This window comes from Oreochromis aureus, linkage group 6, assembly GCF_013358895.1.
Source record: "Oreochromis aureus strain Israel breed Guangdong linkage group 6, ZZ_aureus, whole genome shotgun sequence".
Lineage (NCBI taxonomy): Eukaryota > Metazoa > Chordata > Actinopteri > Cichliformes > Cichlidae > Oreochromis > Oreochromis aureus.
Window position 1 is genome coordinate 19,562,552 of NC_052947.1, and position 117,591 is coordinate 19,680,142.

General features: G+C 41.1%; 3 protein-coding genes across 6 annotated transcripts; 2 read left to right on the forward strand and 1 right to left on the reverse strand.

Annotated features, from left to right (window-relative positions):
• Positions 1 to 3,361: 3,361 nt before the first annotated feature.
• LOC120440632 (early growth response protein 1-B) lies at positions 3,362 to 5,242 on the forward strand. The gene is made up of 2 exons (XM_039613487.1): positions 3,362 to 3,506; positions 3,775 to 5,242. Exons 1-2 carry the CDS (start codon positions 3,362 to 3,364, stop codon positions 5,103 to 5,105), a joined length of 1,476 nt encoding a protein of 491 aa, XP_039469421.1. The 3' UTR covers positions 5,106 to 5,242.
• Positions 5,243 to 28,753: 23,511 nt separating this feature from the next.
• fbxo41 (F-box protein 41) lies at positions 28,754 to 93,993 on the forward strand. 2 transcript variants are annotated; one of them, XM_031752263.2, is made up of 14 exons: positions 28,754 to 28,826; positions 47,663 to 48,438; positions 49,722 to 49,951; positions 66,921 to 67,128; positions 73,761 to 73,834; positions 81,320 to 81,699; positions 84,799 to 85,037; positions 85,149 to 85,264; positions 86,177 to 86,329; positions 86,486 to 86,581; positions 86,675 to 86,793; positions 87,046 to 87,204; positions 87,369 to 87,484; positions 89,421 to 93,993. In XM_031752263.2, the coding sequence occupies exons 2-14, from the start codon at positions 47,890 to 47,892 to the stop codon at positions 89,481 to 89,483; spliced, it is 2,502 nt and encodes an 833-aa protein (XP_031608123.1). In that variant the 5' UTR covers positions 28,754 to 28,826; positions 47,663 to 47,889; the 3' UTR covers positions 89,484 to 93,993. The 2 variants fall into 2 exon arrangements, with proteins under 2 accessions (XP_031608123.1, XP_039468953.1); XM_039613019.1 differs by lacking the exon at positions 28,754 to 28,826 and adding an exon at positions 29,275 to 29,370.
• A 6,894-nt stretch (positions 93,994 to 100,887) lies between these two features.
• On the reverse strand, positions 100,888 to 116,226 carry smox (spermine oxidase). Of its 3 annotated transcripts, XM_031752190.2 has the most exons (7): positions 116,091 to 116,226; positions 109,905 to 110,139; positions 107,771 to 107,997; positions 105,555 to 105,728; positions 103,671 to 104,391; positions 102,184 to 102,344; positions 100,888 to 101,425 (listed from the first exon to the last, which is right to left on the reverse strand). In XM_031752190.2, exons 2-7 carry the CDS (start codon positions 110,110 to 110,112, stop codon positions 101,273 to 101,275), a joined length of 1,644 nt encoding a protein of 547 aa, XP_031608050.1. In that variant the 5' UTR covers positions 110,113 to 110,139; positions 116,091 to 116,226; the 3' UTR covers positions 100,888 to 101,272. The 3 variants fall into 3 exon arrangements, with proteins under 3 accessions (XP_031608050.1, XP_031608051.1, XP_031608052.1); XM_031752191.2 differs by lacking the exon at positions 100,888 to 101,425 and having other exon boundaries at positions 102,226 to 103,218; XM_031752192.2 differs by lacking the exon at positions 100,888 to 101,425 and having other exon boundaries at positions 102,226 to 103,271.
• Between the last annotated feature and the right edge of the window lie 1,365 nt (positions 116,227 to 117,591).

The window sequence follows — 117,591 nt, forward strand, 5'->3', positions numbered from 1 at the left end:
TTCCACTTGTGCTTTACTGAAACTATCCATTTAGCAGAAGTGCCAAGACATCCTTTCATTAAAGCAATGTTTCATCTTCTTTCCATTGCCAGCACTTTGAACCTCTTTTGAAGTCAATATCTTATTAAAACAGAGAAGTTGGTATTGCTCTACATTCTTTCCCTACCTAGCAAGCCGTTCCCTCAGAAACAGGAGCATTTTGTCTCACAGTGCTCAGATGGAAGGGAATAAAACAAAGGCTTTCATTTAACTTTCACAGGTATGGAGTTACCCCTGCGCTATAATGTCAGTAAGTGCTAACATTACGTAAATCCATTACTTAGTCCCTGTGCTGTGGCATTTTATGGAGGAGAGAGGTTAGCCACACTGCAGTTATCATAACAGCATCCCGTGATCTGAACTCTGTGTGATCAGATTGGTTTTAATAGACTCTGGATTACTTGGAGGCAGTTCCTCAAAGCTAAACATCTCTGGGCCTAGAATTAGAGTGCATAGCTGAGGTGAAAACGATTTGTTCCGGAGAATGTCACCGCTGCAATGAAAGAGCTTATATGCTATTATCATACCCTACCTTAAAAAGATGACAGGGTAGCGACTTAGAGATCCTTTGATACATTTTCCAGTGCTCAGTATTGATGGAGATAACATAAAATTTGAGCTGTCTAGCGTGAGCGGGCTGTTTATTATGCCTAATAGTCCTTTTTGCATTTGTGCTGCAGTAGACACAGTAACTTTTATTCCATATAGTCCACAATCTCTCTTACCTTCGGTTAATCTCACCTGTAACAAAACACACTTAGAGTCAGGTGGAATGGCCTGAGATCTGAGCCCTTGCAGTTGTCTGTAAGGAAGCAGCTTTCTGGTTTTCCTTCCCTTGCCTTGTTAGATTTTTACTCGTGTATAGCCACGTGGACTTGTGACCCCGTGTTGCTGGCTTTACAGCTATTGCAAAAGTCAAATTAAAGAGCGATTCCCCTTTTCTAAGATTGCTTCATTTGAATACGTTTTAGCCCTAAAAATTACACAGTGCGGTAGATAGAAGTTTGAGAAGTCTGCATAATTTTAGGAGGGGTCCCTGTCCTTTCCTCTCTCCCAGGCGTGTTCCCTATTTTGTCCGTCTGCTTTTATAAAAGCTAAAATACCAACAGACACTCAGCGCCCACTTCATTACCTGGTCAGCCTGTGCTGTTTAATGCACTCCAGTACACGGTGTCATTTATGTACATCGCTTTACCATTTAGGGTACACAGCATTTAGTGATTGGACTTTTTAATAAGAGGAGTTTCTGTTATTCTGACCCCTCGTGTACAGAATGTGAATGGGAAGGACAAAATATAAGAAACACTTTTTATTCTAATGTAGCATTATGAATAGCATTTCATGTCTAAAAACACAATCTTCCTCTAACCCCTTAAATACGTTTGATGATTGATTCATGTTCTTTTCAGTATACTAGCATGCAGATTATTTCATGAACTGTTTTTTGCTTTCTATGGAAATTAAATACAATATTAGTGCAGATGTGTGAAGTACTATTATACTTAAGGCTTAATAAGGCATCTTACTTGAAACACTCAAATATTCCCATGAATATTATGGTCGTACAGAGGCTCAGAGTATCACTTATGCGGTTTAATGCTGTACAACTCAGAGCTCTGGGCCTCCTGCTCATGTAAAAGAAATGTTATCTGTAGAGATAAAAGCTCCACGGTGTTAATGGAAATGAATGATTTCGGTGTGAATTCTTCTACGGGCTATAGGATTGATTTTAAGGGAAATAATGCAGTTCACCTAAATAAAGACAGACACGAAGCATTCAGAGCGAAGTTTTTAAAAAAAAAAAGGAAAAAGTAATGACTTTTTGCTGGTTCATGTGTGATTACACGGCCGAACGCTGCACCGTCGCTATCCATGGTCCTGAACCTCCGAGCCGGAGCCAGAGGTCTGCTGCACACTGCAGCGTCCTATGAAAGAGTATCGACTTTTTGTAATAGGAAGTGTGACCACGGAGTGCACCCGGCAACAGATGCGAAAGTGAAAAAAAAAAAATGCTTTGGGGGGGTTGAAATGTCATGTGAACAGTTGGGTTCAACCACTGAACACCTCAGGGGTGTTATCGACTCCCTTCAATGCTTTTAAAGGCCAAGGGTTCGCTCAGACCGGGCTGTGCTGTTATTCGCCTGATAGAGTGAGCGACCACAATTTCCAGCGGCACCTCAAGAGGAAGTGAATTTGTGAAAGTAAATCTAAGCAGTGGACCGTCTGGAAGGAGAGTTCAGTGCACTACTAGAAACATCCAGATCACACAGTCTGCACCAGACACGAGAAAGGATGGTGTCAGCCGAGGAAAAAAAAAGTACCTGAATAGGTGTGCATAGGCTTGTATTTAAAGCGTCTAGTGATATTTGTACCCCGTGTCACAGCACATGAAGCCAGTCTCATTCATTTCAGGTTTTAAATAGACCAAAGTCTCAATAATGTGATTGGTTACACCTTTAATATGTTACATTTGACTTTATAGACACTTTTGTATCCTTGCGTTATGCCTGCTGGGCTACATCTTCATTATTTCCTACTCATCTCGCACATTTACGCGCATTTAAACGTCCTTTATTTTTTACACATCCTTAATTGGTAACTGCGTCCCTCTCGGCTACTAAACAAGAGGAATAATAGTGGTTTGACACGCACAGCCAAAACAAATGGGCGGATGGACTGTGGAGCCCTTTTGACATTGTTTCTTTTCAGTGTGAAATTTTCCGCGGTGGATGAGGATGCAACCAGGGGAAGAGGACTTTATTGGTCAAGATTAGCTTCACTTTTGTGACATTTTAATTAAAAAGACGATTCGTTTATGTGGAAAGAAAAAGGCATCATTATTAAGGAACACTGGCCGCCACTTGTTGCAACGTCAGACTCCCATCTCTCCGGCATGGGAGGAGGGAGGATTTGAGGGGAGGTGGGGACACCGTCACATCCTCTGTCCATATATGGGCATGAAGTTTACACGCAGCGGGGAATCCTCTCACTGGAGCTGATGAATGGGGAGGAGGGCCGAGGGAGCTGCCAAAGTGTATATAAGGAGAGAGAGGGGAAGTCGCTGATGTGAAATCCACAGCAGGCAAATACCTACCGAGGAGCAGAGACGAAAAGGAATACCGTTAATTGCTTTTTTTCCTGTTTTTGACCACAGACCACTTTGGATCATTTGTTGAAAACCATCAAAAAGGAGGGTTGAAAGAAAACAAGCTTCTGTATTATTTGTTTACCCCCTCCCTTTTTTTTTTTTTTTTTTTTTTACCTTTTTTATTTCCTTCATTGGGAGAGACGGACTTTTAAGTGCATCAGTATGTTGAACAATATGGATTTGAATGCGAAAGATTCTTTCTACCCTCAGTTTGAGAATTGCAACAGTTCTTCCTTGGGGATGGAAAACAGCGTGCGGAAAGATAACCAGGAGGTGTATGTCGATGCAGAGCGGGGGGTACCTGCCCAGTTTGGCCACGGTGAGTTCGCATGTTTGCACTGTCGATGAATCTGCATGCATGACCGTTTAAAACGTAGAAGATGAGCATTACCGGAAAGCGATGAGACTTTATTTTCGGGGCAGTCCGGTATGCTCTTTATCGGGGGCAAAATACGCACGGATGTTTATGTAACGCAGATATTTTTTTTTTTCACACACCCCCACCAATCGTTTAAATTCCAGTCATTTTTTAATCCACTTATAAAACACTCGCGGTTACAAAGTTTCCTGTCTTTCTAATTCCACAGAAGGAACCCCTGCAACTCTCAAAACCGAAGCTTCCAACTCAGAATTCGCTTTTAACCCCTGCGAGTGCCCAAAAGACACATACACCCCCTCCTCGCTCGCCTACTCCGGCAGTTTCTATGTGGAGGCATCTCAGGGAGCGCCGTGCAGCACCGAAACACTCCTCAACATGATCACAGAGATCGTGGGCATATCCACGCTGCCGCTTTCAGAAGTGCAACAGAGCGGCAACAGTCGGGGAGCTTATCCGTCGCCTGCGCCGCTGGACAGCAGCAGTGGTAATTTTGGAGACCCTGGCTCCAAGAGGCAGTCCTACACGTGCTCCGGACCCACTCCTCCTGTGTACTCTCCGGATCAGACGTGCTCGAGGTATCCCGACGATCAGGCCGGCGGCCAGGTCCAAGACCCGTCCTCTTCCCAGCTCAACTTCAGCTCGTCCCGAGCTCCAAACCAGAAGAAGGCTGAACCAAAGTCAGAGGCTGCTTCTTTCCCCGTCGTGGTGAAGAATGAGTTTGAGAGCAGCTGCTACGAGTGGGGGACCCTTAATAAGTCTGATTGTTTGGAGACCAGTTTCCAGACTGAAACCTTCCCGATGTCGAGCGATTTCCCCCCTGACCAGCAAATGGATGTAAAGGAACTTTTAGACACGTTCCCCCCAATTTGCCCCAACCCGGAGATGGAGTTTAAAGTGGAGGAGGGCATCAAACAGGAGCCGTGTTTCTCTGACACCTGCTCTCAGAGCTACTCCAGCCCCATGTACAATAATTACCTCCCACCCCCGCCGATGGGCCTCTCCTCTAACCTGAAACCCTTCCCCGAACCTCCACAGCCATCTAATCAGTGCGATTCCTTATACACAACACCAGCTTTACCGAGCACCATAGACTCCATCCTGTACTCTTCCTTGCTGCCAGATTCATTTGCCCAAAGTTACACTACCCGCGCTGCGAAGCCCCCCAGGGCCAGAAAGAGCCCTGCCGCCTCTCATGGCCCCGCCAAAGAGAAGCCCTTCACCTGCCCCATGGAGAGCTGCGACCGGCGCTTCTCTCGCTCTGACGAGCTCAACCGGCACATCCGCATCCACACAGGCCACAAACCTTTCCAGTGCCGCATTTGTTTGCGCAGTTTCAGCCGTAGCGATCACCTCACCACCCACACCAGGACTCACACCGGGGAGAAGCCGTTCTCATGCGACGTGTGCGGCAAACGCTTTGCCCGCAGCGACGAGAGAAAACGGCACGGACGCGTACATCTGAAACAGAAGGAGAAAATGGAAATTAAGCCACAGGTGACCACCGGCGCGTGGCCGTTCACTCTTCCCGAGGGGATCTGAAGACCAGGTCGCGTGTGCACACATAACATGTTAGGATCTTTCCGTCTTGGAAGATAAACCAGCTGACTACAAGTTGATGTCTGAGTTGGTCTGACTGGCGAGCCAATACCTAACGTAAGAGGTTTTTGCGAATATTAAGAGTTTTTGAGGAGCAGAGAAGGGGAAGAGGACTGCTTCGGCCTTATTGCAGGCTGCCGATGCTGCTGACTATTATGCAAAAAAAAACAAAAAAAAAAACAACAACAAAAAAAGTGCATAAGTTGTAAGAGTCGGTAAACAGATCAACAATTAACTTGTTGCTGTTACTGTCAGTAAAGCCAAACCTCTCCGCCCTGAATTGCATGACTGCTGTTCAGCACCTCCGTCACCTGGACAGCTCCAACCTCCATTCGCCTCTCACACTGAATGGATTGCACTTAAAGATTATTAATATCTCCATTTAAGATTCTTATTTTCTGCTTTTAGCATTCTTAGAGCAATTGTTTGGACTATGTTTCTTAAAAATGCATGTTTATGTCAGTGTTTTTTTTTTTTTTTTCTTTTCCTTTGGCTGGACTATCAACCACTGTCAAGGTACTCGTTCACTCCACAGTGAGGGGTTATTGACATGAATGTAGACTAACATATTTATGGTTCTCACCATAAAGCTGCCCATCTTTGATCAGATTTAGTGTTTGTTTATCTTCTTATCATTATGCTGTCAGTGTTTTTTGTCACTGGTCTTTGTGTTGTGTTACAATTGTTTGGATTATTACAGTTGTGAAAGATATATCATAAATGGGAAATAAATATATTTGTATTACTGTACTTTCTTTGTATTTTTATAGCCAACTGTATATTTTACAAGTATATTTGAACGTCCTTTTTAAGGTGAATTGTATTCTAAATCATAACTAATGTCTTGGTTTTTGAGGGCTATTGTTTAGTAATACAATATTTTAAATGTTACAATTTGATATCGGAAACCTTTTCGCACTTCATCCCATTGTTGGTACGATGAGAGTTATTTCATTGAATTGTTGATCTAGATTTTAAAAAAAGGGAATGTACTCTAGTTGTGGTACGGCTTTCCAATTCAAGCCATTTTACAGTATGTACAGAGGTATGTTTATTCGAGCTAGGGAAAAACCTAGCAAATCATATTTAAAAAGAACAAAAAAAACATTGCTTTTAAGTAATCAGGTAGCACACATTGCTGCGAGTTTCTGTAGACTTTACCTTGGCGATGAAAGGGTTTTTGATTCCTCGTATCTTTTGCTGGAGATACTGTATGCTGAAAATGTTCACACTTTAGCAAAAAAACGTAAAAAAAACAAAACAAAACAAAAAAAAATGTTCAGAGTTTGGTGAAACTGTCACCAACAGGGTACTGCAAAAAGTAATTTAACTCGCCTTAAGTTATATTAACTGTTCAAGTAAAGATTTTGTACATACACAGTTTCTACAATACTTTAAATTAATATCGATGTTGTTATTTTTATGAAAAGTTTATGAACAAAAATAAAATTTTCTGGAAGCAGCAAGTTTCTCGTGTGTGTGGTTTGGAATGATCTCACTTTGCTCAATGGTATCGTGCGCCGTCGAGACCCCCCGTCGGAGCATTCAGATGAGTGTGTGTCTTACCCAAAATAAACATTATAACGGGCCCCCCGTGGCACCACACTGTAGCCCTAACATTAGACATCGCAGTTCTGCCCTGTGACTCACGAGGCTCAAACACATTACAGTGAATACCTCACTCTGAATCCCCGTTGACTTCAAAAGATTTTCTCGTGATGTGAACACCACGTGTGCCACGGTAATCTTGTTAAAAAGGACATTTTCTTGCCATGTCAATGAGATGATCTCAAGCCCTGTGTTCATTCATTCCTTTGTTCATTCAATCGCCCCTTTTTCCTCCTTTTTTGGGGCTATAGAAGGATATTAATTTCAACCCAGGCGCTGAACACGGTCATATTCTATTATCGTAATTTTGTTTCTTTTTGAATAACGCTGGAACTTTAGCCTCCTCTTGTCAAAACTTCCCATTGCATTCCTGTAAGTGCAGGTAATAATCTTTGTGCCTTCAGACCTTTCTACAAGAAAAAGGAAAGAGTGACTCAAAGCTGTGGTGAAAGCCGTTCCTTCTTTTTGTAATCTTTAGAGTGTTTTTTTTTAAAGCAGCACTCTGTAAAGAAGAGAGCATTGTACGAGCAATGCTTAAAGTAAAAGCAACTACGACACGGATTTGCTCTACTGTGTACATGCATACGATTTTCAGAGGCATTTTTCAACATGTCAAAATCTCACAATCTGTCACCGCAAACCGTGGAGCCATCCATGTATGAGGGTCTCCGCGGTGGTACACTGCCCGTGACGCAGTTGGCTGGCAGATCACTACTTTGCATGCCCACGGCAGTGCGCAAGTGCCTGCGTTGTCTGTGGCTGACAAACATACTGTAGCAGTGTGGAAATGCAAGCTGCCACACAGAGCACTGTGAATAGTATGTACCCATCCTCTCCTGTCTATCACTCATCCTTGCTTACAATAGCGCGTGGCCCAACCGGCATCGGCACGCACCCGCTTGTCCGTGTTGTTTTAGTGGCAAACATTGTCCAGTGATGGATGGTTGAGGTTTTTGAATTGCGGCGATGTGCAGTCACGGTGACCATTATCCAGACACTTGAAGACTGAAGAGTTATTGAACTGTGGCCAGTGATGGAATTTCTGCAATTGTGCGTTTGTAAGCTCAAATTCACATTTGCATACTGTAAATGGCTGATGTATCTGCAGCATGTGAGCTCGGTCTCAGCAGTGGTGCCTTTATTGAATATGTTTAGTATGTTGTAAGTCTTCCTAACAAAAGACGTAAATCAGTTCTTTTCCTCTGACTGACGAGTGTGTGCGTGCATGTGTGTGTGTGTGTGCTGTTGTTTTTTTTTTAAACTCCTGTAGATATGCATAATTGCTGAAGCCATTAAGTAATTGTGCAGGGAGGGCACATGACCGCCACAGAGTACCATGCTTTCTAAGAACGTGGACCACTGTGAATTGTAGCACATCAAGTCCATTAAATCCTTGCCAGGGCATTACTAATGCAAACATGTTAACAAAAACTGTTGCACTGTGTAGAGGGGGGGGGGGGGTTAGTTTATCCAAGGTAGCGCGTCTGTGTGACTAACATATTCCATATGTGACCAAGGAGAAAACCATGAACTGATGTGATTTTACTCCCTTATTGTCTCATCCAATTAATCGCTTGATGTAGGATTGCTTCTGGATAAGTCAATGGTACTATTTATCTGCTGCACCAAATGAGTACTTTGGCTCAGGATAAAAAAAAAAATCCTAGAAAATGACAGCGAAGGATTAGATAGGCCCAAATTCTGAGGATAAGTGTCACTACAGGATGATTTGTACTTACATGTTCATTACTTGTAATCACCAGCTTTCTCTTTTTTCCCCAATTGGCACACAGCAGTTTGTTTTATGTACATCATTTGTTCTTCATAGTCTTTTTCATCATGCAACAACACACTGACCTCCATTAGTTCTATATGATGACATAGACTAATAAGCATCCCACCACCCTCATGAGTGTGAAGCCCTTCCAAAGCTGTACTGCCATTGAATGTCTGAAGCCTATCTTGAGAGGGATAAGTACAGCTCCAGTTGTCTCTGAAGAGTCCAACATCCCTTTTATCCATGCTTGAACTCCAAACAATTCTGCCTCTACAACAATAATCCAATAATGACTTTCAGAATGTATGAAAAGGAATTTATTTGCGTATATGAAGGTTCAGAAGCAGTTTCATTGGTTCAAGCTTCAGGTATCAGGTCACCTCAAGTACCTATTAATAATCACAGTCCTACTTGAGACGGTCTATATGGCCACACAGTCTCATTCGCTTGTGGATTGATCTATTGTGGGGTAATCACCACATAATTTTATGCGCACCTTTAAAATGTGCACCCGGGCACGTCACGGTCCTTGGGGTGGGCTCGGTAATCAAGGTGCATAATCGCATGGCGGTAATGGCAATCAGGCTTAGCAGATTAATTCCTCGGATCGTACATCAGCCAGTCAGTCCTGTATCTGATCATGAAGAAGGGTGTAGGTGGTCTGGAGAGTGCAGGTGATTAAAAAGAAGAGAACCTTTGCAGTGAGAAGGTGCTTGTTATGCAAACATTTTAAAGTGCCCAATTCTTTTCCCTTGCTCTGGCTCCGAAATTCTTCATTTGTATTACTGATCAGGCGAAGCAGAAAAGTGAGGGGAAGAAAAAAAGAACTTTTCTTTCCTTGCTCCTTCATAACTGGTAAGTCAACTCTGGGTCAAGGAGTTCAGTCTAGCACTTTTATCCAGTGAGCAACATATCTACATCAAAGGCGTTATGCTGCACCTGAGGTGAATGGAAAGCGGTGAAAGCGTCCAGGTTAGATGAATGACTTTATAGTCGTTCAATTACTTGGGAAATTTACAGCTGCCCTTGGAACATTCCAGTTTTAGGCCTTACAATGCTGCTGTGGCACTGCTGCCTGTTTACTGTGACAACCTCGGGGAAATCTGGAAAGTCAGTGTAAATGATATTTTCAGAGCATCAAACATATTCATAACCACATAGCAAAATCTTTTGAACGTTATGGTTTGGATGTGTTTTGTTTCACCTTAGCTGAGTTAGGGAAATATAAATAATGATCCATTAAAAAAAAAGCTTTAATGAGTAACAAATGATACTGTGTCTGTAGTGAGTTTCTCTATAGGTCAGTGGAACATCTTTCAGCTCACTGTTTTGGTTTGTGGCTGCAGCTGTTTTCTATCCGCTATCGCCACACTCGCAGTATTTTTACAGAAGCAACATCCAGCTGTTTTCTGCAATAAACCTATGAAAGCCCACTGTACCTTCCCAGCTTGGCATAAAAAAGCAGACAGCTAAAAAGCAGCTGGCTGATAAGCAGCAGTGGAATATTAAACAGCTAAAGAGAGGCATTTACCTTGAGAACAGGTGGAGACCAAAAGCAGAGCTAAAAGGAGAACGATGGCCAGAGATATGATGTAAATGTTGATGTTTATCTCTGCCTGCGAGTATGTAAAACAGGTGGTGCTATACTTGTTTAAGATGATGTAATCCTGATATATCTAGTATAAGACTTCTTTATATTTTAACTCCAAGCAAACAGTCTTGAGCAGGTTATTGAGGCTTTCTGGAGGGCGTTCAAATCATTTCTTTAGACATTGGCTGCTTTTTCACTCATTTTCAGTCGAGTCCTTGTACCTGACCATTTTCAGAGGAATGCTTTAACACTTACCTGTGACTCATTCAAGAATAAAAAAGGCTCCTAACTCAAGGGATGAACCAGTGTTGTGTTTACACATAACAGTAAACAGCAAAGAACCAATTTTAAATTGTACCTTTAGGCATTTTGTTACTGGCAGCCTGTCACAAAAACGCATTATTTGTTCCCATTTTTTTAGTTGAATCTATGAAAAATGCCAAAGATAACACAATGTGACAGACATAAAATTGTATTTTTCCACCAAGGAGGTGAGTCCCAAAAAGCTGAAACCTGGCAATAAATGGGATTTCTCAGCATAGTGTGCAGTTTGTCCTTAAAACATTTGAGGAAAGTGGACAAGTGGAGGACAAAAGAAGAAGTGTCAGGCCTAAAATCTATCTACAGCAGATGAACAGTATCTGAAAGTCGTGTCCTTAAGAAACAGGAAAACAATCCAGCAAAGACCTGATAAAGGACTTGAGAGATGCATCTGGCCCTTCAGCACATCCATAAGTTTATCAGAAATGGTCTGAGTTTCAGGGTGGCTTAAAGAAGCCATTCTTAGGGAAGGGAAACAGGGAGAAAAGGCTGAGGTATGCTAAATTAAACAAGAATTGGACTGAAATCTGTGATGGAGTGATGAATCCAAATTTGAAACTTTTGGTTCAATTCATCATCAGACTGTAGAGAAGACGTAAGGAGAGGTACAAAAGTGAGTTTCTACAGGCATCTATAAAACACGGTGGAAGCTCTGTCACGGTGTGAAGCTGGAATTCAGTCAGTGGTGTTGGGGACCTTCTTAAAACACAGAAAAGTAAAATCAGGTTTGATCTGCCATACAATACCATCTAGAAATGGCTCCATGTTTGAGTGTGATAATGATCCCAAACACAGTGCCAATGGATTAAATGGATGGAGAAAGATAAACAGTCACTGACAATCTCCCCAGAGCTCCAACATTACTGAAGCAGTGTGGGATCCTCCTGACAGAGGACAGAACAAAAGGCAGCTAACATCCAAATAAGACCTTTTAATGTCCCTCAAAAAGCCTGGAGAACTATTCCTGAAGACTATCTAAACAAATCAGAAGAAAGATTGACTGAAAGAGTTCAGGCTGTGTTGAAGAATAAAGGTGGTCATACCAAATATTGACTTTCAAGCTTGTTACAATTGTACAAACTCTCTTTTTGCCTCATATTGTGTATTTCCATTTATGCTTCTACATCTTTCAGGACTTTTACACAGCACTGTAGTTGGCAGCATCTAATGTAAGCTAAGACCTCATGGTGCAGCAGCAGCGGGTGTGAAAGAAAGAGGAACATTTCTCAAATCGGAAGTTTGAAAACAACTGCTAGGAGCAGACACATTGAGGATGTGATTAACTATCAGTACAGACTACAAGACGTACACAGGCACAGAATTTATGCCCCAAAACACGAAAAAAATCAACTTGTGAGATCATTTATGATGTGACAAGACTAAACTGGAGCTGTTTGAAGTCATGGACCAGTAGTAGAACGTTAAAGCAAGAAGAATGATGCTTTGCTGTTGGAGTAAATTAAAAAAGTTGACCATGTGACTGGCATCTTGGATTTAAAATACCAAGGCCATGCCTCAAAAGGAATGCGATGTCCTCGGTGCATAAACAGAAAACTGGTAATCACTGGACAGCAACCCTGAAGCATCAGCCCAAGCTTGGTTCAGGAAGCATTCCTCAAATGTCCTTGAGTGGTCTGGAATTGAATCCTTAGTGGGATACAAAGAAAGCTGTGGCAGCACGGAAAGCAAAGGAAGCTGGGAACACTAGGACCTGGTTAAATCCTCACAAAGAGAGCTTGTGAGAAACTACTGGAAACATTAATCAGCGGTCATAAAAATGAGAGGATATTGTTATTAAATATTGACTTCGGGTGGTGAGTAATTTGGCTTTTGGGCTTTTTTTTTGGAGAACTGTTCTTTATTTGTAGCAGCATTACTAAGCTTAACACTATGTTCTCCAAAAATCCCTCTAATATGTACTTTGGAGCTTTCTTTGGCTGTTTACCAGATTGAAGTTGATATGCTTTGATTACCTTTTATTCACATCACTAGAATATCTCATCAGTTAAAGGAGGTTCACATTTCTGATTGCAACTGTATAAAGCGATGATTTGCCGATGTCGTGTCAGCAACTTTCAACTCCACTCCCAAAAAGTCCCTAAAAATCAGTTATTTCAGATTAACTGCATGTTTTCCAACATGATTAGCTTTTCCTCCATAATCATTAATCTGATCAGCCGATGGCTGGTCCTTCAGGTGCTCACGCTGAGGCTGGTGAGCACTTGAAGGACATCCCAACAAAAGCTGGGAATATAAAGTACCCAGCACAAATGCTTACTGCGGCTATGTGTGGAGGAAATCAACTTAAGGTGCATATATAAAGTAGCTGAAAGCATCCCTGGATTGGCAGTAATAACTCTGAAGGAAGTTTGTGAGAAAAAAAAAACTCCACCATGCTATTACTTGTTGCAAATAACCAGAAATCTGCTGTCACATTAGCATGAGGGCATGTGGGAAATTACCTCAAACGTAAAAGATCTGTAAAATCTCTGCACCCTCAGCATTTATATATGCAGACACACACACACCGCGCACGCACACAACGGTTAACCCTTCTTCCCTTGAAATAATTTACCGTATGTCCATGTGTCCAGTTGAGCTGCGAGCGATTACTTTTGGTGCTTTGACATTTGCAGCAGCAGTAATGAGGCATGTCTCTGACAGCCGTGTCACTACCAGCAGCCGATGTCTCAGCTGTTCAGTTCAACGCTGGGAAGAAGGCACACTGTGGCCAAACACTGGCACTCTTTCTAGATAATGATGGCTCACCCATAGAGAAGAAGCGGAGGGAACGTGTCGAAGTCTGAGAAAACTGTGCGCATGTGTGGTTCAGTAAGAGAGAAGAAGTGAGTGGGGAAAGGCCGATTGAGTTTGAAGTGTGTGTTTGTGTGTGTGTGTGTGTGTGTATGTATACATGCCTGTCATTGCCAAGATGGAATCAGAGACTGGGAGAGAGAGGAGGCTGGGCTGGGACATGAAGACTAGTAGTGGGGAAAAAAAAATGGAAAAAAAAAATGAGTGGGCTGAACATGCTCACACAGTGCACCCTCCCGTCAAGCAGGGCGACGATTTGCATGTGCACACCAGCCGCAACGCCAACTACACTACGTATTCTGCATCTAAATTAACCAGCGAAATCAAGCGCGGCTCTCAGGAGCTCCATGAAATGTATGCAAAATGTAGCTACTTCAGCATTAGCAGCTTTTGCTTTCTCTGCCACCGCCGCCGCCACCGTTGTTTTAATACCTGCTGAATTCTGACAGTTGTGGATTGGAGCCATTAAGGGAAGAATAACTGAAAACAGAAAGGCACATTACTTCCTGTCAGCCACATAAGTGCCCTAAATCATAAAGAGGTGCTTTTTTTTTTTAACCATGCAGATGAATAGCATGAAATATAGATACATTTATTATGGAACAACTTGATATCAAGGAGACAAGAGATGAGCACATGCTACAGCGAGCACGGTCATCTGGTTTTGAAGTTTATCCGTCCACACGGTTTTCTTTATAGCCTCCCGCCAGTTGAGGGAACTCACTGAGTGTCTGCACTGTCAACAAGCAGCCAGGCTGTCCTTGAGGCCTCTTTGTAGAGGCAAAACAGACAGCAGCAAACAGAAAGGAGGCAGGCTGTCATTCTCCAAAAGACTCCACTCTGCCTGAGCATTGCAGGCCTCCTCAAATTAGTGAGACCTCACCAAATAGAGAGAAGGGAAATTAATAAAACTGTATTTGAAGTCTGAATTGAACATGTTTTGGTCACTATTAGGCCAAAAATCAATCTGTGACAACTCTCGTGCTTATTTTCTTTTAATCCTTAGTTATATAAAAGTTGGCATCCAGTCTCTCGGTGTTTTGCAAAGTCTCGTTATTGATGTATGTAATCTATATATTTAAACATTTATCCAGCTTTCCATCCCCACTGTCTTTTGTCCTGTCTTTCTCCCCTCACCCCCAACCAGTCGTAGCAGGTGGCTGCTCCTCCCTCATCCTGGTTCTGATGGAGGTTTCTTCTTGTTAAGAAGGAGTTTTTTATTCCCACTGTCGCCAAGTGCCTCCTCAAAACTGTGCTGTTTGGTTTTGGGGGTTTTCTCTGTGTTATTGTAGGGTCTTTACCTTATAGTATAAAGTGCCTTGTTGTGACTTGGTGCTGTATAAATAAAACTGAGTTGAACTGAATCAATGTCAGCATTCTTGAGCTGATCTTTCCATGTGCCTCCTTCCTGCTGTCATGCATGAGCCTTGCTGATGTTTTATGTGAAAGCTCACCTTTAGAAGAGGCCTGCCACTCTTTACTCAGTGTTTATACCTGTAGCAGTATGTCTGCAATCATATCATCTAGAATAGTCAAGACGAGCGTATTTCCTTTTTGTTGCACCACCTGCACGTTTCCATAAGTGTCATTTACTCGAGTAAAGATAATGACAGTAAATAAATTCCATACTAAATGAATGAATAGGGTTGAGGCAAACAGAAAGGGCTCTTGCTGCATTTTCAGGCTTTTGGTCTCACTTAAAAAGAAGACGTATTTAAATATGCAAAGGCCCTCCTCAAAAACGTAGGTTGGTATCTTACATTCTGCTGCTATTTAAACTGTAACTCGTAACAGTGTGCTGTCCTCCCGTTAGCCACATAGTAGAGGTGCATGTAACGTCACTTATAGTCCCCTCACCTCCTTATCCCTTTTCCCTGCTTTCTCCCCAGCAGTGCATAATAGCTAGCTCTGCCCCTCTTTCTCCCCCTCTCTGTGCCTTTAAGGTGGTGATTGACTGTCACTTTTACCAGAGGAGAGCGCTCAGAGAGTGACGCCTCTCCTTGTCTGAGTGTGTAGGAGCCATGCCGGGGTCACACAGGGGCGTATGCGATACAGTATGCTTTCCCAGGCATAAAAGAGCCAGCCACATATCAGACAGGAGCTGTCTCTGATCTCAAACCTGTAGGGTGTTGGAAACCTAAAGAGACATGTTTTGTCCCTTTCCTCTGATTCTCGGTGCTTTAAATGGGGGCTTTCATATGTATGAGTCAGATCAGCAGCGCTCATTTAAAAATCAAAACACTTTCTCTCTCTGTAGAATTCACTTGTCGTGTGATTTTTGTAGTTTTTGTAACTGCTTTAGAGCGCTTATGGCTAGGCAAGACTGGAAAATGAGCAGCTTTGGAGGATTTAAATTTACGAAAGGCACAATTTGCTGAATGATCTATGTACATTTCGCCCATTCTCTGACTGAACATCCTTTTGGTCAATAAATTTTCTTTCTTAAAACAGGTTTGCGGCAAAGACTTGATCAAGAAAATGATGCTAATTTATGCTTTGAAGATTGAGCAGCAAAAACGCTAGGTTAGAAAACAGGAGAGGGAAAAAGAAGAAGAAGAAAAAAGAGCGAGTGCTGTTGTTGTTAGTCATCTGTGATCCTGTCACTCAATGCTGTTGCGACATAGGGTCTGCTTCCTGTTAACAAGATATGTTTACAGCATCAGCATTGAGCTCCCACCGTCTGTGTATTTGTGCATTTATACTCCTTGTCACTCCTCAAGATTGATACATCCACATGTCTGTTAACCATTAACTGACGGGGAAGTGCCATCTTCGGTGGAGACAAGAGAGTGACGGGGTCCAAAGCTCTCCGAGGCTGAGGCAGGCCTTCCTTTGTTAGGAAGTGGCAGGATGCTGTATGCTGTCTAACCATTAACTATATTCTTGACAGGAGGTGGGGCGGGCTTACTGCTCAGGTGACAAATCACAATGTCCTGTAGAAGTTCTGAGGACAGGGGGAAATATTAACCCCATCTCAGCTGGAGCTCTTCCTCCAGGTCCTGCAGATAAATGAAGAGCTGCTGATCCCTCCATCACCATCATCTTCTCCTTCCTCCTACTCATCCACTCACTTGTGTTTGCGTCTCTTCTGGGCACTACTGACAGCGGTGTCTAGTAAAGGAGGAAGAGATTGATATGATGAGAGGTAGATGAGCTGCTTCCTGCTTGTTTTAGATGAGAAACGGATAATTTATGGACTCATCACTCTGCGGGTCATTAAAAAACAGGCTTTCAAAAGGAAAAAAAGAAAGAAAGAATAACCCTCAAAGAAATTATCATTGTGAGCGAATCCAGAAGTGTGATTGAAGTTGAACAATCACTTAAACAGTCACAGAGCCGGCACAATCAAGGACTTTCATTTATGTTGCACATTCTCTTCATTTGTGATCTCCTACAGTAGCCGGGCTGCACTCAGTCCTTTTTTTGTTGAATGTGACCGCGTTTCTGTGCGTATGGCCCATTCACCGTGCCCTCAGATGTCGCGGGTCTCCCTGTGTTTAACACCTCTGAAACATTTTCCTACCTCCTTCCGCGAGATGTTAAAAGGGTGACAGATTTGGCTGTTGCCTCGATCATTAAATCCCCCCCTCCCCCCTTAAAGTCAGCAGACCTCCCCGGTTTCTCGGTCCCGCGACCGTAATGGCCGCTCACGGTCCAAATGGACTGAAGAGCTTTCATGTGTCCTGAACAGTCTACTCCTCTCATTACGGCCCATAGTGGCCTCACATCAAACAGCCTCATTATTTTCAACGAGGGAGGAAGCGCAAGTATGCGACGAGCTGGAGCTGCAAAGTGGCTCCCAAGTTCAAATAAAATCTGCACTTTGCGGTTGTTCCGTGTAAGCAGAAACGCTGCAGGGATCAAAGTGCTGCAAGCCCCCAGACTGGCACCGGTTTCACGATTATTTACACAGGGTTTGATGCAAATTGCGCGAAATTAGAAGCTTTTAATGTTTAAACAAGAGAGCCCAGCTTCTTAAGGAACCCAAAACCCCTCCTTGATGCACGCAGCCGTCCTACTCCTGCAGCCAGGATATACCGTGATTGCGCTGAATGGGATTAACGTTCAACCTCTGCGCCTCTGAACACTCTGGATCACAAATGGCTTTTCAGATTCCGATCATTAAAGCGCAGCAAAAAAATGTTTTGATATCACAGAGACCGTCACATTAGCTCTCGGCTGAATTACGCCTATTTATAGTTTTGCAGCATTTTTACATCATTTACATAAAAACCCTCTATTACGAGCCTAATTTAATATTAGCTGACAACAATTTGACAAGGCAAGATCAAAGGTTAAGCTAACACACAATGGCTGTTAACTCTATTAACATGGAAATGAATGCAACAACTCAATAGCCTGTTGTCATACCTACAGTGAACAGCCTAAATAAGTTGCAGTGGGAAAAAAAAAAAAGAAAAAAAAATCACAAGGGCTGTACTTGATAAGACATACTCGTGTTACTATGGCAACATCCATGGCTCAAGCTAAGGATGCAGAGATCTGGATAATCGTTGTCATTGTGATACACAGATTCCCCACCATCACCACCACCCCCCACACCCCGCTTTAAAATCCGTGTATCACTATATGAGGACGTACATGTGTTTGCAGACTTACACTGGTTTCCATTCACAAATCATTTTAACAATGACTGTGCAGGCATATGCTGAGCAGCCCGCAACACGAAAAGCCTCCACCTATCACCGCTATGTATGTACTGCCCTCCTTCAGTGCAGGCATTGAAATGACTGTGCAGTGGCAGTTTGTACACAAGAATATGACTCTTTAGAAAAATCGTTCTGTTGTGCAGATATTTTTTTCATTTTTCCTGACAAAGCACAAGATTTATTGGGGTGCGACGGTGCACAACGGCCCACACTGTAAACCTGACTGTTTCATCAGATCATGCACGGTGCGTCCTGGTTCAGCACGGGCCGCTGGTTGTAGCTGTGCACAGGGGTGAGCATGATCGCTGGGTACTGTAAAAGCAATACTACCCCCCCCCCCCAATAAACAAAAAGAACAAAATCTATTACAAAACAATAATTTTATTACAGTGTGCTAAAGAGGAGGGGATTTTCCTTCTGAGGAGGTGGCTAAAACCTCGCTTTGCTCATGTTTTCGTGTACAGTGCATTCTAATTTGACAAGTGCTGAGCCAAAACAACATCTCTTTCCACTCTTGTTATTTTAGTGAAAACAAAAGATGGCACTGTGTTCTCCACACAGCCCCCCCACCACCGCCACCCTACAATCACTAAATGGCTCTTGATCTAAGTCACACAGCTGACAAAATTCAAAACATATATTTGTATTAGAAGAGAAATGAAACTATAATTCCTCAGTAACTGAGCTGTTATGACATTCCTGAGCTCTCGCTATTTTTTTTTTTTCTGTTGTTTTTGGATGTGAAGTGCTCAGATGTGTTAAGAGCCAGTGCAAGTAATAACAGCAGCGTTTGCCAAAATGAATAATTTGTCTTCGAGTGATTTCCAAATGTTTTTGTATTTGCCTGTTATTTGGCCTCTTGCTCCAGATTGTTCATTGTCGTGGCCGGACTGCTCGACAATAAACTGCACACTTTGCAGTGGAGTTGCATTGTTGCGCGGGGAACGTGATGATGAATTTCAAGCTGCTCGCCTGCAGTTCCATCTCATTTTATCCCTTTAATGAGTATAATTGGCACTCGAGGTGATATATTGATATTGGCCGAGCTCCCACGGGCTCGTGCGTTGCTCCGTTGTGTTACCCTGAGTGTTAACAGACAGCAAAAGACCATTTGACTTACTGATTTAGCAGGAATTTCTCATGCTTCATGAAAGCCAGGCTGGCTGTCATTTTGCACAGCGTGTGGTCGCTGGTCAGTGAGTAAACTGATTTGTAAAAGAAGAAGAAGATTTACAGGGGGATAATATGGCAGCTCTCTCTCTCACACACACACACTTAAGCTTTTATATCATTCTGTATTCCATACTCTTATTATCTGACTAGTTATCTATAAAGATTACGTTGATTTGAATTGCCAGAAAGGGAATAATTAGCATCAAGACACATCAAGACAGTGCGTCTGTAAACAGTTTAAATATTTGGTTTGATCTCATTCTGATGATTAAAAAGTATTTTTCTCTTTCAGTAACACTTCAGTCAATCCAGGCATATTACTGGTGCCCCCTGCTGTTCGCAGATCATACTACCTTCTCTGCCTTCATTTCCCCCCCTGTTTTGTTGGCTTACTGATCTGTTTAGGTATGGCATATTTATTCTAAGGTCACCTGTAAAATTCAGCTTAACTATCTTAAGATCACAAAGAGAGTTAGATTTGGTTTTGGACTATAATCACACCTGTTCCATAAATATATTGTAGGTATTACATTAGGATGAATTATTTACCACTGCTATTTGTAGGTGTTGCCTCCTCCACTGATTTCCCATGTGGTGTTGGCATTAGTTAAAAACACAAGTGTTAAATAACGTCAACATGCCTAATCTCTGACTTTAACGCGTAGGTATAATAATAATATTGTTAATAATAATTATTATAATGTGAGACTTTGCCTTTGTTTTCTTAGCCATCTTCTCCTTTGTCACCTTTTTTGTATATATTAAAAAAAACAAAACAAAAAAACATTCTCACAGCCAAAATAAAATAAACTCCAGGCGAAGCGTTTTCATCGTACAAAAATGTCAGACATGTGTTGTGGTTGCTAAGCAAACAGCGACTAATAATATCTACATGGGAGAGGTTTGCATTAGTGCAGCAAGCCAAAGCACAGCATGTCTCAGTCTCTACCAATCTAAAGACAATGAAGGTTCACCACACTGTAATTACCCAACAATGAGTTTGTCAGTCACTTCTCATAAATATGAATAAGGAGGGATGGATAAAGGTGTTCGGTCTAAATTTGCCACGGTTTTTGACGTGAGAACGAGAAAACGGCCCAGCATCATATTCATCCTATCAAAATCTCCTGAGGGAGAGAGTTTTTAAGCTTTTGTGTGTCAGTCTTTCCCTGTCATGACTGGATGAGTGCGGCATGTAGAGGGCGTAGAGGGGTAGAGATTGATGTAACAGGTTTGGGTTTTTACTGTGTGTGTTTTTTTTTTTAAAATTATGAAAAGGGTTACATGCTTTAAGAAATAGCCAGAAGGTGTCAGCTGTTACTGTGAGATGCAGGGAAAGATATAGCAGACAGAGCAGCTAAATCAAAGGGAAACAGATATCTGAGGGGTATTTTTTCTTTAAATATTCAGAGTTATATTCCAATTACCACTCTCACTGTTGCATATTCTGTACTTAACGCTCATCAAGAGTGCACTCGTAGTGTCATCAAAGCAGACTTGATCCCACACGACTTCAGATTAACAATGTAAAGCAGGAACTATATTAATTGATTAATCTTTAGCTTAGTCAAATAAATAGCTTCTTCTTCCTCAGAATGCATGTACCTGGATCTGTGTTTAACGGGACAGTTCCCCTATTAAAGCTACATATTTTCAGTCTTCCTGTAATCCTGCCTAAACCCTTTTTGGGTGTGAGATGTTCAGTTTTGAAGATATCGGCCACCTTCTCTTGAATGTAATGGAATCAGATGGCACATGCCTTGTGGTGGTCAAAAAGCACCAAGAAATATCTTAGAAAGACCCGGCAGCAATATCTGGTTCTAGAAATCATGACCTGGTTACTCTGAAAAACAATAAATAAATAAACAAACCAAACACGAAGTCTGTATTTTTTTTTTCTACTGAACTGCATCCACCAGGTCAAAGCGACTGTGCAGCTGGCTGACAGCACAGCTCAGCTGAGGCGAGACACCATTAATCTTTACATCCTGTCACCCTGTCACGAGCCTCTCATCGCAGGTAGATGCAGGCTTACTTCTGAGAAGGAATGCGGTTGGTGGGTGTTGTTCGGTAAGAAAATAGCTACCACAACAAGGTATGGTCGGGGGTGGAGGTCCATTTAGTTCTATTATATTCAAGAGAAGGTGGACAATATCTCCCAAAAAATAGGCAAGTCATTCCAAAAACAATGTGGATGGATAAACAGCGCTACAGACCAAAGGGAAAACATTTGATTAGGGTGGGGGGAACTGTTCCTGCTGTTGAGCAGGTTATTGTTAGAGTGTCATGGTGCTTTCCTGTACAAGTTTTCTAGCCTTCACCCGTGTTTCCATTTCAGTTTCTGTTGGTTACTTCCTGTTTTAATTTGGTACATGTTTGTCTCTTTGTATTCAGTTTTACTTCCTCCTCTGTGGCTGTCTCCAGTGTATGCACCTGTGTCTCGTCTTCCTCCCCGCTGTGTCTCATTTCACTGATCAGGCCTCAATGTGTGTGTGTGTGTGTGTGTGTGTCTGTGTGAGTATAAATAGTTCCTTCTTCCACTGCTCATTTGTCAGATTGTCTGTAGCTTTTCATTGCTTGAGTGTTCCTGAGTCCCCGGTTCTGTTGTTTAGGATTTTTTAATTGGACTTGTTTTGGACTTTCTACCCGAAAAGATGAATTTTTGTTCAAGAAATGTCCTTTTCTGCACCCACATATGACATAAAGAGTAAGCTGATTGTTTTAGTATCCAATCACCTAAATCTTTGACAATTTACATTCAGGGGCTGCATAATGTGGTGCAGACATCTTCATTCTTTCATAACTACAGATAGATCTCTGTTACTGTGACTCCTATGGGTCACTGTCATATTGCAGAGAAGCACATTAATGATAATAATCTTAAATATTCCCTGCGTGACATATCAATACAACGATGATCACATTACTGGGCCGTGTTTCTGTCTATTCATCGCTGTAACATCAGTTTTAAAAGTGGATTTTTACTGGCCACAGAGAATGCACTAGGCTTTGATCTCCTTCGAGTTATACTGAGAAAGTCAGCGAGAAAGACTGGTGAGGGAAATGTTAACATTTGGCATGAATAATTTGACAGTTGCGGGAAAGTGTTGAATTATGGCCCATTTGACACTTTAATGTTCTGCATGCTTGCTCAGAATAATCCATAGTTGAGTGGGCCAAATTCAAATTGAAATGAGTGAAAAGACAAAAGACATCAAAAAAGGTTAGAGGCTTTGCTTTTCAATATTAATTCATGTGTTATACATCACAGTAGTTGGTATATTTACACTAATGGACACTCTTAGATATACCTTTTGCCTTAATTTTTCATGGCACAGATTCAACAAGGTGCTGGAAATATTCCTCAGAGATTCTGGTCCATATTGATGTGACAGCATCACACAGCTGCTCCAGACTTTTTTTAACTGTACATCCATGAATGCCAACATCCAATTCCACCACATCTCAAAGGTGCTGTATTGGATTGAGATCGGGTGACTGTGGCGGCCATATGACTACAGTGAACCAGTTTTTATGTTTAACAAATCAGTTTGAGATGATTTAAGCTTTGGAAATGGTGTGCTATCCTGCTGGAAGCAGCCATCAAAAGATGCTCAGTTGGTACTCAGGGGGTCAAAGATGTGCCAAATGTCTCCCACCACCAGCATCTTGAACCATTGATACAAGGCAAAGAATGGATCCATGCTTTGGTGTTTACATGAAATTATGATCCTAACATCCAAGTGCTGCAGCAGAAAGTGAGACTCATTAGGCCAGATAACATTTTTCGAATCTATTGTCTGATTTGGATGATCCCATGGAAATGGTAGTCTCGGTTTCTTGTTTGTGACAGGAGTGGCACCCAGTGTGGTCTTCTGCTGCTCATCTGCATTCAGAGATGCATACCTGGTTTGCAATGAGTGGGTTGTTTGAGTTACTGTTGCCTTCAGCTTAAAGTAGTTTGGTCATTCTCTCACCTCGGGCATCAACAAAGCATTTTCTCTCAGAGAACTGCCGCTCACTAGATGTAATCTCTTTTTCAGACCATTCTCTGTAAACCATAGAGATGCTTGTGTGGGAAAATCCCAGCAGATCAGCAGTTTCTGAAATACTCAGAACCATGAACAGCCATGCCACATTCAGTCACGTGTCTAAATGGATTGAGTTGCTGCCATGCGATTTGCTGGTTAGAAATTTCCATTAATGAACAGCTTATCAGTTGAGCCTGATGAAATGACCAATGAGTGTATATTAGATCATATTAGATTAAATTTGTTATCGTTCTTTTTGGAATTTCCATTTGTGCCTTATGGAGACTATCAGAAAATCATAACGGTAAAGATATCATAACTACAGCTACCACAAAAACTCACAAAAACGTAATGCAACCATGTTACACCATAACATAACATATCATATATATTAACTGTTCAGCAGAGGTATACTACAAGGTATAAAAGACCTCTGAGCACAAGATGTAAGGTGTATGTGTTGCCCTTTTGCCACCTCTCGTAAGTTGGGTCATTCTATGTTGATGCTGACCTGAAATGCTCCTGCCTATGTTTATAGTACTGTTGAGTTTGTTATTATTAACCACAGAGAGTGAAAAATACCAGTCAATAAATTCAGAATGCTTTCTACAGAAAAATCAGTATATGTCTATCTACAGCAAACTGTCTCAGCTTCCGCATAAAGTATAAATGTTGTAATCCTGTTTCTAAAAATTGTAAATTACACCAGTATTTTTAGTCCCATGACAGGTTTTCATCAATCACTGTACCTACATATCTATATTCATTTACATAGTGCTTCCACATATAGTAAATCAATGTCGAATAAAAGCAAGTTACTCCTCATCAGACCCCAAGTTTTATTTTTCTGTTTTTAAAGTGAAGAGATTCTTTCTCTTTTTTGTTTGTGAATCTCTACATTTTTTCATTTTGATGATAACTTTGAGATTGTATGATTACGCCATCATTTCAGTGTCTGTCACCAAAAAAATTACATCAGAATTTAAAAAAAATGTCCAGAACAAAGTGCTTTTTAAACAAAAAATGTATATCTGATAGTCTATCAGTATTATTTAGATGCAGTATATTTAAAAATATATTGTCTTTGGTTTTTATTGTATTCTCAGCCTGTACATACTGCATTTCTCATCTTTCACCAGGGAGTGGTGCTTAAGCTCCTGAATGGACCTTATGCATCTCTCTCTCGCTGTTGAATGTTAATGTAATGTTAAGATTGAAATATATTCACATACAGACTTTGCACTATATCGCGTGTTTTTGTATGAATACATGTGCTGTGTGCGTCACGTTCAGTCACTCCTAAAGTCTTCTGTCTCTCTCACAGTCAAGCGTACAGGCACAAACACATAAGAGCACCTCTGGTTGTGGCTGTATTCATTTTAAGCTACAGTGAAATCAAATCAAAACACCAGGCAGTGCATTCACTCTGAGGTCTGCAGCTTCAGCTCGTGAAAGCTGAAAATTTCACCACATAAAGAGGCATTCAGCCTCTTCCACACCAAAAGGATATTGATTGAGTTGATGCTGAGGTTTTAATGACCTCCTTTAATTAAATGCACCCTTTTAGTCAGCTATTATCAGAAAGAGTGTGTTTGCATGTGCCTCTAATAACACATATTCATGCAAACACTGAATGATATCATTCAAGTGGATCAATTTGCATCATTGTGTGATTATGTGTTTAATATCAGGAACACAGAGTTACAACAGCGTGAGATTTAGGATTTCACAGCCTTTAAAACACAGCAGCTTTTATTATTGTAGCGCCGACTGGATGAAAACATCATTGTTTGCTTTACACTGATTTAAATCTGTGTAATGATACCTCCATTTCTTTTGAAAGTACTATTCTCTTTCACCGTCCATTTTATTACGTATAACTGGTCAACTCTTCGTTAACCCAAATATTTAATTAGCCAACTCCGTGCATTCAGGCGTATAGACACGTGTTGAAAGAAGAAAGGTGATTTAAGTGAATTTGAACATGGCATGGCTGTTGGCCAGACGGGCTGGTCTGACTTTTTTCAGAAACTGCTGGTCTACTGGGATTTTTCGCCTCTAGGGTTTACAGAGAATAAATACGAGAGAAAAGCGACAATACCCAGTGAGAAAATGCCTCGTTGATGTCAGAGGTCAGAGAAGAATGGACAGACCTGCTTCCAGCTGATGGTAAGGCAACATTAACTCAACCACTCATTACAACCAAGAGATGCAAAAGATCATAACAATTAACAGGGGTTCACTTAAAACGGGAAATAAAAAGACTGGAAATACATTACGTGGTCTGATGAGTCTCAGCTTCTGCTGCAAAATTCAGATGGTAGGGTCAGAATTTGGTGAAAACAACATAAAAACATGGGTCCATCCTGCCTTGTACGAGCAGTTCTGGCTGGTGGTGGTGTAGTGGTATGGGGGATATTTTCTTAAATGCCACAGCCTTCCTGAGTATTGCTGCTGACCATGCCCATCCTGTGTACCTAACTTCAGATGGTTGCTTCCAGCAGCATAACACACCAAAATGTCCCTAATACACTGGCCAGTGAGTGTCCGCAAAGGCAGTTTTAGCCCTTCTGGTTGTTAATGTTACTGAGTGAGTTCTGTTCTGTAGGAGAACCAGTCAAAATCAAGACGGATGCTTGTGTCTTTGTATCAAATGTATATAAGCAATGCATGTAAAGTAAAGAAAGCTATAACGTGTGGATGACAAAGACAAATTCATGTTTGCAGACTGCTACTTCTGAGCCATTAGTACAGAATACAGCCACAGGCTGTGAAGCATGGGACAAACATCAGCTGGTGAATAAATGCCTGGAATCTGATTTCTGCTTGTGTATTATTTTTCTTCTCTTTTCTGTCACCACAAAGAAGCCTACTGTATGATTAGCAGAAGAGTTATGACCCCCATTATAACACACACACAAACACGCTGCATTCAAAGGTCCAGAACATTCTTTAACTCTGTGTTATCAAAGAACCACCCATAAAAAAATGTGATTTGTTTACCATGACTGCCTGTAGTAAACAGCAAGAAACCATCGGAGCTGGAGAAATGAGCACAAAAGAAAGTGAAATCTGCCAAGTTTAGTTCTGCATGCTGCTGTCCACATGCAGCCCAAAATGTATCTCAGCAAGATTAAAACAGCACAGCCAAAACTATAAAAATAAAAAAAAACAACAAGAAGCAGAGTTTTGTGAAAACCTTGACATAATTTTAAAGAAATCTAATCTTTATCATAAAAGTTATGATCAAAGCTAAAACAAAAGCCAGTGAATGGTGAACTGCATTAAGCCAGTCCCTCAGATCCCAAGCCAGACTGTTTGTGACACAGCGGGCCTGAAGGCTGAATCTTTTTGAGTTTTTGTGAGATCCTTGAGATGGTTGGGAAGACAGCTGCAGAGAAATTGTGGCAAATCCAAATGGATGAAATAATCATGATACAAAGATCTCAGTTTCCAGTTGTTATTCCTGTGATCTATACGTCACTCAGCTCCAGTAACACAGTTTTATTAGCACTAATATGCTAAACGGGAACAACAGCCAGAAGTGATTGATTACCATGGCGGTGTGGGGGTCATGGTGGCCTGTCACTAACCAAACTCAACACCACCTTGAGCCATAAACACACCAGCGATCCCATCATAAATTAACATCATAGCTGCAATAACTGTTACTACACTGTAAATTGAATGCATTCACTTAAAGATGAACAGTCCCTAAATCTTTGAACTAGCTGCCCGGCCCTTAGGTCGTTACATCTCTAAAGCATGTCTAAGAAATACTTGTGTGACTTTTTTAACCATTGTTCCAGTTATTCCAGGATCACCGGGCCGTAGCCCATCCAAAATCCTTGTGTTCCTTCTCTAAGGCTCTCAAAGAAAATGTACCACAATTATCCATCAGTCGTATTATTTCAATTTAGATTATCCTAATTGATTTGATAAATTGTATTTCTCACAGACTGTATCTCTAGCTTGCATGAATCCTAATTCCAAACTTTAAACACATTGTCACTGATACATTTATCAGGTGGAGATACACATCTTGTCTGAAACTGTTACAATGTAATGTTTTGCTCTAAAAATGTATAGATTATCTTTGAAACCAAGCATCTTCAATTTTTTATATTGCAGGTGAACTTAAACACATATCCCTACCTGTATGTGTCTGTTATGTGGTGGAACTAGATTTGAGAAGAAAGACAAGACCATAAGGTTGATAAACGGTTGATATGATACTTTTACTCTATAAAAACTCAAAGAAATTAGCTGTTTTTAATTTACTGGCACTTTTGGGACCTGCTTTGACATCTGGGCGATGCAGAGTTGTGTAAAAAAGAGACCAAAACAATAAAACAACCGGTCACGGGGCTGGTTATGTTGGACGTTTTTCCAGTTAAAAGGGTGTTTTTCCTTCCCACTGTCGCCAAATTCTTGCTCATAGAGCAATATAAGTAGCACTATATAAATTAATTGAGTTGAACTGAAATGAGAAGCAGTTATCAAAACAGCTGATAATTAATTGTTATGTGGATTGACTAAGGATTGGCAACGAGCAAAATACTGTTAGATTTATCATTAGTCAGTCCTATCAGCAAGGACTTGGCGAGAGTGGGAAGGAGAAACTACCTTCAAACTTCTTACAGAACCAGACTCAGAGAGGAGCGGTGATCTGCCAAGTACAGTTGGGGTTGAAGGGAGAGAGGCAGAACAAAAGACATGCTGTGGAAAAGAGCCAGAGATGAATAATAACTAATTATTAAATGCTGAGTGGTGTATAAACACACAGAGAGTGAAAAAGGGGAGTGAAGAAAAAAACCTTAATGCATCATGGGAAGCCCCTAGCAGACTAGACCTATTCTAGCGTGACTAAGGAGGATTTAGGGTCACCTAAATCCCAGCCTAGTCTCAAAAGTAGAGAATGTGTCTATCATCTGAATCCAAACTGGGAGCTGGTTTCTGAAAACCTGTAAAATGCCTCCCATTTTACTTTTAAGTATCCTAGGAACTACAAGTAAGCCTACAGTTTAAAAGCGAAGTGCTCCACTGGGGTGATGCGGTACTATGAGGTCTTTAACATAAGACGGAGCCTGATTATTCAAGACCTCATATGTGAGGAGAATGATTTTAAATCTGATTCTGGATTTAACAGGAAGCCAATGAAGAGAAGCCAGTATGGGAGAAATATATCTCAGCATATGTTGAATTAAAAGACCCTTTCCGTCTTCTTCTGACCAAAGACACGTGAACATGCTGGCTGGATGACAGAGATGTTACCTTACCCATGTTTACTTGATGTTAATTAATAGGGAAACAGGCAGCTGGTTGGACAAAACTGTCTTTTCAGTTTGTGATAGTGAGCTGCTGAGCTGGATGGATATGATGTCTAATCAGTTTCCACATCCACAGCCTGAGTTGGTACAATATCCTCTCCCTATCCTGAGGACAGAAGGGCTTTTCTTTTTTTAAAAATGATTCACATTTTTGCATCTGCTCCTCTCCCCTCCTCTCTCTTTCTCTTTCTCCTTCTCTCCTCCCTCCTCACTCTTCCTCTCCTCCCTGCTCGTCCTCTGCAGGCCTGCTGCTGCTCTCTGCTGCAGAGACGGGCTGCGTGACGTCACTGAAGGCTGGAGCGGTCCCTTGATTGGAGCAGGAGGGGGAGAAAAATGGGGAGAAGATTAGGTGAGTGAGACCGCACGTTTCTTTTGCTTTTTCCAACGTCCCTCTGTCCTCCGATCACGTTTGTGTCAGTGTGGGTGCATGCTTTGTCGCTTCACTGCTGCCGCTCCGCTCTTCCCGTGCAACGAATTTTATGCAACGTCGGGAGTCCGGGTCCAGCAAGGAGCCAGTGCTGCCGTGAAAACACAGGAGAAAATCGGGTACACGCCAGGTTGTCCCCTCCCCGTTGTGCACGGCTGCTGTCACGAGCATCGGTGTGAATTAAGCTGGACTCCGGGCCTAGGCTTGTGTGTATGTGTGTGCGCGCTTGCAGAGGCGTTCGTGGCTGTGAGATAACATTTGGTGGTGCCGCTCGTCCACACCCACTTGATCGGCTGCTTGTGGTTGATCCATGTGCGGTGCAAAATGTGAGGATCAAAGATCGTCAGCGCCGGATGATCCAGTGGTTGCTGTCACATCGCTGGCGGCTGTCAGGCGACAGCTACATGCAGCTTTTCAGGGATCGCTCTGAGACTTTGGCCGGCCTTGGCCTGTAGGAACTGGACAGGTTGTATGTAGAAATATTAGGATGCTGTCTGTTATAAGTTGCATGTGTTTGCTTATTGAATGTGCTCACACAGCTTGAGCATAAATCTGCATGTTTTTTCCCCTTATAGCCTATACAGTGTTCACTGCACAGATCTGTGCAGGAGGAAAGTGTCAAAGGAAGTCATGACTCTGTATGCACGGTCTAATAATAATAATATACCCGAAGGACTCTTCAAACTCCCCTGATGTATCCTCAGCTCTTAAGGCAGCATGCTGCTAGAGTTTGGGAAACTGTCATATGACTACAGAGCTGGAGAAATCTCAGAGTCAGTGGGCCTTAGCCTTTATGTTGCTGCTGTGTTTGTAGAAATCTGATGTGACAAAAGTTGGGGCAGTCATGCTGAAAAAAGAGGGATGGCTGCAAGATTAGAGCTGAGTTTGTACAGGGTGGAAGTAGATTTAACTCTTTTGAAAACAGAGCTGTCAGGGCCTGTGAGTGCTCATTTTATATAAGGAAGAGCTGTGTCCTTTATCTGCAATGCAGTTATATACAACATGCTTGTGTGCAGACAGTATGTCAGTTTATAGCATAGCCAGTCATCAGTTTCCATTTGTCGTGCAAATGTCAGTGGAGACAGATGGTTTCCTGACTGATCACATATGAGGCAAGTATTTATACAGATGCACAATACTTACTGTCTGTACTGCTATCTATCTAGTAGGATCCTTTGATGCAGGTCTTGTCATGGTGACACCTCCAGGCACTTCTCTGGAAAATATTTTTTGAAGGATTATCTAAACTTAAATGATCTTAACTTAAATCTCATTGATTATTTGGACATTAAAAATGCACATGTCCAGGTAAAAACTGCTTAAAAATGTTCATTGACTTTGCCCCAAGTTTCATCAAAGTTTTTAAAAAGGTCTCCCAACTACCACAGAAGTTACACTTCTGCCACCGTCTTTGCTGTTTTCCCAAAGATTTTAATCTGCATCCTTTCAGTCTGCAGCTCTCACACTGAGGGGTGGGGTCCCACTGCTGGGACAGAGTCACTATGAACAACAAACTGAAAAATGTGACGTAAAGCTGAAAGAAGTAGATTCTTGTAAGGGAAATAAACAAGTGTTTGCTGGGGCTGTCTTGGTGACATCTGCTTTAGTCAAACTGAAATGTTTTAATAATGAGAAAGAACAGATTAAGCTAAATAGGTGTTTTGGTGCTAAAGACATTAACAAAGTAAGATTTTGGCATGTCTGCCAGTTTTTTGGAGCAGCCATGAGGGGTTGAGCCATGCCTAAGGTGGCTTGAAAGACACACATACACACACAGACCTCTTTTTTTTGGTGCTGGAGCTGTGGAGCTGGCTGTGTTTTGTTATGTACTTTATTTCTAGATAGATTATTTAGTTATTTCTATTTATTTCTGCAGATGTACAGTTATCAGGTACAGCCAGCCAACTGTTTTTTGTATGACATTATCAGTCTTTCACATGATTGTGGGGGAATTTTGGCCCGCTCATCCTTACAGTATTGCTTCAGTTCGACTCTTTTAAGATCCCGCCATGGCTTTTCAATCGCCTTGAGGTCTGGACATTAAATGGGTCATTGCAACTTTTTAATTCTTTTCCTTTTCAGCCATTCTGTTGTAGATTTTTGCTGTGCTTGGGATCAAACTTTAGCTGTTGGGCAGATAGCCTTACATTTGACTCAAGAATACTTTGGTATACAGAGGAGTTCATGGTCGACTCAATGACTGCAAGGTGCCCAGGTCCTATGGTTGCAAAGCAAGCCCAAATCATCATCCGTCCAACACGGTGCCAGCAGTTCTTATATATGCTCTGTTTTTGTTAAATGCACCACCTAAGCAGTGCTGCAATGTTTTTAGAGAGAAGTTTCCCCTGGTAACCCTACTAAACAAGCCATATTTGTTCAGTCTTTCTCTAATTGTGCTATCATGAACTTTAACATTTGACATTCTGAGGCCTGTTAGAGTCTAAGACGTAGCTCTTGGGTTTTTTGCAGTTTGTCTGAGCACTCATGGTCTGACCTTTGGGTGAATTTACTGGGATGTCCATTCTTGGGAAGATTGTGGCCTTTTGTTGAAACACACACACACACACACACACACACACACCTGTATGCTCCAGACCGGCAAACTACCAAAAAAATCTACTTTCATAGAGGTGGTCATACAAGTGCATTTGATTAATTCCTATGGAAGCAGTTTTTCACAGGACCGTAAACCCTGCTACACCTGCTACAGACAGCACTGAGAGTGTTGTAAACACTGGAGTTGAAGCTGCATTGCTGGACAAAGTATGTGATGATGCAACTTTTAAATCACCCCAAGTTACTTTTTGTAGATTATTATATCCGGCCATCACTTACAGATCGAATTTAAGCGTTGCTGACAGCTTCTGAGTATCAACGACTGTATTAACCCCAACTTAAAAATGATTCTTGTGCCATATTTTCTTATCTTCATTTGTTGTTTTAAGGTTTTTAAACTTAAAACATCAAAAAGTGACATCTAAAAATGTTATGAACACTGTTTAAATATTTAACCACTTCTCACTTCTTTTCTCACTTCTTCACCTGCAACTTGCATGTTATCCCAGGATTAATGAGTATAAGAGGACTTCAGAGACAGTCAAAATGCAGCCACAAATCACAGAGGCCATTTTCTGCATCATTTCCCCCTGACGTCCTCTATAGGAGCTTCGTCCCCATTCTTGTTTAGGCAGGCATGGAGGGGCTTAATGTGCAAACATACAGTAAGAAGCTTGCTGTAGTCTTTAGAGAAGATGCGCAGTGGAGAGAAAGCAGGATACTGTAACATCCCTGAGTGGAGGTGACAGATGTGTTATCTGCATAGGCAGCTATTTTAATGAACTAATTGCTGAAAAAAAAGCGTATGACGTATAAATTGATCTTATTAACTATTAAGAAATTTGCAGAAATAATTTGTTTTTGTATATTCCCTCATTAGCATACCCGCATTACTGTAAAAACCCTCCATTTTCTGTGGAAACGAACAAGCAGAATAGAAACATGCCTGCATTGTCAGTATTGAATTTGTACAGTGCACAGATTTGCCCACATAATGAGCATGGACTTGTGGCGTTAGTGTGCCTAACAACATCCTCTTGGCATGCTTGTATGTACATGTATACTTGAATGTAATTGCTTCAGTGAACAGCTGTCTGGATCGATAGCAGACAGCGGCGAGCCGGAGGATGAGTCTGTCCATAAGCTCAGATCGGCGAGAGGCTTCCCATCTAATGTCGCAGCCTTGTCCTGTCCCGAGCTCGATGCTTATCAGAGTAAAGTGGGCAACTGCCCAGATGCCAGAAGAAAAGTTCTGATTAATACATCCTATCCTCCAGTCTTAAAAAGGACCCATTTGTCAAAATCTTAATCCTGAACACATCTGCTGTAGATTTAAGCTTTATGACATCATCTTTACCACTTTTTTGTGTGCACTTTAATAAACGCACAAAAACCTTCAAAGTAGTATTATTCCATCACAGCAGTACTGCTATAAATGACTTTCCTTTATTAATACAATCTGATGCGTAGTTTCTTTTACAGTCATCAGAATTATTTATTTACAAATTAACATATTAAAATTATTTGGTTTTGTGTGAACAATAGCATTTTATAGTTAGGTGGTTATTAGGTTTTTTTTTTTTTGGTAATTGAAATCAGGAAATATGTACATTTGAGAAGATGCTAACAGAGCCTTTTTGGCAATATTGCATAAAAACTGAGCAGTTTTCTAAGTTTGCTCAGATCTCTAGAGGACTGAAATAACAGTGAAGCTATATATATAATATATATATAATATAATGGGGGGAGTAAAAGCAATTTTTCCCCAGGGGACATGCCTGAGCTGCAGTGCAATGGCAGCTATTTAGTCACTGCAGTAGAAGGTATAGTTTTATTAGTTTTAGCTTTTTTAAAGCTCTGTGTTTAGAACATGTAAGTATATATATACACTTTAAACCCACAAAATCAGATGTCTTTGGCAGTTTTTAGGGTCAGTGGAATCAGTGTTAGCATAACAATTAGCTGTCTTTGGTCTCTATCAGCTCTTGCATTAAAGAGCTGACTATTTAGCCACTAAATGCTCATTATGCTCTCCAAGCAACTGGTGCATGTCTGTCTGTGTGTCTTCGGTGTACGCTGCTCACAGGGATGCCTTTGGGCTTTTTGTCATTGCAGCTGAAAGGGACGTTTCAGAGGTGAAGAAGGATTGCACTGAGCATAAATGGTAAAGCTGTGGTCTGGACGGCAAACAGTGAAATGAAATTCTCTACAAATCTCTACAAAGCCAGCCTCAGCTTCAGTATTGGCCCCCTAATACCTATGATAAATGTAGGCAATGAAGCAACAGACAGAATAACATATGGACATCACTGGACGTCACCATAAGTTCTGTTAGTCTTGTTTTGAAGTTCCTTGATGAGCGTTTTCGCTGTCACCATCTGTTTTCAAATCAGATTTCTGTCTTGTCAATCACAAGGTGCTAGCCACAGAGCATATCCTGCATAATGATCTTTTCTGAAACAGAAAAGAAACTTTACAAGATGCTTAAAAAAACAAGCCAAAGCTAATAAGTTCGTGCACACTGCCACATGCTTAATGTGAGAGCAGAAATAAACAAGATTACTCGTACAAAAAGTGTTTTGGTGTTAGCTGGTTTCCCCCTCTTATGGATATAACAATAAAGAGTGTGGCCCATATGTGAGTGACACACGTGCTAGTTGATTGCTGTTTGCTAAGTCATTAATTTGGCCCTTTCAACTGTTGGTCCTTTTTTGACAATTATTAATGCAGTTAGCTCTCAGATATTATTAAGAGCTGTTTTGTGTGATGTTTAACACAGGCTTTTATTGACAATATACAATGCAAAGGGGGAACAGTCACTTGCAGAGTAAATGTTTAAAAGTCTTTGAGATACGCTCATTGAGTGAGTTTTGCGGTTAGAGGTGATATTACACAGGAAAGAAATTCTTGTCTGTATATTGGGGTTCAGTGTTGTTATGGCACTTGAAAAGAAACTGTTTCTGAGTCTGTTTGTCCTTGATTTGAGGGACTGCTAGTGCCTGGCAGAGGGCAACAGGTCAAACAGGTGAGAACTAGGATGCGCGAGATCCTTTGAGGCAGCTGGAGGTAAACAAGTCCTGCAGGCACCTCTGAGCTGTGTTCATGATCTTCTGAAGCCTTCTCTCTGCTTCTGTGCAGTTCCTGTACCACACTGTGATACAATATGTCAGTACACTCTCTGTGGAGGACCCGTAAAAGGTCACAAGCAGCTTTTGGCCCAGATTGTTCTTCCTGAGTCCTCCCAGGAAGTAAAGTCGCTGCTGTGCCTTTTTGGTTATCTGCTGGGGATAGGTCCAGGATAGGTCAGCAAAGATGAAGATGTTTTCAGCATCTCATCTCTAGGTAGACATACCACTCTGAAATGAGGTGGTATCATCTGCAAATTTGATGATGGTGTTACTGGAGTCCACTGTAGTCTTGGGTGTAGAGGCCAAATAGCAGTAGTATCAACACACAGCCTGTGGTAGAACCAGTGCTCAGTGAGTGGAGGAGAAGTGGGGCCAGGTTTCACTGTTTGAGGCTGATTTGTGAGAAAGTCCTTTATCCAGTCAAACCTAAACTGGACAGCTTGCTGACCAGAATCTTCGGGATGATTGTGCTGAAGGCTGAGCTGCAGTAAATAAAAAGCATCCTCACATCGCTCCCTTGGTATTCTAGGTGGATCAGCACAGTGTGGATGGAGAGTCATGGCTTTTTCGGTGGATCATGATTGCAGACTTCAGATGGAGAGGGATGAGGGCTTGTCTCAGGGAGTAGTTGAATATACCGATAAAGACATGTGACAGGTAGTCTTCACATGCTTTTACCTGGAAACAGCAGGATTCCTCATGTTCACTGACCTGAACACTCCTCTCCCTTGATGTTCCTGTGGGGTTAGCGTCTGGGCTCTGGAGGCCAGAGGGGGCTGAGAAGAAAAGACTGAGTTCTGTTGTGATGTCTCATATTGTCCATGGATTTTTGTTGCAAAATCTGTAGTTGGTGATATCCTGTATTCCCTGCCAGAACTGTAGCCAGTTATTCTGATCAGTGTAAAATCTTAGCATTATTTTTTATGCACAGTAAATATAAAAAGTACTAAAAATTAAAGTGGCCAAGTATATAAGGCATAAATACAGCCAATAGATCCACCTTGCTAGCTTGTAGCTAGATGTTACCAGATGGTAACCACAAACCTGTAGGTAACATCACCCTTACTGTTAGCTTGCGTATAAACATCCTTTATTAGGGCTTGTTCCTTACCACAGCAGTGGTTAGTACTTGGTCTTAGATATTAAAATAGGAAAAAAAGGTTGACTTGATGTCCTGTTTTGTTTTAATTGATTCTGCTACAGAGGTGTAAAATGTCATGTATCTGCTTGTTTGTTTTTTAACCAGATATCCAGAAAGAGTTTAAAATGAAAGGGTTTCTGAGTAATACTGTGACATGAGATGAAATGCTTCAGACGAGTGGCCCATTGTGTAATAACTAAAGTGTACTGAGTCTTTTTCGACATAAGCGATTAGGCTTGGCCTTTGTTGTCAGGTAATAGGCCCAAGGCTATGAGGTTGTCCTGTCAGGGGAGTCCCATGGCTTACTCAGGGCTAACATACTTTGATGTAGTCATGTAGCCCAAAAGGCTTTAGGAGCTTTCACTAAACCTCTCATTAAGTTTATAAAGGAGCCTATAGTGTACTGTAACGTGTCAAAACTCTGAAGGATTCTCATCCGTGTCCCCTTTAATTATTCTTGATACGACTGGAAGCCACGCAGAGCACTGGGGCGGGGTGATGTGAAACATTTTGTCGCACTTTGTTTATTTTGCTCTGCGTTTTTATCATGGTATTAACTGTGGTGGGAGGAGCACATTTTCCAAAGGAGAAATACCAGCAGGGATAACGGCTCCATTGTTAAAGCGTGGGTCGAGGAGGATGATCGTGTCGCACCTCTCCGAGAGGCTTGCACCAGTTTGAGCTCAGCGCTACAGCATCTCCAAGTGATGCTTTGCAGAGGACTGGCATGAAGGCTGTGATACACCTTGAGTCATTCTCCTCCTCACACCTCCGAGCAAAACAAATCTTTGTCGGCGAGCGCGAGCACACAGAAATAAATCTGAAGTGACTGCGTGATAGAACCCCAGTGACAGCCTGTGAAACAAAGACTGCGAGACTGAGGGGGTATTTCACTTGTGACTGGTCGCTTTTATTATTTATAAATGAATTCAGACCATCATTTGGTGTTTATCCTTTAGAGCTGAACCTTTAATAGGCATATCATTAATGCAGCCTGAGGGCCAGCTCATGATTTATGCACATGGTGCAGAGATTGAGCTTTCTGTTGCAGTCGCTGCAGCACAGTGTTCTTTGTCCTCATGCAGGTAATGTAAGGAGTTTGAAACTCCAGCTACGCTAAACACAGTTCAGTCAGAGACTCTTAAAATCACTTACAAGGACCATAATGTGCATTAATAGAAAGTAGTTGTACAGTTGGAACAATATCCTCAGTAATAAACACATAAACAGGTGTTTAAACCTGAGCTTGATCAACAATAACAAAAATATAGCACATAAACAGGATGTTGTGGCTTTGGATACAGCAGAGTGAGAAGTGTGTACACCTGCTTAGAAACGATTTGCTGATGTGAATAAGGCAATTATTGTGAGGCCTGAATGCAGCAGCTGATGCCAATCAGTTTCTTTGTTTCTCAGGTCTCGTCAGTGGCAGAGATGGTTTAGCCAATCTGGACTATTTTCAGCAATGATCCCCTCCTGTTCAATTATTGTTAGATTTTGAAAAATAACATTAACATTTGTTATCTCTCTAAACAAATGCATGCATCTCTGCTCTTTATCCTTTCTGCAGCATTGAGGTTGTAGACATTTGACATGACAGCTACCGATTGCCTGCATGTGAGGCATTTAGGGAACACTGGTAAATTGTAGTGATTACACTCACCACCAAAAAATACATTTTGAGCAAGTGGGAAATGCTGCAGAGAAATTTGGGTGTAGCTTCAAAAAGTTAGAGTTCACCTCACACTACTTAGGTCAACCTGGTTATCTTGTAGCAGGCTAATTCATAGCTGGTTTATATTTCAATATTTAGCAACTTCCTTTGTTAGCATTACCTTTCAGGCTCGCTTCATCTGTTTTATATTAATTAGCAAAGACTAATCCTTTAAGTTGTTGTGTCCTTAAAGATCTGTCATTTCAAAGAAGTACTTTTACATGTGTGCATGTCTCTTAGTGCTCACAGCAACCGTTTGGCTGCATGGACGTATGGTTGTGCATTTGGTACCACTGTCGTCTCACAGCGAGAAAATCCTGGGTTTGAATCCATCAGCTAGCTGTGGCCTGTCTGTGTGATGTGTGTGTGACGTTATCCCCAAGCCTGCGTGGGTTCCCTCCGGCCAGTGGCGGTCCTAGCCTATTTGGCGCCCTGGGCGAACACTCCCTCTGGCGCCCCCCCCCCCCACACACACACACACACACTCATATGAAGACAGAGAAAATATAGTATGCAAACGGCTACTAAACAGACATCATAATTCGTCATACAATGAGAACAGGACAAATCAACAATTGACACTGACTAATTACTATTATATTAATATTATATTATTGTATATATTGTTTGGAGTTTAGTCTGTTACTGTAACTATTTTTACCATTTCTTCTTGGAGGAACTGTAACCCACATAATTAAGAAAGTATTCTGATTCTTAATGTTTTAGGATACATGACCTGCCATTATCCAATGACACATCTGCTTACCTGTATCTTTTGCTCGTTTCTCCTTGTAGGAGCCATAATTAAATGTATTGAATTTTAATGATCACTGGGTTTTCATTTGTTTGGTTGCTATGGTGATGTGTAACGGGAGTCACGTGGGTGGTAGCGGTGACATTAAGAGGGCGTTGTCAGTCTGTCTTTCACTGGTTTGATTTTGACAGAGCAGGGCTGGGTAGCTGTATTTTTTGTTGACCGCAACACAACGAGTTTCCCCTTGTTGCATTAGAGCCTGTGATGTTTTAAGAGTTTGAATCGCGAGCCGATCACATTGCTCTGTAAACTTTTCAAGCACTTTAATAAACAAGCAAGCAATTCCACCTCTCGCATTATTGCGTAAAGTTCACAGCGCGTCAGGCAAATAGGCAGGCTCAGTCCCCGGCCTCTAGCGACTGTGGAAGTCGCTACACTCCTCTTCATTTCTCTTTTTTTAAACTTTAAAAACGGGTTGTGTGTGAGACTTTAAATCAACAAAATATAAAATATACATTTTAAATTGTTATTGATCCCTTTACTCCTGGTCCTAAAGTGTATATTTATTTTTTTACTCTTAAATATTTATTGTTCGTTTACTTGCACTGCTGTAACTGGAGCCTCGTCGTCTCGTCTCTCTATATACTCAACTGTATGTAGCGGAGATGACAATAAAGTTTACTTTGACTTCAGCAGCGAGCAGGCCGAGGGCTCTCGCGCTCACTTTTCGTGTATTGATTGATTGATTGATTGATTATGCTTTATTCATCCCGAGGGAAATATAGAAAAACATCGGTGCAAATTATAAGTCTGTATCATAATGTCTGGTGTTTTCGTGTTGTTGCTTTGTTTTTATTTTGTTTTATTTTGTTTTATTTTGCGAGTTGGTTAACAAATTTCCCACGTGTGGGACTAATAAAGGTTATCTTATTAGATGCTGCTCCAGCCAGCCAGAGAACCCCCCGCCGCCCCGCCCTCTCCTCCCTGTGCCGCAAGCAGCAGGCGTACCCCGCAAACGGAGGTCGCCCTTACTCCCAGCAATTGGGCGAAAGAAAACCGATCGGTGCCTATGCCATCCCCAATATGCGCTGGCATGATGTCGGGGCAGCATGAGTACGAGCAATTTTTTATTTTTTTTTGCCGATGCCCGTGATGCCGCCCCCCACCACGATGCCGCCCCGGGCAACCGCCCGTGTCGCCCGTATCTAAAACCGCTACTGCCTCCGGCTTCCTCACACAGTCCAGCAACTAGTATGTTAGGTTAATTAGTGGTTCCAATTGGCTGTTGGTTTAAAAGAATCCCTCTGTGTTAGCCTTTCAAAAGACTGGCCCAGGGTATTCCCACCTCTCGTCCCGCAACAACTGGGATCGCCTCCAGTCCAACCACAGCCCTGAATTGCATAACTGGATGTGAACATTGAAATTGTAGCTACAGAAAATAATCCAGGTTGCTCTTCCCTAAACATAAACATAAGTGGTTACAATAATTATCTCTTATCATAATCATCATCATTATAAAAATTTGCTTATGTAATGATATGTTAATTAGCCACATGGAACCCACTTAAAGCATGATAGATAGTTAAAAGAAGATCAATCAAGTAAAGGGTAATATGAAAACACATCAGAATTAGATATGGATGACATAGCCTCAAAATTATATCTCGATATTTCAAGAAAACCTGCAATAACGATACCTGGGATGTTATCTTCTCCTTTTTAGCCTGGTTATACTTGATGATGTATTTTTTGCCTCAAGTGGTGAAACAGGTTTGTTGTTTCCACCTTTAGCGGCAAATTTTCTTCTTAATATAAGTACTTTGCCTTGTTGGAGGTTGTTAGAGCAGCTCTGTTTTTTGGCTCTTGCAGCTCTCTCAGACATGCCCGGGCTTGTGTGCACTATGGAATGTAAACACATGGCGTTGCTATAGCAGTAATATCACGATATGACATTTTTATGTCATGTAAAAATTTATACTGCAAATGTGTTTAAAACTAAAAATAACTGTTTTATTTATTAGGATAATAACAGTTGAATTCATGGTTTTATATCCAAATTTGAGCACAGTGGTCAGAAATGAATCAAGGATAACATTCAGCCACTAATGCAAATTTTTTTTTATTCAGGACGCTAATTAAATAAATTTAATTTGGCATTTTTATCAAAAAATGATGTTCTGCTTTAATATTTTTTTTCTTTTCGTGTAAAATATAGCCCACTGGGCTATATGATGGCCCGACGGGCGGGGCTGAGATAGATTTTGGTCGCCCGACCGGAGATATCGCTAGCTCCAGGACGTCGGGCTAGAGATTTTGCGAGCCCTGATGTGAATTTGAAAATTCATGGATAACAACATAATATTCAAAATATCCTATTTTGATCAAAGAACTTGAACATATGGGCTGATTAAGCATTACAGAAACATAACAAATGATTTTAATAACTACCAATACTGTTAATTTTGGGACAGCTGTGGCCAAAACCTTACATTGAATGGTGGTCTAATAAATTTCTTAAGCACTATACGTTATCAGTTCTGTGATTAAAAACAACCCCTTCCAATCAAGGCTCAAAATTGACACCTGGTGTCTTTTCCCTCTAGTCTGCAGATTACTTCAGTGTTAAAACCTGTTATTACCACTTCTGCTGAGAAACACTTTCACTCCCTCTATCTGCCCTGTTCTCACTCACCCTCACACCTCTGTGTGTCCTGATAGATTTCTCATTCTTTATTATTACTTTTCTATATCTTTATATCTATCTCTATCTTCTCTTTGAATTGGACTCTTTTCACCTTTGACATCTCGCTTGATGTGCAGAATCCCCGTGGGAGGGTAGGCCACGTTTCACTTTTAAACAAACCCTGACTTCAGATTACCACCCCAATGCAAACAGCAATGAATAAAGAGTCATTTATGCCTAATGCCATAACTTTCACTCTTTGACCTTGTACAGGACCACAAATGGAAGCCCTCCCTCTTGCACTCAAATAGGTCATAAGTTTATAGATTGTTGACTGGACTTATTTTGCGTCTTGTTTGACTGTCTGAAAGCTTCTGTGGGTTTAACAATGAGATTGTTACTGTTTCCCAGCAAAAAGCCCTTTAAAAAGTAGCTTTTCATTAAATCTCTCCATTTGAGTTACTCAATAAAGAAATACAAAACTGCCAGTAAATATTTGTGGTCCCATTGCGCCAGTAAAAATGTTGGTTGTAACTTGAATTGATTTTTAGTTTTTTACTGATATTTGTACATTATTATGTACTGTAAATATGGAATAACTGTGAGTTCTAATTAGAACTTGTTATATTTGACTAAGTAAACTATAAATACACTGCCTGGCCAAAAGAAAAGTCACCAACTCGAAGAATTTAATTAATAAAAACTGAGCAACACTCCCATCATTGTGACAAAATAAATGTTTGTGACGCTGCATAAGCTTGTGGAAATGATGCCTCGCTAAATTAATATTGGCCTTGTTCTGCCAGAGGTTTCTTCCTGTTAAAAAGGAGTTTTTCCTTCCCACTGTCACCAAGTGATTGATCATTGTCTGACTTTTGGGGTATTGCCTCTATTATTGTAGTCTCTAGGCCTTACAGTATAAAGTGCCTTGAAGTGACTGTAGTATTGAAATATATATTTATAATATAAATGGTAAATGGATTGGACTTAGTGCATTTCTACTTAAGGTATGTAGAAGAGCATTTCTGAATGCACAATACGTCAAACCTTGAAGCAGCAGGCAACCACACTGAGCCTGAGCTATCAATGACTATAACTATCAATAATTAATGAAGCGGCCGGTAATTTAGTTGTGAAAACTAACCCGTCTATTTAGAAGTACATTTAGGCTTGGAGCCTTTGCATTTAATAAACTGCCTAAATGAACAATAACATGATGAATTTAACCACATTTGCATATTGGCATTTTTTTCAATTTATACATTATTAACTTTATTAGGAATTAATTGCTGTTTAGGATGTGTGATCTGTCTATAAGTCTGTCCACCCTTTGTGAGGGTAAAACCAAAGATTTTGTGAAAGTATGACTGTAAATATGATATTGTATTGTAAATACCGTATACAAGCTTACTGTGCTGCTTGATGCTGAGTAGTGCACTCTCTCAGTGATATTTTGCCACTGCGCTGCGTGGCTGCTCTGTGGGATCATTATTATGGAGCCATTCTGAATATGCTCGAATCCCAAAATAGTACTGAAATACAATTGTAGCTTTGAGGTTTTTGCAGATGTGATCAGTGCAGTTACGAGAACGTAAGCTATCATAAAGCGTTCCCTCACATTTCTAGTGCTTCTACTCAGTTTTAAAGGACAGCTTGTAAAGCTGATCTGTGTTTGGCCACAGAGCCTTTCAGTTGGCAGTTAAAGGTTGCAAAATGTTTGAGGCAGATGGGATAGCTGATCTGATGGGACCGATGGCTTTTTGTTGTTACTGACGGTCACTGAAGTGGAGTTGATGATTTAAGAAAAAAAAGAGCATAGCATAAAAGTGATTGAGACGAGATGGTGAAATTTTTTATCATCTGAACGGCTACCACCTACTTTAAAGCAAACAAATGCATTTTTATATCTTTACTCTGTTTGATGTCATATAGCGACTGTGTTTCTTCACTGATGTCCTTTTATTGAGGCCTGAATATGCTTTCTGTGCAAAGGAAGTAAAGTAAATCATACATCATCTTCCCAATAGTTTTGTATTTCTAATGTCTGCTGTTCAGTAGTCCACAATAAAGAAAATTAAATGCATTTCTTTTCAATGTTTCAGCTGAGCTCCACTGACAGGATGTGACATGTGGCTAAAAGCAGCTTCGCTTCCTTCCTTTTCCTGCCTGCTTAAATACCTCACTGAGTAATTTTAAGCAGATGGGAATGCCTGCTCACTGCAGTGCAGTGACTGTGTCTGTGAAATCCTCCTCCTTTAATAAATGGGGACGCCTTGCCAGTACACTCCCTGATCCAGCCTTACCAGACGTCTAATAACAGTCTGTGCGACTTCTGGGGATTTCCAGTGCATGAGCCCACTGTGAAGAATGGTCTGCATCTGGGATTTGTGATTGTGCTTCCAGTGCCTGCTGCTTCACTCATTAATAGCTGTTGTAGAAGTTTCTGAGAGATGGGAGATCTCTGAGAGTTCCGGTTCAAGCGCCAGTGTTGGTTTTTACTCTCACTTGTTAGTTAGATTTAGGAGCTAAAAACTACTTGGCGAGGTTTAGGAAAAGATTGTGGTTTGGGTTCAAATGTGCCTCTTCACAACATTAACCCTTCGTGTTGCTGGCAAGTGTTTAAATATGACTCCTTTACAACCATCGGTGTGTGACGATGGATAACCGACTGTGTTATGGCACCAGTCCCGGAGGACACATTGTCAAATCTGTGAGACCCCACTGCCTTTGACAGACTGGAAGTACGTGACTCCTGGGAATGAGAACAGGCTGGTTTGGTGGGAACTACCTGTTAAAACAATCCCTGCTTCAAGCATGAGTTTTCTAAGGCTTTGAACCCCCACCCTACAGTCATTATAAAATGGTTCTTACCTTACAGCAGAAAGCACCTTGTGCTATGTTGAGAATGCAGATAATACACTACCCAGTATTTAAGCTGATACCATAAATAAAGTCCATATGTAATGATACTAGTTTGATTTTCCTGTCAGTGGTGAAACATTTTCTAAAAAATACCCTGGGGTGTGATTTCTGGAGAGTGCTCAGGATTGTTACTAAAAGTACACGTGATGCTAAAGCCAAAAACACCAACACACAAAATACAATATAATATTTATGAATCACAGTCTACCTGGAAATATTCACCTTTGGATGAGCACAACTCCTAATGAAGATATGCTCTGTAATGATTGGGATTTGAGCTATCACTGCTTTACTTCTAGACTGTAAATTTACAGATTGGTCTACCACCGCCTACCGCCGTAGGCCATGCAGCAGTCTGATACAGATCCATTTAAACAGTCTTAAACTGAAAAGCTGGAAATAATTCTTTTATATGTAAGGAAACATCAGGCTTAGGCCTCAGTCACAGGGGTCTAGAGACCCGTCTGTGACTCTCTGGTTACCTCTGGTTGCTAGTGAAAAATGTATTTCCACCCTGACTGGTTGGCGAGTGCCTGCTGGAAGTTGCTGGCAGTTGTAAATCGATCACAGAGAGGGATCAAAAAACAAAAACAACTTTCGATTGCTTTGCTTGCTTGTAGGTTGTTGTGTTTGCCTGTGGTTTGCATGGAAGACATCAACTTGACTGCAAATACTCACTGACTAACCACATCGCGATAGGAAAATTTAGTGAAAAAAGGAGTGATTGCTGTCAAAGTAAAGGTTGTGCCGTAACTGTGAAACTGACATGTTTTAAAACAGGGGCGAGGGAACTCCAGGCCTCGAGAGCCGGTGTCCTGCAGGTTTTAGATGGATCCTTGATCCAACACAGCTGATTCAAATTGTTAAATTACCTCCTCAACATGTCTTGAAGTTCTCCAGAGGCCTGGTAATGAACTAATCATGTGATTCAGGTGTGTTGACCCAGGGTGAGATCTAAAACCTGCAGGACACCGGCCCTCGAGGCCTGGAGTTTACCACCTCTGACTTTGATTGCAAACGGTTTCTGTTTCTGGTTTTCTGTCGCACTTTTTCAAGTTGCTGTGTTCCATGCAAATTTGTGGGTGATTGTGGCAGAGGAGGTTTTTAGTACAACACTGCATACCTCTTTGTGAGGAGTTTCACCTAGCAACAGAAAGCAGCAAATCAAATAGTGGAAGTTAACCAGTTGTTACCAGGGGATCCCTGGCCTGACTTTAGCAGCCACAGTGACTGTTGGCAACCTTCAGCAACTATTCACCAACTGCTCAGGGAATATTAATTTTTTCCTAGCAACTGGTGGTTGCCAGGCTCTATGTGACTGAAGTATTAAAGACTGTTTTTAAAAACAAGTTTTCTAAAATAAAATGTAGCAAACAAAGACATCCAAGAACATAAATTTACTGAATAAGTAGTTCTTATTAAGACAATGAATCACAGCAGGACTTGACTCTAAATGAGACCTTGCTACAGATATTATTTAGTAGCTGTGTAGGCTCAGAGTGAAGAGCTCAGTATTTCTGTCAGTGCACTGGTGTCTAAGACTTGAGCAGAAAGCTTTACAGAGCTTTACAGTAATTAGAGAAGCTGATTCAGGGAAACCAGGAAAGGATGGTGTGCTGAATTTTTATTTCATCAGGGGCTTCAAGTTCTGGGTAATTGGATAAAAAAACTAATTGAGTGTTCTTGCAGTGACCCACACAGCTCTGCATCTAAATAGCAAATGTAAAAAAGTAATCAAAAAATAATTTTGAATATTTTAAGTTAACTTCAGTTTCTGAATGCTGTGTTTGTTTTGTTTTTGTTTTTTTTACCCAGAAATGCATCCAAGGAAAAGTTTTGCTATGCATTTACATGTTCTAGTCTTGTCTTCATTATCTATGAGGGCTGTGTTAGAGGGCTGTTACTCTGATAACAGATATCAGGGTTTTTTTTCTTTACTACTGTGAGTTACCAGATCCCTTTGTAAAGGATTTAGCCTTATCCAGTCTGACCTCTTAGACTAAGACTGGAAAATGACCTTGGCACTAATAAGCACTCTCACTAATGGATCCACTTCCATTTCCCCACCATTCCGCGAGTACAAGTGCAAGAGCTTGCTTTTTAATCCTTGGTGAAGTAAAGGTTTCATGTTTCTTGACCGCTAAACTCATGGATTATGATTCCAGCTGAGAGAGACAGGCTTTGATTTCTTCAGTGTTCAGACAGCTGGAGTAGTAAATATTGAGAGGCCTGCGGTGAGGACATTAGGAAAACTCTTCTCTAATATTGTAATCAAGATGAGCTAAATGTAACAATAACCAGGATTTACAACTCCAATTCCACAGAAGTTGGGTAAAATATAAATAAAAACAGAATGTGATGTTTTGCAGATCTCATAACTCCATATTTTATTCACATTAGGACATTAAAAAAATGAAGAGAAACGGCCATATTTACCACTGTGTGACATCTGTCTGTAAACATCTTGGAGCTGAAGAAAGTCAGTTTCGGGGCTTCTGGGAGAGGAATATTGTCCTGCGCTTGTCTGATAGAGGAATCTAGCTGCTCAACAGTCCTGGGTCTACTTTGTGGAATTTTCTTTAAATTTTAAGATTCTCCAAATGTTTTCTGCTTTCAGTGAAAGGTCTGGACTGCAGGCAGGCCAGTTCAGCACCCGGGCTCTTCTATTACAAAGTCATGCTGTTGTCATAGATGCAGTATTTAGTTTAACATCATCTCTCTAAAATATACAAGGCCTTCCCTGAAAGTGATGTTGTCTGGATGGGAGGATGTTGCTGTAAAACCTGTATATACCTTAAAGCACTGATGGCACCTTTCCAGATGTTTAGGCTGCCAATTTCATAAACACCGATGCTCCCCATACCTCCAGAGATGCTTTTGAACTGAGCACTGTTAACTAGCAGGATGATCTCTGTCTACTTTGGTCTGGAGGACACAGCGTCCATGTTTTCCAAAAAAGAATTTGAAATTTTGATTCGTCTGACCACAGAAAACATTTCCACTTTGCCTCAGTCTGCTAGCTTTGGTCCGCAGAAGATAAATCATGTTCACACATAGCTCCTTCTTTGCTTTTGCCTGCATTTATAAGTGGCACAGTGAACTGTGTTCACAGACGGTGGTTTCTGGAAGTCTTGCTGATCCCGTGCAGTGATTTCTATGACAGAATCATGCATATTGTTAATGCAGTGCCACTTGAGGGCCCAAAGATCACAGACATCCAATATTTGATTTTCAAGCCTGCTTTGCACACAGAGATTTCTCCAGATTCGTTGAGTCTGTTTTTTCTTATTATGTACTGTAGATGATGAGATATTAAAATTCTTCTTCTTCTTCTTGTAGACATAGTATTTTACATCTCGGCCCACCTCTGCTGCTGAGAAAAGATGCTCTGTCATGTTACTGACCTGTTGCCAGTTAACCTAATTACTTGCAAAATGTTCCTCCAGCTGTTTCTTTTTAGCATCACCTACTTTTGTTGCCCCATCCTCGTCTTCCTAGAGATGCGTTGCTATCATCAAATTCAAAATGAGCCAGTATTTTTCATGTCTCAGTAAAATGTCTCAGTTTAGACAACTGATTTGTATTAATTTCTCTATTGTAAATAAAATATTTTTTTTTCAAATGGGAGTTGTATGGGGCCATGTTGCAGGGAAAAGCTGTGTAGTGTTGCTGGAAAAGGCACGTTGGTTTTTCCCTTGTGTATTTTGGCAGGTGGTTTAGTTTTAGCTTTGTCCTCTGCTTCTTGGCACCTATTTAGTTGACTGGATTTTTGCCTTTGAGTGACTTTATCTCAGTATATGTTAGAATTATACTTGTATGAAACCAACAAACTTTAACTTGTATTTTTGCCCTCTCTTTAGGACCATAGGAAAGGCAACCATGGCAGATGAAGTGAGACGACCAGCTGAATGTTTCCACCCAGTGCGGTCATGTGACTGACCTGGCTCTTCTCTCCTGCTGATGTCCGCTAGTTGCCCTGTTCTCACCATGAGAGGATCTGTCAGGTGCTCGAGCTCAGTGCCCTCAGACTGGCGCTACCGTTGTGCTGCGTGAGCGCCCCCCCCTCCTCCGGCAGTTACTGCACGGAATGGCATCTTTGGACCTGCCATACCGCTGTCCTCGCTGCGGGGAGCACAAGCGCTTCCGAAGCCTGTCGTCGTTGCGTGCCCACCTGGAGTACAACCACACGTACGAGACCCTTTACGTCCTCTCCAAATCCAACAGTGTATGTGACGCTGCTGCTCTGCTGCCCCTAGTGGCTGAGGGAGCTCTGCTCGCACCCGCCAATAACAACGACCCTTTTGAGCCACTTCGGCCTTCAGCTTTAAAGGAGCGGCGCTTTCCTTGCCGTGAGCTTCCTTGTGCAGACGACCTGAGTTTGACCCCAGCTAACTCCAACACTGCAGCCCGGTATATTCCTAATGTGGAGTTTCCCCTGGGGGAGATTTTTATGAAAAAAGCCATGACATCCACAGATCCAGGTCCCCATGGAAACCCCAGCACAGCTGTAGCGGTGGCAGCTAATGTAGCAGCCAGTGCAGTCGAAGCAGCGTATGAGGAAGGCCTGGCCAGGCTGAAGGCGCGGGCGTTTGAACGGCTGGAGCTGGATGAGAGGCTGGAGAAGCTGTCTGAAGAGGTAAATACACTAAGCTAACAGAATCAGAATAAACTTTATCAGGAAATTGTGTCCATAAACAGTTCTGTGCAACAACTCACCTCTCATTTCTCTATATTTTGCTTCCAAGGAGCCAGACTTTCTTGGAATTTTTTAAGTGGTCCTTGGACATTGGCTGCTTTTTCACTAATTTTTAGTCCACTTCTTCACATTTCCTTCTTTCTTCATGATTCCTCTTACCTCGATGAGATTGAGCATCCCCACAGCATTATACTCCCACCACCGTGCTTCGCTGAGGGGACAGTGTTCTTCGGGTTGCACGCCTCTCCCTTCTTTCTCCAAACATCTCCCCGGCCAAAGAGCTCTAGCTTCTTTTCTTCTGACCAGAGGATGCACTTCCAATATGCATAAGTAGCATGCAATTAGTATATTTCTGTCTGGCTTGAAAGTGTCTCTTCTGCAGAAGTGAAGTTTTTCTTGGTCTGCAACCTCACAGTCCATTCCTGTGCAGGGTTCTAGTGATTGCCTTCTTTGAGACTATAATTCCTGACTTAGCTAAGTCATTCACTAGTGTCATGGAAGTTGATCTGGGGTCTTTAGTAGGGATGGGTATCATTTCGGTTTTATCCGATACCGGTGCCAAACCGGTACTTTTGAAACGGTGCCGGTGCTTAAACGGTGTTTGCATCTTTTGCTGTGAAGTACAGCAAGACTTTTGACCGCTTCGCCTTGGGCATTTTTAATCTGTAGCTCTGCTCTAAAAGAACGTACGTACCTGGGCCCGCCTACTATCCTTGGAAAGGTAAAATGATTGGCTAGAATCCAAAGTGTATGACATCTCAGGAAAAATAAAGCACCGAAATGTGCGCTGCTTTTCGGTCTGGTTACTACCGTTTATGTCAGAACCAATGCCATAATGGCACCGGATACCGGTACCCATCCCTAGTCTTTAGACACTGTATTTTTTTTTTTTTTTTTTTTTTTACCACTCTTCAAAATCTTTCACTTTCTACCTCTGCAATGCTTGTTCTGTACTGTGTAACTCCTGATGATAATTCTCACTCCAGTTATTGACATTTTGATACACTGTGATAACTTTGTATTTCCATCTCTTGCTTTGTGAGAATCAACAAGTCTTTTTCTCCAGTCTAAACTGACTTCTTTTGTTTTTGGCATGCTTTTTCATGATTTCGTTCTCTGATCTGATTTTCTAAAGAAAACTAGTATGCTTAGAAATTCTCTGTTAAAAAAAAACACTTTGTTTTTACCCCCCTGTGTAAAATTTAATTTCTCCTCAACTGTAGGTGGAGCAGAAAATAGCGGCCCGTGTAGGCCGTCTTCAGGCGGAGCTGGAGAGGAAGAGCTCAGAGTTGGAGCGGGCCAAGCAGGAGAGCGAACGGCTGAGCCACGAGAAACAAGACCTGGAGGACAAGGCCTCGGAGCTTTCTCGGCAGGTGGACGTCTCTGTGGAGATGCTAGCCAATCTCAAGCAGGACCTGGTGAACAAGGAGGCAGAGCTGAACCACAAACAGCAGTAAGTGAAATATACTGGTTCTCTGCTGTTTTATAACACATCTGAATGGATTTGGTGTATACAAAAGTGTAATTAAGTGCATAAACATCCTGCTAAATAAAAACAGCAGCCCATCCAATATATTAAATATTAAATAAATATTACACATCATAATTAAGGATTAGATATTTATTAAGATAATATTTAAGGCAAAGACACTTGGAGCTGACTTGGATTTGATTTGATTTGCAGTGTGAACGTAGCCTAAGGCTACGTTCACACTGCAGGCGAAAGCGCATCAAATCCGATTTTTTCGCCCCTATGCGACCCGTATCCGATCATGGTATGACAGTGTGAACGGCACAAATCCGATATTTTCAAATCCGATCTGGGTCACTTTCGTATGTGGTACTGAATCCGATACGTATCCGATGTTTTAGAAAGCGACTGCTGTGTGAATGGTCAAGTCGCATTAAATCCGTCTTTTACGTCACTGACGCAGGACAGACGCCAATTATCAGCGCCGGAGAAGCGCCCGATAGGACATCGCGAACGATTTCCTACCATCCGGTGAAACTGTTGGGAAGACAACGTTGGAGAAATGTGAACATTTTATTTTTACTGTATTTTCTGCAGATTCTGACAGAAATCTGCAACTATCCTTTGAAGCACCGCTCCTCTAAAACAGCAAAAAGGATCATTATTAGGTCATCTGCATTATTATGTAAATAACAAAATAACTTAAAGCAAAAATCTGGAAACATAAAGTCCGAAGTCTTTATATTAAGGGCAATCAGTCAAACAATATTGTTTGCTCTGGGTCTAAACAGAGCGAGTTGTGTGTGACATCTTCTTTTGCGCATGCGGGCCGCTTTGAGCGTTCACACTGGAGAGCGTTTGATGTCGCATTTTATGTGTAGTGTGAACAAGCAGACAAAAAAAATTGGATTTGATCAAAAAATCGGAATTGAGCATTAAGACCTGCAGTGTGAACGCAGCCTAAGTGTGCACCGGGGGTTTTGGAATTCATGGATCATTTCTAAGAATGCTGGTATTATGTCAGTCGGGTGGTGCACAAATTAGCTACTTTAGCAAGCTACTTTTTCCCTCTGTAGCAGGTCACAAACACACACACACACACACACACACACACACACACACACACACACACACACACACACACACACACAACATGCTGGTACTCATGTCCCACGGACTCGCACACAAACTTTGACCTCCACTCAAGCAGTAAGTTCTTCTTCGTGGAGCTCCCACAGCTCCAGACTTGCACACACACTGCTACTGTACTTTGTTTTTATCCAACACCGAATTCATAATTTTTTGACTGCACCTATAAGCAATAAATACGATGAAAAATCTGTAAGATTCACGTCACTTCCATGACTCCAGACGAATATGCCGAGGAGGTGTTTCTGACATCTGAATATTTGCTGGCCAAACACTATCATAACCTTTCTTTCGCAGGATAATGGCAGGTCAGAGACATCATGCTGTTCCTCAGGGCGCTCTGATGGCATGCAGGCATATGGCTGACAACAAAAATCAAAAGAGGATATGTGGCTTGTGTGATGTAGCAGAATTATAAAAATATAATTGTTGGCCTTTATGTTCTTCTAATTTGAAATTAATGTCATATGAAATTGTGAAATAGATGATAGAAAAAGTAACCTGCAAAAAGGGAATTTATCAAGTAAGAAGTTAAAAGGACAGGTGCCTGAGCACCACCTGGGGTCTATGTGGGCACGTGCCTCATCTGTTCCTTGAAGCTCTGCATGAGGAACAAAAACAGTGGGTGTTGAAGTACCTGCAGGAGTCCTTGGAAAAACATTTTCCCGTGATTCCACGATTGCATTTTACTACCTGTCAGCAATTTCTGCAGCTGTCTTCCCTCCAGCTAAACACATAAGGAAAGGTCACTTTAATACGAAGTCTCCTTGTTTGTGTTGTGCATTTTGGATGAAGATCTGGTGTTTAGTTTAACCCCTCATCAGTGTCAGAGTATTGGTTTAATTTCTGAAATGGTCTGAGGCACTCTGATTAGTTCATGCTGAATTGGAAAGTGTCATTGGACTGCACACGGCAGCACATTATCACTCTCTTCCCTCATCTCCTTCACCTCTCCTTCTCTGTTGATAGTGTAATTTGCCATCATACCCCCCCACCAGATGTGTTCTGCATCTGTCTCACTGTCGTCGCGATTTACCAGTGTCCTCCAGGGCTGGTCAGCTGCTCATGTTGAATGGAGGGCTGGATGGGAGCAGCTGGATTGGCAGTAGAGATCACAGCATCCTGCCAGTCCCTCAATAAAGCTGCCATGCTGTTTCTTGAACTAGTTAAAGTACGGCTGATGTAAATAGACTACGTTCTTGGATGCCAATCACAGCTTTATGAAGATAGATGAGGATGATTTGGAGCTCTTCCGCAGCATGGCTCAAAGCGCGAGTAAGACCAGGCTTTAATTTTCAGATTTTTAGAGCTTTTATTGAAATGAGTCCCAGGATGAATTGTTGTGCGCTCCAAACGTTTGTGCTGTTTTTAGTTTGACACACTAGAAGCTGAAAATCTTTTAAAGGATGCATGCCATCTAGTTTCCTTTTTAATATTGGCAAATGTTAACAAAGGACGATTGGATGCATTATAGCATTAGAAAGGGAAAAAAGGCTCTGCAAACAGAATAAGTACATAAGAACATGTAATTGAAATATTGCTTGGATTCTTTGATCTTCAGTGTTTTTTAAAAACTGTAGTTTCTGTCCACTTGATTTAGATCAGTTTGTGGCACTTTCATAGCAACTACAAAAACAACCTCTTCACTTTAAGCAGTGAAAATAAAAATGTAATTTTACTGACTGCTTTACTTTCAACACTGAAGTACCACTAATGGAACTAAAGCAGAACCATAAGGTCTATTGGAAAAAAAAAAATGTTGGCTTTAATGAAATAGTTTTCTTTTTTAAATACAGGCAGAACATTTTTTTCAGTGGTCACTAAAATTCAACCTTAACAAAAGTCGCCGGATAGATCTCAGATTTTCAAACCTGTCCACCTGATGAACTGCTTGCCCTCCCTCGTTGCTGCTTTCAGCTACATTTATTCACTTCGACTACTCATTATTCATTAATCTGTTGAATTCTTTTTAAAATAATTTCAAAGAAATCTTTGATCTTTAAAATGTCAGTACTGACAGCTTCCCTGTGTCCAAGATAATGCCTTCAGCATACTTAATTTGTCCGCTGAAGAGCACACAGAAACCTCACACCTGTTAAAATCGTCTTGTTTGGCTTTCATTTTGCAGCGCTCTAGTGGTAAATGCAAACATCGTAGGTTTTTGACTCGCAGAAGTGTTTTCATTCTCACTCAGCTTGAAAAAAGAAAAGCTGTTTATACTTTTTGTTAGTCTTATTACCCAAACGGCTTTATTTTCAGATGTGGCTGATCTTGAGTGTTTCATCTGGTTTAATGTACAAAAAACCCCCCACACAAGATGTCCTGTTCTTTTACTCACTTCTGCTCGTCTATTGTAAAGGTTACAGTAGCTGTGGTCACGTATCTCAAACCTGGCAGCATCAGACAGGGAAGGTCATGCTGTGGGCTTAAAATCCTTGCCTGGGCTGTGTGAATACCTCCTACTTATGTCAGCAGCTTAGCCTCTCCCTCTTTCTCACACTCACACACAATTCTTGTGCCTTTCTGCCTCTCAGAGGAGAAGCTGGCAGCGAAACAGTAAGCTCATTCAGAGTCTAAAATACAGAGCAGGTCTGAGGTGGAAAAAGAGCATCACAGTCTGTGAATGTTCAGCAGGGTGGATGTGAAAGCCGTAGTCAACAGATACAAAGCGACTTATTGGCTCACGTACGTCTCCCTAACAGCCTATTAGATGATTTTTAGTTTAATTCTAAAAGAATCCAGCGACTTTAAAGGCTCTGTGAAAGCCCTTTAAGGAGATGTGTGAGATCGTGCTTTTACATCAGCTGTGTCAAATGCTGAAAAATGCGAGTCACCTAACCGAAGGTTGCTAAGCGACCAGAAGAAACTCCTACGAGCCTTCTTTTGCTTCTAGCAGTGCCGTGCATAAAAATATGACAGTGACCTTGATAATTCCTCCTGCACTTAATATCCCTGTAATTAGAAAAAAAGTGCGCAGAACGCCTCAGGTGCAGTTGTTCCTTTCAGCTTAGACTTTGTTACTCAGCATGCGGAATAATTCATTCACAAACAATACGAGCGAAAAACCCCCGCCGCATGCTAGCCTGTAGCGGTCAGAGCTGAATGAAGTGTGCCTGTTAAATGGTTTAATAGCAGCTGGAATAAACGAGAGCAGCTGTAATCAGCAGAAACTGGAGCCCGAGGAGAAATGAAAAATGATGGGACGGTTATCTCCATCATTTCAGCTGTTACAGAATCACTCAAATGAGAAAACTGCTCCATTTTGTGTCTGTCTCAGAAATATCATTGGAGTATTTCCAACTATCTATGATTGCTTAATGATGTGGGTTTATTTCATTGCTATGATAATGATCTTGTTATGATTACAGTAGATGGTTTTAAAGAGGTATTTGGAGCAAACGTTTCTGTAATATTTAATAATGGACTGTAATACATGGTGATCATGCACAGCCAAGGATGTGATGGCTGGCCTCTCGAACACTGTACGCTTCAGTCGCAGCGTTTTGCCGAGAGCTTAAGGGGCTGAATGCGGTATTAATGAGACCTGTGCAATATTACAGTCCAGTGCTCAACTTAGGTTAAAAGTGGACCTGTTGTGCTTTTCCTTGTTTTCTCTCATATATCCAGGTAAGTCCGTAAGTGCTTGGACAGTGCCACAGGTTTTGTAATTATGCATCTGTACACCTCCACAGTGGATCACACAAACAGTAGCTGTAGGCAGCTGCAGTAAAAGCCTGGCAGAGCATCTCAAAGGAGAAAAAGCAGCATTACAATGAGGAGAGATCATTTGGAGGAAGTAAACATGATTTATTGAAATGCAGAGTTTGACTAATAAACATAGCAGGGTTATGTAGCAGAGTGGACTCCAATGAAGATAGGAAGTAGGACAGGACCTCAGCAATGTCCTGTGGTAAATAATACCCCCCACCCCAGTGTCTAGACACTTTTTGCGTCATTGCTTCGCAGAAAGCAGTCAACAAAAAGACTGGACCAGAGTGATGATGACTGAATTGAATTTGACAGCGTGGGAAAATAGAAGTGATGTAAAGAACAGACTAACAGCTGAAACACCCAAGAATGCAGACAGACGAGTGAATCCAGATCTTACTTATTGAACTTCATCTTTAAGCTTGATTTGCTGATGTCCACGGGTCCTAGACTGGAAGCTGCCATAGACTGCACAGATTTGTATCCAGATTTGTTAAAAACTGTCCAGAAATGTTAGTTTGAGGCTCAAATGTAATTGGGCAATCAGTCTAAAAGTCTGTTCTTGATTGATTTAAAATCCACTGTGGGGATTTTACAGCAGCAGAATTACAAAAAACTGTATTATTGCCCAAATTCTTACTGACCGAAGTCACTTGGATGAGTGGCGATATGTTTCTCCCAATGGAAACGCTACATCCAGATGAACAGAGTCAACTGTTTTGCGTGGACTTTGATGTTTGCAGATGACGTTTCTTTCTATGGTGAGATTAGTGATCAGGTGGAAGAGAGCCTGGAGAGGTAGAGGTGTGCACTGGAGAGACAAATGAAAGTTGGTAAAAGCAAAAATAATACGTGTGTCAATGAGAGGGAAACAGGTGTAATAGTTAAGATGCAAGGAGTAGATATATTGAAGCGGGATGAGATTAAATATCTGAGTTTAGCCATCCAAAGCAACAGATGAAGAAGAAGAGTGTGCAGGCAGGGTGGAGCGGTTGGAGACAAATGTCAGGGGTGATTGTGACAGAAGGATGGCAGCAGGAATGAAAAGGAAGGTTTACAAGATGGTAGTGAGACCTGGTATGTATATTTCTATGTATGTATGGTTTGGAGATGGTGGCACTGACAAAGAAGTTGAGAGGAGGTTGACCTGAACGTCCTGAGGTTTTCACTGGGAGTGACCACAAATGGACAAGACAAGTAATGACTTTAACAAAGGAACAGCTCAGGTTAAACTGTTTGGAGACAAAGTTAAAGAAAGCTGAGATGGTTTGGACATTTTCAGATGAGAGATAGTGGATATACTGGACTAAGGATTTTGAAGATTTAGAGAAGAAGAAGGAAACAGGACATTGTAGATGTTGGAAGAAGAGGACTGACTTTGTCGTGTTATGTGAATGACGCAGAGCAAGAAGTAAAGTGCGTTTTGTTTTTGCATTTTAAGTCGTAGTTAAGGCAGAAGTAAATCTTCTCCTGACCTCATATAATCCCATGTAGGATAGACCATTCATCCATTAATCTGAAACACTATAGTGTTGAGACTGTCAGAAAAGTGCTACTATTATGGTAATTTTGTGCCTGGACAGTACTGTTTATGTTATTAGGCTGTGTTGTAGATAGATTATCTGTGTTTTGTCACTTCTTAACTGGTTTGTACCGACCCAATGTATCATTCATCCATAATCATACTCATCTTACATACTGTACAAACAGCGGGGGGAGGCAGTGATGCATTTTTAATGTCTGTGTAGGTGTTCAAAATATTCTGTCCACCCTCTGCATAGAAAAGCAAAAGAGAGCTCTGAGAGCTGCCAGGTTTTCATATCACATTCAGCACACACACACGCGCGCCTGCTGCAGTAGGCCTTAACCCTGCAGGCTTGATTTATTCCTACAACCAGCTTTGATAAAGTAACATTGGTCTGTGCAGAATTCAAAACCCAGAGGCTCTGAAGGAAGCACAAAATACAGAAGAGTCCTGCTATGTGCTGTCACCATGTCTCCTTCAGAAAACAAGCCTATTTCACTGAGCAGGAAATCTCGACTGCAAAGTGAAGCTGTCGGGGCAGAAAGAGAACTCATCTCATTAGCAGCAGTGTCTCGGAGAAAGAAACATGGCGAGACTTCCAAAGGCTCCCTAATGACAAAGAATCAGAAAGGGAACACGACACGCACAATATCTAGGAGGATGGAATATTTGAATAATAATAAAGAAGTTGGGCATCTGCTGTGAAGATGAAAAAACAAAGTCAAAGGTAGTTTTGATTTTTATAAACAAACACATTTTTGAATTGTTGAAGTATCGGTGCGACGTGTGTCTGAAGACAGTCGAGAAATATTTGATCAAACTCTGGAGGAATGGATGTCATTTAAACAGGCAAATTGTTTGAATGACAGAAAACACGCTGGTGCTGTTTCCAAGCACTTTTATGTTATGAAAAATGCATGCACATACTGTGCTGTAGAGATCTTTTCTTTTTTTAATTTCAGGGAATTTGTTCATTAAGAAGAACAATAACATGAAGTTCTGCACTGGTACGTACTTACAAAGCCCATCTAATTGGACTGAATGTCTGCAGTTGGATTTATCAGGGCTGTAATGCACAAAAGAGTGGTGGTAATCCAACCTTAGAACAAATCAGTGCATGTGTATGTAGACACTGCTTCAGGTTTCCTGCAGTGAGATGAAGATGAAGTGGCTTCTAACAAGAAATCGTTCCGCATGATAAATAATCAAGACTAGTGCATTCGATTTCAGTTAGGGCAGGATTTATGGGCAGAGGGCTTTTCATGTCTGTCATTAGATGTAGGAGACTGACATGAGTGTCCTTGAGTTTGGGTGAAATTATTTCACGAGGGCAGGAGAAGGGAATCAGGAAGGATGATGCAACCGGTCTTTCAGTAGACACATCTCTCCTCTCATTATGTTGAGACTGACACGAAAGGTTGGACTAACAATTGGATGTTCTTGTGCAATAAGATGGATGGTGTGGTCAAGTGTAAGGTACTTGAAGAATCCATCAAGGGTAGATATTTGTCAGTGTGTGTTGGGGGCTATTTTTCATCAGAAAACCTTATATTGAGACAATGTTGTCTCGGATGTTTTCAAGTTGTTATGTCTAAAAACAGATGTCCTAGCAAAAAGTCAAAATGTGTCAGAAAGACATTGATGTAGCTGCTCTGGCTTCACCCGCTGGTTTGTGAATTGCAATTTTGAAGGCTTGGAACAAGTGACTGAGACCATAAACACATCAAGAAGAAGTTTACTTAGGGCTCTAAATAAAAACCAAAGCCAGCCAGCCAGCCAGCCATCCATCCATCCATCCATCCATCCATCCATCCATCCATCCATTCATCCATTCATTCATTCATTTTGGGGGGATGAAGCTTATCCCTGCTGCCGTAGAGGTACACCCTGGACAGATTCCCAGTCTGTCACAGAGCTTACACACAGAAACAGACAACACAGTCACACCCATAGACAATTTAGAGTCACTCATTAAACTAACCCCACTAACTTCGTGTCTTTGGTCCTAGAGGAAGCCAGAGTACCCATAGCATTCTAGCGCCACACAGAAAGGCCCCACGTGGTGGGTTTGAACTCTGGATTTTCTTGAAATGAGGCAACAAAAGTGAGATTTTCCATCTGCTTTTCAGATATCGGGAAAGGAAAGTGGATCACATTTAGATTTACACATCTCTTTAAATGTTTTTTAATGCAATCTCCAAAGGTTTTGCAAATTGTCCAAGTTTTAGGATATGCATGAACACAATCACATGACTTCAGCCCCGTGTGTTCACCACGATGACTTTAAATGTCTGTAGTTGCTTTTAGTCACATATTCTCACAGTTTATGTTGTACAGTACAATGTGGTAATTTTAAAAGCTGCAGTTATGATCTGCTAAACCCCCCCATCACAGAAATGCCTCTGATGGGGCTGAAAAAGCTGAGGTATGCCAAATTAAACACGATCTGAACTGAAAATCAGTGGCAACAGGTCTTATGGAGTGATGAATCCATATTTAAAACAGCCATCTGTAAAACACAGTTGTCAGTACCAGATGTACTAGTTCTTTAATATAATTATTTTACATTTTAATTGATGGCTAGTGCTGGAAAATTGTTGTGTCCTAAATTTTATTCAGCCATCTGCCACCAGTGGGAACAGCAGCCCTGACATCGCTGTAGAAAAAGCCTGATTCTTTCAAGTATTGTGGTTCTTTTTGTTAGTTATTTTTGAAGGCGAAAGAATGAGATTCTGGATACGAGCGGCAAAAATTAGCTTCCTCCTGTAGATGAGTGGAGCCTCTACTCCTCCATATTGAAAGGAGCCAGCTGAGGTGGTAGCCTCTTGGGTGAGATGTTCTGACTGAGGACATCCTGGGGAGATTGCATCTCTTGGCTGGCCTGGGAACGCCTTGGTGTTTCCCCCTGATGAGCTGTAGGAGTTGGTTGGAGAGAGGGAGGTCTGCTGGCTGTTGTCTGTGTGACCCAGCGGAAGAAATGGATCGATGGGTGATTATTATTTTGTTGTCATTTTAGCTTTGAACCTTTATAGAGATAGTTGTCACGAATTGTAGAACAATTTTCATTATTCAGTTGAAATTTATCAGTTTTTTGTGTGTTAATTTGTCATATTTTAATAACATCGGAACTTTTTTTCAGTTTTGTTGTAACGCATTTTCATATCATATTTAACACATGTTTATTTGAAGTGTTTTTTATTTCCTCCTCCTTCTGTCTGTTATATAAATGCAAGGTGCCACACAGCTAAACAGCATTTGTAGTACGACTCATTATTGAAGAACTGTTTAGATCTGAAAAATGCCTTTAGACTGTTTTTGACAGTTTTCATTAAATGGGCATCAAATTTAACTTGACATATGAGTGTTTATGCAATACAGTAAAAGAAGACATGGATAGAAAAACATGGATTGGCCTCCCCAGAGCCTGGACCTCAACTTTACTGTGGGATCATTTTGACAGAGATCAGAACAAAAGGCTTTGAATGTCCTTCAAGAAGCCTGGAGAACTTTTCCTGAAGACTACTTAAAGAAATTAGAAGAAATCTGCTTAAGAGAGTTCAGGCTGTGTTGCATAACAAAGGTGATCATACCAGATATTGAATTTCAAGCTTGTTAGAATTGTACAAACTCTGTTTTTGCCTTATATAGTGTACTTCCATGTGTGTTTGCACATTTCAAAAAATTGTTGCACCTGTTTCCCCTTTTTCTAACTAAATAAAGAAATGGACGACTCTGGACTTTTACACAGTACTGTATATGTTAAAATGCTTGTCTCCCTTGCAAAAGATTTCTTAATTCTTTGATCTGCAAGTGATCAAAAATGACTTCATGGAACCAATTTTAATAATCTGTTCATTTAAAATCCCAAATAGAAAACCTGCTGCTGCGTAATTAAATTAGCAGACTTGCTATATTTGTGGTTCGCAGGGTATTTGATTAAATAAGCAGTTTTGAAGACATCTACTATTCATTCATACCATCATTATTGTAGATTAGTTATCTTCTCCCACATTTTTGTTTAACTTGCACTTCTGCTTTCTGAAAGATTGGATGCAGAGATACAAAACCTCATCATTGCGAACATGCTTTTCAGGACATATCTGTTCTGTTTCTAAAGACACCTGAATTTTCGTCGGCCTTTCCCATGTAATGAATTCATTCTTTCATGCATCTGAAATGCTGCAGATCGTCACCTTGCTTTTGTATCTCAGGGTTACTCAGCCATCTGGGGTTTGTAATGGGAATTGAGATTTCGAGAGAGCTGGTCCACCCGCAGTAAAATATTTATTTTCTCCCGATTGATCGGAGGCAGCAAAGACCAGGATTAGCGGTTTCTTGGGAAACCAGGTTTTCTGCGAAAAAGCAGCACATTTTAGCCCGCAACTCTTTTATCATCCCCTTTCTCACAGCCTTTCATCCTCGTCCGTCTCACATCTCCTCTCATGTCGCCACGCTCTTCATGCTGCCTACCTCGCTGTGTGCTTCTGTGTAATGCATACAAATGTGTGACACTATGACATGATAACACAATGTAAACCAAAAAACCCCCCCAGAAAACAAACCGTCAGAAACAAGAATAAAAAATCCAGGTGTCAAAACAGAACGACATGCGAGCAGCTGTCCTTTGTTAAAGGAGAGAAAGCCTCGTCGTCTTTATCCAGGCCTTTTAGTCAATCATCTCTGCTCTTAAATATTAATAAAGCATAATTTTAAATTAACGGCCACAGATGATGACAGCTGCGACAGGAGGTTGACCAGTCACTGTAATGAACATTTAGACAAAACCCTTCAGCTGAACATGTCTTATTATCCGTGTCTTTGCTAAGCTGAAGTGTTTACATTTGTTTTTGGAGTCGTTGCTTCTTAGTGCTTCATACAGTCACCAGCTGTCTGCTGTTTGGTGCTGAGCAGGTAGTGTCCAGATGGCTCTCAAATTTTCAGTTAAGTGCAAAATCAAATGCGCATGCATACGTTATTTGTCTGGAGGGTGTTCGCGTGTAGTTTCAGAGATGTTGGCTGTGGAGACGTCTACCTTTCTCAGATGCCACTTGCTCTGTAGTTCTTGGAAAAATTGGCGGCGGTGTTCCAGTTACTCCAAAACAAAACAAAAATTCCTGATTCTTGTCTTATAACATTTGGTTTCATAATACCAATGCTTGGTTAGAGCCTGTTTACCTTCACAGATGCTTTAATTCTTTGTGGCACAGATTCATCAAGGGGCTGGAAACATTCCTCTGAGGTTTTGTTCCATATTAACATGTTAGCATTTCACAGTTGCTGCAGATATGTCTTCTGCACATCGATGATGTGAATCGCCTGTTCCACCACAAACCAAATTAGATCAAAAGCTGGTGACTGTGGAGTTCGTTTAAGTCCAGTGCAGTGAACTCCTCATGTTTAAGAAACCAGTCTGAGATTATTTGAGGTTTGTGACACGGCGCATTATCCTGCTGGAAGCAGCTATCAGTAGATGCGTACACTGTGGTCATAAAGGGATGAACATGGTCAGCAACAACACTCAGACTGTGGCATTTAAAGGATGCTCAGTTCTTTTAATATTTCCATCAAAAGGTTAAAAAAAAAGGACCAGTTGGATGAATGTTGTACATTGTTTTTATTTGTGACATTTGGACAAATCTTAGCAAACTGTTTTTCCACTGTTTGCAGTCTTTTTGTTAAGTAAACTAACCATCAGCTTACCAGTGTCAGAGAAACTTTCATCTTCTCAGTAAACTCTCAGCTGTTTTTTTTAGCTGTATTACAAGGTCTCAATTATTGCTCAAAGTTATAGAAAATAGAAGTATAAAAATAAGAAGTATTCTGCGTCGTTGACTATGAAGATCTCGGAAAAGTGCATGAAAGGACAAAATTCTATGTCACCATTGGCTAACGTTCACCTGGAAAAGCCTGAAAAGATGGCATTTCTTCTTTTCCAGGTAAACACCCGGGCACGTTTATCACGTTGAGGCATTTTTTCGGAGGTGTGAGAGAGCCACTGTGAGAGTGAGCTGTTGTGAATATGTCAGTGTGTGTAAAAAACAAAAAAAAAAAAAAAAAAAAAAAAAAAAATTGGGATTGACAACAGGAAGCAGCTACATCCCATTTCCCTCCTCTCCTTAAACCTCCTGTGCTTTCTTCTTCCACATGACTGCAGCTTTCTGTTTGCTGTCTGTTCTTTTAGCTTCTGCAGTGTGTTATTTTTTTTTTCTCACAGTCATTGTGGCCCTTCCTTCCTCTTCAGCTTCAGCTCCCTATTTCTCGTCTCCTTGTCTGCCTTTTTTTTTTTTAATTGAATTTAGATCTTACAAAAAACTGACAGAAATATTTATTTTTCCTTTTCTTCCTTTCTGACCATCCTTTACCATCGATCGTGTTCTTTTGTTCTCTCGCCTGATTTCCTTCCTTCTTCGTTAGCATAAGACTGAGCAAAGCGTCTGTTAGGCTGTCAGGCAGCATTGGGAAAGGAAGGGAAAAGTGTTCCTGTGTGGCGTCCATCACGGGGTTGGTGTATCCATCTCCTGATACAGCTGAATAATTAATTAAGACAAATTAAAGATGCATGAAAATTTAGATCCCGAATCACATGCGCCCTAATTTTGAGTGCATACTAAGCTCAATGTCTATTCCTAGACTTACTCAAATGGATATTTGCTACTTTTCTGGAGGCTGAACTTAAAGCCATACTCAGTCGTTGTGTCCTCTGTTTATTAAACCGAATAATGAGAACAAAACGTCAGCTTCAGGTTTTCTAATGAGACATCTCATTACGTACAGATCTAATTATTAAATCAAAGTAAATAGTACTTGAAGTCATTAAACATAATGAGATGCATCGTTTAGTGTAGGATGATTTAATGATATAATCTGCAGAAGCAGTTTGCTTATTTACGTTATTATGACTTTAGGACTCCTCCATCCATCATTTACCATATGGTTTTTGAAGAGGGCAGTAGTCACCAGCCTTAAGGACTACAATCATTCACTAAAAATGGTTAATTTGACTGGAGACTGTTCTGTGTAAACCTTGTTATCTATGAAAGCTCATCTTAGATTGCACAAAGAGGAGAGGAAACTACTCTTATCATTGGTTGTTCTGTTATTGTTTATCCCTTCTTTTCCTTGAGGCAGAGCAATTTTATTTGTAAAGTGGATTTTACACAGAAAGACAATTAAGACCAGTCGTGTGCTATACCATCCATCCATTCTCTTCCGCTTATCATTTTTCAGAGTCGCTGGGGGGGCTGGAGCGCTGGCGAGAGGCAGGGTACACCCTGGACAGGTCGCCAGTCTGTTGCAGGGCTAACACATAGACACAGACAACCATTCACACTCATACCTATGGGAAATTTAGAGTTACCAATGAACCTATCCCCACTAACTGCATGTCTTTGGACTTTAGGAGAAAGCCGGAGTACCTGGAGAAACATGCAAACTCCACATAGAAAGGCTCCAGCCTGAAGGTGGAATTGAACTCAGGACCTTCTTGCTGTGAGGCAACAGTGCTAACCACAGTGTAGCACACACGTACGCTATACGTCACACTATAATACACAAAATCTCTGTCAGTCCTAAATGATCAGGAGTTACTTATAAACTTACATACAGATTTTCAAATTCAGTGTCGTCATGTGGGTCATGTACCCTTCAACTAGCATACAGAGTTGTTGGGATGAAGGAAGAAAGACAGGACAAAGACAAGCTGTGGAAACATAACATTAACATTTGGATTTAAATATATCTAAAGACTTAAAGTCCTCTGGAGAACTTTGTTCTCTGCTGAACAGTTTTTTATCTTCATGTTGGCTAAGACCAGATCCTGGCATCTGTCTGTATGTTTAGTTTGGCCCCGGTGATAAAATCACCTAAATGTGTTGGGCTGAATTTTCCCCTTTTTCCTTTTGCAAAACTACAGTTGAGAGATAACAGTGTGGTGACGGTGAGATAAAACGGTTTACAACAAGACACACATGCTTCGTGTTTTCTGTGTACATGAACACAAAGATTTTTATCTCGAGCCGTGTAGATAGTGTACAGTAGCAGGCCTCTTAATCAATTTACGCTCAACTTTATACAATTCGGTTAGTGAGCACTCGATAAAAATCATGCTATCTCATGTTGTGAGCAATTACTAAGTGACTCCGAGCTGTAATCACAGTTGATCACATTTCATCGTGGAGAGAAGCCGTTTGATTTTGACATAATTTCCAGACTCGCTGATTATTTACTCACTGATGTTAAAGCACATTTATTGCTGGCCTACAGTTTGCTACCTTGACTAATTTTGGAGTCGTATTTTTTATAATCTTTGCCTGAAGACAAGAAAAGTTATCTGTGCCAGGCTCGAAGCTATTTTTATCTCAGCTTGTCCCCATTTCAGGAAATTGTGTGTGTTGTTGCTGTTTTGGATTCTGCATCGTATGATGGTTTAGCAACAGCGGATGTTTGACATTAATTTGACATGAAATAAGTGGCTTTGCTTGTTTCATGACCACAAATCCATTTAAATGGCAGCGACACGGACTATATGTCTCCATTCCATGTCTGCAGGAATCCTCTGAACTTTTCTTTTGCTTCCTCAAGGTCAGATGGCTTAATAAGCTCTCCTGTCTGACATTGTTTAGACGGTAAACACTGGGCTGTTTGTAAGGACGCAGTCAGAGAGCAGTAAAGGAAAAAGACCTACAGCTTTTGGAAGCTGTAGACATTTGGATTGATGAGCATTAAATATTACATTCACATATTTTTGTAGATTTGGAAATGAGTAAAAGACAGATTTTTAGTTTGTATCAGGCAACAAGGGAAAACTTTTCAAAAGATCAAAGGACTGTGGGTCCTAAATTGTGGAACTTGCTCTCTTCCGACTTATGATGTGTTCAGACTTGCTTGTTGTTTAATACCATCTATTCAAGCTGTGTATTATTTTATTATTTTTCTTATTATTTTTCAGCTAAAAAGCTAAAGCTTTGTCTCTGCTGCCCACAATAAGTTACCGTGTTTTATTATTTCAAGCACATTGCAAGAGTCCGACCGTGTCTTTTTTAAGCGAATGCAGAGACACCGAGTCACGCTTACAGGATTAATCGATCAGATCAATCCTCTTCCAGAGAAATCTTGGCCACCGCTGTAACTTCAAAACTCGGCTGCACGTATTGGCAAGGACCAGAGAGGGAGGCCACATTACACCAATTGTAAGGTCTCTGCTGTTTTAAGGCTCCCAGACACAAAGACATCGTTTCGTTATTGTGCTCCATGTTTATGGAGCAGTCTCTGACCTGGTGGCTGCTGAGACTGTTGAGATTTTTAAAAGCAAACGCAAGACCTTCCTTTTTATTTTATTTTACTTTCATTCATTTACTGATATATTTTCATTGCATTTTTTTTGTTTACCTGTTTATTCATCTTTTATTATCTTTATGTCCCTATTCAGCTCTAAGTCAGTAGGATCAGCTTCTCTCTCATCTGACTTACGGTACAGTCCAGAAAAATTACCTCCTTTCTCCTTTTCCGAATCACTTTCCAATCAGTATCACAGTATGAAGGAAAGGTGAATCTGACTGCTTAAAAAAACAAATACAAATTGAACTACACTGAACCCCTAATCAAGTTCAAACTAACTTCGATGTAAGTAATTTAGGAACTGTGGGTTGGTGTCAAAAGTCAAATCATACCTGCAGGTTATGGCATGAAATACAAAAATGCATTCATAACTAACATTGAATTAGCAGGTATGTTATTGTTTTTATGATTGGTTGAAACTGCTATGAATGACCTCTTTTACTTGGATAAAGGATGGTCCAGTGTGTCCTCTCCTAAAGGAGGTAATAAAGGAAGCACTAGAGCACCTTTCCTCAGTATCTAGAGCAGCTCTTATTATGGCTGCCACACAGATACTTCTGGGTCACTTCACTCTTAGAGACATTTAGAGTCGGTCGGCATCTGTCCATTATTAGTTTTAGATAAACTTACACTTGATGAGAAGCTTTTGTTCTGAAGCTTTTGCAGCTGGCTAACAAGTTGTCATTGATTTCATTAAGCTGTCTTCTCTTCTACCGGTTCCTACTCCCCTCACACACATATGGTGCCAACAGGGGAAGCTATTACAGAAACTAGTGCAACTATAATTGAATGCAAAATGCATCTGAGACTATTAAACTGCCCTGAAATTAAGACCAAGGCTGTCTGGGTCACACGCTGTCCCTTGAAATGACAGGAATTTGCCCTGCTGTGTTTGCAGTGCAAGTATCCAGCTGCTCTCTCACCCTCTACTCTCTCTGCTTTTGTGGTTGTATTGTTTATTTATCTGTGTCATCAACCCTCAGTGTCTGTTTTCAGAAAAGGGCAATACAGCTGGTGGATGCGTGAGAGAGGCTTTTGAAGGCAGAATCCGTATGCATTAATGCATTAATAAACTTGTGTACGCAAAAATGTCATCAGGACATGAATGTTTCTGCCATGAAGGAGGTTTAGCAGATCTGTAATTTACCCCACAGCCTTCCAAATATCATATTTTAAGAATCCTAGCTTCCAGCAAGAAGGTAAGGTTCACACTTCTTCCCCTTGCGCCCACAGGGAGGTCGCCCAGATTGACCAGTTCCTTCAGGAGACGGCGGCCCGTGAAGCCAACGCTAAGGTACGCTTGCAGCAGTTCATTGAGGAGCTTCTGGACCGAGCCGACCGGGCTGAAAAACAGCTGCAGATCATCAGCAGCTGTGGCACCACGCCGAACGGCAGCCTGGGACGCTGCAGCCTGCAGGCCTCGAAGGGCAACGGACGCCAGGTTAGGATCTTTGAATACACATTGCTGTAGGTTCACGCTATGAAACGTGTGAGAGTTCCTGTCAAAATAAAAAATATATATAGTGCATATAATATATAACATATTTTCTGCCATACGTAACGACACCTGCTGTACAAATTGGTTTTTAAGTATTTAACTGCTCCTTATCACACTGATTTTGTCGGTTTATTTTCCTATGAACTTTTTCTATGTAAATTTGTAGCACATTTAAACTGGCATAATATTTTAACTGGCAAAAGTAAGTAACATTCTTAGTTTTATTGCAAATAAGTAATGTTTCAATAACACTTAGTAGTGACTTTTAAGTAGAGACTCTTAAAGACTCCTTAAACTGCAGGAAACTCCACTTGCAGCATTCTGGCAGTCATTAACAGAGCAGCTTGTTGCTGATGAAAAGTACATAAGCATAGATTGTATTGATTTATGCCTCTGTAATGCACCACAGCTCGAACCGGTAATAGACTTCAAGATGCCTGAGACAGCAAGTCTGCTGTGTTTTACTGAACTGAAGGGTAGTCGCTGCCTGTTTTTCACATATGAGCAGTTGAAATTAAATAAGATATAATTCTGGATTAGTGATGCAACAAATTCTGATAGTTTTATTCGGTTTGCTTATTCGGAGCAGTTATTACCCCTGAGAAACAAAACAAGACAAACCTCTGCCGGCACGTCACTCCCTGGGCAGTATTTACCTTTAAGGGAATAGTACTGCATTATATTTTAATAGTATTGTAAACTTTATGTAGGAGTAGATCATGGAAATAGGTATTGATTTGTAAATAGCTGGACATGAACAACCTGTGCATAGTATATCATATTATACTACAGGATATTTCTAGATAACTAGACAGCTCAGTCCTTTGGCAATACTCGCTTATAAATATCTAACACGTTTTACGGTCAACTTGTAAGAAAGACAGATGTGAAAATTAAAAGTGAGATCAGAGGTCAAACGTGACGTGATATTTGGATGCAAACTATGTTTAGTCATATTTAGAATCCCCATATTTTTTTCCCCCGTATTTTTAAATCACTAAATAACATTGTTAAAAATCCTGCATCGGTCAGTCAGGCTCTAAAATAAATGAACAAAAATGAGTTCTTTATCACTCCTTCTGAAACAATTAGTGCAAAATTCATGTGACACAACAGATAAAACTTACCCACTGACATTGATAAATGTCACCACTTTGCTCGTATGTAAATACACAGCATATGTTTGCAGTGCCTTACTGCAAAAATTAAAAATGGAATCACTTCATAGCAAGTTTGTGTGTGTTTCAGCTCAGATTTTAGGCTTTGGGTTTGTTAGTGGAACACGAGAGCGTGAAAGTGCATTGTGAACATTTGTTTGATGCCTTTTAAGTCATTTGGTATCGTCTTGTAGACTTTAATTAGTCTGTGCAGATGTTTTTATTTAAGGTTGTATTGTTTGGATATAAAGTGAGTCCTAATATCGTTGTACAAGAGATTATGTTTTCTATAGATTTGATTTTGTTAATATCCATGTGCTCTATATATGCAAGTGCAGTTTATTAATATTGCACATTTATAACCAAAGTGCTTTAAATTAAAATAAAGGGGATAAAACAAATTCCTTTCTTCAAAGATATGTGGGCGAGCCTAGCTGTATATATTGAACTGATAATATACAAAGCATTTTATTTTATACTCATGACACTCATCAATGTGATGCTCCTTCATCAAGGGATTTATTACAGTAGGTATACAGTAGGTACAGTTTTACAGTTGTTACAGCATTCAGCATCAAAGCTGTTGGAACAGTGAAGCTGTGCAGCTCGGTACATCCTGATCAGAAAGTGTGCTCCCATGAAAAAGAAAACTGGAATGCAGCTCTTCATCTCCAGGCTCGGTGCTTGAACCATGCCTCCTTGCTCCTTTTGTTTTGCCGTATTACACAATGATTAAAAAAAGCTATAAAAGCACACAGAGTCTGTTCTTAATGTCACGTATTCAAATTATTGTACGACACTTATGGAAAAAAAAGAGGTCACCTGTTTCACAATGCACTAATGTGTATGCTGCCATGGAAACAGTTCTTGCTCTCGCTCAAGATTTCAGCATGATTTTTAATCAGATGTGATGTGGTGCAGAGCTGCCTGAGAGGAATCGTGTCCTAAGATTACCGTCTCCGAGTGCACAGATGATGTCGGCGTCCTCGGGTTATCACTTTATAGTCAGGTGACCAATTATAGACAAATCTTCAAAATAAAGTGTTTTACTAAGGAGTTGGGCCACTGTGGCCACATGTTTTCCAAATGATATTCCATTATTGGATGTTATCTGACCAATCGGTCCAAATTCTCCAGTAGCTCTTCAGTTGGGTTGAGATCTGGCTGTAGCATATGATTCACCTCATTTTCATCCTCAAACCATCGAGTGAACCTTTCAGGGCATCAGGGCAGACAAAGGTGATGATTCAGAAGAGCGAATGTATTGATTCAGAGTGATCCTTCTTTCTAAGGTCAGGGCTCTTAAAGTGTGGCTCTTGGTAACATTTTATGCAGCCCACGAGCATGATGAGGATAAGAATGCACTAATGCACATTTCATTCATCCGAGTTCATGTCAGACAGAACAGCAGAAAACAAGTATTTCTCTTCAACCTCTTCTGCTGTAGTTATCGCAGATCACAAACCTTTCTAACACTGACAAATCCAGCAGGTATCAAGGAACACAACAGTCTCAGAAGAGGTTATAAAAACATTAACACCATAAACCACTATCAACTTACCAGACAAAAAGCCTGCTATAGTCACACTGTAGGGAAAACACTGATTGGAGACTGTGCCATAATCACAATTATTGCAATAGTTGCAACGAACTTGCGATCTTGTTCCTTTAAAGACAGGGACCAGCAGTGCTCGCAGTCAGTTTCCATTTTCAAAGTGACTTTTTTTGCAAGAGCCAGTCTGCAATCAGTTTGCGATTGATTGAGGTGAAGTTGGCATTGGCATGGAGTCTGTGTGTGGTTAATGGGCGATTAACTGTCATAAAATGGTAAAAATTGCAAGTCTGCTGTTATCTGTTGCAAATCTGTTGCAACAGATGACAGAAATTCACATTAACTGCTCACATTTAGAGTTCACCCAGAGCCTCATACACACAGAAATTCCTGCTCAGATGGTGACATAGTTACTGCAGGACGGCGATTTAACTGCAAAATTAAAACAGGAAATCAACAACCTCGGTTTCACATAGGAACATAACCAGAATATAACCAGTGCAGGCCCCTGTTACAAGGAGACGTGCTGCAGATGTGTTGCGTTCGTCAGTGCAGACTGACTCAGACTGGTTGAAATGTGCCGGCAGTTTGAATTTGTTTATAAATTACATGGCAGTTGCTTGCAAACCAGTTGGTTATCCAATCTGTCTGAGAGTTCAGTCAGTCTGAATTGGACTGTGATTGTTTGGAGAATGGTTGCCTCCCATCAGGTGAAATGTGCAGTCGCCACGTGATGGAAACTGAATGATACTGTTGCACATTTAAACACTTGGTGACCAGCTGGTAGCTGCAACTACTTGCAATCAGTTACCGAATGCAAAACCACTGATATTTATATTAGGGATGCAACGATACCAATTTTTTCAAACCGATACGATACCGATACTTGGATCTGAGTACTTGTCGATACTGAAAAAAAACCGATACTTCTACCACACACACACACACTCACAAATGCAATGAACTGGAAGACAGGTTTTATTTTATTCTCTGCCGATAAAAAATAAAATCTTAATAAAAATGACCACAAAAAAATTTCAAGTGAAAAATAAGCACTTCTGTTAAATTATTGCGGAGTATCCACATTGTAATTTAACAAAATATCACTGAACTATTGGGCACTGTCTCGAGCTTTCAGAATAATAAATAAACACTTCTGTTTGGAATAAAATAAATACAAATTATGTTTGAGAATAAAATAAACTTTTAAATTATTGCAGAGTGTCCATATTGTAAACGAACAAACAAAATAACGAAAGTATTTGGCATTGACGAACAAACTCCTCATCTGCCCGTGGATCATCAGTCCACTGTGCCGTTAAACTGAGGACTGACATCGCGCACACACTGCTTGTCTTTACCTCTTCAGAAAGTTTTGGCACCATTATCTCCCTGATGTATGGGCGGCTGGGAATTTCATATCGCGGCTCGAGTATGCCGAGAAGACGGTTCAATCCTATTTTTTCCACGACTGGCATTGGCTGGTCATCCAGAGAAATAAAATGAGTCAGAGCCTCTGTTGTTTTAACTGCCAGTGGATTTTCTCTTGACATTTTTAATCTCTTTTCCAAAACCTGAGTTAAAGTTGGCTGTTGTGGTCCACACTGCTGACATTTTGTTTAGCCTAGCTACAGCAGCCTCCAGTTTCTCTTTTTTATCTGGAGCCGCCAGTCTCACTCGCCTAACCCTGTGCCTGTTTAGCGCTGGATGTCCCCCTAGTGGCCAATCTAAAAAACTACAACAGAAATGACCAGCCACCCTCTGACTGATGAAATAAGTTAGTATCGGTTCATGGTATCGGTTAACTTTTACGAGTATGAGTACACACACATTTTACAGTATCGGCCCCGATACCCGATACCAGTATCGGTATCGGTGCATCCCTAATTTATATATATATATTTTTTTTTTTACTAGTTGCAAGGAGGTTGCCTTCCTTGTTGTACTTTAGTGTGAACAAATACAAAATCCCTAAATCTGCACTAAGCTAAGTGCTTTTGCCAGAGGTTCCTTCCTTCCTGTTAAAGGAGAGTTTTCACATTTTCGCCATGCGGTTGCTCATAAAACGTTGTTTGACATTTGGGGTTTTCTCTGTATTATTGTAGGATCTTTAACTTACAATATAAAGTATCTCAAGGTGATTGTTGTTGTGGTTTGAAATATTAGAGAACCATGTGACCTGTGAATGACCTGAAACTACCTACATGTAGTCAGTTTCTTGTCTCCATGCTTGTGCACTGTAGGACTATGAATAATCAGCATGACAAGTACAAGTGTGGAGGCACTAACTGGTTGGCACCTTGTTATACTGTCAAGGGAAGCCCAGCGATGTCTCCACCTCTCTATATGGCCTGAGGAAGGTCGCCCTCATCTTCCTAGGAGACAGGTTTTAGAGTGACAGGGGTATTTTAGGACTGGTGGTGAGAGAAGGGATGGTTTATCTGCTCACTCTGTTGTTCTTTCCAGGCTGACTGTAATATAATTTTCACAGAGAATGAGTGAAATATACAGCAGCTTTAATCTGACTGTGATTCTTTATTGTGTTTTGGGTTTGTAACAGAGAGGAGAAGAGGTAGAAATAGACAAATGCTGACGTTTGGCTCGAATTTAAGTCACCCAAATTGAGTTATACCTCCCAATGAATGCATTTCATTAAAACCATTTCTTGGAGATGTGCTCCTGCTCTGCCTTCACTGCAGTCTGTCCAGGAATGAAAGGCACGGATGATGCTCGCCTGTTTCCTCCACGGTCCATTTTCACTGGCAGTGGCCCACAAACAAGCTGTGTGAGTGAAGCAGAGAAAAGAGGGAGGGAGACTGTCTGTGTTTGTGCACATTTTCCCTCTGTGGCACGTCGCCGGTTTGGTACACAGAGTTCCACCTGGCATGGCTTCACACACGCACACTCCAGTGCACATGCAGCTTTGAGCACGGTGTGAAAGAGCGACAAGGAAGATTTTGCGCTGGCAAACACAGAGAGTCAGATTGCACACTTACAAGCAAATAGATTTTAAAAACCTGCTCTCAGAGCTGCAACCAAATATTTTAGATTGCAGGGTTCTCTCTGCAGTGAATACAGTGGATGGATAGAAGTATTGATTGCTCAGTCAGTCAGGTCCATCCAGCATTTTGCTCTAGAAAAAGATATTTTGACTACTTTCCATCCATTTTCTTTGGGTTATCCAATTCAGGGCTGCAGGAGCTTCTGCCAGCTGTCATGTGGCAAAAGGTGGGTTACACCCTGGACAGGTTACCAGTCTGTCGTGTGGCTGATACAGACAAATGATCGTGTTGCACTCACACCTATTCACGACAATGATCCTGTTCAGATGCCGTGCTCGTGTGTACGGTACAGTAACATCTCAAATCAAGAAAATGAAATGTGATGAAAACACATCACTGAATCACACACAATTACCTTTAATCAGAAAACCACTTTTGTTATTCATTCTAGTCAAGATTGTATTCTGTTTGACAAAAATCAGAAGTAATGGAGCCTGTTTGAGATACGTTTAGAAAACCTTCCCCAGATAACTGCAAAATAGGCTGCAGTTTCATTTTCTGTGATTTCATTCCACTTCCAGTGGGATTTTTTTTTAAGCAGGCTTCTGTACTCATTTTATTTTTGTAGCAGTTCTAATTTAGTGCGACAGCTGTTTGTTAGTAATACATACAGTATCTTGTCCTTCAATTAAATGTCTTGTTGTATTTTGTGTTTTGGTAAAATATGTATGCTCGCATTTCTCTATCATAAAAAAACGATCAGCCTGTAAAATAATGTTTGAGAACGATGGGGAAACAGGACATTTTCTTAATAACACGTTTGATCCGACTCTTTGTTTTCTTTGTCTTTCTCTCTCTCTCCAGAGAAACTCGAGCATCTCTGGGAGCACGAGGGGAATGTACCAAGTGTCAGAGCGACGTTCCTCCCCCAGCACAGGGTGGGTCAGCAACACACTGCTGTACATGCGACACATAGTGAGACCTCCCACCATGAGTTATCCATTCATAGTACCATTGTACCATGAAGAGCTTTATGAAACAAATGTTGATGTACATTGGAATCAGGATGCAAAAGCAGGATGTTGAGGCAGGCAATACTGCCAAAAAGCAAGCCTTTGTTGTTTGACCCCCCGAATGTTACAATATGTGACTGCTGGGAGAAAAAACTTCAAAAAACAGCAATGTGCACTTTCACTAAATGCATTTTCAATAACATACTGACCGCTCGGGTTCTGATGGTAAATAATGTCTTGTGTTCTTCTACACAGTGTTACACACAGATGTCAAATGTCCAGATGTTTATTCTCTGTATAAATCCTGCGTTCCACCCGAGCCTTAATCCTCAGGACCACACAAACTTAAGAGTTTGCCCTTTTATCAAAAACACAATTTTTCCCTTCCTCTCATTTATCTGATATGCCATGATTTTGGTTAAGTTAATGGTACTTCTTATTTATGATTTCTATGGCTGAAGTAAAATTCCCCACCATCCGTCACTTATGACTCACAGCTGACCCGAAATAACAAATGATTTTATAATAATTCTAAAGGCTCGCAATACAACAATAGACGTTACTCAGGTGGTGCATCACTATAAATGATTAGTTAAAATGATCTTCTCTGCTTTCAGAAAGGATGGTCCAGTGCATCCTCTGCTAAAAGAGCTAATAAAGGAATCAGTGGCGCTCCTTTCCTTTGTGTTTGGAAAATCTCAATGGCTGCCACTTCCAGGTCGCTTCACTCAGAAACCTTCCTAAATTAAAATTAAAAATTCAAACAGTGAATTCAAGTAACCAGATAGATGCAAGGAAAAGTCATTTACTGAAATAAAACAGGAAGTGGACAAAAACAGATGAAGACAAAGACGAGGAAATAGAAATATAAACATTAGAACAATAAAGAAAGAAAATCAGTGACGTCACAACAGGAACCACAGCTCAGCAAATACTATACAAGACCCCAAGCCCATGATAGTCTCTCGTTTAATGGTACTTTTACTGCTGAGTAAAATGGCAATGATCCATGCTTTTAATTGTCTTATTTAATTTGTTCTAATTATTATTATATGTCTCGCACCAGATAATTAGGCAGCTCTGAAATGTGCATATTTTACGGTTGTTTTTGGGAGCGTTTTTTCGGTCTAGGTGGAGATTTTATAGTTGGCTTTTAAATGCTTTTAGTTCACTTCATCTTTTGTACCTGCTCGGAGCTCGTGTAGTGAAACACAATCTGTCAGTTACTTGGAAATGGATTCCCAGAGCTTTTAACAGCAGTCTGCTGTGCTTGCTGGTCCTCACCTTTTGAGGTTCAACATTGCCAGTATTGTGTATAAATACTTCTATCCCCAGCAACTGTCATAATATTGTTTGAAAAAACAATAGTATGTTAATATTTTTGTGACTTCTTTTGTTTTTTTTCTGTTTTTTTTGTTTATATATAAAATCCAAAGATTACTGTAGTACATATATCTCTTATACTCACATGATACATAACATCAGGTTATAGACATGAAGGAGTTTACTTTAAAGTCAGATGCACACAGTAACTCCTAAAATGGTACAAAGCTTTCTTTTAAAACAACAATTGTCTTCTTAAAATTCAACAATTTAATTTAAAAAAATTAAGCAAGATTTCTAAACATCTGTCTGGTACACTTTTTCAAAAGTTAGTATTTGTTATCTTGTCTAGCCTCCGAGGCAGGTTAAAGACTTTAACTCATTTCAGTGTTCAAAACTTGGGTCATGCACACGTTCAAGAAGCTAACACTTGACAGAAGGGGCAGGCAAGAGACAGAGAAACTGTGGTCGAAAAACTAGCAGGATGTCATACACAATAGAATCACAAAGTTACAGAAAATACTGGACAGCTCTACAAAATGCTGAGACAGTTAAGCAGAGGACGGAAGGAAGGAGGGCTCTATAAATACTGGGTGACTAATTGGCGGGAAAATAGAAACAAAGAGAGGAACTAGTTACCAGTTCAGAGATTTCAAAGTAAAGCAGTAAATGATTATGTAGGTCATCAACTTTATATATATTTTTTCCTTCTAATTAGACCAAACAATCTGTAACAGATTTCATGGCAATTCATTTTTCAGTATTCCATGATATTGTTGTTTTTAAACTAAACAGCTGATTTTTCAGGACTCACATTGCTTCTTATGTGTCTGCCACATTGGACGTTATACAACCACTGGTTGTTATGGAAACTGGTTGGAAATTGTTTGCAAAGATGGTGCTAAATCCCAAACCTTGCTAGCATATTCCAATATAAACCTGTACTTTTTCACATTAGCCAAGCATCAGTAGAGTTTAAGAAAGTGCAACGCAAGCTGGACATGTAGAAGGTTTGGCCTCAAAGCAAAAGATGTGTCTCAGAGGTTTCAAATGGCGCAGCTTTTAAGTTGAAAGCAAATGGTCTCCAAAAAGCTGACACATCCGTTCAAACAAGACTGCAGCAATGTGCTAGCAACTGGAGCAATCACGAAGAGGTTTTGGGGGAATATGTGTTTTTACCTGCTGGTTGCCATGGAGTCACTGACTGTAGGCCTCTGTGACTAGGACTTTAGCGATCATGTTCCCAGTCGCTGCCACCAACCTCCAGCAATGACTCATAACAGGTTGGGAAATATTCAGTTTTCCATGATGACTACTATTTACCAGATGGTGGCGGTGCAGTCTGTAGGCTTGTATGACTGGGGCCTTATTCACTGGATCCTGTATTATCACCACGATAGTCACGTGTCTAAAAATGGCCGACAAGTTAATGTCATGTGGTCAGTGATCATGTGTTTGCAAAGCCTCAACTTAGCGAATGTGAATTTATTTTTTTAAATATTGAGAGAAGACTGTTTAATCCAGATTCCTAATGTGCAAATTTGTGAGCACAGTACTCGCCAACTACTAATGTGAACATCAAATCTATAGTGTTGAAACCTGACTTAAAATTGAATCTATCCAAACCAAATGTCACAGATGCTCTCAGTCAGTGACAGCGCTGAGGCGCAGGTCAGACGTCTCACTACACGAGGTGTGACTGAAGTATTTCTGGGTCTCCACTGGAGATTTCAAACACATGGCGTGCCATCATGTACCGACCCAACTGTCATCCCCAGTTGGTGCGTGAATGTGTTCCCTTCTCTGACGTCACGCAGAGCCTGTCAGGCCTTCCCCATTAAATAAGTGATGGCACGACACACACGCACAGACGCCCGAGAACAACTGTGTAAGCCTTCTGCCTTCGGTTATTAATAGCTGTTTAAGGATAAAGATTGTATTCAGACCATTTTACAGGCAAAGTTACTCAATTTGCACAACTTCAAACTCCCATTAAAACTTATAATCAAGATTTACTAAAGACATACAATAAAAAGTTGGCAGTCCAAAGTCACTGGTCACTATTTTACTGTTTAAATAGACATTGCTGCACAAGCATCAATCCAGAGTGAAAAAGAAAAGGATACCAATCATCAGTTTGCAAAAGTTTACACAAAAAATTGTGCAGCCTCATGAATCAACTTTCATGGGTTTTGCTTCCTATTGCATAACATCAAGAATAACCTTGAAATTTCTGAAAAAATACACCCATCGATGTGACTCAGGTACATTTTATTTTCCTGAATTTCGCTGAAATGCCTTTCAGATGTTGCTGAATGTAATTCAGGATTTTTTTTCAACAGAAATATTGCAGAAACAGAAACAGTGGTCACTTTATTGGGTACATTGTTCAACTACACATTATCACATACTGTCAAAGTTCGGCTGTGTGGGAGCATGTAGGACCCAAATGCAGGACTCAAACATGGGAAGTTACCTGAAAACGGCAGCCATGACACACACCTAATCAGCCGATCATACAGAAGCAACTCACTGCATTAGGCATGTAGATATGGTGAAGACAGTCTCCTGAAGCTCAAACTAACCAGAAAACAGGTAACTTAAGTGGCTTTGGGCATGACATCGTTGTTGGTACGAGACGGGCTGGTCTGAGTATTTCAGAAACTGCTGATCTGCTGTGTTTTTCCCACACAGCTATCTCTTGGGATTACAGCTAATGGTTTGAGGGAAAATATCCAGTAAGCATCAGTTCTTGTCAGTTCAGTTCAGTTATTGATGCGAGGTTAGAGGAGAATGGCCAGACTGCTTAGCTACAACCCATCTACTTTTAGGTGCATCTCTGAATACACAACACTTCAAACCTTGATGTATTGTGATGAAGATGAAGTTACAGGACGAAGCATGAAGATTGGAAAAATGTTGATTGGTCTGATGAGTCTTATTTGGATGGTAGGATCTGAATGTGCTGCAAACATCTAAAGCATGGATTCGTCCTTACCTGCATCAGTTTTTCAGGCAGCTGGTTTTGTGATAGTGTGGAGGATATTTTCTTGGCACACTTTGGGTTTCTTGAGGATGCATAAAAACAAACATGCTTACACTCTTTGTCAGCTTAGAAGTAAGAAACAGTGCCTGTGTTATTAGTAAAGGTCACCCCCACCCCCATCAGGTTTGCTTGTTTGCAACCATAAATGGTGCTGCCTTTGGGAGATTATGGGTCAGTTTTGAAGTAAACTTGTCTAACACCTGTAATTGTCACAGAGCTTTCTCTGCACTGTCCAGGTCACTTGGTCAGGAAGGTTATCAGTGACCTGTTAGCCAGATCTAGTGTCAAGCTCTGTGCTTTCGGCACTTGTATTCAACAGTCAACCAATTAGAAATGCTTTCACCATATTCTCTTCTTAGCGTCCTTCTGAGCTTTTCTTATTTGTCTACTCTGCTCAGGAGCTAGAAAATCCCTAGTGTTTTACCCGTTTACGAATCCTTGACCATCAGGAGTGTTTTGCCCTGTGTTAACCAGTCAGTCTGCTGAATGTCTGTCTTTGTGTTTTTGGCATCTACTTCGAGGCCCACCAGGCTCTTAGCATTGATGTTGTGTCTTTTCACTTTTGCTCAGTCTCAGCTCTGGCTGACTCATTCATGTGTCCTGTTGTCTCGATTTAGAGGATACAGTATTAATACTCTTGGCTTCTGTCTCTCTGGGACTCACTGATAGGTATCTTCTTGCACTTCTCTGTCCACCTCTGTTAGCAACTAAAGTCTCTCTGGGCTTTCTTGAGAGACTTTAGTCTGGATAGTTCTTTCACCATGATCTTGTACTTCTCATTCGCTGTTGCAGTGGCATTAAAGAACTCATTGGAGTCTGTGATACTACTGGCAGCATTCATAGTGTTAACTGTGTTACCATGTACCAGTATCTCTACCAGTGGGACCACTGTCTGTCAGTGAGCTGGAGGAGTTGCAGCTAAGAGGTTGACTGTGTTTAGTCTTGCTGCAGTTTTCATCCTCAGGTCGGTGGACGCAGCTGTCACGACTGCTGCTGCAGTATTATGTAGCTCTTTACCACCATGTATGCAGAGTTCCCACTCTGTTATTTATCTACTTTAACTGCTGTTTTTTGTATGTAGTGTCATCGAAGAGAACCTGTTATAACTGTACACTGTACAGATGTAACGGTCTCACGTTCTTGGTGCAAGTCTTCTCATATTGATTTACTTGTTAGTTATTTTTGTAAGATGAGACAGAAGGGAGCTGCTTGTTGAGCTGTTTATTATTTACTGTTTGATGCTATGTGGACTCTGAAATTACCAATTCTTACTCATAGTCTCTTATTATATATATATATTCATTTCACATTATAGGTATTTATAGATTTTAATACTGGCAAAACATGAGTGCAGTCTGTCATGTTGATGATGTTGCAGCTTTACAGACAGCTTGTTAGACTGCAGTGTAGCCCAGGTTTGTCCCAGTTTTGTTGTTTAAACGATAAACTGAGATCATCGTTTTCATTTTACAGAATATAAATTGATGTTTGTGGCATTTTATGCATTTCTACTATGGTGGATCCTGACTTGGAATTTCTAGTTAGTGCCATCCGCTGTATTACCTGTGATTCGCTTACACTTTTATTCCTAAAATGATGCATGGAGATGTTTTTGCTCTCCTTGTTATGCTGAGAAAAAGAAGCACTGAGAATCGAAGAAAAAGAGAAGAAGAAAATTGTCCTACTTTTGAAAGGCTGATAACTGTAACTGCTTATTGCTTGAGTTGGCTGGGAGGTTATTTTAAGGACTGTATTAGCTCGTATTCACAAAATTTACCCTGATTTGACAATAAGTAACCTGAAGTGCGGCGCTTCCTCGTTGGTGACACTAGCCTAGCTGTTCTGTCATACTCTATGGCAGCACTGATGTTGTCTTCAGTGGACCTCTGAGGATATTAGTCTTTGTTAGCAATGCCCTGAGGCCTTTACTGATCAGAAGAACATGAACGTGTAGCTAATGAATTTAAAGAAGCTACAACAATGAAGTCTTTTGTGTATTTGAGACTTTTGTGTGTAGCAATTCTATGTTTGAATGTGCCATTAAATCAGTCGAGTTAAATTCAGTATCTGCACGGGGAAGGCCTGAATAGGGTCGCAGTTTCAACTACTATTTACTATTTATGCTGTCATGGTATCTTAGTTGTTTTGCATATTTGTTACACTTACATGCAAAGTTTAATATTATACAAAGATAACCTGAATGAATGCAAAATCCAGTTTTTAGATTGTGATTTCATTTATTTAGGGAAATAAAGGCTATCCAAGCCTACCTGTCTGAAAAAGTCATTGCTTTCTAAACCTAATAACTGGCTGTGCCATCTTTGGCAGCAAGAACTGCAATCAAGGGTCTATGATAACTGGCAATGAGTCTTTCACACGGCTGTGGAGGAATTTTGGCCCACTCTTCTTTGCAGAACTGTTGTAATTCAGCCACAGTGGAGGATTTTTGCACATGAGCGGCCTGTTTCAGGTCATACCAAAGCATCTCAATCAGATTTAGGTCCAAACTTCGACGAGGCTGCTCCAGAACCTGCTGGTATGTTTTGGATCATTGTCCTGCTTCATAACCCAAGTGTTTCTTGAGCTTCAGGGTGTGACCTGATAGCTGGACATTTTGGTCAATAGATGCCATTTTTGCCCAGTCTCTTTCTTATTGTTAAATCGTGAACTCTGACCTTAACTGAGTCAAGTGAGGACTGTACTTCTTTAGTTCTGGGTTCTTTACATTTGTCTGATGATCTGAAACGTAAGCTGTTTTTACAAGCACTGTTAGTTGGGATTTGTTACTTTTGGACCAATTGGTCTCTAGCTTCATTTTTAACAGAGTGGTATTGATAATTAGGTCTCTGCATGAAAGCCAGCAAAGCTATTTTCTATAATATCTGCTATATGTATGCGAATTATTATGTTTGTATTTGTTCAAAATTATTACCACAGTATGTCTTGTTATTAGATGTAAGATGGGTCATCTATCTATATGTTAGACAATTCAATAAAAACAAACTCATGTAGATTACCCTCCCTTCTATTTTTTTCTGCAGAGCATCAGGGAGGATCAAGTCTGTCTCACAGGGCTCTGGAGGTTACGACAGTGATAGCGTTGAGATGCATCCCATGGAGGACTGTCCTGAAGCTCAGTACTATCACATGCAGTGCCGGTTGAGTGAGGGGGGTTACGAACGCTCACCCGGATGCGGCTCGAGAAACTGGGGTCTTCGTAAACAGGCTATCCAGAACTGGCAGCGGCGGCCTTACAGGAACAGCACTGAAGGCGAGGAGGGAGACGTATCTGATGTGGGTTCCCGAACCACCGAGTCTGAAGTGGAGATGTGGGAGCAAGAGAGGAGGGCTGTGGCGGAAGTCCAGCAGTCTGCTGCGCCCTATTCTCACCACAGCAGAGCAGCATACCGCCCCAACGCCGGTAAGGGCTCTTTGGAAAGTTGTTAACGTAGACAGATGGGTAACAGATGGGCGTAGCCACGGTGACAGGTCACCCATTGATTTCTGAACTGTGGTTGTTGAAGCCAGAGTTGTTGGCTGTTTAGTGTTGTGGCCTTTCTCATCTTGTTTTTGCCAGATGTGGTTTTTTTTCCAGAGTCAGATGTGACGGTGGAGAGCTGTTACTGGATCAGCCTAGCTAGCTTGGTTAGCAAGCTGCATTGACAAACTTCTGGGTGCACAGATACATTTACCTGCTAATCGTTCTGAGTAACATACAAATAAGAAAAAAAATAGTGTTTCGTTCATAAAAACTAGCACAGCCTTCTTGGATACCCTCCAGTTTACTGTTATTTGATGCTGATCAGCGTCTCTAGCTGCCCTTACAGACAGAGGGCAGCCTAGCCTGTATCCACTTTCTGTTAACATATTAAATTCTGCTGTGAAGTTGGATATTTTACATTAAAAGTCTATGGGGATTAACTCACTGTAGGACCTGCATTTTTTTTAGTACTTTTTTGGCTTGATTTTCAGGTCCCAGATGTTGGTGCTTGTTTGTCAAGTGCAGCAAAATTCGTAGAAATCTGCATCCTGTAAATCCGACACTCCATACAATTTAATATCTGGGAGCCAGGATTCAGAGTCGAGGCCTTAAAATGAGTCCCATAATAGAAGTGACAGATGTAGATCTGGGTCAGCTTGCTGTAATGTAATATTGCAGGAGCTGCGTCAGTGGCCGAAGCTCGTTCTACAAACTGGGGTTTATCATTGAGGCCTTTTATCTGCTGCAGGTCTCGTATGATATTCATGCAAGACAAAGAAATCCTTCTACACCATCTGAGAAAACAAAGTTAAATAAATTGTATTTAAATCAATGAATAACATGAAAACAGATAAAAATGATTAAAAATTCTAATATTGAACCACACACTTGCTTATTGTGTTTGCGGTGCAGGTACGCAGCTTCAGTTCAGTTGTGGTGCATCAGGTGTCATCATAAAGATGGCTCCGTCTGCAGTGTTGGAGCTAAATGCAGCTTCTTTACGTTTGCTTCCGATAAACAAAATAAATGAAGCAACGAGGGACGAGATAAACGCACAAAGTTTAGGGTCTATAAATATTTCTAGTAGGCTCACAGGCTCATGTTATCCAACACAATTTAAAATCTCAAGTCCTTTTTAATGAGATGTTTCGCCAGCGTTTCTGTTGTAGGTGCTGAGAAAATCAAACATTGCTGCAGGTGACTCTGCTGTTCTTCCTCTGTGTGCCTTTGTGCGTTGCGATATTTGTCTGTCATATTGTCTCAGTTCCTCCCCTCATATTAGGCTTTGTGCTCAGCCAAGCTAGGCAGCTAGCCTTTCCTACACAGCTGAAATCCACCACAGATTGTGCATTTCTCTCTTAACTTCTTGTAATGCCAAGATCTTTAAACTCACTGCTGTGGCCCCTCCATCTTTTCCACCTGCTGTTGGGATTTTAAATACCAGTTGGACTGGGGCGGTCTGCGAAGAAGCAAAACTGGGCCAAATCTCTGACGAATTCATGTAAACTGCTATAACGGCCCCATTAACACAAAAGATTCCTCTCCTCATGTTACTGGCATCCCTCTGCTCTGACGTAGTCCTTCTTATCGGGAGAGTCTCTGCCAGGTTGTGATGGAGGTTTATGTATCTACAAGCAAAGACAGAGTTGTTTTCCCAGCATGCAACACACAGTTTGGCTTCTTTTTTCTTTTTTTTTTAGTTCACTTGGCAATCTTGAGCGTAGGTGGTGCGTGTGTGTGTGTGTGTGTGTGTAAGAGAGAGAGTGAACGAGGAACAGAGTGAGAGTGTAAGCAATGGTTCTTAGCCCTGATGGTTTCGAGCGGACTCCTTCCAAGGCCAAAGACGAAATGAGTCATCTCGGAGCAATCTCGCTAAGAGGAATGGACGCATGATGTCAGCCGATAGATAAAAATCCACAGAATGAAAAGATGAGAAGGTGAAAAAAGAGCAATGTTAATTAGTGTCCTGCAGAAAGTTGGCGCCACCGTGTGACAGAATGTCTTTGTTCTTTTTTGAAGAGGATTTAAAGTACTTTGTAAGAGTCTCAACTCACCCACCATTTCTTTTACATTTTGCTAGAAAAATGGGAAACAGTTGCAGTGATTTATTGAAATGTGCAAACATACATGGAAATACAGCATACAGGGCAAAAACACAGTGTGTGTAACTTTACTGACCTTGAAAGTCAGAGTTTAACCTGGCCGCCTTCATTTTTCAACAGGCTGTGTTGAAATAGTGTTTAAAAAATTAGGAATAGTTCTTCAGGCTTCTTAAAAGACATTCAAATCGCTTCTTTGAAGGTAAAGTATTGTCAAAAATCAAAATGGTTCTTGTCTGTGTCCATAATTCCCTCGGTTTTGACAAATCCCCACGGTGTAAATGTAGCCTAAAACAAGATTTCTGACAATGCTTCAGTGAACTGTCAGCCCTTTGCTGGATTTCTTCCCTATATCTTAAGGATTTGACTTTCAGATACTGTTAATTCTTAATCTATGCTAAATAGTTATTCCTGACACTTCTTTTTTTTCTTCCCTCCACATGTCCAGCTTCCTCATTATGTTTTGAAAGTACACCGTATTCCAAGATGTTCCAAAGTTTTGGCTAATAGATCTTTGGGAGTCACCTTGTTATTGCAAAAATAATATTTGATGCTTGTCAAAGTGTCGTCTTTGGTATTTTTCTTAGATTCAACTAAAGAAATGGGTGCTTTACTAAGTTGCAAACACAGTATGGTTCCTCCCTTGACTAAGGTGCTTTCATATGCTTGACTGATTCATAGGTCAGTGCTAAGTGGTTTAACACACAAAAACACCCCAAACATTCCTCTGAAAATGGTCTGATACAACGACTGGACTTAAAAGAGTGAGTGAACAAGCAGATGTTTAGAAAGCATGGAGAACTGTTGTTTAAGACCAATTTATTTAAAAAATGACAGGAAAGTCTAGCTCCTTCAAAGCAAAATATAAAGAAATGAGTGATGGTTCAAGATTTTTGCACAGTACTTTTTAAAAATGTAATATGATCTTCTATTCCCACAGGTCGATCTGAAGGCGTCTACAGCAAGCCATGCAGACATGAAAAAAGTCCTTCCAAATCCAATGAGGTGATCAGTCCAGAGATCCTGAAGATACGTGCTGCCCTCTTTTGTATCTTCACCTACCTGGATACTAAGACCCTGCTGAGAGCTGCCGAGGTCTGCCGCAATTGGAAGTTTGTGGCCCGCCACCCAGCCGTGTGGACCAGAGTGCTGCTAGAGAACGCTCGCATTTCTTCCAAGGTGCTTAGTGAACATGAAGATATTGTGATATATGTAACAGTCAAGATAAGCACGTGCTTACTGTTATTATTTTAGGTGTATTTTCTTATGTACATGTATTTTTTTTCTCAGTTTCTTAGCACAATGTCTCAGTGGTGCACTCAGACGCACTCTCTGATCCTGCAAAACCTTAAACCAAGACAGCGGGGCAAGAAGGAAACCAAGGAGGATTACCTGAAAAGCACACGGTGAGGCACACATCCAACATATAGCTGCCAAAGACTGCATGTAAAATATGGTCACTCCCACTGCAGTGTCTTCCACTGCTTTGTGGATTCGCATGTTGATGTTGTTGCTAACTTAGTTTCACCTTCAGACAAGAGGGTGGAGTGCTAAGCTATCAGCTAACGTCAGCAAGCTGTGACTGTATTAAAACCTCTCAGAGACGCAGTGGAGAGGTGCAGTTGAATGACTTGAACTGTCCGTGGTAAAATAATTCACAGCTTTAAATCTTAACTGAAAAATGGATGAGTTGTTAAAAAAATTCTTCAGCTACAAAAACCAAAAATCTGACTTTTAGTATGCTTATTTTTTTTACTGTTGGACAGTTTAACATGAGAGCTCATGGTGACAACCTCAAGCAGGCCATGTGATAAAAAACCCTGGAGCTCGCTGCTTGACCAATAAGCTCAGTTCCTCTTTTCAAATCACTGCCCAGTGGCTCATTCACACCTGTTACTGCAGTCTGTGTTGTTTTGGCTTCATTAAGCAGTGCTGGGCAAACTGTCAAACTAAGCGACATACCAAATGACTCCTCAAAGAGTGATTGATAAGCAGAAGCTACCAGGAGAAGGATAATTGATGAATACTGACATTTTTGTGCTGCCTGATTATGCTCGGCATGTAAAAGATCAGTTAGGATTTCCCGGAAGTAGAAAAGTAGATATTTGATATGAGTGGACGAGTGGAACGTGGAGTGAAGGAGACGAATTAGAGTTAAGTAGGTGCTCCCAGGTTACGCTGATCCAACCTGGATATGCTGCAAATGTTAGTGCACTATTTTTTGTTATTTTTCATAAATGGTACTTTTGGAGTGTCAAAAAGCGAAAAAATGACTTTCTGTCTTTTTCTGTTGACCTTCCCTTAAATCTCTGTCTAAGTGGCTGTCTGGAGGAGGGTCTGGAGGCGTTGTTAAAGGCCACAGGAAGTAACCTGCTGATACTGAAGATTTCACACTGCCCCAACCTGCTGACTGATCGCTCCCTTTGGCTGGCCAGCTGCTACTGCCGAGCCCTTCAGGCTGTAACATACAGGTAGACTGTCACACTGACATCCAGGTCCTGGCTTTTGTGAAATAACGTACACTCAGACCACTCTATAAAAACAAATAGAAACTGTCCTGCTGTCATGCTCTAATCTGTATAATATTGCGTGCAATTTGGCTTTTGTGCATTTGTATTCTATTTCAGGAGTGCTACAGATCCAGTTGGTCAGGAGGTTATCTGGGCCCTTGGAGCTGGATGTAGAGACATTATATCCCTACAGGTGGCGCCATTACATCCATGGTAACACACTCCATCTGTTACCCAGAAGCTCTGTTAAAATATAGGATTGCAAACAAATGAATGAACATTTCAAACCCAGTCTTTTCCCTTCAGCCAACAACCCGCTCGCTTCAGTAACCGATGTCTGCAGACCATTGGACGATGCTGGCCGCACCTCCGTGCTCTTGGTGTGGGCGGTGCTGGGTGTGGGATTCAGGGACTGGCCTCATTGGGTAAACTAGAATAGTAATTCCACTCCTTAGCGATTACAAATTAGTTTGAGCTTCACTGATCTAATTACTTTGTGTATTTTCTTGTATTTGATGTTTTTATCCAAATGAGTCTTGTCCATTCTTTGTTGTCCTGACATTATTTAGTTTAAAAGACCTGCATTTCTGCTACAGCTCCTATAAATATAAGTGAGTCTTTGTGTCCTGCAGTAACCTCTGCTGTGTTTTATTTTGAAATCCTCCCTCTCTGTGCAGCGAGGAACTGCATGCGCCTGCAGGTGTTAGAGTTGGACCATGTGAGTGAAATCAACCAGGAGGTGGCAGCAGAGGTTTGCAGAGAGGGCTTGAAGGGCCTCGAGATGCTGGTGCTCACCTCCACACCAGTCACCCCGAAAGCCCTGCTCCACTTCAACAGTGAGTTTGACACAACAGATCAGGCTAAGTAGCTTTGCAGTTAACTAGTGTGGCTGTGTAGTTAATAATATTAAAGCAGAACTCTAAGCAGAGCCATGTTTTTGCTGTTACATTACTGCCAGTGTTGTTACTTATGTGTGTTAACGCTCCTTCCATTTATGTAGGTGTTTGCCGCAACCTCAAATCCATCGTGGTTCAGATTGGTATAGAAGATTACTTTGAGGACCCGAACAGCCCAGAAGCTAGAAAACTGTTTGATGAGATGGTTAACAAGCTCCAGGTAACAGCACCTTTGTGTCTCACAGTCCACCCACACAGCACATACATAGTTTGATACACCAGTTTTTCAGCTGATGAGACATCCAGTACTGTTCACAGACAAAATCAAGTTACAGGCACTCATTACTCGAGAGGAGGAAACCAACAGAAACCCAAACCTGCCTGCTAACGTCTCAGTTAAAATGAAATTCCCAGTTTTAGAAACTGCAGTGCATGATCGAGGTGACCTGTGGAAGTTCACAGTGAGGTGATTTTAGTGACTTTAGATGCGGACCGCTGTTTAAACCAGGCCAGCTGGTCTGAGTATTTCAGAAACTGCGTTTTTACTGAAACATCCCCACACAACCATCTCTGCAGTTTACAGAGATGGTCTGGAAAATAGAAAATATCCAGTGAGCAGCAGTTCCTATAGTGAAGATACCTTGTTGATGTTAGAGGAGAATGACCAGACTGCTTTGAGCTGATAGGAAGGCAACCCTGAGGTATGCAGAAGGGCAGCTACAACAGCAGAACACCACACAGGGTGCCATCTCAAACTGGTTTCTTGAATGTAACATTGAGTTCACTGTACTGAAATGACCTCCACAGTCAGCAGATCTCAATCCAGTAGAGGAACTTTAGGATGTGGTGGCATAGGGGATTCGCATCATGGATGTGCAGCTGACAAGTCTGCAGTAGCTGTGTGATGGTGTCATGTCAGTATGGGCATATCATCACACCAGCACCTTGAAGAATTAAGGCAGTTTTGAAGGCCAAAGGAGGTCGAGCCTGCTACTGATGGAAACTTTATTCTGTGTTATTTCCTTCTAAAAACATGCAGCCAAACACAATGTGACTGTCAAACAAAACCACAAGCACCAGAAAATGTGCCAAGGTGGCGTCACCTTATCTCGCTGTTGTTTTGCATCTCTGTGTTTTTCTGCTGTTGTTGTTTTCTCTCAGGCAAAGCTGACTATCACAGCTGACTTAGTGCTGTTCTGTCAAACATCCAGAACAAACAAAAAGAGTTTAGCCAATGAGAGCAGGTTTTTGTTTAAATAACTTTACAGTATCAGTTTGTATTATTGTTTGTTAGTGTAACTTTTATGTAGGAGTGAATATGATTTGTAATTTGGAAACATAACTCCTTCTTATATACACCCCCCACTCAAAGAAATTGATTCTTTGTCAGCTCCCGTTATGAGTCCTCCTGAATGAGCAGTTACTATTTTACTAAAGTTACAGCCATTCACTCATCAAAGGTCGACTGTGCAATGTTAATGTCTGACATTGTAGTTACTGTATCTGGTAACAAAGGTCCTTTTATCACTTTCGTGGGAATTTATTTTCTTTTTTTTGCACCACTGTATACACATGACTAAGAGTTAGGCCAATAGTTGTTAAGTGGGTACAGTGCATCTATCTTTATCACAGTTGCATACCATTAGACCATGAGTCAGTCCTCAAAGCCCCAGTGGTGGTTTGTTGTGGATGTGTTGCTGCTATGCTGCTGCTATGCTCTGGCTGTTGTTGAAGCTTACCACACACACACACACACACATGCACACACACGCACACACACGCACACATACACACACATACACACACATACACACACACAAAGCTGTAGAATCAAGAGATTTTTTTAGTTTGAGGTATTTTTTTCTTTTCTCTCAAAAAGGTGCAAGCAGCTCTGATTCACTTTTATCCCTCCTTCCTCACGATTGCTGTGGAGAAAGAAACATCAAAGTGAATCATCTGTTTTGTCAAACAAGTCATGTAAAGGTGAAGCATAAAGGGCAAAAAATGTGCATCTGTACGAAAAAAAAAGAGCATGACGAGATGGAGATTTATAGAGAATAGACTATTTGGCTTGCAGGTATTTTGAGATAAGTCATACACATCGTGTGTCTCTACAGGAAACGAGATTATGATATCGCACTCTCTTTTACTTTCAGGCTCTGAAGAAGAGACCCGGCTTCTCCAAAATCCTCCACGTGAAAGCAGACAGTCTCTGCTAACGTCTTTTGTGCAGGTTCCTCAAGCCTTGGAGAGGGTGCCATCACGGCTCCAGTCAATCAAAAAGACCCAGCTGTTCCTGGAGTTGAATGCGTCTGCAGCATCGTGAAGAAGTAGGATCGAGGGCTCAGTGTGCATTTTGCTAAAGTACAAATCTAAGACAGAAAAACTTGATACAGTTATCTCGTTAATATCGGTTAGCCAGTTTGACTTGCAGCGGCACTATGTATGAGAAAGGGGGGGCTTGTTTTAAACCTGACAAACTCAAGAAACGCAACAGCTTACTAAATTTTCATTTGCAGTAACCTTTTTGCTTTTTTCATTCAAAAAAGTGGTTTGTGTCATTGCACAGAGCAGATTCCTTTTATTGCAACCCTTGAAGCCACACGACAGCGCTTTTTAGCTGTCCGCGTCCACACAGTGCTCGATGCAGACTAACACCAACAGCTGATGGGCTGACAGGCTGCAGAACATGATCACAGGCCAATGTGACTTCTCTTATTCAAGTTCACGTTGTGTTTGTGTCTGCGTGGATGACTTAAACACATAAATGGATCGACAAAGTACTGGATCAAGCCTGTCCTGCACTGCTGTACATTGAAACTGGACAATGGATGACTTTGAACACTTACTGCTTCCACCCAGAACAGAAATATGCTGCACCAGCTCCGAGCTCCGTGGACAGAGCACAAAGGACAGCCGCACACACACACACACACACAGACCTTCAGTCTTCTAAACACTGCCTGGCAGTGATGCATTTTGCCTCCTCTTCTCTAACATCCTCTGTTTCCATATGTTAAAAAAACAAAAAAATACAAGGTCACAAATCTTGTGTTTTTAAATATTTGGACCTGTTCATCCCAGACAGCAGGATTTAATATCTGACGTTACCGGTGCCATTCATAACAGTGTCCTCATTCCAGTGAGCGTTTTCTCCGATGTGCCATTAACGAGGGGGAAAGGGGGACCAGGTGTTTAATCACTAAAATCAAAAGCAGTGTTGCAGTTTGATTTAAATGTGTGTGAATTTAAGGCGTTGTGTTTCATATGGGACAAAGTCTCCAGGTGTATGCAGGTGTTGTAGAGTTTGGACGTCATCCGACTTTCTTCGTTTACCACCTGAATCAGTGCCATTCCCGTTCACGGAGCTTCTCGTGGCCAAAGCTCTTGTGCGATTCCTCATTTGTATTCATTTAACATTAACGTCCTCTGCCTCCCTCTGCTGGTGATTCCATGCAGATGCAGCGCTGACGTGCAGCTGGCGTTATGTGACACTTTGTACCCTTTGCAGCATGGAACAAGGATCACCTTTTACTATTTTGCAGACATAAGGGATCAGGTCTTCGGTGTCACCTTTAAAATTGGAAAAGCAACCTGACTACAATTTAGCGTATGATGGAAATCCTCAAGAAGTATGAGTAGCAATACCTGCAGTAGTTAAACTTACTGTGTTCACTCTTCTGTGCTGCAAATAACTTAAAAGGGAGGAGCTCCAGTGATTTTTATACAGCCAGATCACCCGTATACACACACACAGATACACACAGTAATACAGCCTGTGAAAACAGTATCTTAATATATGCTGAGGCTCTGCAGGAGCGTTGTCCTGTCTGAGAAAATAGAAATTGTGATCTGGTGGTTATCTCACATTTCTAACAGAAAACCTGGGATCTGAACTGTGGGTGTAAAAAGATGTAGGTGGTTACCAAAAAACTGTATTTCGGAGTGCTGCGATGGACTGTTTTATTTATTTTTTTATTGTTTTTGGAACTTGATGATACTATGGACCAAAATTCTGCTGCACTGAATTTTAAATGTCTCTCTAATGAGTTCCCTGACTTTATGGAAGTGCAATACTAAATCTCTAAATGGAGCTCACAATCAGTTTTAAAGGGGACCTATTGTGCTCATTTCAATTTAATTCAATTTTATTTATATTCCCAACAACAGTCGCCTCAAGGCGCTTAATATTGTGGAGTAAAGAAGAAACCACAATATTGGAAAGAAACCTCAACAATCATTTGACCCCCGCCAGTGAGCAAGAAGTTGGCGACAGTGGGAAGGAAAAACTCCCGATTAACAGGAAGAAACCTCCGGCAGACCAGGCTCAGGGAGGGACAGCCATCTGCTGCGATTGGGTGCTGAGGGTAAAGAGCGCCATATTTTTATTCTTGGGCTCTACTAGGGTAGCTTTGCATGATTCACAGACAAAAACTTATTTTAAGCAAAATAAGCCCTCAGAAAGATTCAGAAAGTCACGTGACAGGTAGGTGGAGATTCTGTTCTTACAGTTATCTGCCTCGGATGACCGTATTAAGGATTTCCGCTCTCTCTGTGACATCATAAAGATGTCATCTGTAGCCTGATAAACTTTCAGAAACCAAACGTTTCGTCTGAAGCCTTAGCTTTTGGTTCACAGTGTGAAAGGAAAGCATACCAGGTCCCTCGCTATAAACAAATCACGAGCACAGTTCTGTAACAAGTTTCAAAATTAATCAAGAGACGTGCAGAACATCACTTCTTCTTCTACTCTGTCACTTTGCACACCTTATCCGCCCGACGGCCCTGCCTCGCCACGCCAGGCTGCATCATTTGTGGGCGGAACAGCAGCAGAGCAGAGCAGGTTGACATTTTCAAGGAGCCCTGTGTGGGTGTGTGTCACGTGAACTCTTTAGAATTCACAGATAAACAAAGCTCTTAGCCGCTCTGCTTCACAGTCAGATATACGTACGCAGACTTGTATAACTGCAAATTGTAGTGACGACAATTGGGGAACAGTCGTGGATGTCCATTTCTCCGTGTTCTTCCAGTACCGCATATTTATTATCCCACACTGGTCACAGATTGCTGGGTGCAGGTGAAGGAAATGTGGGGAATGGTGTAAACGTTTGCTGACACAATAGAGAAAACACAAAAGCACTTGTTGATTTTTTTGTTTTGTTTTTTTTGTTTTAGACAATCCTGCCTTGGTTATCAGCTACTCTGTACATAATGTTTGCTTAAAAAAAAGCAACAAAAATGACCAACCTTTGATGTTATATAATATTAAGGTCATACTAACGAGTGGCAAAGTTGAAGTTTACAGGTGTTCACTCTGTAAGCGTTTTCTCTCCAAAGGTTTGACGACAGACGAGCAGAGAGAATTATATTATGTATAACAGTAGTGTTGAAATTGCAGTTGTGTACTAGATACTTTATATTAAATGTGCATCAGAGTCATATAGAGATGGAAATTATTTAAGAAGAGGTTAAAGATAATAATCAGCTATTTATTTCTATAAAAAAAGAGCGATGTGTAATACTGTTGGCATGTTTGTGTTCACGCATCAGTCATTGAGTTGCCTTCTTTACTGTTCTGCTACTGTGGCGAGAAAATTATTAGATGTTTAAAGAGCTTTGATTGCCTGCAGGTTAATAATCTTTATTTCAACCCGTCTGTTGTTGCACTAGTGAAAAACAAAACAGGATTTAAAAAAAAAAAGAAGATATTTCAGATGTTTATTATAAGAGTGTTGTTTTTAATGTTCAGCTATCTCTCAGTATTTTAACAGACATATGATGCACTTTTTTCCCCCCTTTTATCGGCCGGCCGGTTGTCGGTTGAGTCGGGAGCGACGGCGGTCGGCCTGCCTGTCGGCGCCTTCTGATGGGCTACTAAAAAGGAACTCTTCGCTTATACGTCGGTTTCATTGGGAAGGTGATTTCGGAAACACGATAAGCGATACCTTTACGGACTTCTATAAGTGAACAGACGTACGGTTTCTCATCTCTCATATCTCTTCATGTTGGGAAGGGGAAAAGATCGAACCTGATTCAGCTACATTCAAGTGCTTTTTAGGTTACCGATATGACCTTACGCTCATCTATTTTGAAACGTTTTTAATTCATTTGCTTTAGTTTTGCTTTTATTTGCCGATTTCACGCGCACATCCATCAGTACATCAGTTGCTTTATTTTGAAGTTGGCCTGCTGAGGTTGTTGCAGAGCCCTTTTGTTGCCCTCTAAACCTGCAGATTAGAGGTGCCAAGCGTGCACCTTTTGGTTTGAGCTATGATCCTGTAGTTGTTTCATTGTTTTGAAATTGAAAGGTACTTTCTCATTCACTTTTGTTTTATTTAAATCAAGCATCCTCTGTTGCACTTACCCCAGTTTATCATAGTGTGCAATAGAAAAATGGTGTCTGAGTGTTCATGTACCTCTCTGTACATATTTTACGTGTGATTGATTGTATTCTGCCCATTCATCTGAACAGTATTTTACACATTACCTCAACACTTAACTGGGCAATTAAGTGTGCCGTTTGTCTTTGTAATCTTTTTTTCTTTTATTTTTTGACCTCCAGCTGATCCATGAACTTCATCCGATTTGCTTGAGACGAAATGAATTCTGTTGCTGGAAAAACAACAAAAAACCCAAATAACTTTCCCAAAACATGATCAGCCTTCTCTGATGACTGCAATAGATGGAAATGTTTTACTACTCATTTTCACTCATTTTGTTGTCATCAATAAAAACTGCTTTAAATTGTACTGGCTCATTTTTTAAAAGAATTTTTGTGTCATTTTAGAATAAAATCATATCCTAGTAAGATTTTAAGATATGACTATGTAGTAGAAAATCCTTTAAAACAGAGAGATCACGGTTGGAAGACCTTACAGTACCTGGCCCTAGACTCACAGGCCACTTTATTAGCTACACCTTGCTAGAAACCAAAGGTGCTCTGTTGGATTGAGATGTGGTGACTGTGGAGGCCATTCGAGTACTGCAAACTCATTTGTCATGTTAAAAAAAACAGTTTGAGATGATTTGAGCTTTGTGACATGGTGTGTTATCGGAAGATGGGTACACTGTGGTCATGAAGGGATGGACATCAGCAGCAATACTCTCATAGGCTGTAGTGTTTAAATGATGCTCAGTTGGTACATTTCTGGGCATGATGCACCTGAGTCTAATAAATCCACCCCAAAATCAAATTTTACCATCTATTTTCTATAAAAATTTCATTTATTATTGTAAAATTAGAAATCTGTGACTTAAATTGATAAGGAACACCCGATGACACAACTTGTCAACGTGTGCATACTTTTGAAAAGAAATAGAAATGAAATAAAAGCACCGTCCCCACATGTAACGAGCAGATCACGTTAGCCTTGGCCTCCGGTGAAAGACGTAGCTGAATGGTTAAATCCTCTCCCTCTTCAGCCTCACGTGTTCCCTGCTGGACCGGGACTCCTGCCAGAACTTTGTCCCCATGTTTCCTCTCTGCTTTCTTACAGTCTGAATGAAGGAGGCGGCGGCTGAGTACGCTGCACACAGAGAACAAAGTTTCAGCTTTGCAGCCTCTTACACACAAACAATTTCCCAGCACAGCTGATTTCATAACTTGCTGAAACAAGTGAATGTTTCAAAGCTCCACTAATGAATGTTTTTAAAATGAGTCAAATGGCAGGATGTCATCTGAAAAAGATGATTCATAGTCAATGAAAATACAAACAATCTGCAGTGAGAATTTTTTTTTTTTTTGTCTTTAGCTTGTTTTGATTTTATTACTACAGGATGGTATAAATCCATATTTCAGAAGGTTAAGGAAAACATGAAAACATAACAGACACGATAATTTAAGGATATTTTATTGAAAGTGAAAATGGTACAAATATTCTGGAGCTGGAGCCGTTCCTACAACAGCTAAATCATAATTATATATTATTTCTTAAAGAAAATAATGAAAACGGAACAATCAAAACTTCTTATTGAAAGGTTATTGAAGCATTCAAAGCAGTGGTAGGAAACTTTGTGTGTGGGGGACTTGCATGCATTTCCCACGCTTACTTAAATGGCAGCGCAGGTGCTTTAACACTCTCATGACCCCCGAACATCTCTCCTCTGTTTTAGTAAAAGTAATACAAAACATGGATGAAAATTAACCTTCAAAGTAAACAGAAGGCTAACAACACTAAGAAAAAAGACATGGGTGAAACACTGGGGTGGCTATACTTCTACTCAAATCAACAAAATAAAATAAGGAACCAACAATTTAAAAACACCACAATCTACTATAATAAAAACAAGAAACTGAAAGTTCAACAAACATGAAAATCAAAACTTTGAACACCACAATAACAATAAAATCGCCACAGAAACCATTATGTAAACAAACTGAGGACAAAAACTAAGGAAATTTGTGTTTGGTTGATTATTTCTTTGTTGTCCCAAAGCTTCTTGCAATAAATCCTTTACTGTTGGAAAAATGCATTTGTGGGGAAAGCTTGAAAAAATTCCTAAATCTTCTCTGCCAATGCAAAACAGCTTATTCATGCTTGGTGTCCGTATTTATTGGAGTATTGGAAGTATGAAGTAACAAGAGGCTATTGGCAATTTAACAGTTTATTCATTTAACACGCAGAGGCCTCAACAGATGTGGAAGAACCTTACACAGCCACAACTGTCCGCCACCTCCTTGTCACCACCTTGGTCACACACTGCTGTGGGATGGGATCCCATTCTTCTTCCCCCATTTGCCGCAAGTCAGCCAGTGTGGTTGTACTGGTCACTCTGGTGCAAACCCCATGCTCACCCTAATCCAACAAGTGTTAGTGAGGTTGAGGTCAGGACTGCAGGCAGTCATCTGTCCTCTCCACTCCCAAACTTAACGTGGTCTCTGATAAACCCCACTCTGTGGGGCGAGCATTGTCATGTTGGCGGACTGAGTTCAGTCATAGTGTGTGGAGATATGGGACTGCCGCTGCTTGCAGAATCTCATCGATATCTCTGCATTGAGGTTGGCTTCAATGATGACGAGCCTTGCTTTTCCATCACGGTAAAAGCTGTTAGCATATCAGTGAAGCAATCAGCATAGTGCTCTCCGAGCCTTCTCCACACACAAAATCCCCCGGCTCATGCTCAAGCAGCTTTATGTATTTTCATCCATTCTTTTCCACTTATCCTTATCAGGGTCACAGGGGCAGCTGAAGCCTATCACAGCTACCGCAGGGCGAGAGGCCGGGTACACCCTGGACAGATCCAGGTCTGTTGCAGGGCAACAGACAGACACTCGCATTTACACCTATGGGCAGTTTAGAATCACCAATGAATCTAACCCCACTAACTGCATGTGTTTGGACTGTGGGAGGAAGCTGGAAGTGAACCCACGCAGACACAGGTAGAACATGCAAACTCCACACAGGCCAGATGGTGGATTTGAACCCTGTTCTTTCTTGCTGTGAGACAGCAGTACTAACCACCGTGCTGCTCTTTATGTATTGTACTTTTAGTTTCAATTCTGTTAAGTGGAAGAAGTGAAAGCAATGACTAAGATCCTGTTGCAAAGGGAAGCAGAGAATAGCAGGCAGTGGAGTTAACACAGGCATATGTGTTTTTCAAAAGTTTAGTCTCTGCTAGAGTTTCTGATGATCCAGCCCAAACTATAAGCTTTCAAGCTTAAACGTAAAAGCAGAGAGCACGTCTACTTTTGCCACAGCATTCTGGATGAAGGCTTTTCAGGGAGCTTTTACAGCAACGTGATAATAATGAATAACAGTAGTTAAGCCTAAAAGTAATACATGCATAAACTAACCTTTCAGTATGAGGAAGTGTGTTTCTATTTTAGCGGTATTTCACAAATATAAGGTGTTGGTCTCTACATGCTATCGTGGCACAGTATGGTCTGGTTTGGTTCCAGGAAGGAGGAACTGAGACCAACCTAGAAACGTCCCAGTTTAAAGTCACCAGTCCTCCATCAAATTCCCAACTGTCAGTTAGAATAACACATAACAGCTCCACAAGTAGGGAGGAAGGAAAGCACAATATATATGCATATAATATAAATTAAGCTAACAGGTGATAAAAAGTAGATATATTGGTAATCTTTAAATGTATTTACTTAGAAATCCTAGCTCTAGCTGATCTACTAAGTGTCCTGTGTACAGGTAAATATACAGTTAATTGCATAATATTGAAAAAAGAAGAAAGGTTTCACTCATTTTTAATTACAAACCCACTCAGGGGTTTTCCACCTCTGCTTAGATGGGCTGAAAGTTGCTCATAGTCCTGCTGCAGAGACAGAAAAAACAAAGGTTGAATATTTATTCTGCCTCTCGCTCAAATTAAAAGACGATAGGAACAGGAGGAACTCATTTTCTCACACCGAGCCATCCATCGATCCAGCACATACATCAGACATCATTCACAAGTGACGCTTCGAGCTCAGTGCGGAAAAACACAGGTGTATAATGTATAAACCATTACTGCCTTTCTCTGAGGGATTGTCCTGACATTGTGTGCCTGCATGCTCACAGAGAGGCATTGAAGTGAGTCATTATTAATGCTTTTAATGGTTTTCCTGCAGTGACAAGTAGAAAGTCTGTTGTGAAGGCCAAACCACTGATGACTTCTGAAACGTGTTTGCTTTTTCTGGGAACTGCAGCTGAGCAGCAGGTCACCTTTGTTCAAATTCAAATACATGTGCACAAATATCAACGCTCTATTTTTAGATACCAGGAATTACGACTATCTAATTTTATATGTCGGCCTTTCAACTTTGTAATTTTACTGCTTTTGCGGTTTTTTATTTCCCAAGATTTGGGGAATGCATTGAAATGTTGTTTTGAATGTGTGCGTGATGTTCTTTGTGGATTGCATTGAGTGAGAACAGAATGCACCCCATGCTAGAGAATAGACATCTTTTCTCAGTCGTGAATTAAAGCGCCCTTTTTTTTGTGTGTGACAGTACGTATTGTTCCATCCTGAAGGGAGCAATAACAGAGACTTCAGTCAGGCTCTGTCTGCACTTGCCCACACAGTAATGAGACGAGGTCTAATCAGACAAAGTGAAAACACCTGTGTGGGTGGCCCGTGACCATTTAGAGGCTTTAGTTCCCAAACATTTTAAACACAAAATTAAAGAGCCTGCATCGGTCGTCTGTTCATCTTCGGGGGGCGCGCCGTGTCCCTCAGTATTGACACGTTAAACTCTTGGATGCACGTCATTCTCACGTTTGAACTTGAGTCTATTCTCCTTCTCGTTCACCATCTGACGCTGCTTGATTTTCATATCTGGCAGCAAGTTTACATCACGAAGATGGATCTGTGTCCTTGCTGCTTATGTGGTCGTCAGTCTGTGCTTCAGCTGTTTCCCATAAGAGCCGAGCTGCCTGTAGGGTGCAGATTCGCAACCCTCAAATTATCTCGTCTCTGTGCGTTAACCCTGTAATGCCAAGTGTGTTATGTTTGATGCACGGATATTTGTGAGTTTTTGAGACTTGTTACATTCCCCTAAGAAGTTTTGGGGCATATAGGAAAATGAAAAAGAAGTGTCTGGGTTGAAAAGAGACATTGAGGCAAAAGTCTGAAACACATACTGTTTGCAATACTTTGGAAATCAGCTAAAAGTCTCTGTGCAGAACTGATATGTAGTACTGTAGGCTTCTTTCTGCCGCTTCCTTAATGTGGCTTAAATAAAGCTGACCACAGCTATAGATCTGCAGCCTAAGCAAATCTTAATTGGAAACTTCCAACCAAACACGTGATCAGTAATGGATTCTGGGTAACCATTCGTGACATGGTGCTTGTCAGGGTGCACCGATTTCTCTTTAAAGCACAGAGGGGCAATTTTGAGTTACTTTCCTCTGCAGTTATTTTTTGTGCCAGTCTTGAAGTTCTCTAATTATATGTGAATGCATTAAAATAAAACACTTTTCTGAACCATTTATCAATTCTGTGAGATTAATTCTGAACAATCTGCAAGCAACTGAAACAAATAATGTATACCACTGAACTGACCTCTGCCTGCCAGACTCCACATAAGTTATTTTCTTCCATGCTCTATAAAGTCCAACAGTTAGCGTGTTTGTTGACGTGGCTGGAATAAATTGGTGAGAGTCAATGTTGTGAACTTTTCCCCTTAAAGCTTCCCATATTCAGTGTTGGAAAAACATCTAATTCGTTTCAGGCCACTTATTCTTTCCCCTAATGAAAAATAGCCTAAATGTTAAAACATAAAAAAATGAAAAATTATGTCATTTTAGCTCTCCTGATGTGATGAAACTTTGACACATCACATTTCTACAGTCACAGGCAACTTCATCAACTATACCTTGCTAGAATCAGGTCAGACCTCCTTTAATCTTCACAACTGCCTTTATTCTTCATGGCTTTGTGACATGGTGTGTTATCCTGCTGGAAGCAACTATCAGTAGATACGTGCACTGTGGCCATAAAGGGATGGACATTAGCAGCAACAATATGAAGGTAGTCTGTGGTGTTCAAATGATGGTCTAAGGAACTTGGACTTCTTTAAGTTGCTTGAAGACATTTCACCTCTCATCTGAGAAGCTTCTTCAGTTCTAGGGTCAAATGGTGGAGAGTCCCAGATTTAAGCCCTGTGGGAGTGCCCCCCTAAGAGCGACAATGGACCCCCTAATAATCCTCTACATGAGCCAAGGTGTGAAAAAGGGTGTAGGTCACAATCAGCCAAGGTTTCGGGTGAGTTCATTTTTTAAATGATGGTTATCTGGTGCTAAAGGGCCCAAAGTGTGCCAAGAAAATTGAGACTCATCAACCCAGACAACACTTTCTCAGTCTTTTAATATCCAGTTTTGGTCAGCATGTGTGAATTGTCACTTTTCAGTTCTTAACCAGTACCAGGTGTGGTCTTCTGCTGCTTGTAGCGCATCTTGAGATGCTCTGCTACATACCTCAGTTGTAACCAGTAGTTATTTGAATTAATATTACCTTCACTTAACCTTAAAGCAGTCTGGCCTTTCTCCTCTGACATTAATAAGGCATTTTCCCTCAGAACTGCCGCTCATTGGACATTTTCTCTTTTTCAGACCATTCTTTGTAATACTTTAATTTTTTTTAAAGTAATTCCCTTAAATTCTGGAGTAAAATTCTAGCTGCTCATCAGTTTCTGAAATACTCAGACCTGCCTATTTGGCACCAACAATCGTGACACATTCAGATCTACCATGCCAGAATCATTCAGCTGCTGCCATGCGATTAGCCGATTAGATTTATGCGTTAACAAGCAGCTGAACATGTGCATTAAAAAAACCAGCCAGTGAGGGTTTGTAGATAAAGAGGCCTTTTCACACGACCACCCGACTCTGGAAAATGATGATCGGTGGGGCGTAAACACAGAATTTAAAAGCGGTTTTCATTTGTTGCTAATTAAAACCTTCCCATGTCTTTTCAGTCTCTGATTAAGAGGATTGACAGTCTTGTCCAACAGAAGTGGAGACTGGGCTGAGGCCTGTTCTAACACCATCTGTCACTTTGGAGCCTTTTTCCTCTTCTTTCCACGTGCACCACTTTGTGCTCCCTCTCACTCAAAATAACGAGAGCATCTGCACATCCACTGCTGTGTTTAATAAATTTAATGAATCAAGAAAACAAACCAGTATCAAATGATGATAAAACTTTTATTTTGTTAAAACCTTCAATTTTTTGTTTAGTATTTTCATTATTTTCGAAATAACATAGCATTACGTACAGAAGGCACTTACAAAAACAAGTTAAAATTACAGATGCTGTTATTATAAACATTAAATTACTGATTAAACAAAAGAATGATAAAGAAATGAAATGACAGCACCATTGGCAACTTCTGAACAGTACATCTCAAATAAAAATTTAGCATGATTCAAATCTACAGTACAATAGAAACAAAAGTCATTTGTTACAAGTGTAATAATGCCCAAGCTATGCTTTTAAGTATAACTTAATCATCAGGATAAAAAGCTTCAACTCAACAGGTTTGTATTTTTTTCACTAGTCAGAGGTTCATTTATGTTTATATATTAGGCTTCGTGGTTTCCGCGCTGTTCAAGTCCTGGTACATCTCCATCAGGCGAGTGGCCTCTCTCTGCCCTGACAGCAAAGCACCATGGGTAGTGGAATAGTATTTTCTGTGGGTGGCCTCTCCAGCAAACAGGACCTGTAAGGGCTGAGCAAAGAGGGGAGGAGAGGAGAGGAAACCAGAGAGGGAACAAAAATGAGATTCAATCACGATCCATCAATGTCATCATGTTGGGGGTTTTTTTTGTTTCTCCTGAGGCGCTCGCTCCTATTTCACTCCCTTGTTAGTGCTCCACATGTAGGAAGCTACAGAAACTTTCCTGAGGGCTCGTGATTTCACTTTGACAGGGTTGTACACTTCAGCAGAAGGGGGTCATGCCGTTCCTTCAGCAGTGTCAAATGAACGCACGGAACCTCCACCCCCGCACTCCTAGCCCCTTCTCCCTTTCACCCAGAGTGCATCGAGTTTCACGGTCTAGACTTTTGGCCTGGAATCGGCACTTCAGTCCCTCCTGACACCAGCTGTATTCACTCTGCATGAGCATGGTTGTAAACAAACCATGAGGGCAAAAACACTGCCAGGGAGGTGCCCTAAATGCACCCCAATCTTCTACACCCAGAACAGTTCAGCTTTTAAGTAAAAAATTAAAGATTTCAAACTATAAAATAATCAGTAAAACATTTTCTAGAAAGGGAATTTTAATGTGGAAATAATTATAAAGAAAAAGTGTAAAGTCAACATAAAGTATATGGACAAAAGTGATAAAATGGGCAATAGACTCGCACTTACATGGCACTGCTCTACTCAAAGAGTTTGTGTAGTGTATTAAAAAAAAAAAAAAGGATGTCTACTAATCAATAAATGACAACTAAATATCTAGCAACTGTATTGTAAGCAGTTCTTACTGGAGCCTTGGTGCTATTGGCATAAGGCAGTGGCATGGCCAGCTTTTCACAGTCCGCACCACTGGATCCGACTCTGGTGAAGGAGTAGGAGCCTCGGATGTACGGGTTGCTGCCCCATGAGGAGCGCAGGATGCGCCGGGGCTTCGGAATGTCGGGGTTCCCTGGAGACGGACGAAACGGTGGAAAGACAAGGGAGTCAGCTGAGATACAGACAATGACAGTCAGCAAGTCGACAATAGCAGCTCTTATTATCCCTCTCAGCTCTCACTGTGGCAGATCCAACATGTTTAGGAGCTACCATGTCAGTGGGTTAGGATACTAAAAACCATCCCTAAAACAACAAAAGCAGAGAATGATAACTGATGGTTGACATTTCATGAGCCATCATCATCAGGTGTGAATGAAAGAAATGTCTGTACAACAATTTCAAAGCAAATCCAAGTTGTTGAGATGTTTTTCAGATACCTTTAAAATGGTAAAATTATATGAAAGACCAGCAGCTAACCTGGACTAGCTTTTATACTTGGATGTTTAATCTGCCAACACCGATCAACTTGTGACTGTGTGCGAGCAGAGAGGCACCAGTGAGTGATGCAATTAAGCAAACAGCTGAAGGGATTAAACCACGCTGACCTAAATGAGGAGTGACTGTATGTGTTTGGCTTCTCTGTGCAATTTACAGTCCACTGACCTTATCATGAAGTGACAGTAAGTGTCTCTGTGACCTACTTCTGAGGCAGAATATAATCCGAGACCTTTCCTCTCTACACTTCTTACCTTATGCAAGTTGCCAAACAGCAGTGCGAGTTACATTTTAGCTTGCAGTCACCTTGAAGCAGTTAGTCAGCCTTCTGTTTTTTCCCCAGTTGCGCAAGATGTGACGTGCGTCATGTAACTGGTAGCAGCAAGTACTGGATTGTTTGTGTATGCAGGAAAGAAGGGATGGCTAAAAATCCCAGTGACAATAAATGACTCTCCGCCTTGTGCAACATCAGCTCTCTGAGCGGTGACATGGGACTGGTAAGCTGCTGTTCACTGAACACAAACAAGGTACCTTAGTCATTCAGCGGTATTATCTCTCAGCCTTTCTATACAGAAAAAAAAAAAAAGGTGATTACATCACAGCTGAAAGGTGACGTCATTTCCTTTCTATGGAATACAATGACCCAACCCTAATAGTACAAATGAGTCACTGAACTCACAGCCTCAGACTGAACCTTTCAAATGTACCGTGTTAGTTTTAGATTACTGATTCTTAGTGAAAGCTTCACTAGAATTGATGGAGGTTAAAGCTGAATTTGCCTGGTTTATCATTAAATCCACAGAAGATTATAAAAGTAGAGATCTCTTATTTGTCCTCAATACTTCTTTGTTAGTTAAACTAGATCCTATTTTAAATACAGTTTTAAAAGGTCATAAGAGCAGCATATCTTGTTATGAGCGTAAAACTGTCCAAGCTCTATACATCTGCGTCTGCATGCCCTCACCTGTAAAGCGCCTCAGCAGCTCAGTGCAGGTCTCGGCCACCGTTTCGTCATCGCAGCGCTCCATGTACAGCGCCTCCTGCCCACAGATCCAGCCGCTCAGCATGTAGCCGTAGCGCTCAGGTGGATAGAGAACATCAAAGCTGCAGATTTTTTTGTACCACAGCTCCTCGGGGTAGGCCAGCTGCTCCAGTTGGGCCTCGTCCTCCCACACAAATTGGATGCTGTTACACTCAGGGCTCCAGAAGGGCTCCTCAAACTCCAAGAATATCTTGTCGGTGGTGCTGATGCCCAACTTCTCGACGGCGAGGACCTTGTCCTCGGGAAGAGAGGGCGAGAACATGGCTTCGTGGTTTTGCTTCAGCACGCCCAGAGAGGTCGTCACGATCACATGGTCGGCCATGATCCACTCCTCATCCTCGCACTCCACGCCGATAGGGTGACCCCGCATCACAGGCTGGCTGCTGTGGTTGTTTTCATTGTGGTTGTCGTCGCTGCTCTTAGTGATCACCTCCTGATGCTGGGCTGAGTAGTTCCAGTGGATGCAGCGCACCGGCTTGCGAAGGCAGATGGTGTGGGAGGGGATGTCCTGGGCCAGCAGCTCCATGATCTTCATAAAACCTTCAGGAATGACATAATGTGCCCCGGGGATCTCCGTCCACTCACCAAACTCACTCAGGGACACCTCGTCCATACTGGGAGAACTGCTTTCGCAACTTTCCACCTGAAACACGATACAACATCAACATAGAGGATCGGGTGTCACTAATGTAGCAATACTAACATTCAAAATCAAACCACTACAGCCATTAAAGTATTTACTGCGTGTCAGCATCTCTGCAGCTACTGCACTCAACAAATCAGCAGGATTTAACTAGTTTAAACATACTGGGAATACACAGGGTTTACTTAGAGGACAGCTACACCTGCTTCTGGCTCATTAGCTGGTGAACCAGCATGGCAGCAGTTACCTAATGTTTGCTGTTTGCTTCCCTGCTGCCTTTCCCCACATGCACTCGCTTTATATTCACTTTGAAATATAAAGTTATTCAGGCTATAACTTCAGTTCTATGAGGATGTACCAGGCCACTAATGAGCTAGCTTAGCATAGCTTTGCTTGTACCACTTGCAGGGTTGATACAAAATTAATTTTTTCAACTACTAAGTGAGGCAACAGTCAATCAAAACCTATTTACCAGTTGTGGTCAAGTAAATTTCCCTAGGGGCCACATGACAAACTGCCATTAAAGGGCTGCACAAATAATCAGCTGAACTCAGTCCTGCTCAATATTGACTTCATCCCTTTATGAGCTAATTGGCGACAGAAGAGGATGGTAACGAAAGGGGGAGATGGAGGCAGAGGATCTGCTGCTGCGATGCGACCGTTAAAGGCAGCAGCTAAAAGTAACAGTCCCAGATTCTCATGTAGTCTCTGGGAAAATGAATCGCTAACCTCGATTAAAACAATCCAGGGTGATCACTAAGCAGGCTCACATTAAACTGGAAAATTTGATCATTGCTGTGACTTGTCACCCCATTTTAACTGATTAAAGTGAATTACAGGCAGCTAGCCCATGCTAAACGCTAACCACAGCAATGTTAGCCTACTTTATGAATGAAAGATTAGGGTTGCTATGGCAATCATACCAGACAGATGCCCCATTCCCATGTAAATGACGCATGTTAGCAAGATTGTTTTTATTTATCTGCAAGTTGTATTTATGCTGCTCACTGCTCCTCTTATTTTAAATATTTATTTGTTCATCAATAGCTACATAGATTATAGCCAATGAGGAAGCAAACCAAAGCTTCAGGGTTCATGAGTATGAGTTATTTTCTAGGCCTCCAAATTTACAAATGTTTGTTCTCAAATGAAACACTGCACACCTTGAGGTACTGCTGCAGCATAGACAGTTTGAGTTTCTTGGTGCTCTCAGAGTCATCAGGATCCACCATGATCTTCTTGCGGACCACGTCTCGTGTAAAAACGCCAACGCTGTTCTGGCTCTCAGCACAGACGGGTTTCCCGTTCTTGAAGAACTCCTGAGTCAGCTCGTACACCTAAACGAGGGCAAAAGGCAAGGAACGATGTAAAGAAAGCAGGGCATTGTGAAATGAGGAACTAAAAGAAACCAGTTTATTTCAGTCCAGGGCAGATTTCTTTACTTTCAGGACTAAACACTGGCATCATGGCGAAACACTACAGGCAGACCAAGTCACAACACATTACAGGCCGGTACTGTCAAACAAGAAAAAAGAAAAAAAAAAAAAGCAGAACAAAGACAGTGGTAAAGGACACCATGAAGAAATGCTGCTGTGCTGACGAAACGTGCTTCCACAATGTTGATTATACACCATTTCCTAGAAAGAACAGCCAGTTAGGACAACATCAGTTATGCATCAACATGTATTGAGTCAAAACATAACAGTGCAAAGCTGTTGTCTCGACTTCCAGTTAATGAATCCCTGACTTTACGAATGCAGCCCATGTACTGGAGTTTAGACATTTCAGGTTGGATGTTACGCTTTGGTCTATTTACAAATGGTTCAAACTGACTTCCTGACTCTACCTCGTCTTCCCAACCCCCAAATTCCCCTTGTGCCTGATGGTTTCTTGCTTGTGTGCATGTGTGTTGGTCATTCTCGTAGCTCTAATCTCTCTCCCAGCTCTGTTTTAAATCAGCATGTGCACAATGCTGAGCTATTCAATTTGCTGACTGTTACAAACTACTGTTTCGCTCATGGAATAATCACTGAAGTTATTTTTGTTTTCATTGCTTGTGACATTTTTCTTTTCTTTTTTTTTTTTTGCTGGCTGCAGGCGCTGTGAGTGTAAACTGACAGGAGCACTGATCTGAACTTGGCCTTTATTAAATTCTGATTTTTGACATTTCATAGTGATTTTCTAGTAAAAAATGAAAGATGATTTAACTTGATGTACAATGAAAAAAAACCTTTTAAAACCTTTTAGACTGCTGCATAAATATATTACAAATGAATGAATAAGAACTAACAGTTAATAGAGAGAGCCTAATTAAACACTACCATATAAATATAAAACATATTCAACTTTATTCATTAAGGAAAACAACTCAATATTACACATGTGAAAGGGACAGTAACCAATGCTGAACCTCAAGGATAAACCCAGCACAGAGCATAAGAAGTAACCTTCATATGACACGGACCATAATCATTATTAAGGGTGACAGAGTAGTCACCCCTGTCCACATCACTCCTCAGCCTGGGCTGGATGATATCACAGTGCACAGTGTGGTAAAAGGGAAGTGATCCTGTGCAACTTTGCGGCCCCCAAGTCAAACCAATTTTTTAATACGCATCACAAATACCAAGAGAGCTTGTGCAATATGTGCAAGTTCCATCAAAGCATGCACTACATTCACAAGAGCCGGAAAACTGGAGTGGTTTGAACAGCATAGACTTATTTCACCATAAGAGGACAATTCACCTCAAATCTTCAGGTTTAAAAATAATGTAAAGTTCTTTTTCCTGCTCATATCTGCAAAGCTGTAAAATTCAGATTCGTCACTGCACAGATGCTGAAAACAAAAATGTGTGTGTGCTGCTATACCTTCTCTCTGTAAGTGCTTTTCCAGATGTGACCTACTTAAAGAACAACTTACACAACAGTAAAAAAAAAAAGGAAAAGTAATGAGCGTGAGAAGACTTGCTGCCAAGACTGAAAAACTCTTAATTCTCCAGCACCTGACAGCATACAGTAAAATAACCTTGCTCACTACAATAATTTATTGAAGCTGTTCCAGCCTGTTTTTCCATGTCTGCACAAATGTGTTGCTCTTGTGCATCACTTAATCCTCACTCTTAATAATCCAGCCTAACATATTCTGGATTTAAAATCATTGATTACAGCTAGAACAAAGTGCGTCTGCACAGTGATTTTTTTTTTAAATGACTGAAACACACAGTTTATATAATCTGGCTACTGTCGACAACATGTGGCAAAATTTCACTTGCATATCGAGTTGTTATGCAGGCTGAACTTCGAGCATCTCCGTTCGTGCGCACTTCCATTTTTGCATGCTGATGTGTGCGTCCATCTGTGTGCACATGCATCCCCTCACCTCATTGTACAGGTCGCTGAACTCTTCCACCAGGTCCTTGGGGATCCTCTTCCCGACATTGGTCTGGTAGTGAGCCACACCGTTCTTGGTGTACAGGCTGATGCGTCCCACGCTCCTCTCCCCATCTGTGGTGTGTTCAAGCAGCCCGTTGTCCTCCGCCAGGTGGTATACTGGGTTCCCATTGGCACCATGGATCCAGGTAGCTCCAAGCTCCAAAGTTGCTTTTCCTGTCGTACAGAAAAATCAACAGAGATTAATTTAAAGAAAAAAAGTGGCTTTGAACACAGGGTCCTCTAAATGTCCCTGAGTGATGCAGTATATACGGTCTTCTTGGCTCAAGCACAATCACTCTGGAGTTTTGGGTAATTATAGAGTTCAAAAGTAGGTCAACTCAATTAAAATACCAAAGCCAAAGCCCCAGTGGAATACCATGAATTTTCTTTTCTGAGGATTATAGCATCAAACACACTGTATGTGTTCACTTTTATAATAAAACAACAGAAGTAACCACATGCACTCAAGCACACAAACATGCATTTACATAACACACAATTCACACAGCACCTAACATATAGACTTACGTGTATGTGTGTGTTCACATGTGGCAGCTTTTATGCGCACAGAGCCAGGAGCACAGATTGCTCTCCGCTCGTTTGTTCTTGCCAGTTAGAAGAATTTATCATGGTGGAAATCAGTGGAAGGCTAAATTTTTAAGACTCACAGTTCAGTTGATTTTGTAAGATAATCACAACAACGTCATTAAAAATATGTAGAAATGCATTTGAGGAAGTGCGTTTTTTGGCGTATTCAGGAAATCCTGAGGGTGCGACTGTACGACTGATTAATGGCACAGTTTAACTGAAACTAACCAATCAAAGTTAAAAACTGACCATATATCAAATATTGCCTTCTTGGGAAAACCTTAGCAAGATTTTAAATTGTTACCTGAAAAAATTTATTACGTAAATAGAGCAAAATTGTTAATTTAGTCTTTCTGGCATAAAATTCAAAAATTCTACTGTTATTGGGTTCATAAGGGGCCTTATGCAGGTCTGTATATTTAAAATAAGATCAATAAGGTGCTATAAGTTAAAACTAAGACTCACATGGCTAGGTCAGTTTACCTAATTAGCACATTTTGTTTAACAATGAAGTGAAGTGACTTCCTAAAGCTAGTAGCTAGCTACCTACAGAAACCATTTTGTAAGTTTTTGCGTGTTATTCATGCATTAATTTATTTTATTTTTTAAGCTTTTGGGCTTCATCCATAAAGATGGACGTAGCTTCCAGGTATGAGAGGTGAAGTCAGTGCTGAACTGCCTTATGGCTTTTATATGGTCATCAGGGAAGGACCTTTGAGCAAACAGCCCCATGACTACAGGGGCTGTTTGGCTATTGGCTCAATTATAAGTTTCAGATTACATCAAATAAAACATTTTCTAAATTATGGTCATTCTAAATGCCAGCTTGAGTCAGGAATATGTACATTTAGTCAACAATAAGATGGCAGCGGTGAAAATGCTCAGCTCACCGTAACAGGACTTCATTTAAGCGTGTGTGACGAGAGGGTGGCTACGTCTATCTTTTTTTATTCACGGTTTATGTGAAGCTAAGCTAGACACCCTCATATTTTAGTTACCAGATAAAACTGAATCCATTTAAAAGTGCAATATGTAGCAATTTTCATATATTAAAACAGTTTGTAATGATCTATTAGCTAATGCTAATTTACTTGCTGATGCTGATAAACAGCCAGCTTTCTAATGTTGTCTTGAGTGGATAAAGATGATTCAACCACACTCTCGGGGCTGATAAGTTGCTGTTTTCCAATATCTTTAACAGCCAACTTAGACTCTTAATCACACTTGTGTGGGTAATGTGACTTCTTACTAACCAAACAAAATCAAAACACAGAAGCTTTCCAAACGTCTTAATCAGTGAACCTCATCCATGATCCATTCAAATGATTGCCAGCAAACACAATGGTTTTCTAGAGACTTTGCCTCATCGTATAATATAACTTGACTAGAACTTCATGATTTAATCAAATGGAGATGTTAAGTATTCATTCTACCCGTTAACCCAATTAGTGTGTGATGATAATTTTTGGGTTAAGACAGAAAAATCCTCCCACCGTGCTGAACGCTCTGAACTCTCCCGCCGATGTGGTCCGATGCCTCTAGGACAGAGACATCAGTGAAGCCGTTTTTCAGTAGGATCTTAGTTGCTGCCAGGCCAGCCAAGCCAGCTCCAATCACTACTATTCGAGGCTGCCGATGAATACGTAGGCCGCTACTAAGAGGATCATCAGTGCTGTCTGAGGAAATTTCACAACTTTGCATGCCGTCCAAACTCCTCTGCAATGAAGGCTGGGGACAGAGCAAAGAACAAGAACCAAGTTACAAATGATGACACTGACAGGAAGGTGACAAATACACATGTAAAACTCAGCAAGACTACATAATGTGGAGTTTATATGTACAGGAGAGGTTGGGGAAACTACTGAGAGTGCATTTTTTACTTTACACTGGAAGCTTTAGAGCAAAACTACCCAAGAGGACAATAAAGTCTAAAGCTATTTAACTCAAATTTGCTACATACATGTAAAACAAGTGTAACAACAACACAACATGTGTATATCTGTGCGTGTGTGTGTTCGTAAAGTGCCAATTTGCTCAGAGGTTCTACATCAAGAAAGATCAGCTTTAAGTTTGTCAAACTCATGCCTTCCAAAACCCTGTTTTTAGAGCCTGAGGCGACTATCCATGGTGATGATTTCAGTTTGAGGACCCAAAACATTTACAGGTGTGCCCTGCACATCTGTGCTGTTGGCTGCCTGACAAACGTATTGCCTGGGCATGACTTCACCGCCCTCAGGATGATGACAGAAAAAAGTGGCAGGGTTTGTTAAAGGCAGTTACCTTGGATAGGAATTGATGATAAATATAAAAAGAATGGAATTTAAATACTCTCTCAACAGTTTCACCTACAGAATAACATGGATATGGTCAAAATAAGCTAATAAAATGATCTTGTTCAATGAATGTAGCGTACACAAGACGATGATTTATTCACACAACCCAACCAAACCAGAACTTTTTGACCAGTGCACCTGAAACCAGAGGTAAATCCAGGCCTCTTTGGTGCTCTGCTTGATGGTCTAAGTGTGTGCTTGTTACAACACAAAAATAAAGCCACCCTCTCCACAAAAAAACCCAAAACAAAGCACACAGCCTATTTTACAACTGGTAAGTGCTGCTTATTGGCATTCCTGTGAATATAACCAACATTTACAGCTGTGTTTATACCTGTGATTAACTTAATTTAGCCCCCCCCCATACCATGCCGCTAATGTTCTGCCTTCCCATAGTGTGTCTGTTTATTATTAAGCACAAGGCCAAATTAGAAGCGATGAGACAACCCTGTTATTTCCATCAGAGAATAGACTATACAAGCGCACAAAAGCAAACCCTTGCTCATTTCTTGTCAGAGTCCCTCTAATTTAACTGAAACTGCTCAGAGACATCATGACTGTGAAGAAACAACACACAGACGACCTTGTTGTTCAGCCACACAAGGCTGTTCGCTATCGATGTATGGACAGCTGCGGATGAGTGTGGGAAACAGCACAGAGGACATTCCTGAACGTCATTACGCACTAACACTGTAGTTTAGTCAAAAGTTATCGCCATTATGTGATAACGTTTAGGTCTGTTTTCCTACTCCTGACTTGTACAAGCATCAGTATAATGTCTTCTGAGGTAACCCATATCCTGCCAACACACACACACGCAGACACAAACACACACAAAAAACTCCCTGCTTTGTTACCACAGCAACACCGGAGAGAGTTCAGTACATAATATACTGTTTAGAAAATAGACATCGAGTTTCCCTTAGCTCGAGGCCACCCAGCTGAAAGACGTATACGCACTCTGCAGACCGCAAATACACATAACTGTGACACGCATAGGCCTCTGCACAGATATTACTTTGATTTGATTTCGGAGTCTGAGGAACTGTGTTGTAAGCAAGTTGTGAGCAGTGATAGTGCAGTTGCAAGATCAGCTGATCAAGAACAAAGAACAAAAAGGCTGTCAGAGAGGAAACCACAAGCTTTGACAGAACATCTGTACGAGAAACGCTCGTATCCGACTGCTGAAACAGATGTGGGTTAAACCCTCAAATCTGCCCGTCAGTACATCACATGTGGCCTGACTTCATGATCCTCATCCTGAATATAGGTCAGACTTCCTGGATTTGTAAAACAGGGGATTCTTCCAACATTTACTATGTTTGAGGGGTTCTTTTTTCAGCAATGTTTCAAATCATTGAGCAACACTGCGAATAAAATAATTTTCTTCTTATTTTCCTTCCCCCGTGCATGATGTTTGTTTGTTTTGCTGGAATTTACAGATTTATACTATAAACTGTACATAAAGACGGATGCGGCCGCCATGACATCACCCACTGCCTAGAAGCTGAGCTTTTGCCCGCTGGCATCTTGGGGTTTTGAAAATGGGCGTGATTAGCATAGCAAACTCAGATACACCCCGCAATCTTATGGCAGCGACTTGTAAATCACAAGATAAGCTCGCCATAACGCATATGCTTCTTTATTGTCCTTTGAGACACTAGAGACCATAAAGCAATTAGGAAAGTACAGGGTGTATCAAAAAGTAACATCTGATTTCAAAGTACTTTAATTCTGCAGTTGTTCTCTGGTAACAATCAAAATACGTACGGTTAGAAAAACGGGATTTGGGAGTTTCATGTGGTTGTCCTGCTAGGTAGTGTAACAAGCCATGACTTCAGCTCGCAAATCAGATGACTGTCACAGTCACAATTCCCAGTCTGACTTCTTTTTGACAGAGGAGTCCCCCAATACTGGGAACTGGAAAGAGTGCAGGTTTGAGGCACCTTTACATCAGTTTTACTTTTCAGACCAAGAAGCTACGTCCATCTTTTATATACAGTCTCTAAATTAGAACACTATAGTGTATCCATGAACACATCATCTATTGATTTTCTCGAACTGTATTATTACTAACATATAAGTATATTAAGTGGTTAATCCATTCACAACACTGGACTGACTCCATTCTGCAGTAGTACTTGTGAACAAGCTACCAATTAAAACACTGAATCGCATCTTTGTAAGTATTAAATGAGTTTCAGTTTTGCCTTTTTCTCTGAAACTAATCCGAGCCATGAATGCTTTGAGCTGAGAAATGTTCTATTTACTCTCTGCGCACAGAAAAAACAACAACAACAACAACAACAAAAAAACAGTTTTAACAACGACACTAATCATCAGTTACATTCCCAGAATCTAAAGTTGAAATTTGAATTCAGCATCAACATGAATGGACTCATTCACGGGCTTAAAAAGAGGTTGGTGTTAGTCTGCTGTTTGTATTTTTGGAACAATAATATATTCATGAAGGACTCAAAAATGCCTTTTTTTTGTTTTTTTGTTTTTTAAACCCAGTCGGGATCTAACACGTCTCTTTGCTCTGCTGCTTCAAATGCAGTTTGTTTAAGAATGTGGTGTACAAATGTGTTTTTGTGGCGTTGTGTGATTTTGCTTTTTAAATTCTGCAGCTGTTAAGTTTGAACGTCACACAGGAAACTGATTTGTGGCAAAAAACAAAACAAAACCCCCCCAAAACACAACGACAACAACAGAAAAAACAAAGCGAGTATGATATTTGGAGAAAAGGATGCTGGTGAGCTATTAGATGGGTACCTTTTGGCTTATACCCTGCAGCCCATTGCCACTGATCAAATGTATGTATGTGCAAAACTTTTTAAGCTACATTCTTTATTTCACAAAATGCAAATGTGTATGATGTGAAACTGGTTTCTGCCAGATGAATTACGCAAGCGTTTCCTCAGACACTGTCCACAGAAAACACAAGTAACTACGTGAATCATCTCCAGCAGCTAATAAAGACCCACCTTTGTGATGTGTGACTTGTACTTTCTGTTTACATTATGATAAATGCCTCAGCTTCTCTGCCGATCTGACCACCACTTTGGTGGTGACGCACACTAACACGCTGACCTTGTGTCAGCCCTTTCCAATTTTGTACATGACAACACTCTGACAGTAACAGTTGTTGTCAGACTTTAATTTTACAGAAATGCTTTCTATGTACCCTCTATATTCCAGAAATGGGATTTAACAGGCTTTGCCTCCCCCCTCCCTGCTTCTCCACACACTCGGACTAACACACTCAGATGTGGGTGAACTTGTGCCTAAAACAAGATCCCAAACCAGGTTTAGGCCACGTAGGAAATCATGTAAGGTTCATTTTTTTCTTTGCGTTGCAACATATGGGCAACATACCCCTCTAGCTTTAAAGATTGTGTTTACGTAGAATAACTCTGATGAAATCTGGCTTGACCTACAAAATAAATCCTATTTCACTGTTAAAATTCACCTGAACGGATGATGGATCTAATTGATGGAAAGCATTTAAACACACACACACACACACACACACACACACACACAAACACACTGGACTGACAGATTGCGCATCTCTCCGTGGTAGCATGTAATTCCATGGCTAGGTAATACACTCACCACATGTCATCGCACCAGGCTTTACACCACCAGAGCAGATTAATGTGTGGCCTGGCCTTGGGTAGATAGACGGCTAAGGGTGGGGTGGAGTGAGGAGGAGAGACGGGGAGGGGAGGGGGTAGGGCTACCATTGACCTAGAAATAGCAATCTACAGTACAGTGTGCGTGCTGGTGGACTTGTCAAGTATCAGGGCGAGTCTTGGGCTGGAATGTCTTAAATCACTGAGTCTGAGCTCATTCGTGGCTCTCATCTTTACTGCTTCCCTCTCTGCTTTAATTGTGAACACAGCCCTTTCCAGCTGTGTCCACACTCACATCTGCATTTCCTCTTTTGGTCCCATGCGAGTAGTAGCATGGAAACGGACATTTCTACATCCTTACATGAAAAAAGATGGGGGGGGAAAAATGCAGGGTAGTAGGGTGGGGGGTGTTGCCAAAGGCCAGACATTCCACATTTCTCTCCCAGCTCTGCAATTCCCAAGCTGGGAGGAAGGACCGGAGGCACCCCGCTCACAAAGACATAAACACTTCACCGACGTGCCACTTTATACGCCACACTGTTCTCCTCCAAATGCAGATAAAGAGGAGAGCCATGCCCTAAGATGCTGCTGCATCCAATAATTAATGAAGTCAATTAGAGATGCACAATGAGGGTATACAAATTACCACCACCACCACAAATTACCACTGATAGAGTCAGAGCATAAAACTCACAAATCAGAAAACATATAAAGTGAGAAACCCAATTAAATGTATTTTAAGCTATATTTGTAGGAAACCGCGACAGAGGTTAACAACAGGTTTTGTTTTTGGGGTTGCCAAGATGTAAAAATCCCCTTGACCTACATATAACACTTTCACCTGCAAGGACAACTTTATTTATTAAATCATTTTCACGGATTCATTGATAATTTATTATTTTTAAAAAGAAGGGGAGTACGAGAAAGTGAGAAGCTGATAAAATAGAACTGATCAATAAGTAAATGATTAAGAATAAAATTAATTAGTTAGGTCTAAAAAAACCCAAAAAACAATCCGATAAAATGAAGACAACGAGTTCAAACATCATTAGAAAAGAAGCAGAGCAGATAGAAGGTAAAAATCAGTGGCAATCAGACTGTTTGATTCCCTGGTGGATATCCTGCTTGGATCAGCTGGAGTACAAGCCTCCCCCTGCCACGTATAGCTCAGCTGTGATGCCAAAGTGGCAGCAGTTTGAAACAAAGCAAACTCCGTTACTGCGTTACTTTAACTAATTATCTGTAAAACAACACGTGATGGTGAGAACAAAAACAAACAAACAGCACCTGAAGGCACCTCAAAGCGGACATATAGCGAAAAGCAGAAATCCACCTTATTCCAGCCTGAGCACTTTGTCCCGTCACACACACACACACACACACACACACACACACACACACACACATAGAGAGAGAGAGACCTGCGATACATCAACTAACATCTGATGTGCTCGTCCACCGGCGAGCTTAAACACGGGCAGCGGTGCCCGTTCATGTTTTCTCAACACAAACAAGTGGGTGACGTTTTGTGTGTACGGTTGCCTTCAGGACCCCCTGAGCTGTCACAGTGTTTCCACAGATAACAGATCCTCTTTCCCCCCCCTTACGTTAACAATTAAAATCACGGCGGTCCTCTTTACCGTCCCGCTGCTGAATAGTAACCTGTTAAATATGTCAGTTTTCTCCCTTTGGTAGAAGAGCTGGTTACCTGACTCTCTTGGTCTTCAGCTGTAAAACCTCAGAGTGCTCCGTTTTTCTTTGTGCCGTTTTCCCCTCAGACCGGCTGCGCTTTGTATTTATGCCTGGAAACCAGAAGGAGCCAGTTTTTCCGTGGCCGCTGCCTCCTCATTAATTATACAGTAGGAGCGATGACGACAGACCTGCCCTCCGCTCAGCCTATGCTCATAGTGCTGTGGGCTGTGCAAACAGCCCCACACACATGCTCATCTATTCAGACAGACGTTCGGGTAATGTTGTGTTCGGTGTTATTTTACTTGGTTCATGAGTGTTGATTTTGGCCGTGTAGTAGTTGTCTTTTTTTTTACTAAGACCTCCGTAAAGCACGTTGTGATTGGTTTCTTGTTTTAAAGAGAGCTATATAAATACATTTTACTTACATGCATCTGATGGATAGTGCATCATTTCAGTCATCAGGGTCTGCACAGCCTTGTTAAAATGGCAGTTTTTCGTGATGTAAAAAAAGAGACCAATATCTATCTATCTATACCATCAGGATATGACTGTGTTCAAAATAAACCAATCAGATTCAAATTCGTGTTAAATAGTAGTCAGTACATACCTGCCACCAGTGTGGCTGATTAAAGTCAAAGTTCAGTGTCCTAAGACTTTTCTGACTTTACTCGGTTGCATCTTACAAAGAGCTTACAAAGCATTGCTGAAAGATATGGTATCAGTCAGGAGAAGGGTGCAAATGATGTCCTAAGGCATTAGATACGGTATACTGTGTGAGATAGTGAAGACAGTCGTCAAGAAGTGGAGAAAATATAGCGTAACGGTTAAAAGACGAGAAGAAAACTGGTGAGGAATGCTGCCATGTTTCTATATATTTTCCTCATTATTTCTTCAAAAATAATCATTAAAACATGATGAACATGTTTTAAAGAAAACTCCTACAGTTTGCCCCAGAGTCACATAATCAGACCTGGGCTTTGTACGGCCTCTGGGTCACATCCAGCCCTTTGGTTATGGTGCACTCGACACAGCTTAGTTATTCATATTTGTATGTGGGATAACAAACGAGTTTGAGATTATGGAGTTGACAGCAATGCACTCACGAAAGGTTCCTGGAGTTCCTGCATGCTTGAACAGACAGGCGCTAAAATGGGACAAACGGGCCGATGTTACAACCGATGACTATCCAAATCTGAAAGAGAGCCAAAATTGGTGTTGGTGTTATACACCAGGATTTGTTGCATTTTGTTGTTGATGAAATTTTGTCATATACATATGAGTTAACTTCATGGGGGTCAGAGCACCGAGTCACAGTTTGTTGCACTTTGGAGGGGCATGAGACCGAACACGGTGACATAGGTCACCACACAGCTACCAGACAGCCATCACATGGCTCAGTCTTGGTGTTAAACAGTGTTACATAGAGTATGGTACCTGAGATCTGAAACTAAGAACACTCACATGCAGAATTTAAGGCAGCTCTTGCATTTGCTCAGACCTTGAACCTTATTTTAATG

Coding starts and splice junctions, on each gene's coding strand:
- LOC120440632 (XM_039613487.1), top strand. CDS start 3,362: ATGGATTTGAATGCGAAAGATTCTTTCTACCCTCAGTTTGAGAATTGC. Junction 3,507..3,774: donor ACCTGCCCAGTTTGGCCACG/GTGAGTTCGCAT, acceptor CTAATTCCACAG/AAGGAACCCCTGCAACTCTC.
- smox (XM_031752190.2), bottom strand. CDS start 110,112: ATGCAAAGTTGTGAAATTTCCTCAGACAGCACTGATGATCCTCTTAGT. Junction 107,998..109,904: donor AGTTCAGAGCGTTCAGCACG/GTGGGAGGATTT, acceptor TCTGTACGACAG/GAAAAGCAACTTTGGAGCTT. Junction 104,392..105,554: donor TGCTGCAGCAGTACCTCAAG/GTGTGCAGTGTT, acceptor ATCGTGTTTCAG/GTGGAAAGTTGCGAAAGCAG.
- fbxo41 (XM_031752263.2), top strand. CDS start 47,890: ATGGCATCTTTGGACCTGCCATACCGCTGTCCTCGCTGCGGGGAGCAC. Junction 48,439..49,721: donor TGGAGAAGCTGTCTGAAGAG/GTAAATACACTA, acceptor CCTCAACTGTAG/GTGGAGCAGAAAATAGCGGC. Junction 86,794..87,045: donor TCAGGGACTGGCCTCATTGG/GTAAACTAGAAT, acceptor CTCTCTGTGCAG/CGAGGAACTGCATGCGCCTG.